Source organism: Lichenostomus cassidix, chromosome 1, assembly GCF_008360975.1.
Source record: "Lichenostomus cassidix isolate B80296 chromosome 1, HeHo_3.0, whole genome shotgun sequence".
NCBI lineage: Eukaryota > Metazoa > Chordata > Aves > Passeriformes > Meliphagidae > Lichenostomus > Lichenostomus cassidix.
The window spans coordinates 77937775-78068610 of NC_139479.1; the positions used below are offsets into that span (position 1 = coordinate 77937775).

General features: G+C 40.4%; 5 protein-coding genes, 1 long non-coding RNA gene and 9 other non-coding genes across 20 annotated transcripts; 10 read left to right on the top strand and 5 right to left on the bottom strand.

The window, feature by feature from the left end:
* Positions 1 to 5320: 5320 nt before the first annotated feature.
* On the top strand, positions 5321 to 14953 carry VSTM5 (V-set and transmembrane domain containing 5). Of its 2 annotated transcripts, XR_014853184.1 has the most exons (5): positions 5321 to 5545; positions 8526 to 8855; positions 8957 to 9097; positions 10623 to 10752; positions 11915 to 14953. XR_014853184.1 is itself a non-coding variant. In XM_085065012.1 (4 exons), the coding sequence occupies exons 1-4, from the start codon at positions 5461 to 5463 to the stop codon at positions 10664 to 10666; spliced, it is 600 nt and encodes a 199-aa protein (XP_084921138.1). In that variant the 5' UTR covers positions 5321 to 5460; the 3' UTR covers positions 10667 to 11807. The 2 variants fall into 2 exon arrangements, 1 of the variants encoding a protein (XP_084921138.1); XM_085065012.1 differs by lacking the exon at positions 11915 to 14953 and having other exon boundaries at positions 10623 to 11807.
* MED17 (mediator complex subunit 17) lies at positions 14442 to 26594 on the bottom strand. The gene is made up of 12 exons (XM_085064999.1): positions 26325 to 26594; positions 25852 to 26018; positions 25243 to 25462; positions 23991 to 24127; positions 23807 to 23891; positions 22533 to 22685; positions 21612 to 21742; positions 20379 to 20563; positions 19729 to 19866; positions 18673 to 18790; positions 17302 to 17461; positions 14442 to 15347 (listed from the first exon to the last, which is right to left on the bottom strand). The coding sequence occupies exons 1-12, from the start codon at positions 26554 to 26556 to the stop codon at positions 15142 to 15144; spliced, it is 1932 nt and encodes a 643-aa protein (XP_084921125.1). The 5' UTR covers positions 26557 to 26594; the 3' UTR covers positions 14442 to 15141.
* On the bottom strand, positions 15497 to 17295 carry LOC146444978 (uncharacterized). The gene is made up of 2 exons (XR_014853185.1): positions 15988 to 17295; positions 15497 to 15952 (listed from the first exon to the last, which is right to left on the bottom strand). It is a non-coding gene; the product is annotated as an uncharacterized LOC146444978 (long non-coding RNA).
* A 472-nt stretch (positions 26595 to 27066) lies between the features above and the next one.
* On the bottom strand, positions 27067 to 38583 carry BKGD (beta-keto-L-gulonate decarboxylase). 3 transcript variants are annotated; one of them, XM_085065103.1, is made up of 11 exons: positions 38463 to 38583; positions 37641 to 37727; positions 36992 to 37141; positions 35865 to 35986; positions 33710 to 33808; positions 32698 to 32771; positions 32052 to 32153; positions 30941 to 31117; positions 30074 to 30223; positions 29358 to 29474; positions 27067 to 27343 (listed from the first exon to the last, which is right to left on the bottom strand). In XM_085065103.1, the coding sequence occupies exons 4-11, from the start codon at positions 35920 to 35922 to the stop codon at positions 27170 to 27172; spliced, it is 951 nt and encodes a 316-aa protein (XP_084921229.1). In that variant the 5' UTR covers positions 35923 to 35986; positions 36992 to 37141; positions 37641 to 37727; positions 38463 to 38583; the 3' UTR covers positions 27067 to 27169. The 3 variants fall into 3 exon arrangements, with proteins under 3 accessions (XP_084921229.1, XP_084921210.1, XP_084921219.1); XM_085065084.1 differs by lacking the exon at positions 36992 to 37141; XM_085065093.1 differs by lacking the exon at positions 36992 to 37141 and having other exon boundaries at positions 38373 to 38503.
* Positions 38584 to 38735: 152 nt separating this feature from the next.
* Positions 38736 to 50725, top strand: TAF1D (TATA-box binding protein associated factor, RNA polymerase I subunit D). 2 transcript variants are annotated; one of them, XM_085065071.1, is made up of 15 exons: positions 38736 to 39112; positions 40758 to 41012; positions 41114 to 41564; positions 41845 to 42020; positions 42588 to 42645; positions 42963 to 43251; positions 44315 to 44366; positions 45575 to 45691; positions 46041 to 46095; positions 46915 to 46951; positions 47264 to 47337; positions 49012 to 49076; positions 49416 to 49529; positions 49888 to 49945; positions 50604 to 50725. In XM_085065071.1, the coding sequence occupies exons 2-6, from the start codon at positions 40771 to 40773 to the stop codon at positions 43116 to 43118; spliced, it is 1083 nt and encodes a 360-aa protein (XP_084921197.1). In that variant the 5' UTR covers positions 38736 to 39112; positions 40758 to 40770; the 3' UTR covers positions 43119 to 43251; positions 44315 to 44366; positions 45575 to 45691; positions 46041 to 46095; positions 46915 to 46951; positions 47264 to 47337; positions 49012 to 49076; positions 49416 to 49529; positions 49888 to 49945; positions 50604 to 50725. The 2 variants fall into 2 exon arrangements, with proteins under 2 accessions (XP_084921197.1, XP_084921188.1); XM_085065062.1 differs by lacking the exon at positions 49416 to 49529.
* On the top strand, positions 44100 to 44171 carry LOC146444981 (small nucleolar RNA SNORD5). Its single transcript, XR_014855850.1, has one exon. It is a non-coding gene; the product is annotated as a small nucleolar RNA SNORD5 (small nucleolar RNA).
* On the top strand, positions 45337 to 45463 carry LOC146444982 (small nucleolar RNA SNORA40). Its single transcript, XR_014855861.1, has one exon. It is a non-coding gene; the product is annotated as a small nucleolar RNA SNORA40 (small nucleolar RNA).
* On the top strand, positions 45782 to 45920 carry LOC146444983 (small nucleolar RNA SNORA8). The gene has a single exon (XR_014855840.1). It is a non-coding gene; the product is annotated as a small nucleolar RNA SNORA8 (small nucleolar RNA).
* On the top strand, positions 46308 to 46439 carry LOC146444984 (small nucleolar RNA SNORA1). Its single transcript, XR_014855838.1, has one exon. It is a non-coding gene; the product is annotated as a small nucleolar RNA SNORA1 (small nucleolar RNA).
* Positions 47116 to 47188, top strand: LOC146444985 (small nucleolar RNA Z40). Its single transcript, XR_014855829.1, has one exon. It is a non-coding gene; the product is annotated as a small nucleolar RNA Z40 (small nucleolar RNA).
* LOC146444986 (small nucleolar RNA SNORA18) lies at positions 47852 to 47983 on the top strand. The gene has a single exon (XR_014855839.1). It is a non-coding gene; the product is annotated as a small nucleolar RNA SNORA18 (small nucleolar RNA).
* LOC146444987 (small nucleolar RNA SNORA8) lies at positions 48729 to 48857 on the top strand. The gene has a single exon (XR_014855841.1). It is a non-coding gene; the product is annotated as a small nucleolar RNA SNORA8 (small nucleolar RNA).
* Positions 49990 to 50119, top strand: LOC146444988 (small nucleolar RNA SNORA25). Its single transcript, XR_014855842.1, has one exon. It is a non-coding gene; the product is annotated as a small nucleolar RNA SNORA25 (small nucleolar RNA).
* A 1044-nt stretch (positions 50726 to 51769) lies between the features above and the next one.
* Positions 51770 to 92499, bottom strand: CEP295 (centrosomal protein 295). 2 transcript variants are annotated; one of them, XM_085065048.1, is made up of 29 exons: positions 92395 to 92499; positions 90692 to 90825; positions 90201 to 90401; positions 88293 to 88417; positions 87428 to 87521; positions 83681 to 83794; positions 82636 to 82776; positions 81338 to 81521; positions 79415 to 79606; positions 78305 to 78523; positions 76821 to 76951; positions 75109 to 75321; positions 73940 to 74037; positions 72707 to 73823; positions 71574 to 71739; positions 71263 to 71415; positions 69678 to 69899; positions 64956 to 65062; positions 63717 to 63831; positions 61932 to 62165; positions 60236 to 60387; positions 59833 to 59995; positions 57065 to 57699; positions 56246 to 56419; positions 54989 to 55106; positions 54023 to 54229; positions 53343 to 53451; positions 52715 to 52814; positions 51770 to 52128 (listed from the first exon to the last, which is right to left on the bottom strand). In XM_085065048.1, exons 1-29 carry the CDS (start codon positions 92486 to 92488, stop codon positions 52081 to 52083), a joined length of 5760 nt encoding a protein of 1919 aa, XP_084921174.1. In that variant the 5' UTR covers positions 92489 to 92499; the 3' UTR covers positions 51770 to 52080. The 2 variants fall into 2 exon arrangements, with proteins under 2 accessions (XP_084921174.1, XP_084921167.1); XM_085065041.1 differs by having other exon boundaries at positions 75085 to 75321.
* On the bottom strand, positions 64086 to 64169 carry LOC146444990 (small nucleolar RNA U2-19). Its single transcript, XR_014855846.1, has one exon. It is a non-coding gene; the product is annotated as a small nucleolar RNA U2-19 (small nucleolar RNA).
* Positions 92500 to 130836: the final 38337 nt, after the last annotated feature.

The following is a 130836-nucleotide window of genomic DNA, read 5'->3' on the forward strand; positions in this document are numbered from 1 at the left end:
CAAGACTGAAGGCAGGCTGGGCTGCAGTGACAATGCACTGGTGGAGTTCACAGTCCTGAGGGATAAGGTCAGGCAAAGAATAAAATCAGGACTCTGAATTTTAGGAAAGAAAACTTCCAATCCTTCAAAGAGTTAGTCAATAGGACCCCCATGGAAAACTGCCCTCAGGGACAAGGGAGCAGAAAAGAGCTGGGAAATCTTAAAGGACATTTTTCATAGAGCATAAGAGCATATCCCAATCCCCAGATACAAGAAATCAGGGAAGGAAGGTAAGAGACCTGCATGGCTAAGTCGAGACCTGCTAGAGAAACTAAAGGGCAAGAAGGAAATGCACAGGCAGTGCAGCAGGAACAGGTATCCTGGGACACTGCTCAGGTGTATAAGGATGGGGTGAGGAAGGCCAAAGAGTGGCTGGAACTGCAGTGAAAGGAAAAAGGGTAATGGTTTTAAACTGAAGGAGAGTTGATTTGGATTAGGTATAAGGAAGAAAATTTTTACCGCAAGGGTGCTGAAATACTAGAACAGGTTGCTCAGAAAGGCAGGATAAAGACAACCTCAGAGACCCAAGACAGTGAGAAATTATTTTCTTTCTTTTGACATAAACTTCCTATAAAAAAGCAACTTTGTGCTTTGGTTTCCCATTGAAAGAACATGGCAATATTCCACACTCTGTGAATACAGACGGAGGATGTATTGTCTTGGAAGGTATTTAATGCCACAACAGCACCCCATGGGTGAATGCCAGCCATTCCTGCTCAAAGGTGTGCTTTTGATAAAAGCTTTTTCCAGATGTCTCCCTTCTACCAAACATCTGTGTATCCTCAGATACACATTTCTGCATCATCATTTGATCCCCCCCCACCCGCCATTTTCCGAACCTGCAAACTCACAGACCAAACCCACAAGGAGACCCAGGCAGCCTAGATAGCTTAAAAAGTGGAGGAATGCTGACAGACTAGAACTGCCATGGTCTTTCCTCTTACAGCTATTGATTGATTTGTGGTGAGGAAAGGGCTTTTCGTACTGCGCTTCTGCTGAAAAAAATAAAAGACAAAAAGAAACCACTGACATGCAAAGTGCAGATTTAGCCAGGTTCTACTTCAAATGCTGAAAAATCCTTTTTTTCATATTATACAAATGGAAGGAATGTTTTTACACAGCAAGACCTCACAGCAAATGTTCTTCTCACTTCCAGAAGACCAGAATAAGCTAAGCCTGAGCAACCAACCTCATGTGAAAGAGGAGGTATCAGCAGGATGCTATTTTTCAACTACTCCTGTGCCAGGTGCACATTTCTATTGCTGGTTTGGAAGCCTGCAGCTCTCTCCTGCTCTCTGCCAGCTGTTTGCCAGCTCACTGCATCATCAACCAAAAGCATCTCAAGGCAATGGTGAGCAGCCTCTGCAGCCCTCTGACCAAGCAGATGCAACGCCCTGCAGTCCCTGTTAACATTACTTTGCTGAGTTTTCTCCTGTGGTTTCTTGCAGGATGAAATTACCTCTAAAGGGTTATCTCATGTCTGTAATATTTTTGAATATTTAACTCTGGTGGTTTTTATCTTTTCTTCAGCAAAAGACAAGGTCAAGCATTTTATCAAATCCAAAAAATACATCAATGCAAAAGGGTGAGAAAAAAAAGAAAACCCTGCGTATAAAGCACTTCTGTGTACTCATGCAGCATATTAGAGAGCAAAAGGAGCTTTCTGGCTCCTATCTGGCTGTTGTTGCAATTGTTAATGTGGTTTTGTTCCATTATTAATGGCACCAGAAAGAGAAATCAGGCCCTCCAGACAAACTTGAGAGACTGTCATCTCACATATGGCAATGAGAGGAAAGGAAAAACACATTTAAAATAATGGAAATAAGCAAAGGGAAGGAAAACTTAAAATACTGAGCTTGCAGCAATAAAATCTGCAGATGCCTACAGAAGGGCAGGGATGGCAAACCAAATCTTTTACAGATCTTTTAAGTCATTCCCAAAGCCTGGTTTTAAGGCCACTTTGTAATTAAACAAAGAAAACCTAATTTTTTTACAGTGTGTATTATATTTCTTGATACATTTATGCTTCCTAGTACAGCTGTTTGACAAGCAGAGAAAAATGAAACCAGAAGAGCAACATTAATGATGAAAAGCCTACAACCTGGAGTGGCATATCATTAGCCTCATCTGAATGTGGTTGAACAGGATTTTAATAAAAAACTTAATTAGGAAAATACATCATGAATATGCCAAGGTAAGTAAAATTAGGAATAACACTCTGATCTGGCTTTTCTGTAGAGTCACCCTGAGTTAGCTACCAAATCCTGCAGAAGAGCCAGGCAGGGTGCATCCCTTCACTCACACCTGACAAAAACAGCTCCCCTGCTGAAGCCTTGCACTGATGCCCAAGCACCAAAGCCCAGGATCCACACATCAGCTTGTCCACGGCATCCTCGTCAAATTCCAGCCCAACAGCAAGATATCTGCTGAAGCTTATCTCCCATTGCCTTTGGGGTGCTGAGAGGCAGGCAGGTGCTAGGGGGACTCAAGAGGGGTCAAGCATCAAGGTTAAATTCCGTTAGATTGATTGCTAATCAATAATACAGCTATCATCGGTACAAAAGGAAATTATCTCAGGTTATCCCAGAGCATTTTACTAGAAATTGCTTCCCTGAAAGGGCTGTCAAGCACTTGAACAGGCTGCCCAGGGAAATTGTGGAGTCACCATCCTGGAGACATTCAAAAGACATGTAGATGTGGTGCTTATGGACATGGTTTAGTGCTGGACTTGTTAGTGCTGCGTTAATGCGTGGCTTGACGATCTCTACCAACCAAAACAATTCTAAGATTCCTTGAAGCCAAGTGATTCTGCTGTCACTTGTGGATAGGGCTGTACCCCATGGCCCCCAGCACCTGCCCCTACAGTGCAGCTGCCTATGGCCACACTCCTCCACAGGCTGCAGGCAAGAAGCCTGCCCTGCAAATTGCCCCAGCCCTCTGCTGCTCCCCTGCCTTGCCAAAGGGCCCCTACCCTGCCCCAGCGCTCACTCATCGCTGCTGTTTCACACCTTCTGCTTAAGAGAAACCTCCTTCCTTGCAGAGGGGATGTTTGCAGCACAGAGGGAGAAAGCATTTCTTCCAACGGGCTCTCAGGGAGAGAGGAACCAGCCAGCTTTCAAATAAAAATGGTTTATAAAAACTCAATTAAATGCTTTCTTAATGCTCAGCATTTTGTGACATGTATTTCTTGAGGCGCAGTTTATACTTAAAAAACCCAACCACTAGATATTTTATAATCTTCCTTTTAAAAAGAAGGAATTCAGAAGTTCTATACTGTTAATTATTGATGCTGAACACAGACACAGGACTCCTTTTTATCACAGGACTCAACGTTTGACCTGTGGCAGCCAAAACTGCCAAAATTTGAGAGGAGCTCCAAGCCTGGATTTCAATTTCATTACTAACATCTGTCTTCTCAACAGAATGCATTTACTCAATGCAACCAGAATGATACATTTAAAATATGCAAGGTTCAATTCACTTTATATGAGCATGTAGTTCATATGTTATGCTGCCAAAATAGGTCATTGGGCCAAGAGCTCAAAAATAATTTAAATAAAGGCTGAAAGAAATAAAAAAGGAAAATGACATAAAGTCACATCATCGTGAGACCTTCTTTAATACTTTGAGGAATAAAACTGCCACGAAATGATGGGATCAGGAAGAAACTTTGTCAGTGGGAATCTCCCAGGGGAAGGACTGCACGCTTTCTCTTGTAATTACATTTTCAGCAGAACACTCAGGCACTATTCTGGCCTGACACAGCAGAGGGGATTTGGCAAAGCACAGGAGCAGCTCAGGCAGACAAGGTGGAAAGGAAGCACTTCATGGCCTGCCTCTGCAGATCCAGTGCAAACATACTTCCAGGCAACCCCAGTGCCATGGCAGGCTGCAAAACCCACATGGGATCAAACATTTGGGCAGTACATCCTCACTTTCTTTCCCTCTCTTTCCCTGCCCCTCCATCTGAGTATCATGCTGAGCTTCAAGACATGCACCAGAAATTGGGGAAGTTGGGGATTTTTTTGCACCTGAACAAAATCTTGGCCCTGGAGCCAGACAGATTGCACTGTCTCTTGTCAAGACCTGACTTAAGTCCTAGAAGTCCCCTGTAAGCAACATGAAAGAAGCTGTCATGCCACACAGAGGCTTTCACCTGGCAGCACATGACAGCATCACACTGGGTTGGAAAGCCCCAGCAGGAGCAGGTCCCCTGCAGCTGAGCCCTGCACAAGCCCCACTCCTGCTCAGCCCCCTGCCCAGAGCTGTGCTTCAGCCACCCCGACCCCCGTGGGACTCACCTGTCCTCCTCACAGCCAGCCAGTCCATAAGGAAACCTGCACTATTCCATAGAGTGCCATGTGAGAGTGGCTGCTCAGCGCAGGTGGCTCTAGCAGATCCCAGCTGTCCCTGTCATCTGGGCGATTGCCTTTTCCTCCCACCCACCCTGAGGAGCTTGTGCTGAGCAGCACGCTAAAGCGTCTCTCTTTGATCCACACTATAATAAAGAAAATTGCGAGGGAAATGCAAGAAAGAGAATGGAAAATCTGCAAAAAGGTTGATCTGGTGTGTAACTCTTTCCCTGGTCAGAGGGGCAGCTCTGCTGGGTGTGGATATGGCTTCTGGTAGCCATATACAACGACGTCTCTGAGCAAGAAAGGGTTTTCAGGATTGGGACACTCTCATGTTCTCTAATCATGTTTCCCACTGTACTCACTTTGTCCCGTGCTTTCTGAAATTTCGAAGGACAAGCACTTCTGGGAACCTCCTCTGGATGACGATAGAAGGGAGAGTGGAGCACCTAGTGCATGTGTTCGCTACAGTGGGATGGGAACCCTGTTCATTTTTCAGCGTGGTCATCTGAGATGATCCCTGGGGACACAGATGTGATGCTGTCCAGTCCCCTCCCGCACACACCCACACCCCCGTCTCACCTGCAGCATCACCAGACTTCTCGGAGCAAAAAAGTCAGTTTTAACAATCCGAAGGGAAATTTCCCTTGCGGATACCAAATCACACCTAAAACCAGCCTCCTCGGCCGGGTGCCCCGACCCCGGGCTCGGCTCCGGGCACCAGGTTCCGGCCGGGCACTGGCAGGGCCGGGCAGGGCTGCGCGGCCCCGCGGCCGCCCATCGCGCTCATTGCCCGCCTGGGCGATGGCCGGCGGCCGGGCAGCGCCTTCCCTTCCTCAGCCAATTGCATCTCCAGCCGGGATCGGAGGATCGCGGGGTGTGAGGCGGGGGAGCGCCCGGGGGCCGGTGCGGGGGGAGCCGGGAGCAGCCCCGGCGCGGCGGGAGCGGGAGGAGGAGGAGGGAGACAGGCGAGGGAGAGAGAGGCCTGGGGCAGGCAGCCCCCGGGGTCGGGCCGCGCCGGCCGGCCCTGCCCCTTCAATGCGAGCCCTGGGGCATCGGCTTCCCGCTGATGAGAGCGCTGCAGGGCTGCCGAGGCCGGGGAGTCGTCGTGGGGACCGTCACCCTCTGCCTGGCCGCCGGCTGGGCTCTGCAGAGTAAGTGTCCGACTCCGTGCGTCTCCCCCGCTCCCTGCCCGGCCCTTTCCTCCCGCTCCTCGCCGCGATGCCCCGGCTCAGCCCCAGCGCTCGGCACCGGCGGGGCGGTGCGGAGAGCCCGCCGACCCCCGCCCGCGGCCAGCGCTCTGCCCGCAGCCGGGACGCCCGGCAGCGGCTGGGGAGGGGAGCGGGACGGGACGTACCGAGACTCGGGCAGGCATCGCTGCTCTCTGAGGGCTGGACATGGTCGGGGGAGGCTCGTCCCCGCTCCTGCTCCGCGGGACCAGCGCGGCCGCGGGGGGAGCGCCGCACGCCCCGGCCGAGGGCGGCCCCAGCAGCCGCCGCTGCCCCGCTGCTCTTCAGCGACCGAGGGGACGAGGCGTGGAGGGGAAACAATCCCGGTTAATCACTCCGAGGGGCGTCGGGTCACGCTGGAAGCGCGGCGGTGAAGAGGGAAGGTGGGTCCCAAGCCAGCGCCCCACGGGGTGAGTGGGGACGGGGCGACACGCAGAGAGCGCCCGGTGCTCTCCCTGAGGGGGCTGAGGGAGGCTGCTGCCGGCCCCACCCTCACCTGGGGACTGGGGTGCCACCAGGGAGTTCGGTTTGGTCACTGCACTCCACCGACCAAAGTGATGCACAAGCAGGACACAAAGGACGCAGAAACAGTCCCCAGGGTTCCAGAGGCCCGTTCTGGAGCTGTCCCCCCAGTGCAGAGCTCCCGTGTGGAGGCCTCTCGCTGCCAGCCTGTTTCCCCACTCACTGCCCAGCGCACTGCAGGCCCAGCTGCGTTGCCACAGCCAGGTCTGGTACACAGAGCCACGCTTCCCACTTTGACTCTTGGCCAGGAGTAGAGCAGCGTACCAGGGCAGCAACCTCAGTGTGCTGTGAGCAGCCCCGGTACCCTCTTCTCTTGGGTGCGTGTTGTACTGGGTGTGAAGGGGCTGGTTGTGCAAGCAGCAGAGCGCAGTGGCTGTGCTCAGGACGCTGAAGGTGGGTGTGATGTTTGCTCTCCAGCCTGGTGCAGCTCTGTTGGGTTAGACCGGTTCAGGTGATCTAGGCACACTGCCTACTAAAAATATTTTTGAATGGTTAGATATTGCACTGCCCTTTGTGGCTTTGAATGCCAGATAGCGGCAGAACATGTTTGCAAATCATTTAATGGAAATATTTGAATTTTTTTTCTCACTTTACCTTGTAATCACATATTCAAAACAAAGCTTCTATAGAAACATAAAAGGGTCACTGAGGAGAGACACTCAGCTCCTGTCTGGTCAGAAACAGTGGGAAAGGCCTTTAAATAAACACATGGAGCAGAAAACAATTGGAACAATTTGCAGCGATTACCAGAGGTTCCCGGCTGTTCTGTTTCTGTAGCTGGCACAAACCCCATTTTCACAGCTCTGGTTAGTCTCTCCTGCACACAGGCTGAACAGCAGACTACAGCTCAGCTGAGGATGCACTGAGCTGCCTGGAAAGCATGATGTTCCTGCAGGGGGACTGGCAGCATGAGAATGACAATGCTCATGAAGAGGGACGCCCAAGAGTGTTATCCTGGAAAAAGCCTAGATCCCATTTGGTCCCATAGGTGGGGGCCTGGGAACTGAGCTGGCTTCTTGAGCTTTCCTACCTTACCCTGACCAGTGGAGTTAATGAATTCTGCTACAGATCCCAAATACAATGAAGTCAGGTTGAAATTCACCCATCTCTTCCATTTGTGGTGGCTATGAAGTTTTGGCCATGGAAGGTTCTTATTTTAAGATTTTTAAAAAATAATTTCTTTGCCTTGGAGATTTTTTTCTTTGCCTTTCTTAATCATTCTTATCCCTGAAGACTTTGCAGAATCTTCAGGATCATCCCCAGGTGTCCTGCTTTGCACTCATGCAGTGTAGCTGAGGGTCTCATGCTCACTCCCCCACTGGATTGCAGACATTTGCAGGTCTGCATTATTTTTTAGTTCTGCTCTTGCAGTCATGCTGTTCCCATAGTAAGGGAGTAGAGCAGTTGAGCTGCTGCAAGTCAAACCAGGAAAAGGCATCAGTCTTGCTCTGTGCTTTATCTGCCTTTCGTCTGCTTTGATTTTTGTGGGTAGATAGCAGGATTTCAGTCTTTAGCCAAGGGTCTCAAACAAGCCACTAATAAAAAGAAAAAAGTCTGCCAGTTAAAACTCCAATGTTGGTGTTCATCCAAATTTTCATGCAGAAACACCCACATGCAAGCAGAAATTATTGCAGTTACACATTAAACTAAGTTGTCGGTTCAGTTTCACAGTGTTATGAACAGCTCTGTAATCACATCAAGAGGAAGTTGGTGAGAATTACATATTCTTTTGTATGCATTTTTGCCCAGATATCATCAGGAACATGAAGTCCCTGGCTTCTCATGAAACTGTGACCCTTTGGTTACGTGTGATTTATCTGCGCTGGCTTATAACTGGCTGCCTTTAAGAAGCTGATTTCTCAAATGTTGATTACACATCCTGAAAACACGACAAAGTCCTTGCCAAGACTTCAGATACTTATGCCTACTACAGTTCTTGCTTTGGGGGGATGGTAGTTAGTTAGCATGATAGGTTACTTTGGACATGGCAATTAAAGTTTCTGTTTAAATGCAGTATTTTTAAAGAAAGCCAGTTGCTGATGAACACAAGAACCTCTCAGTTTTCAGAAAATGTTATGCTTGCCCAAAAAGACCCTTCCAAAGTCCCTTTCTGTTTGGGTATTAAAACTTTGAAACACATGCAACTATGTGGTGGAAGCATTTTTGCTATCACCTATTACAAATGTGTATTTAGTCTTCAAGTATGTACTTTACTTTTACGGAGAGCAGAAAGAAAAAAGATATTGTGAAGCTTAATCTAGCCTCTCTTAAAACAGACCACTGAGGTAAGTAGGATGAATCTCCAGGACCCAGAGGTCCCAACCTGCCCTGGATGGTTGGTGCAGCATCACCTCCAGATTCATCACCCTCCTTTGTCTTTCAGCTCCCGGAGGAGTATCCTTAGTTGTCCCACAGCCCAACATCAATGCGACAGTGGCACAAAACATCCTCCTCTCAGTGGAATACTCTTGCCGAGGCGTGGCCACCATTGAGTGGAAGCATGTGTCCAGCTGGGGCACCACCAGCATTGTTGAGTGGAGAAGTGGGAATTCTGGCAACATATCCACACTCTACAAGGACAGAGTGACTACGTTTGAAAATGGCTCTATACAGCTTCGGAACGTGGGCATGAGAGATGCTGGCTACTATTTTGTCACTGTCACAGAGGAGCATGGAACCAATGCCTACGGCACCATCATAGTCAATGTTTACGGTACAGACTAGATGGGACTTGCTTGGCTTTACCTTGTGTTTAAACCTCAATCTGATTGTAATCAATTTTATAATATTAATTTTTTTCCATGTTCCCTACAGAGATTATCTATGAAGATTTGCATTTTGTAGCAGTTCTCTTTGCATTTCTTGCTGCGGTATCTGCCGTTCTAATCTGCTTCATGTGGCTGTGTAATAAGTCTCTGCATCTATTTCAGAAGAAGACAACTCAAAAACTATCAGGTACCTCTCTAAAAATGCAGCCAAGGTATAGGGTTTTCAAGCCTGAAATTTGATCCTAGAATTTGTATCATAAAGGTGTTAAACAGGGCCACTGAGAAACAAGACTGAAGGGCTCAGATTAGTTATCCTGTTCTCTTTACCAGCTGAGGCAACTGAATAACAGGTGTTTAGTTGCAGAACAACCCACAGGACATCTACTTTATATGTTTCATATCAGAAATAATAAAACACCTTCCAACACTGCTGATTGGAAAACTTGGGATAAAAAGTCCGGAGCTGCAATAACACCCCCATCAGAGGGCAGGAGACAAAGTCAAGAGCATCAGCAACTCACTCAGAGTTCACATCAGCAATGTGTATCCTAGGGGAAAATACTCAAATGACCCTTTGGAGTGACCCTCACCTCAATTCATGGAGGATTGCATCTCCTTCTCCTCTTAAACCCCCTCTTAATCTGTCCTCACTTTTGATCCAGTTGCAGACTCCAGCAAACACTGGGTAATATCAAAACCATGCACTGAAGACAGCAGTGATGAAAAGCCACTCAAGGGAACATAAGGGCTGCACAGAAGGGACATATCAGAGAAGAATTTTCAAGCCACAGCCAGGGATATTTGGGCTAGGCAGGAAAACAAGGTGCATGCTACAGGCCTGGGATCAAGCTCTGAGGCACATCTTTGAAATGGGAGGTTTCTTCTACCACTTCAAAATATTTCAGGTGTTTACCTCCCTTCTTTTAAGTGCAGATCCACTAATAATTTCTTGCCCAGTAGATAAAAGTTTTGTATTTCTTCTCTAAGTGTTACATTACAATAAGCAGACTAGCTATCAGTATTTTACTACACCAATATAGACATTCAAGCATCCTAAACCTCATGGCCTTTGTGTCAACTCTGCAAAACCTTATACAAGAAGAAATTAATTTGGCTTGAGCTGCCTCTTCCTTTCTGTCGCTCACCTATAGCTCCTAAGTGCTGCTGCTGTCTTCATGGTGCACACACCACTCACAAGCTTCTGTAGCTACTGAAAACTTTCTTATCATGCCAGAATATACAGGATTTTTTTAAGATAAAGCCTCTTCCTCTAGTTAAAGCAAATCTTCCCATAGAGGTGAGTTGAATACAGTTCTATGGCAGAGTACAGGAAAACCATGGTTTTAGAAACTGGCCATGTCTCCCAGAACAAGGTCCAAAGCAGAAACCTAAATTCTTCCCCAGTTCTCTCAGAAGAGCACTCCTTTCAGAAGTCATGAAGAGAGGCATAAGAATGGGCCCTATGGACTTAGTTTTCATAGTGCCTTTAGCCTTGTACTGGAAGAAACTCTTGTCACTTTAAAGATTGTGAGGACTTTTTATGCAGTTAAATATTTTGAAAAGATGTATTTAAAACCTAATTGCAGATGACCAAGCCTGAGATAATATTAAAAAGTTAAAAATGTCTCAGCTATTAACACAGCACAGTTAATTTTGGAATGTTTGCCTTCCAACTAATTTGCCAATCAATAACAATATCCTTTTATTTACAGCAAGTACAACGGAAGAGATTGAACTGGAAACCATTGAATGTTAGCCAAGGACTGTATCATAACAAAAATAACAATTCTACCTCAGGAGGAAGTGTTGGCCAGGCCAAGAAAGCAAGGATAAACCTAGAAGGTAAAATGTTTGTGACTACTGCAGAAACATCCTGACTGGCAAAGTAATTAAATCAGCAGTGTCTGATGGCGCTGTTTTGACCTGGTAAGTTTTTGGTTGTGCCAGTCAAGGTCAGAGTAAAAAGGAGTATGCTTTCGTGCTGAGCATGAACACATTTTTGTGGCTAGCTAATAAAATCTACAGCCTCTACCACTCTTAAAAACAACCAACCAAGCCTCTAAGATCAACGCATAAAGGAAATTATCATGGTCTTGAAGGACACCTGTATTTTGGATATGGCAAGTCTCCTATTACAGACAGAGTGGTCATTAGCATCCATCAACATAAGAAATTAAATATCTAATTACAGTATTACATTAAAAAATTAATTGAAAGCATTGAACCCTGCTTATTGCATCTATGCTGCTACTTTTGGGTGTAAGGGAATTCCTGAAGCTCTGAAGACAAACTGCAATTTTTCATGAGACAAAACTGACTTTGAAAGAACGCTGAGCTGGTCAAAGTTCTCCCGCTTGTGTTTCCAATTGTTTACACTGCCCCAGCATGGATGTTAACACACGTTTATGATATTACTAGAGCAGGTGGTTATACAAGGAACAGTGCAGGCACTAAAGAGGACACTGTAAAGATTAGAGGGGTCAGATAAAATACTGACACAGAACACCAGTGGACTGGCAAAGTATTAAATGTTTTGTTGTGAAAGATGTAAAGTCCTTTGCAAACTTAGCCCAGTGAGGAACAACCTATCTGAGAAGAAAAGTTAAAACAGCATTACTTTGAAATACAGTATTTACAAATACAGTTCTAAAATTGCTCTTGTTGAGAAGCCACCTTTGCTCTCCCTATTTTGTAAGAAAACATGAAGTGATCCAACTAATATTTTCTTGAGTCTGCGTATTGCATGCATTGCAATTCTTCACTGCAGGTCTGTTGGGTGGAATAACATTTGTGTTTGTCAATGAGAAAGCAGCAAACTGACCGAGTTCCAAATTATTCTGTTTTGCTTTTGTAATGAGAATTTTGAAGTGTGAAATAAACTTTGAACCTGGAAGACACCATGGACTAGTCTGTGCCTGTAGATTGCTACATGGCTGTTTGAGTCAAACTGCTGCTACTGCCTTTCTCACACTTTGTCTCACTTGTTTGCAAAAACCTTTTACAGGACAGCCTGACAGAGCTTTCCTTTTGGTCAGGGACTGGGATGCTTAAGTGCAGAGGTACTGTGGGCTCCATTTGGAAAACCACTCAGAGAATTTCTCACCAAGTGCATAACAATGCAGGTAGGTGCCAAACAAGCTTTTTTCCAAAGCACCCTGTGCACAACACCTTTAAGCCATCCCATATTGAGCTGGCCATTTTTAAAGAAAGGGCCTCTCTCCCACTCATAAGTTGAGGTACCAGATTCAGCTGTTTGCTCCTTCCTGCATCTAGAATAGGTAAAAAAAGGTGAGAAATTAAATAAAAGAAGTCTCAGATACAGCGTAGACAACTGAGAGTTTATTCCAATTCTCTGCTTTAAATGTATATTACCAATCTTATGTATCTTTGTGTGAACTAAGCTTTGACAATAGGGAAACTGTAAGTGCATCTATTTCAATGACCAAGCTTGAATTACTTGGTAAAGTACACTTATAGCATATGGACAACATTCTAAGGGGTTTTTTTGAGCCCTAAGTCTTAGACTTTGAATGCAAAGCTAGTTATTAGGCTGAGCTGAATGTGTAGCAGGTGCTGTGCCAGACTTACTTAGGAAGTACAAAAAGTGCAGCTCACACACACATAAAACCACTATTATCTGCGAACACTGACTCAAACACTGCAATTGCCAGAGGAAGTCAGGAAACTTATCCAGTCATGTATGACCATTCAAGTGCATTGCTATGATTGCAGAGGTCGCACACACATTTAAACTACAATATTTGAAGGCTGGGATAAAAGTAGGAAATGAACACTTGAAATTCATCAGTTTAAAATGTACTACAACAAAAGAAGTTTACAATGAGCAGAGTTGTTCTACCTCTTTCAGCTTGGCTGAAGTCACTGCAACTTCAAGCACTCATCCTTGGCTACTGAACCTGGTGCCAACCTCACTTTTAGGCAATAATATCCCATATGAACCACAGGGACTCAAGTGAGAACATCCAGGACAGTGAGCCTGCATAAAGCTTTCCTTATACACAATTCCTCACCCAAAAATTTTACCCACAATTTAACATGCTTACTCTACACAGGTAATGTTACTTTAAAAATACTCACAATTTCCTGAAAATTATGTTTGTCAATATGCATTATTAAAGTCAATAGTATTTGAGGTGCAGAACATGAGGCTAAACTGGCTGTAACAGTTTCTTGCTACCCTGGAGGATTTAAAGTCTTATGGAAGGTTGTTACAGTTGAAATTCAGAATATAATATCTATTCTTACTATACTTGTAAACTCTGTGCAGAAGAGCAGCAAATTTAATATTTAGAGCATTCTAGATGATCAAAGGGATTAAGGCATTTTACTTTTAAACTTCATTTAAAAAGATGTCCAAGTTCACCAGATTGCTTTGGCAATCAATTGTAAGGGTCTTAATCATTCACTAATGTCATAATTTCATATTTGAAGATGCACTACCAAGTTTCAAGACTGTACCTCTGTTAGAAGCCTAATTAGTCTGTTTTCCACTAAAGTTAAGAATTCCTATGTATTCAACACTAAAATACAGACTCTTCCAGGTCTCTAATAGTTCTGGGGTTTTTGTATTTATTATTCTTTTTTCAGCTAGACCTAGAAGTTTTATCAAGTGTTTTCATGCTAACATGAGTCCTTGCCCTTCTACAACACAGGAGGTGTCCTTCTTTTCAGGAGAAGTCCTGCAATCACGAGATTCTAACAGCTCCACAGTGATCTGATTACTAGGTAACAAAAGAACTTGATGGAAAGGGTATTGCTACATGCAGACGTGTCAATTTAGGTTGAGCAGTGAAGTGTAAAGACACGTTCAAGTTTCATAGACTCATTTTCTAATTATCAATAAGAGATTTGTTGTGTTGGCAGGAGTCAACAGCCTCATGTAGTCAGATGCATGAACGGATGCATGAACAGATTCATCAGGCTGTTGGCTGAACTTTCACCAAAAAAACAAACCCCTCCCCCCTTCGCCTGTAGTCACACAGTGTCTGCTGGCACAGCAATACATGGCACCATGGGAGGTACATTAGGCTCACCCCTTTTTCAAGATCAGAGAGACTATTTTCAACTAGGACTTTTCACCAGTTGTTTTGGGTAACACATGAGAACCTGAAAGGAAAACCCTTTCTCTCTCATGGTTCAGTTACACAGAAGCAAGTACCTCCAGGAACTGAAACAAGATGCTCCACGCTGGCAAACAGCAATGTAAGTGCAAGGATTGTGTTGGATACACTGAGCAGCAGCTTGCTGCTGGTTTTCCTACAATTATTCTTTCTCCTTGAGAATAACAATTGTCACAATGCAAGTGTGATCAATTCAAACATGTTTATGTGCAAGAAGTTCATATATATATACATATATACAGACACCTCATAACAGAATATTGACATGAACCTGAACCAGTTCACAGACAGGTTTCAAAAAGACTGTTGACATTTAAGTACCAAACAAATTAAAAGCTTTGTTAAACACCGTATTTGAAGTTTCAAGAAGGCTACAATTACAACCAAAACTATCAAAACCATGATTTTTTTATTTTGAAAGAAACAGAAGAGCTGATATTCAGGAGGTTATTATTATTTCTCTGGATGATAATCACTGAAAGTGCAGAAGAAAGACCCAGCAGTGTGGAGGTTTACTGCATGAGAGTTACTTCCTTCTATCCAATCACTAAGTCACCCACAAACTTGAATTACCAGAATTTTGCAAGCAGATTAAGACCTTTTCCTATATTCTTGCACAAAACAAGGTCAGAAAACACAAGCCAAGTAGCCAACATCATACAGGCCCATCAGAGAGGAAAGACTTTTGCCACAGGCAGTGACTTCATAACAGTCTCAAGTTAAACTGCCAAGTAAACATATTTCTCAAAAATAAAGGGGTCACCCAGAATCCCCATCAACGTACAAACAAGTTGCAACTCAAGAATGCTCTAACTCAAAGACTAAACAAAAAATGCATTAAATACACATCTGTGGTATTCTGGACAGAGCAATCTGCAAAGATGCAGATGAAAGAAACTTTTTACAAAAGAATTTTATATGCAATTGAAAAAGGTTTTATTACAAATACCAAAATGGGTATTTCTGTACAGGAATTAAATTTGGTTTTGCTTTCTTGTACTGCCCCACAGCTCCCATTTCCCTTTGCTGCATGGGCAGTTGTCATTGCACAGAGACAATTCAAAGCCCTCACAGAGAGACTGATGCTTCACTAGCAAGGAGTTAGGGCAGCCATGAGGAGTTCCATTTTATACACGAAGTTACGCCCTTCCATTTTATTCCACTGCACTTCTTTGAATGGCCCTCGGAGATGATTCCACTTGCTGTCTTGCAGGACATCACTTTTGGGGAGATCCTTGCAGTGACTCCGTGGAAACTGCACCATGACTTTGCTGCCGCTTTCCGGACCGTTACGAACTGCGGTGAACAGAGATTTTAATGAGCATTTTCACACTGTACAAATTCCTCATACTAAATATTCTTCCTCGTGTATACTATACTTTACTCCTAAACAATTCCAAACATGCTGAAAGCAAAAAAGGGAAATTGCCTTCCTTTCTTACAAGTTTTTCTTTGGATTTTCTCCCTCTTGTCTCCCACTTCTCTATGATTTTGTTCCTTCAGTACTGTACATTCTTGGTTAGATCAAGACAGAGAAACTTTTAATAAGCCCCAAAATGTACACCTTACAAAGGCATTTCTTTTTCCCCAGGGATGCCTGGAAGGGCAGAGGCTTTATTGCTCTTTCTTTCACTTGGATGTATTCCCCACTATTTTGTTGAAAAATGGGATAAAAAATGCATTGTTTCTAGTGGATTTATCTCAAATAGACAAGATCTAAGTCACTAAGTGGAGTTGTTACTTTTAATCACAAAACTCTGCAAGACTGGTGGAGGGGTGGTGGTGCTTTGTTGGCTTGGATGGGTTTCTGTGTTCTCATGTTGGTGAGTGGTGTGTGTTGGCATTTTAAATAAGCAGTTCGGGAGGTGCCACTTAGCTTTCCCCTCATCTACCACGCTAGCCTTCTATAAAGAGATGAGTATCAAGCTGATTGAACATAATTTCTCCCTCAAAAATTGATGCCAACTACTCCCCATCACCACCTGCTCCGTAGTATGTTTGGAAACTACTTCTGAGACTACTGTTTTTCCCCTCATCTTCCCAGTAATTGCAATGAGGCTGATCAGACTGTAGTTCTCCACATTTTCATTCCCGAATATAGGATGTGACACTTGCCTTCTTCCAGTCCTCAGGAATCTTTCCTGAGCCTGCCCTTTTAAAGATCATCAAGAGTGGCCTTACAGTGACAACAATCAGCTCCTTTAGCAGTCATGGATATATCTCACCTGGTCCCATGAACTTGTGTATGTCTGAGTCTCTTCAAAGGTTCTCTAACTTGGTCCTTTGCTACTGAGTCTAAATCTTTGCTCCAAAATTTCCCATGAGTCTCACAGACCCATTCCTAAAGACCAGTCTTTAAGACCAAAGTAAAGGTACCTGGCCTCCTCCATGTCCTGTACTACCATGTCCTCTCTCTATTAAACAGCAGTCCCACATTTTCCCTAATCTTTCCTTTGCTGCTGACATAACTGTTGAAGCTCTTCTTGTTGCCCTGTACATCCCTCATCAGATTCAGGAGCTTAGCTTTCCTATCCTTACCAGTGCTTGCTTGGATAGTCTTTCTATCTCCCTCCCAGGTCAACTGGTCCTGCTTATAATCTCTTGGAGGCTCTCTCCTATGTCATGAGTTCAGTCATGAGCTCTCTGTTCATACATACACAGATATTCTGTCACCTTTGCACAACTTCCTGAATATAGGAATGAATATTCTTGCGTTTGAAAGAGGTGACCCTTGAAAAAAATAATCAAGGACCCCTCTTCTTTCCATCCCATACGATCATATCCCATAAGATTCTTTCAAAAAGATCCCTAAAGAGACCAAACTCTGTTTTCCTTGAAGTTCAGAGTTATGATCCTGTTGTTTATCTCGTTCTCTTCTCTCAGGATATTGATGGTTTCTGTAATCTCCCTCTCCTATGCAAGTAATAATATATGTAATTATTATATATAGTTATATATTACATGAACATATGTTTCTAAAATATTAATATTCAAATAATGTATTTATATGATACAGATTATAGAATATATATATATAATTTTCCATGCTAATAATTTTCAAGCATGTGTAAATTAAATCAGGTTTATATTAAGTGGCTTCCTGGACAAAGTGTTGATTCTATTTAGATACCAGTTCCATAAACAAAAGAGATAGTCTGCAGATTTTTAGAGCATAATATCCATTTATAGCAAAATACTCTACAAACAATCTCAGAAAGATTTTACTTCTATTTACAAGAGGAAACACTACCTGAAATGGCATAGTCTCCATTTGGTGATGCTACAGTTATTGCTGATGCATTGCCAATGCTCTCCACTGGCCCCAGACCAACGTGATTACTGAAACTCAGCACATGCCATCCCATAACTTTTGCAAGCTGCTGAACTGCATGTACTTGGTGCTGTGACATCTGAAAGAGAACAAGAGGTTCATTTTCTTTTCAGTATTTGCAGACCCAGAAAAATTTGCTTATGGGGGTTACCAAGCCTATTTTCTTCTGCTGTACAATAGTTATTTATTAAAGTGACTTTGTCTTCTAAGTTCTCTACTTTCAGAGGAACTATTTTTTATATGATGGTAGAGCTTTGTGTTATTTGAATTTACACAGGTTCCTCTGCAGACAGAGAAGACCACTGCATTATACAGTTAAATGAATTTTTCATAGGTACATGAGCTTATGCATTTTATTTAAGCATTGCTTTCAATTAACAAATATCTTTATTTAGGTCTCAAAAAATTAATTTTTAAACAATCCTGTCTTTCAGTACAAACAAGACTTCTGCTGTAAAATATATAAAAATCTGAGAAAGTATTAACAGAGAAACTTTAGGAAAAAATAGTTGAGGTTCTCACACACATGATTATCTCCATTAATGTTCAGGTGTAGGCACTGACCTTTAACAGCTTAGCAGCTTAAATGCTACTGTTTTCCTGTATCATGACTTAACCCTTGTAACAAGGAAGTATCCAGCACTGTTCAGCAGTTCTCTGTGAACAAGTCTGACAACACTTAACCAAAAAGACATGACCTCAGCAGAATCTGTTTCAACTTGTTTTCTGTGTCGTGGAGTTTTACATAACTGCAACAGTCTAACCACTGTTATTAAAGACCTTTATTTTGACTATTTATAATGCATAGTGGGGAGATTGTTACTTCTGAATAAAACCAGCAGCTTGTTCTAAGCAATTAAGAAAATAAAGTTCATTCAAGTATCAGCTGATTTCGTAATGACTGATGCAAAGTGAGCATTAACAGACAATGCTGAAATGACAGTAACTGAGGGCTCATTAAAAACTTGGTTACAGTAAGTTTCATATAGAGAATACCTTATTGTCTGCTATGATTCCCATTGACTTGTTTCTTCCATAATGAGCAGCATTAAGAAATATTTTAAATGGGAGGGAAAAATTATTACTACTACTGACCTGAGTAAAAACTGGCAATATATTTTAGTAACAGTTGCTAAAGACACTATACAAACAGTGAAAATTCAGTCATCCACCTTTCCATCTTCATTATCTCAGTTTGAAATTTTTTAATATTTTCTACATAGATAAAGGTGAGATTCTAACTTGTTTCCCAAACACTAGGAGAAAGGGAAGAATAACATATGAGTCTACCTGAGATAAAAGGAAATCCTGCAGTTCTTGCTCTTGATGGGACAATGTAATAACTCTTCCATCTCTATGCACAACTCTGATTTGTTCAACTCCAATGTTCAGCTGTAGTTGAATGGATCTTTGAAGACAAGATCAATATTTATTCAAAATGCATTAAAACACTTAAGAAAACAGGAAACTAAGAACACAGAATCCCACCCAGTCATTGACAAGAATTCTTAAGACAGATGGTGCAAAGCCTATGGAATGTGACAGCAACTCCAAACATTTCAGTTTCATCAGTCACCACAACAGCTCCCTCTACATGGCAGGTGACACATTCCATGGCATGTTCCCAGACCTGGCCTACCACTTGTTCAGGTCAAGGAAGCCTCGCAGCTCCCTGCCTGCCCCTGTGCCCAGGTTTCCTTCCAGATGTGCAGGGGAAAATGGTGTGTTCAAGACTAGGGCATCATATGTACTCTGGAGCCAAGACAAGAAATGCACCAATGACTGCAGGTTGCCCCCCACTGTGGTCACAGCTAGAGGGCTCCAAATGGAAAAATAACACTGTTGATACTTTAGTGAATTCACTGCTGGTCAGTCTGCAGGCATTTGCTTCTGGGACATGAAATCTCTTATTTCAGTAACAACATACATAATTATTGCATGAATTAGACGAGTTCCACATTTCAGTACCTATGCAACCAAGCTAAGATGCAGCACTGATCAGCTTTCCACGGCCAGACTAGAAGTTTAGAATCAAACACAGCAAATGATACTTTGTATTCAGTCATCTTTACACAAAGTAAATCCCCCCCTTAAATGTCCACTGTCATCTTCAATTTCTTCTTTGAAAGGAAACTGTGCTGATAAAAAGGTACAAAATTTCTTCATGAAAGTGTAAAGTGGGGGAAGTTTTCTTAAGGTGACTGTTCACCCCACAAGTCAGAAAAACAAACACAGACAAATAAAGGACTGTCTGAAGAGAATCTAAACCTTTAAAGCACAACTTGAATACACGCTGCCTTTGCTGAATGCTTCCACAACTAAAAATACATGTATTCTCGTACTTACTTGCATATCTGCTCATATCCTTGGGAAGTAATTAGAACCTTAACACTGGATTCATAAACATCATTTATATTGGACCAGTGAGCCTGAATCTGAGGATCCTCAATACGACTCGCCAGACTGTCAATGGTTCGAGCAGTTCTAGAAGATAAAGCCATATTCCACACACAATAATCCAGACAGTTTGTGCTGTTATCTTGCTTAAAGGAAGTGAGGAGGTTGTTAGACTCAACAGAACCACGTGGAACAAAGTTCTGTTTTAGCTAATGAAGTCCACTTGTTTATTCTGTACATTTCTCATACATTCTGCACCAGTATTAAAGTGATATTACTAAGTATCACCTATGCAAAGAATACTTAAAAAGGATTTATGCAATTTAAAGTAAATAGGGACAATTAGCAGCAGCTTATATTGCAACTGTCACAGATGTCAGAGAAATCCGGTAATTTTTCTTTTTTTTTTTCGTTTTACTAGCTGAGTGTTGTTTGCTCATATTTTTTCATTTTGCTCATAATTATTGGGTTTTAGTACATCCAAATAAAGACTGTATTAACCGTTAATGAAGTTTTAAGAACACTTAAAAAAGATCAATTGTATTCTACATAATGGTACACATTACTGTAACTTTTAACAAGAGTATCTTGTGACCCACCTTCTTCTTAAGAAAATATGCTTTGCCTGTTTTACGATCTTTTCCAAAAGTCCTTCATTTGACTGTAAAGAACTGATTTCATTTTTATCAAAAGCCTGGGGTCCTGCAAGTCTCATTCTCTTATGGCCAAAAGGTGCACTAGCTGGATGTGGCATCACTGTCGAGCTCAGGGTTTGCTTATGACACTGCAACAAACAACAGATGTTATAAAAGGAACTGACCAAATAACAAATCTGCAAGAAATACTATGTATACTACAATATGTTGCTTCACTACCTATTTTCAAAAAGTGCAACTTCTTAACTTTATCAACTTGACAGCACTTTAAAGGCAGTTTTTCATACTTTGCTTCCCCCATTTATATGTCTTTCAAAACTTAAAGAAAATTATTTAAAACAAAAAAAATGTGCTAGCTAGCAAAAATTCAGTAGCATAGCAGCAGCTCCTACTAATAAGTCTTCTTTGTATACATCTATGGAAACAGAAAGATTGGTCACTTAAAAATAAAGGAAGCATTTTAAACAAAAAATAATTGAAGTACAAAATGTTTTAGCAACCTGTCCAAAGTAAAGAAAGGAAATTCACAGCAGAACTGGGCACTGAGCCAAAGCTTCACAAAAACTAAATTAGTGTTTAAAATACTGTACTATTCCACATGACTGCATGAGTTGTAGAGCCATGCTCTAAGGAGATGAACATCCTCTGGAACACAGTTTTAACTCTTCTTAGACATGCAAAATTGTGCTTCTTTCCTAAAGTGACACAACCTCAACTTTGTAACCCAGGTTATTCTGCTAGATTATACAAGAATCTAAAATGCTGAAGCAGAGAAGTGGACCTTAAAACAAACAAAGCTATTATGGCAATTGATTGTTCTTCTTTCATGAGGGTACCAGATGCTCACTGGCAGTGCTTGATAAACAGTATTAGATACATATTAGATACAACAAAAAAAGGCAGAACTAGTGAACTCTACTGGAAAAGCTTTGCACGGCTTTTCTGAAGTGAGCAGCCAGGCCTGAGGTCAAGTAAAGAACTAGCATTCCATGAAAGCATTAACTGGAACTCCCAAACCACCCACACCCACGGAAACCAAGCAGCAGGCTGCCTTGCACAAATGGATGGAGAAGGACTGGCCTCTAGTGGCACTCGGCTGTTACACCAGTGCCACACACGGGATAAGACTGAACCAAAGCCCAAAAACTCTTCAGTACTTGGCCATAGATTCACTACCTCTCTGATAAGTTGATGCAAGTTATGTTCCAGAACATAGAGATGATCCTCTGGATTCTGTTTTTCAGAAGCAGCCTTTTGTGTCTTTTTGTCATTGGAAGAGTGACAGAGGGAAATAGACAACTGCAAACCTGTACAAAGCAGATGGAAAAAAAATAAGTGAGCACTGACGATTTTCAAGGCTGCTACTGAGAACTGCTTTTCTTCATGTTTTCTACTCAGTAGCTTAATAACACTTATTCACTGTATCGGAGAAAAATCAAAGAATGATGGCAGAGAGTACAGCACCAAAGGCAAGTAAGACATGCTATTCACTGAAGTGTTGACAGGCCAACTGTGAACTCACCAGGTGCACTTCACATCAATTTCCATTACTCTATCCCACACAAAAAGAAAAGTCCCCAGGACCCCATTCCTTTCTCAAAGAAGGAATGATTAACCATCATACATATTTTAAGCAATCCAGAAATATATTCTTTGCATGATGCAATCAGTTGTGTACCCCTTGTAGGAACAGAGGATTCATCACTGACTCTGAGCCACCTTCATGCTGTTTAATTATGCTCACTGAAGAGCACTTGCTTTTGTTCTTCTGAAGACGCATTAACTCAAGTCTTAAATTTCTTCTGCATGCAATCCAGGAGCAATGACTTATGCACAGCTCCAAACTGCCACATGCACATGGCATTACAGTTGGCAGTTTTAAGTGCTGCTGACAAAAAACACAACCACAAAGGCAAACAGAGTAAATTAGAAACTACTGTGCATTCATTGAAATTCTGTTTTTCAAAAGCTTTGAAAATCAAGGAGTTTGTTTTTTCTTTTGTAAGGACAGAGCATTAAAAAGGTGACATCAATCAGTAATTTCAGTTGGTATTTAAGCAAATAATTGTAGGTTAAGAGTCTTAAAAAGTTTCCTACCTGGGAAAGGCTGGGAGATTATCTGATTTTTCACTACAATGTGAGGAATCTGTGATTTGATTTGAACTGCTTCTCGTGACAGCTGGGCAAAAATTTCTTTACATAAAAGAACATTCTGTGCAGTCTCCAACTTTGTCTGCCAGTGTGGAGAACCTGAAAAGTACAAATCAATGTTTGAAGAAGGAAAGAGCAAAGAGAAACCACTTTTTTGTTCAAATACCAGATATTATGCAGTAGCTAGGCACGATCACTAATAAAGTAGTCAGCACCTTATACCCAAACTGAGTATTAACAGAATTCTATCTCAGTTAAGCAAGCAATTAAAGGTAAAAATAAAATAACTTTGATTCAATTTTACATATATGTGTATTGTGAAGTGCAAGGGAACTTCTGGAACAGTGTATTACACTCCCAGGCCTTTTGTGAATCTCCTTATGAACCTCTGCTTCTTAGGTTGCAATTTACTTTCAATGATACTTCAGGCTTTATTAAATTCACCCTATCATGAACTACCCAATAATGTTCAGCGCATGTGTGTGCCTTCACAGAGTTTAAAAGCCCAAAATTCTTGGGAGATTCTGGGGAGAGTAAGCACACAGGCTCTGTAATGCACCCTCAATACCGTATGAAACACCTCATAGTACAGCACGCTCTGTTTAGGACAGCATCAGCATCTATATCACAGATGACTGAAATTAAATCCTGCCAGTTTATTTCCAACCCTAAAGAGCAAAGGATAGATTTTTAATCCAAAAGCTCACAAATTCACATACTGGCACATATTAAATTAATCAATGTACTATCTGCCAGCTGAGCTGTTGGTAACTAACACACAGACCACCAGCACAGTTTCAGATTGAGATGAAACATATAAGGAACAGACACAAATGATGCATTTTGGGCAGAGTTAGAAGTGAATAGTCATTAGTTCAGCTGAACTAATGGAATGTAACTGACTGAAACACAACACATTGGTTTGATTTCAGTTATGCGCTCAAACTTTTAACGTCTAACAAAAGGGGCTTTAGGATACTCAAAATACAACCCTATTAATTTTGTTTCAGAATTGAATAAACACATACAAAAAACTGAAGGAGCATGCTTTGAAAGCACCATGTTTCCAAAGCCCAAGAAGCACCTAAACAGAAAACTTCAGTTTAAATACGGTAAGTCTTGTTCATTCTTCTTAAGCTGTACGCTAAAATTTTCAAACAAGCATCATATGCAAACTCATTTCTTGAGAATATGTTCATAAAACAACACATAAGCTGTACCTGGTTTTGATTTTGGCAAAGGTCTTTTAAAGAGATTGACTGTGCCGAGGTCACCAATGTCTGGAGCTTGTTTCTGTATAGAAACCTAGGCAAGAGAGAACAGTATTCAATGTTTGTTCTCTGTTGTAAGCATACAAATACCGAAACAAAACTCCGCTAGGTTATTCAGATTTCTCTAACAAACCTTGATATATGCTGATCCCTCTAAATCACTTGGAATTTGAACATCCAAAGGACAGTAATCCTCAGGTATCTTTTTATCCAGGTCAATGTCAGTGTTCTTTATCACCTCAAATGTGCCATGATGAAGAAAAAGGGAGCCTGAGAAAAGAAGGACAAAGGCATACCCATTAAATATAAAGCATCTTCTGCAAATATAAAAAGCTCATACCTGTGTTTTGGAAGAGTATGTATTTCCAAGTCTCCAAACTAGGTTGGACTTGATTCAAGTTCTTAGTGACTTCTTAAAAAAAACTAGGTAAACCAGAAAGCTCATGTCACTGCATCAGCATCTCAGTCCTCCAGTGTGCTATGTGTAATATTTTACAGTAAATTAACACAGAGTATTTAATAATTATGTGGGAAAACCAACAGTGTTTCAAAGTGGTACAAGATACATTTCTCCTTCCTTGTATCTACAAAAAGAAAGTACAAGGAAGAAGAAAAAAAAAAAAGGTATTTTGTTAAAACAAGACAAACAGTAACTGTCTGAAGTTTTGCAAGCAAGTGGTTTAAGGTAAACCCTTCCTGATTTAACCTAATTCTGGTGACGTTTGGCTAAAAATCTAAAAACTATGACCATGTTCTGACTGCAAAAGATAACTGTATAGCTAGTCATTCAAGGACTGAAAAAAGCAGATACCCACATCTGTACTAGCTGTACACCTTTTTCATCCAGGGCATGGTTCACCTAGTTCAGGGTAAATCAACTAAAAATGACACACAGCCTGGAGTACAGCTTTTTCATAAACAAGTCTAAATTTGTCCTAATGTTAGCCATGACAATTCTTTATGGGTCCCTTCTAATTTGAGATATTCTACGATTTTCTGATCTTTGACCAAAAAAATAAAAAAAGTAACACATTCTTCACTTTTTTTTTTAAACTTTACACATCAAACACAGATAAAACTCAAGGATTTAAGAAGTCTACCTGTCAACTAATCAACTATACTGTGAATGCAGAATTGTTTTTGTGTACAAATCCTTAGTAAAATTTAGCCTACACAGTTAGCCTTTAAAATCACTTTCTGGACTGAGGATGGCAAGATATTTTCCATGATATTAAAACAAAAGTTTTCCCTTTATAATCCTGTCTCATAAATATAATAAACTCATATTGAAATTCTTTATGATGAGATATTCAATTTCTTTCACCAGTTACAAAAAGAAAATTTTGTAAAATACCCTCTCTTGTGAAAAAGACCCTACTGTTTACCTGCACTTCTGTAGCTCAGATCACCAAGAATTTTATCTCCCACTTTTCTCAGCTTCCAGTGTTGTCTCAGTCTTAGCAGCTCAGAGTTGAAGTCTCTTTGTCGCTTATTTTCCTGGTTTTCAGCAACTGATTTGGATAATCTTTCTGCACCTTTCAACAGGATCTGAGCTGCTCCAGCTAACGACTTCTTTTTTGAAATCAGCTGTAGAAACTGAGGATTCTAGTACCAACAACAACAACAACAAAAAAAAAAAATAAAGACATACTTGCACCTTAATTCATAGAAGATTATTATTATTATTGGAAACTAATTGACAGTGACTGATAGGTTATTTTTGCTGGATGTCCAGCAACTTACTCACAATAACTTTCATACCAGCATTATACAGTTAGATGTAACATTTTGACTTAGAGCTTCAGCAAAGAGGCTTCTGAAATTGGCCTCAACTCCCATTCCCAGCCCTACCCTGACCCTCAAAGCACTGCACTAGCACATCAAAAGGAACATTTTGATAAATCTTGTACTTATCACACGGGGAAATAAAATTTCCACTGAAATAAAATCTTTAGCATGAAGCCACACAAAGTGCACAACTAGGTACAACATACTTGTTTTGGAGGAAGGGGATCCTGCACGACTGGATCTAGAGTCATGAACTTTTTATCCTTCACGATGCTAAGAACATCATACAACACACACATCTCAGTCAAGGCACTTCTTAAGTTGTTCCTCACTGAATCCCAAGGCCAGAGGGATGGCTGAAACTTTACCAACCCTAAAAATAAAGCAAAGGAAGGGTAAACAAAGGACTTACAAAAGGTATGGTTTAAGGCTCATTTTTAACCACTGAGAGATAATAACGGCACGAAATACAACAGGATATCATATCTACAGTTGTCCTTTCCCACTACAATTTACTGGACCTCGGTCACGAATATTCTGACCTGCCAACCACGGGGACGCCTGGGGGAAAGCAGGCCAGGCCCAAGCACCCGCGGAGCTGCAGGCCGGCAGCGCCACAGTCGGCGGGCCTGCAGCAGCTGCATCCCGGCGGGAGAGCTCGGGCTGCGCGCCTTCTCACCTTCCTCATCCTCCGCCTCGCCCGGCTCGGCCCACGCGCGGCCCGCCGAGCCCGGCTCGTCCTCCTCGGAGCCGGAGCCCTGGCTGAAGTCGATGCGCTGCGCCAGGCGCGCCAGGTTCTGGGACATGGAGAGCGGCTGGAGGTAGGTCTCGCTGCCATCCAGCCCCACCTCCTGCACCTGCTTCTCGCACGCCGACTCGATGCTGATGCGCACCGCCGGCACGCCCGCCATCTTGGCGCGACCCCCGCTGGCTCCGCAGGGGGCGGGGCCAGCGCCGGCGGGGGCGGAGTGGGCGGGGCCAGCGCCGGGCAGGCTCGGCCGTTTCCGGAGGCGGGAAGGAGACCCGAGCCGGGCGGGCTCGGCTGTTTCCGGAGGCGGGAGGGGGACCCGAGCCGGGCGGGCTCGGCTGTTTCCGGAGGGCCCTCGGGATGGGGCGGGGCCGGGCCGAGTGGGCTCGGCTACCTCCGGAGGCGCTCGTGAAGGGGCGGGGCCAGCGGCGTGAGGGGACGGCTTGGAGTTGTACAGCGTTATTTTTGACCAGAAGTTGATTTTATCTCCCGTTTTAAGCATAACTTGATCTCTGGTTTCCCATTTTCAGCTGTAGCCACGCGGAAAGTTCAACCAAACAAAAGGAAAATGTACAATAACATTGCCATTAAATTAGCGTTTGGATTCGGTCATGAGTCCAATAACACGTACGATCAGAGTTCACCCCTTTGACACAATTAAGGAGGCGGAAGCTTACTGCTCTCATATTTATTCTTAAATCTGGTAAGTGTGCATAATTCAAAGCGTTACAAGAATCAGCATTTGCACTCGAGGAAGGTTAAACGACCCGCGGGGCTCAGTCTCTCCCGATGAGGTGTGTCTCCAGCGGCTTGTCGATGCGGAAGAGCAGCTCGGCGGGCTGGAAGTAGCCCAGGTACTGCACGCTGTCCGGGCTGGTGTCCTGGTGGTAGTGCCCTCCTTCCCCGTGGTGGCTGAAACAGTGCGTGTGCTCCAGACGCAGATCGAAGCCCTGGCACCAGACACAGGCCCGTCAACATTGTGTTCAGGGGAACAGCATTTGAAAGTTATGGTCTTTTTTTAAAAGTCTATCCTAGATGCGTATTCCGCACATCTCCAAACAGTTAAGCAGTGAAAACTTGCAAGACACTTGTGAAACCAGTAAGATAAAAGAATTTAGAAACCCTGACAGCCCCAAACTCTTGGGGTTAATCTCACTGAGTTTTCCTTTTTAACCTTTTTTCCCCCCATCTTTCTTTCCATCAGGACTAAATAATGCAGTTACACCAAGGAACCCCTACCGGAAATCAAACCCCTTTGCACTCAATTGCCACAGGCACATGTGGAAAGGGACTGTCTCTACTCCAATTCTGAGAGCCAGCTTAGATGAATACAGGAAGAACAGTGAATAAAATAGCAACTAACATAACTAAACAGTGAGATCAACACTACCAGTTTTACGTAGCATAGAATGGGTTGAAAGGAACCTTCACAGATTATCTATTCTAACCACCCTGTCATGGGCAGGGACATCTTTCACTCAATCAGCTTGCTCAGAGTCCCATCCAACCTGGCCTTGAACACTACCAGGGATGGGGCATCCACATCTCTGGGCAACCTGTTCCACTGTCTCTCCACTCAGCCTAAAAAATTTCTTCCTTTTGTCCCATCTAAATCAGTTATCTTTCAGTTTAAAATCCTTGCCTTTTCTTTTGTCACTACATGTCCTGGGAAAAGGTTTCTCTCCATCTTTTCTAAAAGCCTCCTTTAATTACTGGAAGGCTGCAATAAGGTCTTCCTGGAGCCTGTTCTTCCCCAGGCTGAGCGACTTCAGCTTCCAGTCTGTCTTCATAGGAAGACATACTCTAGCCCTGTGCTCATTTTCTGGGCCCTCTTTGGGTCCTGCTCTAACAGGTCCACATCTTTCTTGGGATCCCAAAGCTACATGCAGCACTCCAGGTGGGGTGTCATGAGGGAAAGAAACACCCCGCTTGACATGGCCACACCTAGTCTGACATATCCCAGGACAGGGTTAGTTTTCTGGGCTGCAAGGGGCTACTGGTGAATAGTCTATTTCCAACGGCATTGGAAAGCTGTTGTCTACTGCTCTCTTTGTAGCGATACTAAATATTTCCAAAACCACAGGCCTAGCCAAGTGCTGTTGAGCTTGCAGTGGATACAGATGGGAGAAACCCAGCTGCGTGCACCACACAAGTTGCATCGGTTCTGAACAGAGCAGCTGTTGATGGCTGCTTTCAAAGTATGCATCAGTTGTTTATGGGAAGATGCACCCAATTTAGCCTTAGGCTAAAGGCTGCCACATAATGATACAATAACATCACACCCTTCAACACATCTAAGCCGACTTAACTCTGGAAAATATGTTTTTATATTACTTTTGGCTACATTGTTATTTATAATACAATGATTTTCATCTATGGTTTTCTAGTTACTTTTAAACAAATAGTTTGCCTAATTATGAACACCTTAATGGTTTTTGAAACCAGATTGGTTTTTATTCTGAATTATTTGCTGTTGAACTTGGTGCTTGTGAAAGATGCTAGATAAGTTTCCAGCATGAGGCTTGGCAGACTTGAATTCACGTCAGCAATAAGACACATGCTTCACGTCTTTCGACACAGCATTAGCAGAGGGAGTTCTTATGAAAGTGAACTACATAAACACACGGCTGAACCAGCTTCTAAGCTCTTGACTTTTCTCCCAGTGTGGCCAGCAGTGAATGTAAACTGTTCTGTTGGGTTTGGGACACAAACACTTGCATACATGCAACTTGAACTGAACAATTAAGTTAATCCACTATGAAAAACCAGTAGGTTTCAGAAGAGATTGACATGTCCTCAATTCAAACAATTCACAGAAATCAGAAGCTTCTAAATCATTGCACCACCTCTGGAAAAGTATAACATAATATAGACACACTGCCATTCTTAAAGGGAAAATCACATCCAGGACAAAATTCATTACAGGTCTCAGTCTATACTTAGAAATGAGAAAAAGAGACTCACTGGATCTCTGGAAACTATTACTGGCTGACAAATCAGTGGAGCCTTCATTTCAAAGAACTTGAGCCAGTTATTCACATCCTCATCAGTATTCAGGGGACACGCAGAAAATTCTGGAGGCTACGGCAAAAAAAAAAGCTTTATAAGTAAAAGGAAGACATTTGCATCAGGTTCCTTTTCCCTAGCAACTTTGCTTTTCTTCTCCCCACTATTCTGTTCATTTTCCTTCTCAACTAAAAGAAGCTCACCAGTGCCCATCACTTATGCCAGAAACAGAAGTGACCAGAATATTGCTTCTTTCATTGCACAGGTAGTGGGAGAACTACTGCAGTGAGGATTCTCCTCCTCCTGGTACATTTTAGAAGCTCAGTTATTTTTAAAAGAGTTTAATGCTTCTTATAAGTATCATGTGAGTTCATGTATTTAATTTCAATTCATTTTACAATAGTACTTCAGTTCCTTAGCTGCACACAGATTTCAAAAGATGATGGTATTAAGGCCAAGTAAACTAGCATCACTAGTTTTGTAACACTGATTTTGTAATGTCAACTCCTTACCTTAATACAGTACTCATCCTAATAGTTTATGTATTTAAATAAATATAAAATAGTCTATACATTTAAAAATACAAAACAAAGTGAAGGCACTAAGATATTACACCCTGATTTATATTTCTGTTTTCAGGAGGACAAAGAAAGCTACATGAATTGATAACATACCATAATGTGAATCTTTGCCTTCCCCTTCTGAATGACAAATGTGCCACCCATCCCAACTGGCTTTTCTCCATAGTGTTTCTCTAAAGTTTGTCTCAAACAGGACACAAAGTTAAGCTCCCCAGTTCTTCCATTGGCTTTCACTTCAATGACCTGAAAGATAAAGTCAGTTGTCACTGCTGTCTCCTGCTGCAATAGTCTGAAAAAGTTTGTGAAAGCCGTTCTGAAATTCTCCCAAGTTGATAACCCAAGATCACTTTTTGAAAAGACAAGCTTCCATGCAAGTACTGCTGCACCTGCATCTTTCCAGTATGTGACCAACTCTTTTTTCCTTAGTTCTGTTCAATGCTAGCTTTGCCTGTGAAGGGGGCTGGGCAGCAAGAGATTTACCCATGCATTAGACAGCACTTCTGTGCACCAGCTGGCTTCCACTTTGACAGAAAGAAACACTGGGCAGCAGAGAAAACTGTTCAGTTTCCATGCAGCAACAGTCAGGTTTTCGACTGTTCTGCCAGCACCTCTGCCTCCTCCTCTATGTCAGGAGAAGTACTTGTACAAAAAACTACATAGGTGCCCACATCTGGTTTACAAAAGTACATTGCACAACCTTAAGTCACTGCTAGATTGGACTGGATTTGGATAAATGATTTATGATGGAAAAGTTTTAGTAAACTAATATATAGCCTCAAAAATTCAAGTGCCTCTGTCTCCACTAATTCTTCCCCTTGTTCACTAGCATCACCTCCTTATTTTTGCATGTTTCTCTTGTGAAATTACTACTTTACTATTATCATAAAACATTGATAGGAGAACCATGAGTTTCCCTCATGGTCACAAAGCACTGCAGTCACCTTTGATCGAAGTACTTACCTTACCAGGCTTGCCTTCACTGGCATAAAGGTTGGCCAACAGTCCAAACTCACAGTCAGTGTATTTACTGCTGTACTTCTCAAGCATGCACCCTTTATCTGCAGGATTTATGTGAGCAATGTAGCTCCCATTTACAGCAGGCTTTTTTTCACTCTTAGTTTGAACAATAGGGATAAACTGGGAAAAAAACATGTAAGAGTAAGTCAATAAGAACATGTAAGAATTAGACAAATGAACTGAATTCACATAAATGTGATTTAAGCTTTGGATCATGATCCCAAGAAAAAATCCACTTCATCACACAGCTCTGTCTATCAGGATGAAAATGCATTAATACTGTAATGTAATTGAAAGGTCCAGAAAACAGGTTTACTTTTTCTGGACAATTAAACTTAATGTTATATAAAGACAAATACTAGTGCTAAAAAAAAAAATCTTTAGTCTGCATGCTAGTATTGGAATTCTATGTAATACTTTCTCAGTGCACAGTAACAACCACTATTATAGTGGCCCAAATTTAATGCTGATGTGGACTATCTCATCTGCCAATAAATGCATCAAAAGGAGGCAGCAAGACCAAAGGTTTATGCCTGAAAAAAACCTGTGATTAACCAAAGTCTCCATAGGAAGTAATTTTTGTCTCCTACCCCTCCTGCAGTTTCTCATTTTGTATGTGGCATCTTAAAAATTTACAATGGTAAAACAAAGTTATACAAAAGGGCAAAACACAGAGAGTATTTCAAAGGCATTTACCAATAAGTTTGAGAAGCATTTCTACATCTTGGAATTAAAACCTCTGGTCAGGTCTTTGTCAATCAGTTTCAAAAACCGTGTTTCTTGCATGCTTCAAGGCAATCACATGATTCTGAAGAATTATAAGTTAAAAATTAATCTTTAGTATCTCAGGAATACGCACCTCAGTGGATGCCCCTCATCTCAATTGCTTCTAATGTGTTTTATGTGTTTGTGGTGTGAAAGTGTTTATTAAATACATGTAAATGGGAAATACCCAGCATGATACTGTTCCACTGTTACGAAACTTACATGAATTCATTGAGAACCACTTACATACTCACATACTGAGCTTACATACTCACACTTACATACTGACCTCAGCATTTGTTCCAATAATCTTGGATGAAGCAGCTCCAGCTCCAAGAATGAAAGCCCCAGGCAGCTCTATGTCTTTTGCAACTGTATTTAGATCATAAACCTGCAAAAGAAAAACAATCCTTCCATCCCTGGCAGTGTCCAAGACCAGGCTAGGTGGGGCCCTGAGCAACCTGACCTTGTGTGTGGCATCCCTGCTTACTGCAGGGGTTAAAACTAGATTATCTCTAGGGCCTTTTCCAACCCAAACCATTCCATGATTTTGGTGTCGTGCTCTGATCTGCAATTGTCATTCTGTTCACTGTAGTCCTGGAGGCATTTAATTCACAACGCCCACCCTCATTAATATTTTTGATAATTAGCTTCTGAACACAACGTAACATTTAGTAATAACAGATTTCATAGATATCCTTTTGTTTTCTAAAAGGTAGATTCTGTCTGTATGTTCCCTGCTCATTGTACTCAAAGACTGAATTATTGTTCTTACTACATTTTGCAACATACAACACACATCAGAATCAGTCTCATTAAGCACTGAAAAGCGTCTTTCACAAGTAGAATTCTATAGTATTTCTTAGTCCCTAGTTTTATTTATTGATTTTCTTTTGACACATGTATTAAACCCCACAGCTACAGGAAAAACTCACTTTTTCTGTCTTTGCAACAGGTATGAGGTAAGGAACACCTCCCACATCCGCTATCCTAGGCTTTCCGCAGAGTCCTGGAAAAATACAGCCAGTTAGCTTGGTAAAATATTTTTTCCCAATTATCTTCAATCAGCACACAGTCTAACCCACCAAAGAACTGGTTCCTGAAACTTCTCAAACCAGTGAGAACACTATTTCCCTAGCATGCTTAGATAAAGTGTTGCACTGTTAAGAAGTCCAAGCCCTAAAATTATTCACTCTAGTATTTAATGCTACACAACCTGTTGTAAACTAACATTCTCTAAGCACAAAAAAAATTGCCAGAGTGGGCAACACATTCCATTTGCCAGTTCTCCAGTAATGCTCTCACCACACAGTGGAGACCTCTGCTGGGACTCCACTTGCAAAATTTTAGCGAAGCTGAAAGTTGTCTCAGGACAATTCATCCCACTTATTTGGATACGTATTTTAAGAAGGAATGAATAACCTCCTGGAAGTGTTTCTTTCACATTGATGCCAGATGGAACTCAGATGAGCAGCACAGGTGACATGTCTGTCTTCCAGACAGCTAATGTCAGAGAAGATTAATTCCATTCAGAATAAGAGAGTTTAACTTCATTGACATACATGAATGCCAGGAATTAAAAAATTATGGAAGCACAGTTCCTTAGGTTCAGATAGTGATTGGCATGGTTCTAAAAAATTTCTCCATCCGAAAGACAACAGTTTAATTTCGAAACCTTTTCTGTACACTAAATAAAGCTTATTAAATAAGTGGGTATGCAATGATAGGTTAAGACAAAACAGTGACAAGTACTTAGTAATGACTTGTCCTTGTTCATACATCAACCAGGAAGCAAATCCAGAAATAAAATGTAGCTCTCCTCTCATGTATATTCTTTACCTGAAAAACAATTTAAGCACTCTCAACATCTTTAGAGGATCAAAACTAAGCAGGATCAGCTAGAAAGAACTGGAAAAGTCTTAGTGGAAGACAGGAATGCTAGGTTACCTTTAGCAGGAAAGTTGAAGGGTTCCTGAGTCAGATCAGGACAGTCTACAACAGACACTTGAGCATCAGCAAAGTTCTCTTTAAGCCCTTTCTGCAAAACTATAATAAAGAATAATGGCAAAATTATTGACAATGAAAAATTACCAAGAGTTTGACAACTCTCTAACAACATAAATATATCTTTTTAGGCTTTATTTCAGCAAGATACATTACTTTTTCTTACCCTACGTAACTCCATTGATTTAAATGTCTACAGGCATTTGTTTCATGACTCAGAGCTTCAGAGACAAGCAAAAGTTTGTTCAGATAATTGATGGCTGTCACATTCATTAATATTAAGAATTTTAAAAACATTTTCATTGAAATACATTAACTGGCTGCTCCTCGTAGCCCTATGAGCAGCACAGTGTGAAGTAACATGGGTAAACTTCAATCACATTCAGCAGTGGGTTTGCTGCAACAAGCAGACAATTACAATCAAGGTCAAATATGATGCAAGAACAAAGGAGGAAGCAAGATTTAGCTGAAGCACCAATCAGTTCTTTAAATGCATTAACCAGACGGTTTGCAATAGCTTGATTATAATCTCAAACTGTCTCTGCTGTCTGGAAATTTCTACTGCCATGGGATACTGCCTATTATGTTTATGTTCTTGTCAAGGTTTTCTGGCAAATGCCACTGTCAGAGCAAGACAGTGATAATGATGATAATGATAATGATAATGATAATGATAATGATAATGAATGGTGTTGGTGATAATGAACTAAATATAAACTTTTTGTTTTGCTTCATATCAATGTTTTTTACGTTCAGAACCTGCAAAGTCACTCAAACAACAGGGAAGATTAGATGAGTGGAAACAACTTCCAAACCTAGAGTGTGGGACTGTCTTCAAATTGACTGCTTCAAATACTATGTTGAAAGGTCCAGGTTCTTTCATGCCTGGGGGTCTGCTTTGACAGATACCTCAAACTAAAGAACAGAACATCCAGTCTGTGATCTCAAATCAGGTGGTTCCTTATTTGCGCAGAAGACTTTCCTGTGCCTTTGTTTTCTCTAGTTAGGGTTTCAGCCACACCTTACTCCTCGAGATATATTTACCAAGCTGTTGACCAAAAGGGTCAGTAAATGGTACTTGGTACATTTCTAAATACATCTCAGTATGTTCTGGTAAGTGGACAAGGAAAAGTAAAGGGGCACTGCTCAAATTATACCCAAAATCTGAACAGCAACAGCTTACAGGAGATCTTCAGGACAAAAAGGAAAATTCTCCTTTATGATAAAATTTTTCTGATACTCTTTCAAGCTATTCTACTGCAAGTATGTAGTGTTCTCTGCAGAGCTCACAGGTTTACAGCAGCCCTGGCCTACTGCCCCAGTCTGACTGGATAAAAGCACTGAGAACCACCCAGGGCACTGCTGGGACCACACATTCTCAATACATGGAAATGCCGAACTGACACAGATTCGGGAAAGTGGCAAACTGAACTTGAGGATCAATCCAAAAGAAAAAAACCTTTAGTATATCTGCTGCAGAGGAGAGACTGTCAGAAGGAATAATGTCTTCCTACTAGGGCAAGAAATGAAGCTCCTGAGCAACTGGGCTGAACCCAGAAGTTCCTTCCAACCTCAACCATCCTGTTATTCCGACCACATCTAGGGAAGGCTTTAGAAAGAAGTAAACCAAAGATATTTCCTGCAGCCCTGTTCTAAGGCAATCACAAAAGGAGAAGCCAACTAGGTTCAAGCAAGAGGATCTGCCATTCTACACTGCATCTTGTCTGCTGTGTTTTGAGTAGTCCTGAAAGAGATACTAGAGGGCAGAAGAGGACAGATGATTCTGTATGTGTAAAGAAGTTTGGTGTGTAGTTGTTAAACTTTCACAACCTGTGCACAAACCTGCAAATGCAGCAGACAGTTTTAAACGGATTGAGAGCCTGTCTGTGTGTTTAAATATCATGGGGGCTTGCGGGAGGAGTCATTGTTTGCTCTAAGGAAATCACAGCATATAGAGAAATAGTGCTGTTCTTTATCTCTCAGTGTGCTAAGAGGCATTCTGCAAGTACTACTTGTAGAAAGACTTTGGTATGAGCTTTAAGATAAGCTGGAAGAGTACATTAGAAGTTTGTATAAAGTTACACGTTGCGTGACTTACCCCCAGCAAGCTCCTCCAGACTTGGGACGTGAAAAGCAAACTTTTCGACTTTGGCCATTTCCTAATCAGTGCTGATTTCTTCAGGTAAGAAATTACAGCACAGCACACTGCTGTTGACTGGTCTGCCAAAGATAATAGTTTAACAATTTAAACATGATCCTTTCAATATGTTAATTATTTTTCAATTTCACTCAAGAATACATAGACAACAATAGAACTGTAATTCTGCCATCACAAGAGATACTGACAGCTTCAATAGTAATGTCAAATTTCTTATGCACTTTGGAAGAAGATGTGTCTGTCAGCCCTGTAGCTGGCTCAGAGCATTACACATGCCAGTTTTCAAGCTTACAATTGGGTGTAGGCAAAAAACATCCTTATGCTGCATACAGTTCAAAAGATCAGGAGATTTGCGTGTCTTTTGTAAGCCTGGAGTCGCAAGAAAGTTTTGAAAGAAAACTGGGCTTTTCTGAGCACATTAGCTGCCTTTTAAGGTCTTCCCAGCTTTAATGTTTACTTTGCCAGCATTGGCTATGGTGGACTTTCAACCCCAGGTCTCCAACTGATTCTGGGCATGTGCTTCCCCTTTCAGAGAAGAATGGGCTACGAGCAAAATAGAAATTAACAGCAGAAAGTTCTGCAGTATCAGGCTCTCTATGGGTACAGAGCCTGTAACAAAAAGCTTTGAGCATAAGTTTAAGAGCCCCTTCACAAATGAACTGTACTTCAGTCAGCCTTGCAACAGCAAAGTCAGTTAGAAGGGCAAGCCACTGGCTCAGGGCAGAAACAGCTAAATGTAGTACCTAAAAATCAGCAATCATTAACTCCTTAGGCACATACTTGCTGCACACAGCAATAAAAAATAAAATGGGTCCCACTTATCCAGATCTCAGGTGTCGAAGGAAAAAGCCAAAATCTTCACTACATTCCCAGACCTGAGTGAGTCTTTGTTAGGGAGGACTACAGTGTGAGACAGCTGCTTATGTATAGTTCTAGCTTCTATTTTTAAAAATTCCTAACTTTTATGACTATTGAAAATTGTAACTGGCCTTATACCATAAGTCTCTTGAGTCTGCATAAAGGGGGAAAAAAATAAGAAGAGTAGGGAGATCATAGCAGTCACCTACCTGAAGTCTTTGAGGTCAATGCTCAGCCACCCCAAATTACTGCTGAAGCAAACAGTAGAGAAAGGAAGAAAGACTGCAACCTGTGTATAGTAATTCTTATCTTAGTCGGTGTTATCTATTTCCACAGTTGACTTTGCCCCACCTCTGGCTCTCCAGGAGAAAGTAACAGGCTGGATTTGGTGCCTCTGGTAGAAGCCTAATATCAGTGAATGGAAAATTCCTAAAGGATACCTCCATCAGGAAAGCCTAATGGAGCTTATCATATCCCAAGACTTTCAGTGTGCACCAAGAGAGGGAGTAATTAGCTAGAAAGTGAGAACATGGCTTTGGCAGCATTGTTGTAGATGATCCTCACCCCTCAAGAGCCTTTTGCCAAATCCAGAAGGAGGCTGTGCCAGAACTCAACACATTGGTTGTTGAGTTGGCTGCCCTGAAACACTCTGAGAAGACAAGCTAGAACTGCTGTTGTGCAAAAGGCAGAGGCATGACTTGGGCACTGTTCAAATAAGTAGGCTCAGGTATAACACCTGGACATTCACCTGCCATGTAATGGACAGTAGTTAGCTCTCCACAATCAAGAAAGGAGAGAAGTGGAAAAACTTGGTGTACCATAGTAAACACGATCTGATTGCTAGACAGTAGTTCTCACCAGGAAAAACACAAAAGAGTAGATCTGTGGCCCACGACTGCAAGTATTCTCAGGAGAGAGAATTGTGTGGTGTGGGACAGGGAGAACCTGAAAGAAGACAACAGCACACAATTAAGATCCATCACGGAGGGGCGAGTGGCAACAAAAAGAGAGTAGCTAGGTGCCACGAGAATGCAGATGAAATGTGAACCATTAATTGTGTGTGTGGTGTCTGTTATCAAAACCTGAATTGAAACTAGCTTGGAGGGTTAAAGCCAAAAAGGAGAAGTCATAGGCAGGCTAGACATAAGTCGGGGGGTGGTGGTGGAAGAAATATGAGTTTAAAAAATTGAAGGTGGCAGTTACGAGAGAGGAATTTAGCGATGATATCGAGAAGAGAGAGACATTCGCAGATGCAGAGCCCGTATTCCCCGGCTGGGGCGGAGCGAGGAGATAGGGGGCAGAGGAAGGCTGCGGGACAGCAGAAGGAGCTGGTCGTGCGGCTGGGATTTGGGGAAGGCGCGGACCATGGCAGGGTATAAACAGGCGTGCTACGTGAGGCTGGGGTCCGTAGGGACAGAGAGGATCCCCCAGGCAAAGGCAGCGAAGAGTGCTGGAGCGAGGGAGCGCTAAAGCCAGCAGCGCACTTGGCATGGCTGCGAGAGGAAGGGCTGTTCAGGCTGGAGCAGCCAGCTCGGAGGAGTCCGGGCAGCGCGGGGAAGAAGCAGGACAGCAGTAACGGGAGCCTCTCACCGGGCGGGAAGCCGAGGAAAGCCAAGGAAAGTCGGGACCTCCCCGATCCCTGTCCCGCACCGACCGCCGCTATCGCCAGACCGCACGTACCTGCCCTGCCGTCCGGGACTGGCACAGCAAGGCAAGACACGGCTCGGCTCGGCTCGGCTCGGCTCGGCTCGGCTCGGCTCGGCTCGGCTCGGCTCGGCTCGGCTCGGCACTGCCCGCCCCCGGGCGCGACCGCCCCCCTGCCACTCCCAGCATGGCGCCATCCCACTTCCCCTCCTTCCCGTCGGCCCGCGCGGCTCTCGCGAGCGCCCGGGGCTATTTAAGCTGCGGAGCGGCCATTTCTCACCCTCTGCGGCGGAATCGGGAGCGGTGAGGGGGTAGGTTCGGGTGGGTGAATCCGCCGCCATCCGCGCTGCCGGGACCCCGGACAGAGGGACGCGGGGGTGAGGGGACAGTCCCGGCGGTGTTGAGTCGTGCCCTGAGGGCCGCGGCGTGTGGCGGCGGTTGCTGAGGGTCCCGCGGGAGCGGTGCCGGTGAGGTGTCCCCAGCCCGCGTCCCAAAGGCCTCCCCGTGGCGCCGGTGCCAGCGCGCTGCTGGCTGGCGAGGGGGCGAGCGGTGTGCCCGGCGCCTTTCGGCCAGGTTCTTCAGCAAGTTTAGATGGTTGGTTTTCTTCTCTAAGGGTTCTGTGTGCTGTGCCAGAGCTCCAGGACGGAGCTGCGGTAAAGGCCGCGAAGGATGCTGAGCTGCGAGCTGTGAGTACCAGTCAGGGTTTGTGTGGTCAAAGTGATATTGCTTCCTCTTTCCTGGCTCAGGTGTTGCCCGGTTTTGCTTCTGGGCTTTGTGTATGTGAGGCCGTGGATGTATCAATGTTTTCGGTGTGTCTTAAAGAATAGCGTCGCTGGCGCATAAGTGGCCTTCTTGTCGTGAGGGGCCCAAAACTCGACCCAGGATTCCAGGTGTGGCCTCACCGATGCCAAGTGCAGGGGGACAGTCACTTGCCTGGTCCTGCTGGCCACACGATTGCTAGGCCAATATCTAGGCCAGGATGCCTCAGACCTTCTTGGCCACCTGGGCACACCCTGGCTCATGTTCAGCCACTATTGACCAGCACCCCCAGGGCCTTTTCCACCAGGCAGCTTCCCAGTCTCCCCCCACCCTGTGGCGCTGCCTGGGGTTTGACCCAAGGGCAGGACCCAGCAGTTGGCCTCGTTGAACCTCATAAAATTGACTTCAGTCCATCAATCCAGCCTGTCCAGATCTCTCTGCAGGCCCTTCCTACCCTCCAGCAGATAGTACTCCCATCCAGCAGCAAAATGAATGAGGGTGCTCTTAACCCCTTTGTTCAGGTCGTTAGTGAAGATACTAAGGAGGTCTAACCTCAGCACTGATCCCCTGGGGAGCACTGCTTGTGAGCAGTTGCCAGCTGGATAGTAGCTCATTCAGCACCACTTTTAGTGCCCAGCCATTCAGCCAGCTTTTCACCCAGTGAACCCATCCAAGCTGTGAGCAGCCAGTTTCTCCAAGAGAAAGCTGTGGTAAATGATGTCCAAAGCTTTACTAAAGCCCGGAGACAATATGCACAGCCTTTGCCTAATCTACTAAGTGGGTCAGCTGGTCATAGATCAAGTTCAGATTGGTCAGTCAGGATCTGCCTTTCCTAAATTCATGCTGGCTGGGCCTGATCCGTTTGGTTGACCTGCATGTGCCATGTGATGGCCCTCAGGGTGATCTTAGGCCACGGAAAGGCTGGATGGGGTTGTCTTGCAGATTCAAGTGAAAGTTAACGTTTGGTTAGGGCTGGTCTCCATGACGACTGATAACCAGTGAACAAATGAGTGATAGAATGTTAATAGCAGGAGATTTTAGGTATCTTGAAGCTCACATAAAACCGGGGACGATGGCACTGCTTCTCATAGTGACTCTGTCTTGGATTAATTTAAAGGTTTTAAACCACAGTGAAGTGAGTATTTGTGTATGACATAAAACTTAAATATCCTTACAAGTATAAGAAACCATTGGCTGCTTGTATGAATGCTTATTGGAAGGAAATTTTATCCCTAGTAGGGAGAGGGTTAAAAGATTCAGAGCTCATCTTAAGTCTCTGAACAATCTGTTGCAGTTCTGACGTTTGCCTTGCTTTGGGCAGGAGTTGAACCAAAAGAGCTCTAAAAAACAGTATCTGACCTAAATTGTGCTGTGAATATCTCTGGATAAGTGGCTGTGACTTAACTGCTAGTGTGAGAAACATATTTGGTCGTGGTTCATAGGAAAATCTCTGCTCAAGTTTGCTCAAGATTGTTCTTGTAAGTTTCTCTTGCCACTATGTGTGGAGTAAAGATTGTTACCTGATCAGCTCGAAATTTTTTTTAAATTTCTTGAATTCTTATTGCTTTTTAGGGCAAACTGAAACATGACAGATACAGATGAACCCCAGGCTTGTGGTTCTGATTACTGTGATGCCCAAGAGCTGATCAGCCATCAGCAGAAGGAGCCATCTGAGGAGTATTCATGGCAAATGAATACAGGAACAGGGTCTTCACGGTCAAGGCAGAAGAAGGCTGCTCCTGCCGAGTCTTCAGATCATCATAACAATATGTGTAAATCATCAACAGCTTCAGCTGAGGTCTTACTGATCAGCAGTGATTCAGAAACGTGAGTTTTTATCTCTAGTTTAGAATTTTTCCTGTGGAGAACCTGTCATGTGTCATAAAAGTGAACCTTGTTTTGAAAGTAAAAACTTTTTTCTTCTTCAGTGATGTCTTTGCTGGTCGTCCTGAGTGCTCCATTGCACCTTCAAAGCAAAAAAGGAGATCTCAGTCTTCGAGGCAACAAGCTGAATCTCTTACAGGAGTACCTGACAATGAAAGCTCCTCAGATTCTTCTCTGTCCCCACAAAGTCCAGGGAAATCGTTGCGAGTCTCCAAGCAGCAGAAGTCAAAACTCAATTTGAAGGCCATTTTTGACTATCACTTCAGGGGAAAGAAGTTGAAAAAAGCCGCACCCCGAAAATACCAAGTTTGCACAGGGAAGAAGAAGAAGAAGAAAAAGTATGAGAGCACACAGATGCCCACGGGGAGGCCACCGCTGACAGCCTCAGCTCAGGAGCAAAAGAGGAGGCTGCTAGACAGAGGTTTTCAATTCCCTTTTGTTGAAAAACATTATGGGGAGAAACACATTCCCTTGAAGATGGTTCTTGGCTATGAGGTAAGTCCTCTGTTTTGTGGGATAAATACATTATTTCCTTAGTCTAAAAATAGGGAATTGTAATGGGCTATGTTGTGCTTCTACCTGATGTTAGAATAAAGCAATGAAACAGGTTTTATTTCTGTTCAGCAGGACACTTGATGTTGTCTGTTTAATATCTTTTAAGACAAGCATAGCAGGAATATGTATGGATGTTGATACAATGTTACAATTCAGTTCATAATACAGATGCTTTATAGTGGTGTTTTTAAGATCTTACCTGAGGTATTTTTTTCTACAGCAAGCAGCTGCAAAGGGATATTTCAAATATATTGAAGTGCTTAAATATGAAGAACATCTTAAAAAAGCTCTGAAAGCTCTTCAGGCCAGTGAAGATATAGAAAAAGAGTGTTTGGTGTTACGGAAACACAAATATTTAGATGATGAAGGCCCCATTTCCCCTATTGAGGAGACAGAGTAAGTTCATCTTTACTTGCTCTTTTGTCAGTATCTGTATCAAGTTCAGTTATTCTGTCCTTTTAACCTATGAAAGCATGGTTTATTTTGGGAACAAAGCACTCTATCACTTGGGCTTCTGTCTTTGTATATGTGACTTGGAAGTTTCTCACACAAGAAAATATTTTTAATCTGTAGACTGATCATTGTTCTGGTGATTTGTTCTGTCTGGTTAAAATTACATGGCAGAATTAAAAAAAAAATCCTGAAATTAATTCTTCTATACTTATCCGAAATAAAGTAGAATGGTTCATAGCAGAGATAAAAGAATATTTTTTAATTCCTTTTTCATTTTTAAGTACTGAAATATCTTTAGTCTTTATAGTTAAGCAATTAGTGCAGTAAAAGGATCAGTATATCACAAAGAACACTTGATCTTGTAAATATACTCAGAACCTTAAAACTAGAAAGCCTAAAAGATAGTGTAAAGGTACAATGCTGTGTTTTAAGCTGCCGTTCACTTAATGGTTTGTGGTTTAGGCATTTTAAGATGCTATAAAAAAGCTTGATTTGAGTTTTTTATTTCAGTGATGATGAGGACAGCTTGAATTCTGATAATCAAGAACAACTTGATGCCAGAGTCGTGGTAAGTAAACACTCATTAACTTCAGAAAGTCTCTAGCCTTTCTGTTCTGAAGTTAAAGAATTGGTAGATAATGTTTTCAGTACATAGCTCCTGAGCTTAGATCAATCCAGAGTTAACTGTGTGATCTCTGTTAATCCTGATCTGTTAATGCAGGAGGAGGTTGAGAGTTCACATTCTCCTCATTACAGTGCTGAAATGTATAGCAATTCTGGAGTTCTCTGTAGAGTTCTTTAAGCTGCAAGTTTACTACTAAAATCTTAACATTTCAAGTATCTCTAAACTAGACTTGAAAATAATTCTGCCTTCCATTTTCTTAGGAGAACAGCTCTTTCATTCTAAGCAGCACAATTCCCAGTAAGAAAAAATCCAAGCCAGGAACAAAACATGCAAAACCAGCTGAAGTGATTGAAATAGTGGATGATGAAGACAGTGCTGGGGAGAACTCTGTGCCTCTGCAAGGCTCACCTCGGTGAACTACAGATGGACAAATGATGTGGCAGCAGTTGTTCTTCACATACCTCCTTCATGGACCTGCTTGGTTTAAAACATTCGTCTGGAGTCAGTGTTGAGCTCTCCACCGTGCTGCCTAGGCACATTGGGCTTACTGTGAGTATACTGGGCTTGTGTCTGAGACAGTTAAAGGAAAAGTATAATCTTTCCCTTTGCTACAATTTTAAGTGTCTTCTGTGCTATTCTCTATCAAGAGTATAATATCCCTGGTTCAGTTTCTGATAATTTTGCTGAAATTCTGGCTTCTGCAACTTGACTACTGTTAATGAATGGATCATAGAATTTATGTAATTAAAAATAGGAAGACAGGTTCCAAATATTGTAAGAGAGCAGCAGCACAGTACAGAAAAGTATGTGTTGGCGTGCATACATCTGTATGCTCAACTTAAAAAGTGAGCTTAAATGCTTTTCTTTCATAGCTGACTTCTTTGTGGGTAGTCCACCTTGTGAATCAAGATTTAAAAACGAGTCACCTAACAGCCTCACTCAGGTACTCTTAACCAAAATGCTGTCAGCAGCTAACTGACAGCTGTTCAGCAGGTAGAAGTTATTTGTGCTGAAAGAGCATGATGTCAGAAAATAGCTTTTATCTACTGGTTTAATTTCCTTCAAATGCAGCTGACAGTGAGGAGGTTTGCAGTAGGTGCTCAGTATTGAGAGCAAGTCAAGCTGTTATTTACATGCTTGAGTTAAGGTCCCAAACCTTTGTAAAGGAATTTTCTCAAATGCAACTTGGTAGCTCTAGGACTGCAAAAATTACTCTCCAGAATTTAAAGATCACAACTAAAATTGTTGAATTCATAGAATTCATAGCTAAATGTAAGTCATTTAGGCATCCACATGAGAAATACTCAATGGCTTGAAAGAGTCATCCTGGATCTAGGAGTGGAGTTCTTGCATGGTAAGGCATAGTGAGGGGTCTGTGGAGCCCTTGTCATTCTGCAGTTCATGTGATGAATTCTGCTGTTCTACTGCTGAGTGACTCAGAAATGAACTAAATTTCAATTCTGATTAGAACTGGATAAATACACATGAAAATCAAGCTTATTACAGCTGTTAAATTCCTTCTTAAAACCTAGCTTTGACTTCCGGAATCTGCAGTTATTTGACCATATATGACAGTTCTTACCATTTTGCTATTTTTCTTTTTTCCTTCTAGTTTATGTTGCTTTTGGAAGATCAAATACCTCTTGGTTTTCTTGCTGTATAAGGTAAGCTGTTACTTGGGTTTCAGTTTTGTTTCCTACAGGGAGCCTTTTTTGCATTACTTCATAAAAGGTTTGGAAAAACAGTGCTCTGTAGTTAAAATGTTACAGTGCTTTACAGCTGAGCAGATCATGTGTGTGAGGCTTCCAAGGTGTTCAGTGCCACATACATTTCATCAGTGAGCAAAATTAGAACCTGTAACGTCTCTTTGAAGAAAAACTTGAGTTCTTAAATACCTCTAAGTGCAGTATTTGTTAAAGTTATTTATAGAAATACATCGGTTTAACCTGATAATGAATGCTGCAGGGCAACTTTATCTGATTTGGTTTGGACAACATTGCCTGGAGTTTTCTCTGCTGAAGATGTTGAGGAACTACTGTCCCCTTACTGTCTTCATGGTGTCTTGCCTGGTACTTTCTGTACCAGGGTGGACCATACAGCTGAAGCTTCTGGTAAAATTCCATCTTAATTCGTATCCCCTGCCAGAAGGGACAGCCAAGAGCAGCAGGTAGTTTTGCTTGTACATGGCTATGAAAACTTATTGTATGATGTTTCCAAGTTTGCATGGCTTGGGACAGTGTAGGAAATAGCATGGAAGAAAGCACCTTGTAGAGATACTGCATAGGAAAACACCCTCAATATGGGAAACAGCTGAGGGTGGGCAAGTAGTGAAACCTTAACCAGAACATTCTTGAGTAAGAGTATAGGAGCAGACATCTTAGTTGGCCATTGCTGTAGGTAGAGTACTGCACTAGGGAGCACATCAGGTCTAAACAGTGTAAGTTCTGAAGAACATAACTGATTCTGAGCTCCTCACCACACTTACCTTGGTTCAAACTGCCTGTCCCTAAAACTGGAAAGCATGGTAACTGTCAGCTTCCACTACTACTAACAGTAAGTATATAGTCAATTGGGAAGTAGCTTCAAAAGCTCTTTCAAAAATAGTAAAAAAAAGGAATGCATTCAGTCTGTTCCAGCACTTGATCAGGTTTTGTCTTTCACTGTAGACAAATTCCTGGAACCTAGTGCTTAGAGAAAACCCTTCTTTTGCAACCCACAGCTGATATACATATTGGTTGTGTTACTTATATGAAGGGACAATATTTGTATGGCCTCAAATGGCATTCATTCATTCAAGTACTGATCAATCTGGGGCATGTGTTTAGCATTCCAGATGTGCAGCAGTGTAGTTCAGTTGTATCTTTCTCTGCAGATGAGTACATCAGCACTACAGCAATGAGCAGCTGTAACTTCTTGGGGATCTCTTGAATTCTTAAGGGTGTTGGCTGGATTTCTGATTCACAAATCCATTACTTCAGTGGTGAAAGAGGTAAGCTTTATGTTTTTTCTGAGCTTCAGCATGAGTACTGGATTTCTTCAGCCTAGTGCTGTTCCCACAGCATGTAATCAGACCAGTTGGTGCACTGTATGGTATCTGCACCCAGCAGTGTCTCTCTGATGAGGTGTTCAAAAAGCAGTGCTACAGTATTTCAACAGCTGGCATCGTTGGTTTTCATGCACATGTGCTGGTTAAACTTGGTATTTCTGTTGAAACAAGTAGATTTAGTATTTCTAACCAGGAACATTGTCAGATACAACATTTAAAAACTGTTCAACTGTTATGGCATAAAAGTACAATTAAATTAGTGACACTGTTCCAAAATACTTTTTTCTTAAAGGGGCATTCTTGTGATGTCTGGAACATGGAACACCGTGGAAAGCCTCTACTTAAGTGTAAGTAGTGAGGAAATAGTTGGGTTTTTTCCTAGGTGGATGTAGTTGGATGAGAATCATAAAACCTCTAGTCTTGATTTTTTTGGCTGCCTTTTGACCAAAAGAAAAGTATTTTATTCTGAAGTATGAGATGACCGCTAGAGACAGCTTTCTTTCCAAGTTACCTGGCTAGGCTTAGAAACAGCTATTCTACAGACATGGTCGAGTTTTCATGCCTCGTTCTTCAGCAAATAGACACAACCTGCTGTGTGTCTGAATTGGAAAACGTGGCTAGAACAGTAACAGGTTCTGCTTTCCTCACTGCAAAGTTAATTGCAGTGCTGACAATGAGACCTGTAACAAATTTACTTACTGGGACAATTCTGCAAACAAAATAACAAAGCTACTATGAAATCTAAGGATTCACGTGAGTTGATGTGCCTCAATTCTGCATCCTAAGAACTGAAAGGAGAATTGGAAGGTAGGAAAAACAGTTGCAGTGCTGAATTCTTGTAGATGGTTTATTAACAGCACATTTTCAAGCTGTCTTAAAATGGTGTCCTCTATGTTTTGTGAGGTAGCTCCCTTAGTTGTACCTTCTGTCCCACAGTGCTGCAATTTCTTAAATTGCAGATAGACTTTGTTGGTAGTGGTGTGATAAACCAGGCTGTGGCTCTGATTACAAATTAAATGCTTTGTTGTCAGTAGCATTCAGGCAGTGTAACTGAACTGCCTGCCTGGCTTCATACGGAGATAAAAGTACATATGTCTTAATGTACTACTAAAATACTGAAGAAACTTGAAAGCATTTCTTACATACAATGATTTATTTTATTTTAGGAAGTCCACCTGAAGTCCAGTCTGAGCTAGCATCTTGGTAAGTTTGACTGGTTTTTTTTACCCTTGCCTGTTGCAAGTCAGCTGCCTGCTTTTAACTTGGTAAACTGGTTATACTGCTGCTCTTTTCTTGCTGATAAAATGCAGTGTTGTTTCAGAGAACATGGGAGCTTATCTTCCCCAAACTTAAGAATGCTGTGCGAAAATTGTTGTGATGATTGGCAAAATGTTCAACTGCTCTGAAGAGAGTGAATGAGAAGAGCCTTTCTGAACAAATCTACTCAGTACTGTTGTAGGTTCTGCTGATTTGTTTGCACACGGTGGTGGTTGTAACACTACTTGTTTTTTTCAGGTGGCACGTACTTGGAGAATGTGAAGGAAGAAATGCTGGATGCCATTTCACCAAAGTCTGAAGCCCCTTTGAGGGTTAGTATGACATCTGAAGTTCTGCCTGTACCTTAATGACTGAAGGGCCCTAGTTTTCACTGGCCAGAAGTCTCTCAGACCAAGCTTATTAATTTGTGAAGGTTTCAGGGACTTGTTTTCAACATTGTTACTGTAGCTTAATGTATCATATATTCAGTTAAGGGAAGAATTTTTTGTAACTTCAATTTGCCCAAAGAATGTTCATATAGATTCCTCAGTCAAAAATGAGGTGATCAGATTAACTGCTTTAAACTGATAGTTTTGCTTTTACCAGTAGGTAAAAGGAGGAGGATTCTGCACAGTTTTGTGGTTAATTCCCTTTGATGTTTGCTTCTCAGGTAACTTGTAATTTAAAAGTTCGCTAGTATGAAGGAGGTGCTGGTATATGATTTACTCTCCTCCCTCCCCAAAATGTCTTGAATCAACTTAAAAAGACACTTAGTGGGATCTGTACCAGATACCTTTCCAGTCTGCTTGATTTTTATGTCTTGTGTTAATTTGTAGTACCACAAGTGTTGAGGTCTATCCCGATGGGATCTTTTCTGTAGGTTCGTGTCGTTGGAAACGCCTCACAGAATAAACTTGTGGTTTGGCTTTACCCACTGAGCTACCTGTTGGCTCTGTGGGATAAAACTGCAAGACAAATCTTAGTGTAGCATCATAGGAATTGCAGTGATGATGCCCAGTGTTCTCCTTTAGGTGTACTGTTAACATGCTTGGATACAAAACAAAGAAAATTATTCAAATGGGAAAGCTTAGTAAGAGTAAAAAGTCACTGTGTTCTGGGACTAAAGGTGCAACTGACATTCTGAATTACATGGGCTGAACTTAGACTTTTGCCCAGGTTTTTGTATAGGTACCTGACTTGTAGCACAGGCTTTTTTTGCTGCTTGTTTTCTGGATGGCTTGAAACAGTCTATTCCCCCTTTAATCAAGGGGTGATTATTATTTCTTGTTTCAGTGGCTATAGTAAGAAGAGACAGCATTGTGATGTCTGTCTTGAAGTAACTTCATAAAGGTGCTGCATTTTTGTTCTGTATAGAGATGCTCCACAGTTTCATACTAAGCAGCAGTATTCGGGTTGTATCTTCAAGTATGGGGTTTAAAGAGGTAATTTCTGAGCACCTCAGCCAGTTTCCTACTACACTGTTTAAATTTCTGGATTCTGTTTTGTCTACAAAACAGAAAAGTTTAAAATAAGCAAAATAGTCTAGAAGTATAAATTTTTCACATAGGAGAATTCTGAAGCTGCTGTTCATGTTAGTCTGTTCTTGCTTTCAGCTGCACAGCAGTTTTGTGGCGAGTACCTTTTACTCCCTGACACTCACTGATGCATGCAAGAAGCTCAGATGGATAATGAGCAGTTTCGGTTGAAGGTCTGTAGCTGTTAAAGTGTTACAGTACCTGCACCCAGCAGCATTCTCCTGGTGGGATGTTCAAAAAGCAGTGCTACAGCAGTATTTGGCATCCTTGGTTTTCATTATGCTGTGTCTGCATGAGGTATTGTTGCTGAAACAATCAACCTCTTCAGGGGTTTAAGTGTATGTGCTTTCTCTTTTCATGTGACAAAGAAAAACAGACGTTTTCATTTATTTACATTGTGATTATCCATGTGAAAACTGGATACTGGCTTCTTAAACTCAGCAAGTGCATTCAGTTTCTTCTTTCCAACAGGTGCTCGAGGATACAGAACAAAGTGAACTGCCCTGAGGTAAAAAAGGAAGCAACCTGTTTCACAGGTAAGCACTAAGTTGCTAGTTGCATACTACTTCACAGTGTTAGCTTTGTAATACTAAACATCAAAAGTTCGCAAAACTGTTGTGAACAAAGTGTAGAAATAGTTACATAGTAGTGGAGATTACTGTGTAGTGATCCCTGCAGATTTTGGCAGTATCTGAGCAGATCACTCATCTGTGAGATTCGTGTGTGTATGTGTACTTTAAAAAGCTCTCACAGTTGTGCAGCCATTTGTAGTACTGGTGTCTAATTTAGACTGCTGTTGGTTGTGAGGGTTCCTCTGTACTTGGAGCTTTTACCAGATTTTTGGCTTGTTCACAACTTGGCTTACGTATTGGCAGGATTGGTTGATCCTTCTCTCAAAAGGATGGGCAGCTGGATGCAGTGGAGTCCCATAAGAGCAGGGAGGGGAGTATCTGGTCATTACCAAGGCTGCTGGGATGTCACTGTTTCTGGTGAGCTGTGGACATGACCATAAAGCAAATCCATCAGTCTCCTGTGTTGCCACACAATGTGGCACTGAGTCTGCTGGGAATAAAGCTTTAACAGGTCAAGAACACAACATTGCCTTCTGCTGTTAGGAGCAAGTGTGCTGAGGGGTAGGGATGTGGCTGTAGCGTTGGGCACCTTCAACACTAACTACAGAGGAACAAAAGTTATAGTTGGAACACCTGTAGGTTGGATTCCAGAGTTCTCAGAGGGTGTTTTTTTTGAACAGAAGCAAAAAAGGGAGACAGAGGCTGCTCCATGCAGTTTGCACCCAATATTCACTTTCCCATTGTACTAACCAACTGTGACCCTTTTAACTTCTAGTGTCTGCTACCAAGTTGCTGTATGAGAAACATTACCTGGGAGCTACCTAAGTGTGAGGGTAAGGACATTTACCAAAATGGCTTGTTACTGTAAAGAAACTAAAGGTCACTTCAAAGAGGGTTTGCGTGGCTGAAAAACCAGCAGCTCTTAACGCGGTGACCGTAAATTGAAATCCTCTGCAGGATGCCGTGGACACTCCATGTGTGCTATGGTCTATTTATGAGGAGATAACACCTCATGCAGTTAGTCCTCCTGGGCTGAAAAAGGTCCTTATTCTGCTGCCTTTGGGGTTTGTGATGCTGATGTAGAGGAGAGGCTGCTCAGTTCCATTCTGAAGTGAGGATTTGCAGCATGGGACACTGGAGAACAGCGTTGCTGCAGTTGTGGTTTGCAGAGTCTTGAAGCCCAGTTGCTGCTTGTGTGTCCAGAGAAGGGCAATGGAGCTGGGGAAGTGTCTGGAGCACCAGTTTGATAAGGAGCAGCTGAGGGAGCTGGGGGTGTTTAGCCTGGAGAAAATGAGGCTCAGAGGGGAGCTTTTTCATTTGTACAACCATCTGAAAGGAGGCTGTAGCCAGGTGGGGGTTGGTCTGCCAATTAACAAGCAGTAGGATGCAAAGAGATGACCTCAGGTTGTGCCAGGAGAGGTTTAGACTGGGTATTAGGAAAATAGGTTTTATTTGGATTCAAAATGTTAATAGGTATTTTTTTTCTCTCAGATGGTGGTGATGTTGCTGCAAGCCTGTTGCAAAGAACTTCACAGCTGTTCCAAATGAAGAAAAAAACTTCTCAAGAGTGTTTATTGCAGTTTTTGGAATTAAACATTCATTTTCATTTGTTACTGTTTTGCACAGTAGCGCATGTTGTGTCTTGCCTTCCTGGGGGCTGTGGTGAAGGTGCCTATTTGGTGTTAGAGAAGACCCAGCTAAGCTGAGTGTATGGAGGCGACTGGAAGTGGCTTTACCAGGTCTTTTCCCTCACGTCTGTCACTGATAGCCCCCAGGTATCTTATTCTGTACAGAATGCCACAGCATTAAAAGAAAACCTGCATCTGTGGGCTGCAGTCTTGAGGTTATTTCCTGTTGCTGCGCTGAAAAGCCAGCAGAGGGTTGGGAAAATTACAGCAGCTGATAAACCTGTGACTTGCTGGTAGCAGAATGCAAGCTTGGTCTCTTCCCTTTAATGTTCTGAGGGAGGAACAAGAATATTGATGTGTATGAGCCTGAGCAGCCCTTTTAGAATTGCTGTGGTGAAGTTGAGACTCTCCATGCTCTAGTGATAATCTCAGCATTGTAAGTAGCCTCCACTTAACTCCATGGAGTGTAACAAACCCGTTCTGGCTTTGCTGCTGCAGTGTAAAGTATAGTTTATTCATCAAAAATCAGCTTTCTAACACTTCCCCTTTGAGCAGATTCTGAGGAGGCTGCACAAATGATCACAGGGGTAGAGCATCTTCTGTAGAGGCTGAGAGCTGGGGTTCAGCCTGGAGCAGAGAAGGCTCTAGGGAGACCCTTATAGAGCCTTAAGCATTGCAGGGGGATTGGACCAGAGGACCTTTAAAGGTCTCTTCCAACCCCAACTATTTCATGATTTACTTGTGCATTTTAACCTAGACCAGCTTCAGTGAAATGCCCCTAGGAGTGCACCTGTTGATAACTAGGCTTACAGCAAAAGTTGAGGTTTGAATTTGTCCTGATAATGTGCTTAGCTCAGAAAACATTAATAGAAAACCTCTCTGGAAGAAGTACCTGTAAGATTTTTATTCTCCCATTCAAGTGCTTTAAGATGTACCTTGTGACTGCAGGAACTCACACTTCTTATCTTACATAGTGCAAAGAACAGAGAACAACTCCAGCTTTACTGAAGAAATGTCTGTCACCCAAAGTTTCAAATAATCTTAAAACTTTATTTGAAAATATTTTATACATGCACATTAAAAAATTTAGTATCTCTTTAAAATATTAACATATAAGAAAGGCCTTATAGGCCATTCAACAAGCAATGTTGAAAGCAGCACAGTCCATCTGCAGCTGTAGTGATCTCTGAACCAGGGAGTACAGGCACTGGGGGTGTTTCGCGCTGGTTTTCTGCAGCTTAAAGCTGAGGATTCCTAATGGCTTTGCAATTTACCAGTGAGGCTACATCATCCATGGCCTGGATTGTACCAATGCCCCAGTCTGTCCTTGTCTTTGCCTGTCATGGTGCTTTCCACATCTTCTTGGCTCGCAGTTTTTCCAGCATTTTCTGCAAATAAACCACGAGACTTCAGTTGGAAGCTGAAGTGACTGCTGTAAAGCCAGCAGGGCTGGGTGCTGTGCCTGTACCCTGAACATCAGGAATGGACAGTGCTGGTCTGGACAGCAAAGAGCCCCTGCTCCACAGGCCACAGGGTAGGGGGGAAGGTGTGCCTCTTATTTTCCATTAATTACAGAAACTGAAGCAATGTACCAAGAGCAGCAATTCATTTCACCACTCAGTGGTTGAGGTGGTCAGGGTTGATGTCTGGAATTGGACCTGGACCCCTCATACTAGTCAGAGCCTGTCAGGATTATCAAGAACTTCCTTTCAAGTTGTCTGAGGCCCAGAAGGAGAACAGGGGAATTAACAAGGCCAGGCCTCTTGTTCAACCCTGTTCCACAGCAACTGCATCAAAACCCAGACAAGGTAATTAGGAAATTTGTGCATGGGATGTTACCAATGGCATCACTTAACATCCAGACGAGTTTGAAGGTCTCCATTTCAGCTCCATTCACACCACATCTCCATTACTCTGATTGGAAACTCAGTGAAATCGAGACCAATGGGCAAGAGGAAACTGTAGCAAACTTACCTTTTGAAACTCCTTAGCCTTTTCTCTGTTTTTAGCATAAGTTTCTTGCCTTGCTTTTTCTTCTTTTCTCATCTTTACTTCTGCAAGTTGATTATAAAGTCTGTGAAAACAAACAAAACAAAAAAAATCAAGTGTCTGAGCAGGAAGTGGCAAAGCTGGGGTAAGTTAACAAGTTTAGGGTTTGCCCTGGCTCAAGTGCCAGCAAGTAGGAAAATTTGACTGCCCTCCAGTAATCTGGAATCACTTCGAATTCTTTTTCAAATGCATCAACCAAACCCCCTCCCTGTTAAGAGCTGCACTTGCTGCATGTTGCTGCTCCAAAGTGCCCAAATGCAACTGTGAACTCTGCATCAAATTTCATCTCATGTCAGGCATTAAGTGGCACAACTGCCTGAGCCCGGTGACACCAGCAGGGTGATGTTCCTCAGTGCCACCTCTTGCAAGGGCATTTCCCTGCAGGACCTGCATCAAACACACCTGGCTCCTCTGCCAGCTGTCCAGTGTCAAGCAGCACTGGGTCCAACTGGAAGAGCAGAGACTGAGCAGCAGCTTTCACAAGACACACATCAACTACTTGTTTTTGGTTTTTTTTTTAATTAAACTTCCCCTACATGCGTTCATGGAATACCTGGATGTACGCTGGTGCATTTCAATTTCTCCAGACTTCCTGTCCTCTGGAGAAGATACTTTCACTTCTCCTACTTTCTTCAGCTGATTGGCAAGGGCACCATTTTTTCCTAGAGAAAAAAAAGAAAAAGACAAACATAATTTTAAATTTAAATCTCTACTTCAGCTGAGAGATTTTCAAAGATTTTTAAATGACATGACAAAAAAGAAAAAGCCAAGCTAGCAGACTAGACACAATGGAGGTGTCATCCTGTGTTAAAATATATCCTTGCACTCTCACTCATGAGGCTGCTGCTTGTGCTTTAGGCCATCCATGGCTCCACAGCCAACCTCCAAGTCCTCACTAAGAGGCACTAGAGATGCACCAGTTTGCCTAATGTGGCTGTTCTGTGACAAGTAGCTGCTGTTTGCAGAGGCATTTTGTGATGACAAAGGTGGGCTGATGGTGAAATAGGAACAGCCCCCGTAAAATTATGAAGAGCCCCAATAAGGGCCTTTACAACACTGAAGAGGCAGCTGGACAGCAGGGGAACCAAAGCTCCCTGAATCCCTGAGGAAAGAAATCAAAGAATATCCCAGTCTGCAACAGCAAATGTGTAGCAAATACAACATCTATTCTTTGATATAAAACAGCAATTGAAAGGATACCTAACGCCATGTCTTGTCCCCAGATAAACCTACCAGAGAGAAGATGAGACTGCTTTTGTCTGCTTCTTAGCTTCTCAGACTTTCCTCTTTGAAGCTTTCTTGCTTCCAGCTTTTCATTTTCTCTCTCCTTATTTTTTATTGCTTCTACTCTTTTCAGAGATTCCTGGATGAAATTCTGCTTTCTTTTTAAAAAACACTTTTGCAAACTTCCTGGGCTCGCTGTAAATTCAAGCAGCATCACTGTGAAAGAAAAGGAAAGGTCTCCACATTTCTCACAGTTAACAATGAGCAGTAAGTCATACATTTCAAGGTACTTCTCCTAAAAAGGTGAGTTTGAGCACTTTTTGAATAGCATGAGGAGAATGGCTTTGAATGATGAGACATCTTGCAGAACAGGCAGCAGTTCAGACCTATGGAATGCTGGTCAGCAGGTCTGCCCAGACAAAAGCTGTGACAAATACTGCACCAAAAGCATCTTGATGCCTCAAAACATACTGAAGACCTGCCAAGTCCCTTACACAGTTAACTTCTGTGAATTCCTGTCTTCCATGTTACTGCAGTTCATCTTGGACCAAAAGAAGTCAATATTTTACTAGTGTTCCACACAATCATCAGAATGGGGGTGGGGGAAAGGTAATTCTTTGGCTATAGGACTTGGGGACAAACAGGAAATGAGAAATAAGTGAAGGTGCATAAACTATGACAACAAATCAGAAAACAATGAAGAATTTTCCAAAATTAAGTCATTACAACACAGCACAAGTGTAATGCAGAGTTTCTGAACTTTCATGAGAGGGAACCCGGCACAGGAAGAGGCAAGTCAACAGGAGACACACTGAACCTGGGCCAAATGTACTACAGACCAAGCCTGAACAGCAGGATGCACCTGTCCAAGTAAAAGCAGCTCTATGTTTTCCAAATGAGAGATGTATTTTATTTATTATTTAAATACTAAAAAAATACTTTCAACTTCAGTGTACTGAAGTACCCCATAATTACCTGCAGTCTGATGTGATGGAGAGTGACTCTCATTGGGACTCTGGGCTTTGGGACAACTGTCAGACCTTATGAGTGCTGAATAATCTGCAGCTGGAGCCAGTGGTAAAAATTCTCTCTCCTGTTTCAAAAGGATCAGTGATTGGAAATGCTTAAAATATACCACAGATTTGAGTGAAGCAGTACTACTACCAGAAGCTTAGACCCAATGCAAATAAAAGACATTCTTTTGCCTTTATGGCAAATGCAAATTAAAAACAGAAATTAGTCTTGGTAGTAAGTATGAAAAAGCTGGTTTCTAAAAACATTTTAAAGCTAAAATATATATATATATATATAAAACCACATCCATTAAAAACTTTTTGCCCACCAGATTTCAATTGCTTGTTCTTAACACAGGACTGCAAATTTAATCTCTCTTCCTTTCCTCCTGCTCTCTCTAGTTCTCCCCATTGCTCTCTTCCTCCTCTTTTACCCCCTTTTCCTGAGCAGGTGACACCCACTGCACCACTACAGCCTCCAGCTGCCAACCTCCACCTCACCCACTTTTCAACTACTCGATAAAGACCATCCTTAGACACTTGTAGGATTTCCCTAGATGCCTCTTGCAGTTAGTGTGTGATTTAATCTAATCTGTTCCTCTAAAAGACACAGATTACTTGGTTCTACATTACTGCTTCAGTACACAAACTATTGTCTCATTTCAGCCCAGCCCCTCTGCAATTTACAGCCTCTGCTTTATATGAGCAAGCAGCAAAAAGAACACCACAGCCTAATTAAGTGTGGCAGCATGAAGAGTTGATTCATCTTCCCCATAAACCTCAAACTGCTGTGTCAGCCTGCTATGGCTCCATCCTCACTAGGTGATGGATTTTTCCTTTTTTTCCCTGTTTAGTTTGTAGTTTTCATTTTATCCCCCACTCTCCTTTCATTGTTTTCAACTAATAAGATACAATTCAGTCCTGCAAACACCAGCAAGATGTTTTGGGTTTTTTTTTTTGCAGCAAGTCTTCGCAAACTGTATCTACATCAATCATGACAAGGTAGTGATTCTAAGGAATAGCCCAAATTTAAGATCTATTCAATCTGTCTGGAAAACGTAACATCAAACCAAGATGATCCAAAGCAGTTACAAAGCTTGGAGAACCCAACATCCTCTTGTTTTGCAACAGTGGATGAACTGCTAATAGTGGGGCCTCTCCTTCTCCTTATTGTGATTAATACTAATTCCAAAACAGAATCACCTTAGATAATGCTCACCTCAGTGAAAACATTACATCCAGACTGATCCACACACGCTGGGTTATCCATTGCATCCTCCTTCATTTTCTCTTGGTTAGGATGTTCAATGTCTGATTCTACAATACTGATGTCATTGGAGCTTACCAGAGTGAGCTCAGGTTCTTCCATAATACCACACCCTGACTCAGTCTCCTAGAAAATAAATGATACAAAATTTTGGTAAAGAAAAAAAGTAAAAACCCCAATATTTTCAGCAATAGCAACACTTGTCAGAAAAAGGAAGCTCATTTAACATACAGAAGAAAGAAAACCTGCCCCAAACAGTAAATGAAATACAGAAAAACCACATATTCAAAATTCTGAAATAACTGAAATAACCCAAAGCAACCAACCAACCACAAAAACTCCACCTCTCCTCAAGTCTGAATTCCTTAGCTCTAGGGCAAACTTTTGTTTTAAAGCTACATCAACACTATTTCTTAAAGTTTGCTTATGCTTTGGTTACTTTGTTTACCTCCTTCAGGGTTCTAAATGGGGCCAGGGGCTGTTCAGTGAGGCACCCAGGCCATGTAACCCAGCTGCATGTGCTTTACCACCTGGTGCTGAGAGGAGATGCAATAGAGATGCTCCAGCTCCTCCAAGCATCGTGTGAACTCAGCTCATTTAAGCTACTGCTAATTATCTCAGTGCTATGATCTGAAAAGAGGCGTATGGCAACACTCCAGGAAACAGGAACTAGAATTGTAAAATCAACATCTGCCTGGTTTTCAGATATTAAAGGTCTAAAATAACTGTGCAACAACAAAATTTCTGCTTTTGGAAATCTGTTTTACTCACCCAGACTGGGATCCGACATGAGCTTCTGGGCACAGGATGAGAATGTTTTTCATGTCTTTTGAGTAAAGAACTGTTCTGTTGTACAACAGAGTGCAAATGGACGTCTGAGTCTTCCAAGCTGGTTTCTCTGAGAATCCTCAGAGATTCTTGTCCTTCTGGAAAGCTTTGATCTGGCTTCTTCATATTGCACTGAGGATGCAACTCCACAGCTTTATTTACTTCATCTACATGAACTGATTTTTCAGGAAGTTTCACATACTTCTTACTAAACGCCTCCAAAGGTAATTCTTCAGAAGACATAGTCTCTTTTAATAACTGTTGAGGGAAAGTTTCATCCATTGTAACTGGTGTGGTATCCAGTTGATAAAATGATTTTTCCTCTTCCAGTTGAATCAGACTTTCATTTCGCAGATCTTCCATTGAAGACTGGAGATTAATACATCCCATACTTCTTGACAGCTCTTCATATTCTCTTGCAGGTGAAATACTGTTCTCACTGTCTCGGTTTCTAATTCCATGTGTATCTTCAAAAAGTCTTTGTGACACAGTGTTAAGGTCCCCTGGCTGATCAGCATTCTGACAGTCATCACTCAGAGTAGATTCTAATTGCAGTGGGTGAAAAGATTCTTCAGATCCTGTTTTGAAAATTGTCGTAAGTCAAACTTTTTGCCAACTAAACAGAATTTCCAATATCAGTCTCTCCATAGTAAGACTTTTCAGTAATGTATAACAAAGAGTCTAGTAAATAGGAAGAAACTTAAGCAGAGTTTTTTAAACAAAATGTTTCCTCAAACATAATACCATTAACATTACAGAAAGTGATTCCATTACTGTACACAGAACTCCAAGAAACAACACTTTTTGCTGCTTCTTAGAGTATGTTTATGGATTGACTTTGTGATGGTGCTGACATAACTACACTGGATGTCACCAGATTTTACAGCAGACTCTGTACAGGAAAGTGCTTTGATTATCTCTTGGGCCTGCAACAAAGTCTCTAAACCAGAAAAAAAAAAAAATTATCCACAACACCATTACTTGGGCAGAAAATTTTCAAAGTAGAAAGCAACATTCAAATTGGAACAAAGACAACTGTTCCTACAAGTATTGCACCCTAAATTATCTTTCCTTCTCTAAGCATGTAAGTCAAGACACCATTTTTCCCCAGAAGAGGCTAGGCAAAGTGAAAGATTGGGTATCAACATTAATTACCATGGAGGCATTTCAGCAGAACATCTCCCAAACAAACAACAGTGTTGGTTAAAGTATCTTTTTTTTTTTTGTCCTAAGTTTGATCAAATCAGTTACACAGACTCCAGCATTGTGCTATCACTAGGCTTTTTATACACACCAGAATGTACCACAGAAACCTTTAATGGTTTCTTTTTGACATTTTTTTGCATTCTTTGATACGTAAAAAATAACTAGTTTTACATGTATAAAGAATATTGTCTACTGATAAATAGCTGTTAATGCAGAGGCAAGAATTACACTACAACATCAGCCATCAACAGAAAATTCTCCAGATGATGCACTGGCATTTCAGCCTTCCTTGAACTGACAATCTAAAATAGTTTTTACTTGCTTAGCCCATTATTTATGGGTTCTTTTTCCTTCCTTTTAAAGGACAAGAGTAATTGGTTTGAGATTACAAAAACACTTGAAAGATGGGAAGATATTGGAGTTATATGCAAAACACAAAGATTGTTTCTATAAGCAATTTAGAAAAAGGCTGTTTTGAAGTAAGAATGAAGCTTCCTAAATCCTATTTGCTGTGACCACAGTCACGAAGTCTTGAAGTGCAAACCTCTTTGAGCCTTTTTTATTACTTTGTAGGTATGCACATGCAAATCACAAATGTAACTGACAATAACATTTACATTTTAACTACATCTATTACTTAAATTATTGTGCCACATTTCCTGTTCAGCTATTTGTTGGAGAATCTTGAAACACTGAAACACCTGATTCTTGCTCTATAAATATTTCGATTGCTACTAGCTGAATTTGGAAATTTTTAGAATTTGCAATTACATGAAATAACAAGTTAATTTAAATTTAACTGCAAAACATTAAAAATATTTTTCCTGCTATATGATCCAGTTAACTTACTCATAAACTTCTGATCAATTCAATTAATTACAACATTATAGTTCAAAAGTTCCTGTCTTATCCTCCACTGTATTTTGTGGAGATATAAAGCAAGTCTATAATCAGACCAAGTTTCGCAGTGTGCAGAACATTGCTGTGACTGAACCGTGGAAAAGGAAAACTGAATTGTTTCCTGAAGAACACAATCTGTGTAAAAGATAAATGAGTTCAGAGAGACTCTAACTCACACAAAATTTTCATCTGTTTTTGGAACTTGCTTAAGTTTTTCAAACTTACCAAGTAAGAGATATACATGAACAAATGTCTGAAAAAGGACAGTTTCAGCCAGAGCTAATACTTCTTCACTAACAAAACTATGGCAGAAGGAATAAGTAACATAATATCCATTCCAGTGACTCCAATAAGCTGGTATGCTTTTATATCACAGTTGTAACAGATGAAGAAATGAACTTAAAAAAATTTAGGAGTTCTGCCATTAAAGGTGGTGGAGGAGACAATGTGTGACAGTGCAGCAGAGTTAAGACAATTTCAAAGCAGAACTGAGGGAAGCGAGAGCTGTCCCCATTTCAGCCCTGCAAACCCACCCTAAGGGCTGGTATTTATACACTGGCACAAAGCTGATTTTGAAAGCACCAATCTGAATACACTGAACATACCTGGAGTAACATTTTCTCTAACAGACCCCTCTCTAGGTATAATGTGGTTTTGCCCATTTGTTTCAAGATTAGAAAGCAGAGTGCTTCTTTGTCCATTCAGACCAGAGTCTTCCACTTCTAGAAATGCAGACATGTCTGGTCTTTCTGTTGAAAATTCTGAAGTCTAGTGACATTAAAAAAAAAAAAAATTTAAGATTAATTTTCTCAGAAATATGAAGGATGAAAAGATAAAGCTAGTATTTGATTTCTGGGTCAAATTTCTGCTACAATCAGTAATCTATGTCTACAAAAAATACTGTTGTGTTTCTTCTAAAAAGAACACAGTATAGGGATTATCCATTTAAATCTTAATAAATCTTAAGCCAAAGTATTTCCTCCACCAAAGTTTTTTTTCCTGCAGTACCTTGCTAAATTCTCTGTGTTGGGAAATTCCATACTGAGAACAGGATAGTGATGTATCAAAGTCAACACTTGGTTCCAAAGGCTGGAAGAGCTGGTTATGGAAGTTTGGAAAAGGTCTCTCCATTTCAGGAAAACAGAGTTCAGCTGTTAGAGCTGTAAGAAAAGAGGTTATTTTAAAAACAAACAAACATCACCCACACCCCCCAAAACACCCCCCCCAATAAAAAATAAAAACAAAAAAATCCACCCCAAATCCCCCAGACAATGGACATATCACAAACTGCTTCTATATGCAGAAAATAAAACATGGAGAATTCTGCAGGTATACAAATAAATAATTACAATAAGCTTGTCAAAACAAAATCTTTACAGCATCCAATTCTCTGATACAACACAGGTATAAAAAGCAGTAAGCAAGTGCTACATTGATTCCATTTTATTTTTCTTTAAATGAAAAGGTGAAGTTCTCTGTTCAGCACTTGTGAGACAATCAGTGTGGGCTTCTCAGTACCAAACCTACAGCAGAACAAGACCCATGAAGAGCCACAAGGACGATTAGAGGATGGATGGATGGATGGATGGGTGTTTGTAGCACATGATGTTCTAAGAGAAGCTAAATAACTGACTTTGTCCAATCTTAAAAGAAGATCTGGAGATGTGAGGAAGTGGTACAAAAATGTCTGCTGTCCACCACCTCCGAAAAGACAGGACAGAGAATCCTAGAATGGTCTTGGCTGAAAGGGACCTTAAAGATCATCCAGGTCCATGCAATGGGACACCTTCCACTTGACTAGTAACACAAAGCCCTATCCAACCTGGCTTTGAACACTTCCAGGGAGGAGCATTCACAACTTCTCTGGGCAATCTGCACCAGAGCCTCAACACACTCGCTACGATTAATTTCTTCCTAGTATTTAATCTAAATCTGTCCTCTGTCAGTTTCTAGAAAATACAGTCTCCTTGAACAAGCAAGGAAAAAAAAAAGAAAAGAAGAAAGTTATAAAAATGTTGCTTGGGGGTGTAGAGTCTTCGTCCTTGGAGATATCCAGAACTTGCCTGGACAAGGCCTTAAGCAACCTGGTCTAAGTTAGCTCTTATGTGAGCAGGAAGAAGAATCTGGGCCAATGACCTGAAGTACTTCCTGGTCTAGATTAATCTGTAATTGCCTGATTTGAGGTCTTCAAACATCTCAGGAGGAAATTATTTGAATTAAAACATTAGCATTATCTTCATGACAACTAATAATGATGCTCTTAATTTTCAAGAATTGTTACATTTTTCTAGAGAGCACAGAACTCCCACCAACCTGTTAATCAAGTATTTCATCAGCTATGAGACCCTCTGTGAACAAGAAAGTATTGTAATTCTCTACCTTCCTGAAGTGAAAGCTGTGCATAAACAAGTGACAAAAATGGCACAGGTAGCAAACAGCCCAGCCACGGTGGCAGGAAGCTGCACAGAACTGACACACCTGGTCAGTTTTTGGGGTTTTTTCTGCACTAGATAATGCTTTGTGAACGTGTACCTAACACAAAGCAGGAAGAGCATCAAAGTACTGAATTCTTGCATGTGGAATCCTTATTGACTTTAATCTGTAAGCTGAATATAAATAATACAGACCAACGCCTAACACTGAGTCAGCTCCTTATTCTGTATGATCAGAGAGCAGCACAAAAATGCTATAAATGAATGAATACCTTGGAAATGTGTACTATCCTCTGAGTATGAGTTCAAGTTCCCAGCAGCCTTCCTCGAGATCTGCTGTATCTGGTTTTCTTTATAAAGGTACATCTCTCCTTCAGACAACTGACTCTCAGATGCTACAGACAAATTCTCTTGCCTCTGCTGCAAGGTAAAAGGAAGCAAGGAGTCCCAAGGGTGGCTTGCTGTTTCTCTCAGAACTCCATCTTCTCTACTGTCAGAAGACAATCCTGAAATAATAAGTTAGGTGTTCACAGTTTTGCATACAAATCACTTGCACTACACCATTTGAAAAGACAGTGCTTAATATCCTGAAATATTCACGAAGAGTTCTGGGGTTTTGTTTCTTTAATTGTCTCCTGTCAACGCTCCTACAAACCTTACAACACATTTTCACAAATGCAAGTTGCTAATATCTAATTAGGGAGCAGGCAGTACTTAGCACTTTCACAGCTTAGCATTTTTACAGTATGTGGACTTACAAAATACTAAAATTATAAAATCAGAGACAAATTAATACTGCTATTTTATGCTAGCTAACACATCTGTACCTCCTACTGCATATAAATGTCAATCCTTTCGTGTAATCTTGAGCATCTTTATGACACCATGCAGTGGTTTTATTCATGCTCAAACAGAAATTGCTTAATACCAACACTAGAAATCTGAGGGATCAAGACAACCAAAATGATGTTCCTAGACAGGACACCAACCCTTCTTTATCTATGGGCTTACAAAAGAATTGCACAAAGCTACCAGAAAAGGCCATTACTAAGCACTGAGTGTATGGTGAAGACACAGCTAGACTTAAAAAATTTAATTTAGCCAAATAACAAAACTTCTGGTATTTTTCTTTCAAGAAAAGAGAGAAGAAAAACTACAAGCAAATGATCTTAGAATTTGCTTTAGTCTTCTTACATCAATAAAACACATATTGGTCACATGAGTTATGAAGTTCACTACTCAAAATAACATCAGTTTGAAACATTAGGGTTAAAATGAGCCACTGAAATCTCAGGCTGCAAAAACTGTAATCTTCAAAATTCGATTTATAAACATATACACATGTTGCTTAAGAAATCAGATGTGTGTCAGAATAACACAATATTAAGCCTCAAAGTCAGTAAATCCAAGGGTCACTATCCAATAAATTTCAAACTCACTTCCATCTTCACAAGTAATAATGTCAGGAGCGCTTATGTATTTATTACAAAGGAATTATTCTTGATTTTATGAAAAACTAACAACATCAAGAGGCAGAAAACAAACAAAAAATAGTAAGAACACATATTTCCCAGAAAACTATTAAAAGTTAATATGGCATTCAAGTGACATTTTCACAAATCAGTCATTAAGAATTACTGTGGTGACAAGCAGATACTGGAACAAGTCTCTAAAAAGCAAGACAATCATAGCTCTGTGACAACCCATGATATACATTGATTAGGAAACTTTTATCAGTATATTATTTGAAGATAACTTTAAAAATAAAAATTGCTACTTGAAAACAGCTAGTGTTACAGTTGCTCAATAAAATTCAAAATATGCTTTGCCAAAGCAGATGTATTATAATGTTAAATTATTGAAAAAGTAAAAAATCATAAGCACCTAAGAAAACATTCTGGCTATGCTCAACTCTGTAAGATGTATTAGTCAATCTTCAGTGAAGTTTGACACAAGCCTATTTCAGAAGAAGTCACATTCAGTGAGTTAGACCCATTCTGCCATAAAATTAAAGCACAATTCTTCTTTTACAGGAACAACAAAACCTGAATGCTCACCAGTGTCCACAGGGCTTGCATTCAACTTTTCACTGGTTGAAAAGCTCCCAGTGGAAATCGTTGAATTTACATCAGAGGGTATTCCTTGCATGAAAGCCTCTGAACCCAGTACTTCCTAGGATGAAATAATACACCTATTACCATGTATTCAGATGTTCAGAAGTAAAGCTTTAAACCCACACACTCTATTCTGAGCTCAGTTCAAGTGTAGGAGCCTTCACGTTTTGCACAGTCAGGCAAATACAGAATCATCCTTGCTCAGTCCAACACATTCACACCCCATGTCCCAGGCACACCACTCCCCAACAGCCCCCTCCCCTCCCCTTTCCACACAAACACACATACAGTCACACACACTCTCATAAAGCCTCTCAGAACTGCATACAAATCATGACACCTGGAAGATTGTTTTATCTTCCGGTGGTCAGATTTGGCTATTTCTCATCACAGACCCACTTCAGTAGAACTGTGGATCTCAGAGGGACATATGCAAAACATTAAAAACTCATAAATTTTACAAGTACTTGTAATATTGAGCTTTTTGTATACAGGAGACTTAAAATATAATTCTATGAAATTAAAATAAAATATACAAAATCCTCTAAAGCAGTATCTTCTTTAATTTTAAAGTAAGCTCTACAAAGTCATGAAGCAGATAGTGAGGGTCTTTGTACTTCAAAATTTTGAAGCATTAGGTATGAACAGTTCTTCTCAAACTCTGATTGAAAATGTGCCCTAAGAAAATAAAAAATCTAGCAAACCCTTCTGCTACGTTTTTCATTATGTACTACTTTATACAAATATATTTAACATACACATATAAAACTTTTACATCCTAAGGTACTTTTATATATACATGTAATACACAGCGTGTTTTAAATACTGATTTTATCTCCTAACAAAACAATAGGATCTTTGGGTGAGAAAACAGAGGGAGATTGATGCTGATTTTAGCAAGGCTTTTAACACTCTCACACTATTCTACGATCCCAGTTTGGATGTTGTGGGATGGATGGATGGATGGATGGATGGATGAAGAGTGAGATGGGTAAAGAAACTGGCAGGAAAATCAGGCTCAGAGGTCAGTGACTCGAGGGTTACACACTCTGTGGAGGTGTGTAACACGTGGAGTACACAGGGCTCTGTGCTTGGCAATGACCCAGAGGATTATATTACATATAATATATAATACGTATAATATTAGATATGATTATATATGATTAATTTGATATGACCAACCGTATTATGAAGCCTGAATGATGGTCCAGAACGTGTTTTAAGCCCCTCTCCACCTTCAGCAACAAGACCTGATGAATCTTGAGACACTTGAGAATCCTGGGACAGGACTGAACACAAAAGTAACAGAAGCAGTAAGGAACAAAAAGCAATTTTTGAGTTCATAGTGAGCAATGCACAGCAGAGGGCAGTAATACTCCACTGTTGCTGGCCTCACTCTCTGGGCACTGATTTTGCCCATCCTTAACCATTTTCCTCTCACCTACACAAAACTTTCTGCTCCACCATACCACCAATTTCATCAGCAACCTGTGGTTCTCCTTGACCAGCCTTGCTAAAATTTCTAACTACCCTGACTGGTCTCCACCAAGCGGGCAGGAAGAGCTCCAAATTCATGCTTTGGCTTTGCAGAAAGAAACATGACTTTGCCAGTGTTATTGCAATAATTTCACTGGAGTGGGGGGAATCTTTTACAATCTACCATTACAGTGATTACAAAGAAAAGCAGATACTTCAAGTAAATCAGAGAAATCATTGAATTGTTTAACTATAGCATGACTACTACCATGGAACTGAATCACCTTTACCATAAGGCTCTTCCACATAAAAATATGCAAGATCTGTATCCATGCAAATAAAGCACCACAGCAAGCACCCAAAAAATGCCATTTCTGCATTCAGTGGTGATAAGCACCTTCAAAGTCTGACAATTTTATGATTGTAAATTAACTGTCACAAACAAATACAGATTCTTATTTCCAGTAATAGTTTTCAAGAAATGCTAAGTATGAAACTGAAATGAAGTCCAAGGTATGTTTTCTCCCGGTTCTAAAAGGGCTGCTACTGACAGAGATATTTCAAATCCCCAGCATTTTTAAGACTCTATACTCAGGCAAATCTAACTTCTTGTGAATCCTTACACTAGTTTGTACCTTGTAGATGCTGAAACTCAATTTCTTACCAGATGGCAAACTCTGGTTGTTCCACTTTTCCTACTATTAAAAAAGGGGGATGTTTCCTCTCAGAAGCAGCACCGGTGATGTATTGATATGATGTGACAATAATAAAGATTGTGTTCTCAATAAATATGAAACATTGTGAAACTCATTTCAGAGAGGGAAAAAAATCCCAGATTTTTTATAGCCAATATTACCCAGTAGTCTTCTACTAGGAGAAAGTAAAAAACATGAAAGGAAATACATCTATGATACATTTCTTTAGAGACCAAGTACTCTGCTCAAGTCTGCTCCTCTTCCTGGGAGCAGGATTCAGGAGACAGAGGATCCTGAAAATAAGCAAGGCCTTCAAGAATATTCCTTGAAGCAGCATGAAAACTGCAATTATCTAATCAATTGCTATTTAAATATCTCCACAGGAGAAAAAAATGCACAGTATAAAAGACTGCTAAACCTAAAGTAATAACAAGAAGCAGTGTCTAAAAATGGCTGTCAGACATTCAGAAACTAGAAACAGATTATTTATAATTTGATAAAAAAGTAAACGCTGGAACAAGCTACCAAATAATTCTCCATTTCCTGATATCTTTACATCAACATTAGATACTTTTCTGACAGAAACTTTTTATTTTCTGTAGAATATCACCATGACAGGCAGTAATTCAGGACACACAAGAGATGAGATCCAAGCATTTAATAATCCCTTGTATACAAATTCTAGAGCTATGTTACAAATGTTTCATCACTGTACTGTAATAACCTCCACTGTTCTTGTGATATTAATACCAGCAATGAACAGTATCAATTTCATGCTATAAACAAAAATATTTAATTTAAAATACATGCTCATATCCCATGACTTTATTACATTAATATCCTTAAAAATCCTGTATTTGGTGACTCAGGAAGGAAGGTTTTTCAGTCTTTTCTCCTTCCTCTAAAATATTAGTGCAAGGCTCTTATTCGTCACAGCATTCTGACACTGACATAGGATTTTCATGTTTTAACTTCCTGTCCACCACAATGTCACAAAGAATTTACATTCAAAAACTGAATCTGTAATATCCCAAATGCCACCTTTTTTCCCCCCAGCAGAAATGGCAGTAAAATAGCAAGAACTATCCTAATGTGCAATTTGAAAGACAAATGACTGAAAATTCAACCACTCAATGAAAACAATATTAAAACAGGGATTAGTCCAAATCCAACCATGTAGGCAAACAAACAAACAAATGCCAAACTGGTAATGGAAAAGACAGTCTGTTGAAATGCTGAATTATGGACAGTTATTTGGGATTACTAAAAATAAAATGAAATCTTAGGTTAGCTTGGATCACAAAAAAAAAGTCATGCTTGGAATAGCATCTCTGTACAGAGTAGCAACACATGAAGATAATCACATCTGGAACACTGCTGTAGGGAACCAATGCATATGATTTAAAAGAAACAAGATTGCTGATATGTACTGAAGGAGAGCTCTAAAAAAGGTGTAAGAATCAAATCTAGCCACTAGTTCCAGGCTGACTTCCTAAGGAAATTAGGCTTATGCCATCAAATTGCCTGTCTCATCTGCAGGGCTACCCTGTAATTCCCTATTAACAGCTTGAATTCTATTAGCCCATTCAAACTGAATTGGATTGGAAAGAACATCAAGTGTCCAAAGTTCCCAACTCATCCTGTCATGCATCAGTGTCCTGTAAAAGAGCAATTCAGGTTTTAGACTCACTGGAGGCACTTAATGCAACACCACTTCAGCAGCTGCCTGTCCTCTGGTGTAACCAGCTGATCAGTTTGTGCAGCACTTGGAACCACTCAATACTGAGCACAGGGATTCATCCTCCCCTAACCACAAGCAGTCCTCAAGACCCATTTTACATTCAGACATGCCTGCCTCTAAATTTGAGAGGCTTAAAGTCATCTTTCTTCCTGTAATAATTGGAAGAAAGAAATATAGCTAATTATAGACTTTGAAAAAAATTGCCTATTTCCCAAGGCAACTCTCCTATCAAAGGAAACTCACCTTTGTTGATAAAGTATCTGCATGTAAAATGCAGATTTACCAACTTTTTATCCTTTATGTCTGATTTGAAAAAGCATGTGAGCAGTGACTATGGATTTGTGCACATCTAGTGGTTCTGTAAACATGAAAGCAGTACAACTTGTAAGTTGTAAAGCCTTACATTATTTGGTCAAAAGCTGACACCACCAAGAACCTAACTTCAAAGAACAAGGTCAGAGATCACACAAAGCACTCATTTGCTCTTACCTTTAGAGATACAATTACATCTTGAAAACAATGGGAAAAATGCAAACACGTTTTGGTTAGAATCAAGTAGAAAAAAAAAAAAAAAAAACCAAATTAAATAAAAAAATACTCAAATTTTTTTTTACTACTCTCATAAGCAACAACCTTAAATGAACCTTAAATTTTCCCTTCAGAAAGTTTATATTTAAAGTGCAAGGGACTGTAGATTTTCTTGCTAAAATACCACACTAGTTACTGAAAGTACCAGAGAGAGCCTAACAGCCTCACATTATCAAGATTATTGCTGGCACTTTTGGTTGTTGATCTGCTCAAGAGGGCAATCCTCTTAAATACATAATCACAGAAAGCTTTGGGGTTCTCTTCTTTTAATATAGATGTTCACATAAAGTTTCCTAATCCTCTTACATAAAGTATTGCATTGTTCACATACAGTAATCTATAATGTAAAAAGACACTACACCAAGATATTTCATATATTAATTTGGTAACAGCTGCTCTAGCAATGCTTCTATAACTTACTCACAAAAATACAAGTCTTTTCTTCAAATATTATTAAAAGACAAATTATTTTAACGATAATTTAGGTTTAAATATAGATATACTTCAAAAGGAGCATTCCGAGAAATAAAGAAACAGCTGAAGGAAAATGAGCTTATATGTACTTATTCAAAACAACTCCAAGTAAATCCGATTGAATTGGAAATGATGTCTCAATCCAAACTAAATGAAAAATTCAAGATTAGAGGCAGTGGTGAAATTTCTAGCAAAACCAGGAGATGTGAACTACACAGTTGTACTGCCTGTAACAATGGGCATATGAAGGCTGCCAAGTTTCTGAGAACTCCTCGGCAGCTCCAATAATATTTTAGATGGATACTGAAACCTGTACTGGACCATGCAACCCTGTCATCTTGTAATAGGCTGTCACACCTAAGACATGATTCTTTCAAAGTTTTTTTGAGCTGATGATGATCTCAGCCTTCTATTTTTTTGTCTTAACCATATTTTAAAGTAATTTCTTATATACACTGATCTTTCAGTGGACATCTACATCAACACATTAACACTCCAGAGTTCTTTTTAAGCCTTGATTTCCTTTTTATCAATACAAGAATCACTGGGTACTAAATCAAGAATGCCACTGGTCTGCCCAAAACAGGTTCCCACCTGGAAGACCTGCAAACCTTTACAATTCTACAGGTTACAGGTGAAAAGCATATGCCTTGGACAAGAAACTGCTGACTAGCAATGAAGTGTACTGCAATGTGGACTTGTAATGGACTAGAATGATAATGGATCACAACAAAACCCAAAGATAAAAACTCATTCATTCTGAAATAAGTGTTTATTTAAACACCCTTTTTTACACTTAAAACTCAATAGAATTAAATAGCATTGCATGTTCTTTATCAAGTCAGGCAATATTCTACAAATAAGTATCAGTAAAATCAGCAATGCTGAGTGTTATTCACACAACTCTGTGAAGGAAGAGAATTTTCTCACCTGAATCATATGAAGATTCAGCAGCCAATGTCAACAATTCTTGTAATAATCTCCCTGATGGATTAGTTTGCCCTGGACTTCCATTGGAGGTTTTCCCTTCATAGTTTGTTATGCCCAAGGATAAGGTGCCTCCATGAAGACCACGACTGTGATGTTTCATACATGCAGACTCCCCAGAGGTTGAAATCAGAGAAGCTTCTCCAGTACCATCACCTGTTTTATCTAAATTTAAAAAATTCATAATCAGTTCAGGTATAGAAAGGAAGTGTTTTGCACTTCATGAGGAACACTGAGATGCACATTCTATTCTACAGAAGTAACCTGCTGAATCTGTATGGTCTCCACTTTAATGAATTTAGCCATATCACATCAGTGAACACCTTTGCATCACAGTCTATGGATTATACAGGCTGAAAGATTATACAGATCATAGACTTCCACATAGCAAATCCACCAAAACTTTCAGTAACTTCTCCAGATTCAGAGGCAATATTACTTCTCTGCTCTGGTTTAAAGATGTCTTTACAACCTGGCACACAGAACAGCCCTTTTTGGCCACACAATCCAATAAAAATCTCAAGTTTTTACTACCTACCATTACCAATGGTTTGACAATACAGGAATAAATCACCTGTGGATCATAACAGTATTACACAGCTAAGTGTATGTTACTAAGCCAAGTGCTTTTGAGAACATAAATATATTCTTCAGTCAAAACCTTCACCAACAGAATTTGTTATTTATTCAAGATACCAGATTGGTCCAACAAGAACTATTCTGCATAAACTGATGTTGACTAGCATTACTTACTTTTCTTTAATTGAAGGATCAGTAGTTTCATTATTTCACTTGCAATAAATGCCAGCCTGACAGGCCTACAATTACTCAGATTGTTCTGCAGAGCCCTTTTAAGAACACTGGCACAACATAAAACACTTTCTAATGTATTACATTTTAGATGTGAAGAGACATTGAAAAAATTAAATGTTTACCTTTAGAAAATATGAGTTTGTTGTATCTGTTAATTAATGTTTCCCATAGAGAACTGCAAAGCATTGCCTGCAGACTGTAACAAATATATTTATAAAATTGTAATTGCTCTCCAAATTTATTTTTGCAGAGAGTGTTCTGCAACTAGAAAAAACAACCTAAAAAGATAGTCTAAAAGTTTCTCTAGAAGCTTGATACTAACGCCTTACTTGAAAGATTTCAGTCACTTTCTTTGTATGCATGAAAGATAAACCTTTAAATAAAATCTACCAACTTCTCTCTAGAATTACTGTACAACTGCCTATTAACACAAACACTGCTCAAAAGAAAAATCAACAGGGAACTTATGTCACGGAATAACCATGAATTCTGTTTTCCTGGTGAAATTTTGTTTAAATTATGGTTTTCTAGACAGACACTGACAGGATCAACTTTTCTCAACTACAATTTGCTTTCCTAATATATAAGTCATACCTTCTGGAAGGCAACAATATCAGCTGTTACTTCCCAATCAGCTCAAAAGATTCTTCAGAAAAGATGATATTCCTCCAATCTACTTCTCATAACAGCACTCATTAGGTATTTTATGTATTACCTGCAAAAGAGAGGCTGCAACTCTTCGGTGTGTCTACTTCTGGAATAACACTAAGTTCATGTTGTTCCAAACCAAGCCCTAACTTGACTTTTGTCACAGGTGGTTTGGAAGATCTCAATTTTGGTTCTCTGCAGAGAACTTTCTCAGATTGTTCTGTAAAACAAAGTTGAGTATGTTACAATGAGTACACACACACACATATACATATATATACACACATATATCTCAAATGAACTTGGAGAGATGGAAGAGAACTCCATCTCAGCTGTAAAGCAATAAAAATTACAATGAAAAATAACATTCAGCCTTACCAGTTTGCTCAACTGGACCAATGCACTGTGAAATCATTCTGTGAAATTTACTCTTGCCACAATTCTCTTGCTGGTAGTTTTCTGAGACTTGGAAAAAGTCAGTTCTATCAATCCAGTTGGGCTTTTGTGCCTCTGTCATTTCTTCATTTGGGTGCAAATGTCTCACCTTAGAAGAAGGGGAAGCAGCTTTATATAAGATTATATTTATACTCATTTAATAAACAAGCATTTTCTCAGTGTGTACTCCATGCAGGACAGTATCAAGTATGTCGAGAAAGTAGTTCAAGTATGCAAGACATCTGCTTAGCTCACAAAAACATTTGGACATAGAGGTATTTTACTTAGTTCTACAAACCTAACATGCTAAAACACAGTTAGTTACATGTTCTAGGCCTTTATGCAGTTAGATCAGAATACTCATCATTTTTAACAGGAAAAATTTTTGAAAAGGCTTCTTTTAGTTTTTCAGCTCCCAAATTCAATTTTAGCTGCTAGGAGACTGCAAAATCAAAAGACAGCAACTATAGAGAACAGTTATTCTTCTAAGATGGCTTCTGTTAAAAAAAAAAAAAAACAACCAAAAAACACCACAAAGGGAGGCAAAAGGATGCTCTTTAAAAGCTCAAAAAAAACCCTTAAATTTTTCTTCTGTTACTGAAAAACAAGCAGATTACAAGTCAAGACTGCAGCTGCCAAACCAATTTCCTAGTAGATACACACAAAAAGGCTAGCTTTAAAAACAATCTATTCAAGATGCTTATGGTATCTTTTCAGGTATTGCTTAAGCATTTTTAATACAAGGGCTATTTTACACACAGAGGTGCATTTATAGATATGAAGACAACTCTACCTACAGGTATTTCAGACAACATAACAATTGCAAAAGGCATCATGTTCAGAGACCAAGCACGTACATTCACACTATTTCTGTTAGACTGAACAGAACTGTGCTCTTGGGGCTTACAGAGGAAAAGTACTGATTACAAATCACAAGTCCTAATTAAAATTTTCATTATGGTAAATCACCTAAAACCATCAACACTCCATGGGGTACTCTGCTAATTGGTAGCACTGACTCATAGGTTTGATCACCTATTAGATGATTCCTCATGCAAAGTGTTTATAAAGCTTACCTGCTTGCTTAGAAATTCTTTCAAAGCCTCTTGCTGTCTCTGCATGTGTTCCTTCAATTTTTCTTGCCTCTGTAAAAGTAGTTGTTCCTGTATTCTCTGTTTAGAAATAAGAGCTTCTCTTTGTGCATCTAGCTGCTCTTGCAATTCTTTCAAATACTTTTGCTGAGCTTGGATGCTTTCTGATGAGGCCAACACTCTGTCCCTTAAATTCAGTATACCAGAATAATTTAACAAAGATGCATCTCCTGGTTTTGATGTCAACAGTTCCTCAACACGCTGGGCTTTAGATTCTTCATGCGCTAGAGCCATGGGTTCAGAAACATTGAGGAGTTGATCAGGGATTGTTTTGCTGGTGGTCTCTACAGATCCCTCCTGATAAGCTAAGGGACCAGCTGAGGCTATACAAGATGTTTTTGCTGCTGGCATGAGGAATGTCTTAAAAGGATGCTCTTTTCCAGCTTGTGTCTCTGTTTGACAGTTAGGTATCTTCTGAGATAACTCAATAGAGTGTACTGTTTCTGAAGACTCAGAGGAACTTTCTGCAGGCAACACAAACTTCATGTGTTGTTGGTGTGCTTCTGGTTGTGTTCTTACTGCTTCTGGTTGTGTTCTTCTTGCTTCTGGTTGTGTTCTTACTGCAGTGACATCTTTCCTGACTAACCCTGATGGTAACTGGGCCTGGGATGGTTCTCTGATGTGACTATTGGCAGCTTCAAACACTCCCACTTGTTCCTGTGAAGGACTGACACAAGGCAAGTGAAACTCTCCATGCTTCAATTTTGATGCTTCTGAAAACTGCACTGATCTGCCATGACAAGCATTATACATTTGCTCTTCCTGCTTCCATGAAGATGGTTTTTCCAACACAGGCAGCGTTGCTGAAAATGCAGGTAATGACCACGCATGTTCTTGGGCGTGAACTTGTTCTGATGCCTGGTACTGTGCTGGCTGTGCTCCTTGCCTCTGCAGGAGTGGTTCTGAGCCAGGCTCTACAATAATGGATTTTGTTTCCATTGAGCTCAGAGGTGGTGCAGAAGTAGATGAGTACCTTTGCTTCAGTGTATTCTGATACTCCTGTAAATGCTTTTTAGCTTCTTCAATAGTCTGTTTGTGCAACCTGAACAGAATGAAAACATGAATCTTTTCACAGCAGTGCAAAAATAAACCTCAATTTCAATAATGAAGGCAATTCAAATTATTTTGAACAGGCTTGCATTCCACCAAGGCAATTACCTATTTTGCTGTAGAAGGCGTTGTTGAAAATTACGGATGGTCTGTATATGACTCTCTTCTCCTGGACTCCTGGTTTCTGATACAGTAGCATTTCCAGTCTAATCAAAATAAAATAATTTTAATTACACATATACTACTAACTCACAGAAAACTATTATGGCAACAACCTCAAGCTGTATGTTCTTCCTCCTAAGTTAACAGAAGCCACTGGGTAGCACCATGTTTGAAGTCTGTGAGATTTCAGCCTGAGGCAATGATGCTAAAGAAGTTTCTACAACAGATGGCCCACAGCTACAGTCTCTCTGCACACACCATCAAAGTCAATGGTGCTTACAGCAGCTCAGCCTAAAGAGGTAAATATATCCTGCAAACTCAGGGAGTAATGAACCAATATAGCTGCACCTCACCAGAAATCAGGCTCTCGAAAGAGTATAGGTTGTGCAAATCAACCAAGATTTTATACAAAAAAAGATTACTTTCCTTCAACATCCTCCATAAATTCTTCTTAAGTGGCTGTTTTGAGATTTACAAACAAAAAATAGAGGCAGATTTTTGTGTCTTTTTTCCCCACTATGATTTCTTTTTTCTCCTCCTGAAAAAGGTTATTTCTAAATGCACAATCATTATGTGACTGTAATCAGATTTTACTACCAGGTATTATAAACAGACATGCTGTCCCTGGGACTATAGAGAGACAATACAACACTCAAAGTCACAGAATCATAAAATCACAGAATATCTTGAGCTAAAAGGGACCCACAAGGCATCAAAGTCCAGTTCCTGGCCCTGCACAGGACCATCCCAAAGAGTTATACCATGTGCCGTAGTGCACTGTCAAAATACTTCTTGAATTCAGACAGACTTGGTGCTATTACCACTGCTCTGGGAGCTGTTCCAGTGCCCAATCACCCTCCTGGTTAAAAACATTTTTTCATAATATCTAACCTATATCTCTCCTGACACAGATTCATGCCACTACTTTGGGTCCAGTGATACCACATGAAATAGAAGCCTCTACATTAGAAAAAAAGCTTTTGTATGCACAAATTTCTAGTTCACAGCCTAAGAAATCAAAATTTTCTAGACTGATATAGTTTAAAATTGGTAAATGGTGTTCTTTATTATAATAGTAATTAAAAACCTACACCAAATTTTCCATAATTCTTCACCTCATGTTCTGTTTGGTTCTTCTGATCTGTAGAAGGGAGACTGTGGCTTTCTACCAGCTGATGCTGCTCTTCCTCTTCTTTTTTTTTCTTAGCCTCCTCCAAACAGGTTTGCATTTGGATCTTCAGATAATCAGCTTCCAAAAGTGCTTTCTCTTCCTCAATTTTTTTAATCAAGGCCAACTGCTCCTGCTTCTGTTGCTCTATTTCCCCATTCTACCGAAAAGAAAAATGAGGGGGAATCTCTAGAACTGAATGACAAAGAAACCAAACTGCTCACACACACCACCACACACAGAACTTTGTTCCAAATTACAGAAGAAATTCTATTGTTTGTGATAGGTTTCCAAACTGCAACAGACCTTTAAAGGTAGTTCCAAAGTCTATAGGAATAATTTTGTTTTACTGGTCTGGTATTTCCAACAGTCCCTGAATTAATTTACTATTGCCTTATTATCTCTTCTCAAATTAATAAACTGGTTAAAATCAGAATCCATTCGCGATACATTATTATTTTCTGAAGACTGCAAAAGAAGTCCTTTTCTTAAACTTACCTCAGAAATCCATTTTGTGTTTTATTGAGTTTTTCATCAGAGTTCAACACATTTAAATGTTAATTCAAGCCTTACAAAACTTCTGATATAGCTAATGTATAACCACTTTGAGAGCACTCCAAAAACCTCTGAAGTAGTACAACCACTTTGACAGCACTCCATAAACCTCTGTTTTATTCTCTTTCCATGTACCTATCAGCTACAATTCACTTAGATCCACACTCAGCAACAGCATATGTGCTTTTAGAATGGAAGCAAAGAAAAATTTCAAAGTACTGGCAAAGATGACGTGGACAACAGCCTTTAATGACAATCTGAATGGGAATGTCAGGAAAAGCAACCCGAGAAAAAGCTGAACCTGAGAACAGTTAATGTGGACACCTGGCCAGGCGCAAAGTGGGAGAAAGTGAAGGTTAAAGAAAGTAGCCACACTTTCATAAAGGATCTGTTGCTTTTTTTTTTCCCCCCTAAAATGTTTGTTAATATTTTGTCAAATTTTTGTTTTCTTTATTTCTGAACCTAAACTCTAAAATTTAAAGCTGCAATGAGACCCAAATTTCAACTTTTTTTTTAAAAAGTAAACCACCATGTAGTAGCTGGTCGGTCTCTAGCAATACAACAAAAATTAAAATACAATGAAACACATATGCAATACACAAATAATAACACAAAGTTATTATTTTCTAAGTATAATAAATACAGCATTTCCAGAGACACAAAAACCTCTTTTCATCTGCTTCCTGGTTAACCAGAAAAAAAATTACTCAAGTTTTGCATGCTTTTCCTGTCACTCTAAACACAGTCCCATAGACCTTCCTACATTATTACACAAGGTTAATTAAGTTTTCAGAATTGTGTATTGCTCTCTGTATCCTCCCTTTATAAAGCAAAGGTAGTAACGTACAGTTGGAATTTTCCTTTAACCATGGTTACATTCCTTCCCTACAGGACTTGCTAGATTTTAAGAAACTTGGGTTTTCCACTCTATTCTAAATTCCAGGTAGAGTTTCGTCATTTTTAAAAAGTATAGAAAATGTCACAGTAAAAGTTTGTATGTCAAGAGCACCTATAGCTCCTGTATAACCTGAAACATTTTGAAGTCTTCTGTAAATAATTTTTTTACACCCTAACTGAGATAGGAATAAATACAAACACACTTACCCACTTCTGTCTCTCCTCTTCTATTCTAATTTTAGCTGCCTCTTCCATTCTGATTTTAGCTGCTTGTTCTTGAGGATGGATTAGAACTGACTGTTCATCTGCAACTGTATTTTCCAATGTTTTCATAGGGCCTAAAATATACATGTTGTTTAGCTGTAATTGCAGTCAGAGTGAGCCTTGGATCTTCTTTACATCTTGCTTTACCGTTTCCCAATATCTTTAAGCAAAATGGATAAGCTGCTCTTGAAAAGATCTCTATCCTACTTCTCTGCCTTTCTCCATAAGCTGGAAAATCAGGTTTTTATACTATTTAAGTCTTTAATTGCCCTTTATTGTGTGTCTTTCTTGAATACACAGTAATGTCCCTGCTTCAATAGGACTGAAAATTACTTATAAAAGATTACCTGGGAGCTCAAAAGCAAGATCATCCTGAAGAATCAAAACCCACACATTAACCTCTTGGAAGAAAGAGGGTCTAAAACTGGCAGTCACTGGGTAAATGATCTAACACTTGACTATTGCACAAAAAGCAAGTCTCAATCCTGTACTCTTAGCTTCAAATAGCAGCTCACACTGCACTCTCCAATCCCCAGGCATTAGGCAGGCATATCCATGTACATGCTTGAACTAAATCACTTTATTTTGTTTAAAAACCAAGTACTCTATGAAAGAAAAAAAAAAAACAACAAAAAACCAAACAAAAAAACCCCCACAAAAACCCTAAAAACAGCAACAAAAAAAAATCCCAACCAAAAAAACCCTAAAAAAACCCCAAAACCAACCCAAAAAACCCCAACAACCCCAAACAAAAAACACACAACCAAAAAACATGCCACAACTTGATCACTTGAAAACTTCAGAAATCCCACTCAGCATACAAGACTACCAGCTTCAGCACTACCCTAACCAGAAGGGCACCAAGGATAAACACAGGAAGTAACCCCAAGATGATTTGGCTACCAAACATTAGACATTGCTATAAATTTCAGTTTTACAAAAAGGCTTTTTGGAACGGTGCGTAAAAGCAGAAAAAAAATCCACTGATCAGCTTATGCTTGTCTTGGGCATCTATAGCCGTGAATATCCAAAGACAGTGGCTTTTCCAGTTCAGCAGGTACAGAACTTCAGGGCCAACTCCTGCACTGAGATTTCTATCCCCAGAAGCAAATACCTGTTAAAGCATGGCAATATCAAGTGTGAAGCGTGACAACATTTTGGGTGAGATTTGAAAGACAGGTATTCTGGACATCTGTTCTCTTCAAGATCTTAATGGATAGGCTGGACATTAGAGCAAAAACCTCTCCTATTTGTGGTTTCAACAAATCCACAATGCCTTGTGAGCACAGATAGGAAACTGTACTTTCATTCAACATGACAAAACATTTAACACTGAAGGCTCATTATAGAGTTTTGTCACAGCTTCCCTCCCCACAAGTATTTTTGCTCCTACACAACAAACTTTGATGCAAGTATGTACTACATACCTTTGGCTTCAGATACTGTATTTTTCTGCTGCTCATTGTTAAGTTCTAAATCACATAATGGTCTCTCTTCACTAGCAATTGTGCCTGATACAATAGTCTCAAATTCACTCTGACTCTCACTTTTTGATGTCCACTCCTCTTTTTGGTTTCTAATCTTCTTCAACAATTTCTTTAATGCAAGTTTTGATCGAGGTTGGCAAGTTTGTCCTTCTTCATGTCCTATAAAGAATATATACTGTTAAGTTTTGGGTAATGAATATCTTCACATCATTAAAAAAAAACAACTATATTTTAAAAATTGTCTACAGAGTTGGACAAATAGCTTTTAAAATCTTAGCAATATTTTCCGTTACCTGCAAGAGAGAAGCAGTAATTTGTCTCTTCAAGCTATAAAGAAGGGCTAAGCTGAATGTAGGGTTTCACAAACTGCTGCAGAAATAAGCAGTACTATCCCCACACCTGCCTGCATTTCCTGCCCTCTGCTTTTTATCAACACTGGCAGCACAATGCACCACAGACCAAACACCAGACTGTACCACGCCAAGGATGCAGAAGATGCAAGCAGCAAAGTTCACTGAGACACTTGTGACTCACATCACATGACCCTGGACATGCCACAAGCAAACATGACACTCATGCATCTCTTCCAGCCTACTCACAATATGCAGCAACTCAACCTCAAACCTGAACATAAAGGACACACAATGAGCAGACTTGCATACAAAGGAAACCTTTAACTTTGAAATACTTCAAACCAGAAAATTATTGTTTAAGTTCACACACCAGCATCAGTCCACAATTCATATTAATTATATAGGAATAATTATGGCTACTAACAACGTAGTTCTTACTACTGAAAATTGTTCTCAGTATACTAATGAACTACCAGAAAAAGAAATCATACTTTCATTTTTAAATTCGTAATCATTAGGGTATCATCATCTGTGCTAAACAGCATAAACCACATGATGCGGAAATATTTTACACACATTAAGAAGCTTTACTATTGAAGGCATTTTAGTTATTACTAAAATTAATTTATTTTATATATAGACTAATATTTCCTAATAAAAAATTAAAAAGTTTAAGTATGAAATTTAGAAGTTTTACTTTCTGGTTTATTAGGGACCTCTTCTTCTATCACAGATTCTGATTCTTTTTGAGTATCACAAGGAAGCTCTGGCTGAGTGTCACAAGCAGATTCTTGCTCCAAAGAGATATCAAGATCATTATCTTGAGCTCTGTCAGAAGGGGCTGGCAAAGGTTGTGGTTCAAACTGCAAAATCAGGTCTCCTTTCATGTCTAATTAAAGAACACAATGAAATAAAATGACCATTTGGAATACAAACAACACTGCAAGACTACATTCACATACAAATCCCCAGGAAATTCAAGTATCAACAGATTGTTTCACAATAGATTTAATCCAACTTTTTTTCCTGCCAAAACAGAAGACTCAAAACTGTTTAGATCAATAGCCATCTATTCATTCAGAACCTCCACAGCAGTTTCCACTAGAATATGCTATGTTTTTCAAAATAAAAGTTGATGTTATGAAAGGCTCATCTTTACACAAAAAGCAGCTCACAGAACTTCATCTGGGAAAAGACACACCCTGACCTGGCTGCTCAGGAGGCTGCCACAGGAGGGTGATCACATGGTCCTGGTGTGAAATCCCAGAAGACTGCAAAACAGGAATTTTGCGGGATACTGCCTACAAGGAATGTTGGACACAGGGGAAGGTCACCTTGGAATTGTATCCTTGTTATATATAATTAGGGGAGGAACCCAAGGCAGGGAAAGGGAAGGATCAACTTAGTCAGGGGGCAGAACAAGTATGAGACAAAAATATAAAAACAGTGAGATAAAATGAGACTGTCAATACCTTTGTCTGTGCCTGATAGTCTGCTCTGTCTTCTCACCAAATTCCACTGGTAGCTGTCTTCCAGTGTGTAGACATGTGTGTGTATAGATAAATAAGGGCCAGCAACTCAAATAGGGACCAGAAGTGACAAGTGCACCTGTGTCTAGAGCACTGACAACTGCAGATGCCATAATGAGTGGATTTAGCTGGGGATGAGTATCAGCATGCAGTGGCTAGTAAATTGCAAGCCAGACTACACAGCAAGAATGGTGAGAGGCTTAGGAGCTACACATCAGGCAGCTCTAAGACTGTGCTGGGTATTGCAGAGGCCAGAGGATTTACTAGCTGTCTAGTGGAGGGATCAGGAGACCCAAGCATTCAAGCCAGCCACAGAAGAGATGAAGGGATCCTAAGAAACCTGCCAGCACCTGTGTGTGCATCTCCAAGACAACAGCATCCAGGGTCAGCTCCTGGGTAGACTGAGTATGTAAGATCAGTTCCTACAGGGATCCACAGCATGTGAATGTCTGTGCACATGCTCACATGCGCAGCAGGCTCCATGCAGCAGCACCTGGAATGGACCAGCAGATCTTGGGTGTTCACATGTCCAGGAGCCAGCAACTGGGAAGACTAAGGATCAAGGGCCAGCTGCCAGACACAGTGAGTGTCTAAAGCTATTCACCAAGTGATCCACAGCACATATTTCAGCACATGTGCATTTGAGTGCATGTGAATATGACAGGTAAGTGTAAGGCTCCAGGATGAAGCTGGGTAGACTGGGTGTTTAAGACCTAAGAAGGATCTGTAGAGTAGCAGATAGAGACCTGGGATACAGGGGACAACTACTGAATAGAGAGTCTAAGACCACCTGCTGGAGTGACCCATATTATATGCACAGACATATATCCCACTAACAGGCCTTCATCTTGATCAGCCAGAGCAATAAACAGAAGGGGGCCATTTGTGCTGTTTGTACTTTATGTGAGTGCTGTGTTTTCTGTGTTGGCCTGCTTGGCCAGCTTTGTGCAGGTGCCCTGAAAGCCTGGTTTGTGTGTGTGCCTACTGTGAATACACACAGGGCCTTGCTACCAGCTGGACCTGGAAGAGGGAGCTGCAGCAGCCCCTCCTCCATTGGGTACCAGATTCAGCAACTCCAACAAAGAACTTACTCCTGTCTTCACTGTACATTTCTTCAAATGCAGACTCCAATTCTCTCTGCCATTCTTCTTTTATTTCCCTGCGTTTGCATGGTGGCACTGAAAGCTGACGTGGCATCTGTGCGACAACCTGCATCCTGCGCATCCGATCCTGAGTCTGCATTTGTTCCAGTTCCTCCAGGAGCCTTTCCCTGCCCTTCAAGTACAAAGAAGGGATAACATAAACTTTTAGTGTTCACATTCAGACAGCCACACACCAGGACTGATACAAAATGCTTCCATTTGGTCATTATGATGTTTGTTTAATCCTTAATGTTCCAAGAACTTCCTCAGGAGAAGGCTGTATCAGACCTTTAGACACAGGAGTCATCAACACTACCTAGAAGATCTAATGTTAAATAAAGGATCACACTCTACACCAGAGTGTAGGCCAACTTTCCTCAAGAAAATTAAATCTTCTGTTTTTATAAGGTAAACGAGTACTTCTTTTGGCAAGTATCTTTTGTTACTATGTAATTCAGCAACTGCCACTTTTTAAGACATAAACTAAATGCTCTTTGGCACACTGAATATAAGTGAGAGCTATTTTTAAAAAAAAACGTTTGCTGGGAGGTTTTTTTTTTTCTGTTAATTTCAGGAGCACTGGTAACATTTCCAGAAATCCCTGTTTTAATTTGGTTACTCATTCAGGGCCAATCATATCTCAGCTGGTAAAAAGGAAGCTTTTGCTATTTCTAGCCACCAAAAATACTTGTGAAGGTAAAAGACAATGAAATTTATTTGAATGTAGCTCTCAGTACAAAGACTTTTCTGAGTAGTTCAGTTTCTATTTCTTAAAGGAAACAATTTCAACATTTCCAGACTTGCACGCTAACAGAATGTCAGTCTTTAAGTAAAAGCTTTGAAAAGTTTTCAAAATACAAAAAACCCCGTTACCTTCTTAGCAGTAATTTTTTCCCCTTAAGTACAAAATAACCAACTCCAACTAAAGCTAATGTGGAAAAGTAGAACTCATCACCTATTAAAACAGTTTTGCTTGACTATTACTACTAGTTAATAGCTGGTCAAACATTCAGATAACAAAAATTAGAGAATATTTTTTCATTCTCACTCCTTCTAGATGCAAAAATAAAAGCCAACAGATTTTGACTTTTTAAAGATGTTCTGCTAACTTTATTTAGGCCATCAATTTCCCTCCTATAAATACAATTTCTTTATTAAGCACCTACCTACAACTTACTTAACTTACTTAAGTACAACTTACTTAGTGTCATTCTGACATTAAAAACAGGCATTACTACTTTGCCTACCTTGGCCAACTGGATCTTCTTCAAGGCATGACTTCCTCTAACGTGCGCCTTTTCAAGCTGCTTTCTTCTTTCCCTCTCTGCCTCCCTTTCTAGTTCCTCCAAACGTCTCTCTTCTTCTTCAGCAGCTAAATGAACATCTGGCTGGCAGTCAACCAATAGTTTCATTCTCAAAGTTCTTTAACAGTTTAAAGCGTATGTGACAATAAATAATATTAATATATTTATTAATAATTCTGCAGCAAGAGCACTCTAAAAAAAGACATACAATGCCATATGAATATCCTTGGATGTTTATGCTGGAAGCAGGACCAAACTCATTTTTTCACCCTTGGAAAAAAATGTGTATTTACCTATTTTGTAACTTTAGGTGTCAAAGTGTTTCAGTTTCAAGCTGTACCAGGGACAATCATTTATATGATTTATTTATTATAGCAAAGTCGTTATTTTTCCTGCAATACAATGGTAAAACGAATAATATGGTCAACACTATGGATTGAGTAGTTCTAGCCTCATGGTTTTGTTTTAAACAAGGGGGGAAAAACCCCTGAAATATTTTCAATCTCAGTTGGGAAATCAGAAACAATCTGCAATTTTCAAAGAATAAAAATCTTACTAACATGAAAAAAAAATATCACTCCAAATAAGCAAAGGAAATGCAAGGCAAGTCTGGGAGTACATTGCTAAAAAAAATAAGGGAAGAGAGAAAAGCAGGGCAACCACAACTGTCAACTCAGCATAAGCCACAAATCTTCCAATTTGGGTGTTTGAACGTTATGCCAGTCTTGAGGTCTCACCTTCTTACAGAGGTCTGTTCACAAGGGACTACCAGGTGTGATTTCCCCAAGTGACAGATCACATGACAGGCTTTACAAGTTTGCCCATCTAAGATTCTCTTTAGTAAGTTGTGTAACAGCTGCTTTATACAAGTCCATATCTTTAAACATAAACATATCTTCTAGAAAACCTAACAGCTGATATCCAGACCCTATGCAATGTAAAGAAATACATAAGCAAGCCTGTAGCACAAACACTTGGAGTTAATCACCTGCTCTCCATCCACTTCTCTGTCCACCAAAGCTTCAGAAATATGGTACCGTGTAAGAGAAAACTTGCCAGCACCAGAGGGCTTCATTGCGACAATCTTTCTCACTTCAAAACTCTAGGAAGAAAAGTACAACTAGAGCTGTAGAACAGAACAGTAACTCCAGCAAAGCAACTAAATAGAAGTGATCAGTAAAGCTAAATTATTATTATTATTATTATTATTATTATTATTATTATTACTATTATTACTATTACTATTGTAAGAAACCCACCGCACCAAATTCTGTCCTGAAAATTTTAAGACCTTATATACATGTAATAATTAATAAACCACATCAGCACAAGGCAAAGCAAGAGGGCTTTAATAATTGAGAGCATCTAACAGTCTTAGTTAGGCAAACCCCTCCACACAAATTGATGCTCCTCAGTGCCATGTTTCAAAAGCACTAATTTAAAAGCACTTGAGTTTAATGCACTAATACAAATCCCACTTACAACAGCTGTCACACTCACTGCAGAGCAGGGCAACAACAGACCCACAATATAATTATACCTAACAGCAAAGTAACTCTACTTTTCAGAAGCAAAGTAGAGACTTGCTTCAGGAAACTAAGAGCCATTATGTCCAATTTATTAGCTGACCAGAGAAAAGAGCATTTTCTGTAACTTCAATTAAAAGTTTCTATTAATAGAATGCTAAATTGCTGGTTGTTTTTTTTTTTTCAACCTTTGGGTACGTTAATGCATTTCAACACATTTCTTTTGTAAAAGTCTGAACAATGAGTGATCAGACCCTCCCTTTTCTTTGGCTTAGCCTCACGTTCTCAGTGAAGCAGTCGTGTTAGCTAACTCAATATCCTGTAGGAGCTGCCTTTGTACTTCTTAACATCTCCTCCATTAATTTACTCTCAGCTTCCTCTTCCCTCGACTTTCTCATGAAAAGGGTTTCTTTTCCACATTAGCTAAATCAGCAAGATGTGTAGCTTGAGTGTTCTAAAACTAACATGACCATAAAGAAATGCACACAAACAAAGAGCAGCATTAAGCCTCAGGAGTATCTTATCTCTGCTTAAGAAGAGGCATACAAAATTTCTGTATTGGCTATCACTATTTTAGGATGACTGTAGAAAGTAAAGTTTTTTACATGAAAATCAGAGAATCATTGAATCATTTACACTGGAAAAAATTTTAAAGTCCAACCATTAACTCAGCACTGCCAAGTCCACCACTAAACCATGCTCCTGGAGTGCCACATCTCACATCTCTTAGATACCTCCAGGAATGGTAACCCTACAACTTCTCCAGGCAGCCTGTTCCAGTCCTTGACAAGCCTCTCGGTGAAGAATTTTTACCTAATATCTAGTCTAAACCTCCCCGGGGACAACTTGAGACTATGTCCTCTAGTCCTATTACCTTTTACCTGGGAGAAGAAACCACCTCCCACCTGGCTACAACCTCCTTTCAGGCAGTTGTAGAGAGTAACAAGGTCCCCCTGAGCTCCCTTTTCTCCAGACTAAACATCCCCAGCTCCCTCAGCTACTCCTCATTGGACTTGTGCTCCAGATCCTTCCCAGCTCCCTTTCCCTTCTCTGGACACACTCCAGCGCTTCAGTGTCTCTTGTTGTAAGGCACTGAAAACTGGTAAAACTACTTTTAGCCTTACCAACAGGACTTCAGTAACTTATCTGATGGTCCTTAAACAAATGCATGTTATTCTAGTAGGCAAAAAAATAAACTGCTAAATTTCTTAGTCAATTAAAATCATAGTAATTGTAACAGATCAATATTAACCAAAACACTTGCAGATACTGATTATAGCTCTGAGGACAAGCCCCATGCCTAAACCTCATTAGCCAAATTACCACTGCTTGCTCTGCACTGCGTTACTTTTAGAATGTACAATTAAAGTTCTCTTCCAAATTATTTTTTAAAATATAAAATTAGCAAATCAGTAATTAATTAATACATGCAATTAATCAAATCTCCAGAATTTTACTCAAAAGCTGTGAAGATGTGAGAATTATGGTAAAGGCTGCAATTTTTCAATTAATGTCAAAAGCAATTTAGGCTGGAAAAAAATACCACACTTCCATCAAGGTTTTGTAACTCCTCCCTCTTTTTTTTTTTTTCCCTCCAAAAAGCAAATAGTTCTATACTAAAATCTCGCAAAACTGGAGCAGCAATGTATCATTAAATGGTACAAAAAACCCAAGAAAAAACCCACCACCTTAACACTACAAATGCTATGAATACTCAAGCAGAGTACAGTTAACACTTTTTAGGTTTTATTTTCATTACATGAAAATCTAATAGGTCATATAAGAAAAAGTAAGTTTACTCTGTGACACTTGAAATAAAATGGTCTTTACAGTTTAACTTCAATTACATAACTTTTCATTTGGTCTAACTAAGTATGATCTCAACTCCTAAAAATCCATCCTTCTGAGAACCAAAATGGGTTATGAAAATAGAGTAAAAATATTTTTTTCTAACTGGGTAAAGTAACAATATTAGGAGTATCTTCAAAAAATATTTCTTGTATTCTATTAATAGTGCAATGAACAACACTGCCCTAGCTCCATTTTATGAAATTTTAGTCAATTGTTATTGCAACAGAACATCATATTATGATTATAGTTGTATTTAATAAGCTCCTTATGCAAACTGATTCAAAAAAACAAGGAAGCTTATTCAGATGACCCTGTAATTTGCTGTAATTTGCTGTAATTCACAGGATTTAGAGTAAACAATTCCAATTCAGTGCCTTTTGAGTAATACACTTGCAAGATAATGCTCTAGATTTACCTTCCCCCAAACTGATAGTCAGTATCTTTTGTTTTCTCTCTCTTGAAGCAGAAACAGGAATAAAATCTCTCAATCTTTCAATTACTTAGCATTTTCCCTCATTAGGTACATGGCACCCAATAACTCTTTGAAGAAAATAACTTTATTCTTTACCCTGTGCCCTCCCAGCAACGTAAGTCTACAACAAAAGGATTATAATCTATCCAGATATGAAAACTAGGAAAAAGGCTTAAAATCAGCTAGTCTTTAAATGGCACAAATTGACACGCTGTGCTATACTGAAAAAGAGCAATCTATTTCCTCAACAAAAACTCAAAGTCTGCAGTATTACTGATTCAATTTGCCATTATCACATGAACTTCATAACTGTAGAAAACCCAGACGTTTGCAAACTCTGCTAAAACCAGTCACAAATCACATTTGTTGAAGAGGTGAGTAAAGCACATGTGCTCATGGGTGGAAATGCATTAATTTTTGGAAAGGAACAATACTTAAATAGAGCACATGTCATCCAACACAACTGTATATGCAATTCTGGTTTCACCAGAACCTAGAGAAACTTGGAAACAAAGCAGAAGTATGACAGAAAGCTGAGGAGGCATGTAATGTACATTCTGAGAGAAATCATTGTATAGTTTCATACCACTGGGGCTGTTAAATGAAAATCAGACATGATAAAAGTTTAAAAAGGCACATTAACTACAAAAATAAGAGTCCGATGACAAGAAATAAAATCCACATATAACAAGAGATCAATAAAGTACCAAAGCCTAGTAGCAAGAAATCTGCTAATACATAATTAATTAGTTCTCTTCATTTTTGTTGAACCACTCTCCCTATAGTATGCAAATACCAACTCTGGTTATTCTGTTGTGAGGAGTCAGACCAATAAATATATATGGTACCCTGAAATGGTGATCACCCTTGCATCAGGGGTACATACCTCAAAAGGACGTGGTGGAGGAGGTGGCAGGCTTGCAACTTTGGCTGCTCTTTGTCTTTCCACTTCCAGAGCACGTTTACGTGCATCTGCTCGTCTTGGGGGACAAAACCAAAACAAACCACAAAAGAGAAGAGAGAAGGAAAATCATTCAAGCAATAGTGACAGAACAGTGCAAAATAAAAGGTACACCTAAAATCAGATTCCCAACTACCTGCATTGAATGCTTGGGCCATAGGGATGGGGAAGCATATTGAAAAGTCAACAGAACTTAAGAGTGGAAGGCAGCATTAGAAATTAATTTATTCCAGTTATGAAAAATGTTAATACACACAAGCATCCCAAAAGCAATAGAAAATACGTGGTTTCGAGTTAAGTTTGCAGAAAGCATTCTACACTTCAACATTAATTGCTTGAATGTAGACATACATAACTATTAATTAACAGGTCTCAGCTCTACTCAAGCACAATTATTCCTAAGAGGAAACAGACCATTTGTCATGTCAGCTCAAGTTTGGTCCAATCTGCTTTATTAAAAAAACCCTAAGAAGAAAGACCATGACAAACGCACTAAGTCCTTTTCTCAAGTGAGTAACTCTCCATCAGGAGCTGGCCTGACAACATTTCATTTCATGTCACTGAACTCCTGGAGAGTCTTTAAGGCCAGCTTGAATATTTGACATTTTTGTCCTGGTTTCAAAGCAACAGATTTTATCAAAAGCCACAGGCTTGTCTACGAGCATTAATTCTCTAACCCATAAAATTTCAAGACTGCAAAAGCTCCAAGCAAGAAGCATAAAAATTTTTGCCTTTCACCTTATAACACTGTAAAATGCATTCTTAATAAAATTAAATAATTATTGCATACCTGGCTTGCTCACGAAGTAAATTTTCTTTTTGTTGCTTCTGCTCTATCAGAGCTTTTCTATGTCTTGTCTCTGCTCTTTGTTTCCTTTCCTCTGCTTGCTTTGCCAGAGCTTCTAAGTCGGGTTCCTTAACATTCAAATTTTGCAATCACTTAATACAGAATTTTCCTCACATCTCATACTATCAGTATGATATTTCAAATTACATACTGCTGGTAAGAAGCACGAGCTCAAAACTACCTTCTACCGTATTAGGGTAAAAATACTCTAGTAACTTTTCCTTCTCTGCTATCTTTATTTTCTTCCTCTCCACCACCACCAGCAGCGAACCTGCCACATTCCTCACACAATTTAACAAATGTTGATGTAGAAATCTTAGCTTCTTCTGCCTCAGTTTGATGAATAGGATAATTTACACCTATAAACACCCCATAGCAAATGCAGACTAAACTATGTAGATGAAACATGTTACTACTGTTCAGTGATTAACTGCAAGAATTGCACAGCAACAGAACCATTTATTAGTTCTCTGTTCCTATGATGGTGGTTCCACAGTTTTTTGCAAACTCACCCATCCCCGAATTGAAAAGGACTTTATAAAGAAGTTGATTTAAAAACACTGATATATGGAAGAGCATAATCCTATTTTACTTGGTTTAAAGATCCTGAATAATTCAGGAAGTAAGCTATTCTGCAAAAATCATGTAAGAAATCTATGGCACCACTGGTTGACTCCTATAAAGCTGGTCCAGAGTCAAACCTATAGAAAAATTCCATCCAACAATCTCAATAATCTCTAAAACAGAGTCCACACAAGTTCCATGATTTTAAAAAGAGTGAAACCAGTTTATAGGTGCAGAATTAAAAAGTGACATCCATTTGCAGTCCATGCAAAGGCCTCTGAAGCCTTTACCTAGGCTTTCCATGTTACTTGAGCACTGAAGGTAAAAAAAAAATTAAATGTACTTTCTTAACATGGTAGAGAAAAAATTACTGTATTACTGGCATAATTGAGATAATGAGTCACTATGTACAATTTAGTCAAGTACAAACACACGATTGTACATTTATACAACCTAACACAAACAAAGTAACTTTTAAAGTCTGCCCAGCAAAAGCCTTAGCAGATAGGCCCATAGACTATCCTGTGGGAAGATTTCTGCAAAAATAGTACATTATTACTTCTAAAAAGTTTTCATTGTTAAAAAGTTATCTGTTTAGGTATCAGACTCCAAAACTAGGTGCATCAAAGGAAAAACAAAGAGTAATTTTGGTATTTGTAAAACATCAGAAATTTCTCTGACAATATATGCTGGTTTTGGCTGGGCCAATTTTCTTCACAGTGGCTGGTATGAGGCTGTGCTTTGGATTTGTGCTGAACACAGGTTAATAACACAGAGACGTTTTTGGTATTGCTGAGCAGAGCTTACACAGAGCCAAGGCCTTTCCTGCTTTTAATGCTGGTGAGGGAGCTGGGGGTGCTTGGGAGGCTGGGAGGAGACACAGCTGGGACAGGTGACCCCAACTGACCAAAGGGACATTCCAGACCATATGGCATCACATTCAGTACATAAAGGGGGGAAAGAAGGAGGAAGGTGAGACTTCTGGAGTAATGGCATTTGTCCTCCCAAGTAACTGTTACACATGATGGGTCCCTGCTCTCCTGGGGATGGCCGAGCACCTGCCTGCCCATGGGAAGCTGTGATTAAATTCCCTGTTTTGCTTAGCTTTATGTGCATGGCTTTTGCTTTCCCTATTAAACAGTCTTTATCTCAACCCATGAGTTTTCTGGCTTTTACCCTTCTGATTCTCTCCCCAGCCCCACTGGTGAGGGAGTGAGCAAGCAGCTGCCTGGTGCTTGGCTGCTGGCTGGGAGGAAACCATGGCACAATCATATTCAGCTCACTTACGTTCTCCTTGGCCTGTCGGTGACCCTCCCCAATTGCTCTTAAGCTTGATAAATACAGCTCTTCCAGGGCTTTCATCTTCTCATCCTGTGCCTTCTGCCATTCAGCTCTCAATGCCTCCTCTAACTGATGCAGTTGTTCTTCTCTCCTCTGCTTTACCTTCTGCCTTATCTGGAAGGAGATATGCTTCTGCTGCTCTCTGACCTGTAGAAATAGCATTTATGTTTTGTCAGAAATTCAAAAAAGCACAATACTTTTTGCAGCAATATTTTCCAAACATAGTCGACCTTCCTTCCATAGTCCTTCCTCCTTTCCATCTCATCTACTATTCCATTCACTTGCTGATCTCAGGCGTCTTTTCCAACCTAAAAAATTCCACCATTCTGCAATACTATTACCTTGAAATTTAGCTTACAGCAAATAGTCTTTCCAGGTAATTACATTCGTTGTTACATCATCAAATGAAATGCAACACATGGAAAAGTACTGGTTACCTGTTGTAACCTTAGTTTCCTTCTTCTTTCATATTCTTCTTTCAGAAACATGGCTTCTTCATTAGGACTAAGCCTTAATTTCCCAGCTGTTGCAAGTTTCCTCTTCATCTTTGGGTATGTTGAATAATCAACTTCTATGAGAGCAATGCAAAGAAAAAGAGAAATTGTGCATAAGTGACACTGACAAACCAGCTACAAAAACAGAATACTCCCATAACATTGTCAAGTCCATCATGGTATCTGCCTGTGAGAGCTACAAGTGGTCATATCTGTCCCAGCTGGAGGCTCGACTTGATCTCAGAAGTCTTTTCTAACCCTAATGATTCTAACTGTAATCAAGAACATTGGCTCTGTCTTTGCCACAGTCACAGAAAGAAATGCTTTTGAACTACTTTGAGTTATGTACCAAACTGCAGTAGTATCACATTCACATTCCACTCTGGACCAGCCATGAAGAGTGAACACCATTCCACTCCCGGGAAGATTAAAAAAAAAAACAAACTACACAAGCTACTGAAAAGCACACCCCACAGTAAAGCAGGCTGGTCACTCAGGTGATTTGTATTGAAATACTCTCATAACTGTTGTCTGCAAGATGTAAGATAAGATATAATCATAAATTTGTTAACGTTTTTGGCTGCAGTCCAAAGTTTTCTGCCTTAGCGACTGTGAAACTCTAGCAACAGTCTGCATGCCAAGCATTTCACTGGAAAACTGAAACTGCTCACCAACGATTTTTTATTCAAGCATTTTTAAGCAAACGAATTTCAAATTATGTTTCCCTCGAGATTTTACTGTGAAACCAGAATCTTCTCGTTCTACAGATTGCTTCCCATTTTCCTTGTAATTACAATTGTCATCTACACCAAAAAAACCCCAAAACAACAAACCAAACTTCTTCTATCTGATATGTAGCCTAGTCTATAATTCCCCTCCCCCCATATTTTTACTGGATCTTTCAATATTTATAATACTGGAAGGATTCGTGCAAAACAAGCAAAGACCTTCAAAGCCACTGTTTAATTCTAAAACAACTTGTGAGCAATTCACGTAGCACTAATAGTTTAACCAACATGCCACACCCGGAAAAATTTCAGCATCATATATACTGATCTTAGTATATTTAGAGATAGATACAATATCATAGATAAAACAGCAAAACTCTAAAGAAATCAGGAGAGATGTAAAACCGAAGATCCGTAAAATACTTGTGGTACAGGGTTATTAAATAAATAAACCCCAAGCTCTTTACAGCATAGAGAGGGACAGTAGCACCCTGGTTCCTGCCTGCCTTCCCTTAGCCACCCCATGAGGTACAGAAGTTCATCACTGCACAACATTAAGTAGCAAATCACCACACTCTCTCTCACACACTCCTCAAGAGAGGAAAAACGTGGAGGATGACCAAGGCAGAGCCTAGATCTACCGGATGAGGCGAGGCAGAGATTCGGCCCCGGCTGGGCCGCAGCACAAGGCAGGCGGTGCGGGGCGCCGAGGGCCCCTGAGGGACACTGCCGCCAGGCACCGGGACCTGCCCGAGCTGAGGAGGGACAGCGCGGGGAGAAGAGAAAGTAAAGCAGCCGGGGGAAGAGACAGGGGGAGAGGGAAGAAAGGGAGGGAAATGAAGAAAGGGGGAAAAGGGGGAAGGAAAGGGGAGAAGGAGGAAAGGGAAGGGAGCAGAGAGCAGAGCTGCCCACACGAACCCTCCGCCGCCGCCTGCGCTGTCCCGCTCGCCCTAGCGCCAACGGCCGCCCCCGGCACGTGACCCCGCGGCCACCACGGGACGCCATTGCGCATGCGCCCCCGCCCGCCCCGGGCTGCCCGGGCCCCGCCCCCTCCTCGCGCTGGCCAATGGGGACTCGGGACGGCGGCGGAGGCGCGCGCGCCCGATATAAACCGGGCGCTGTGGGCGAAGAGGGCGCTTGCCTCCCATGGCGGCCGTGTCCGTACCTTCGTGCCCAGTCAGCCTTCCCGGTGACCGACCGAATGCGGACCATGCCTCGCTCGCCCTAACGCGGCATTCTCTGCGCACGCGAAGGGGTTTGTCACCACGGCTCCCTCACAACACCGCACCAGTAGCCCCTGGTCGGAGTTTCCAAGTGCTCGCGTGGGAAGGGCGTGGCCACGCTTGCAGTGCTGAGGGAGCGGAATAAAGCTGAATCCTGCCTGTTCTGCCTCACTGGTGTTACCTCTATGCAGTTTCCCTCTTCAGCACTCTTTTTGATTGCACTGTGTCAGCAGGAATATCATAAAATCATAGAATGGTTTGGCTTGGAGTGGTCCCTTGATGATGATTGAGCTCCAACCCCATTCAGGCTGTGGCAGTGCCCCTGTGCTGCAGTGCTGCTCTGCCCATCTTCTGGGCTCGCGTATGGCTTCTGCAATGGGCACGTCTGTGCTGCTGCCTCAGTCTAAGCTAAATCTTTCCGTTATAAAACTCATTTCTAATAAACACCTGCTCCTTTAAAATCTGATGCCATGCTTGCTTCTTTGCTGGTAGCAGGTGACAGGACAAGGCAGGGAATGGGTTTAAACTAAAAGAGAGTAGGTTTCTATCAGATATTAGGAGGAAGTGCTTTACTGTGAGGGTGGTGAGGCACTGGCCCAGGTTGCCCAGAGAAGCTGCTCATCCCTGGAAGCTGGATCCCCCAAGACCTGGTTGGGTGGGGTTTGGAGGAACCTGGTCTAGTGGAAGGTGTCCCTGCCCATTGCAGGGTGGTTCGAACCAGATGATCTTTAAGGTCCCATCCAGTCCAAACCATCATGTAATCCTATGATTCTTCCTCATGCTTTACTTTTCTTTCTAAAAGGGATCATTTATCATATATGTAAGATTTGCAGCAGTTGGGATTTGAAAGTGAAGTCATCAGATATCCTTGATTTATGAGAAATGTAAATGTTATTTCTGTTGAGGGAAACATTTCTGCCACATACAGATAAGGCAAGAGAGGCTGTGTTAGACTGTTTCTTTGCATGGAGCATATCCCAAGGGTCTGAGCTGCTGCTGCAAAAGTTTGTGACTTAAAACAGACCAGCACAAAGGAGATAATCGGTTGTCTTGTGCTGAAACTTGAGTGCAAAATACAGCTACTTTTTTGGCAGTTTCTTACATAAAAAGGAAAAAAAAGTTTTAAACTAGGACCTAACTGTCTCAGTAAGCCACCATACTGTGCTTTACAGGACTGAAATCAGGAGGGCTGAGATTATTTGGTGAAATTTAGTGGACTGGTGCATGCGGATGCATGGCTGCAAAGGAAATAGAAAAAAAAACCAGAATTGCAAAAGAAAATACATGAGCATAAGGAGAAGAGGTAACGTAGCAGTTTTCTGTGCTTTCTTCCGTGCATTTCGCTGCTAAACTGCCTTCTTGTTCACAGACTTTTGCTTTCTGACAAGTGCCTGCAACTTTCTGCAAACTGCTGACTGTGATAACTGATACAGAGTTAGTACCTGATTGTACATTAGACACAGAGGTGTTTCACAGCATGCATATTGAATAAATTAGACTTGAGAAGTGCACTTTCAAATGTGTTTTCCAGTCTCCTTATTGGATTTTTTGTCCTTCAGAATTTTCATTATGGCAGTGTTCTCCTCAATAACATCACTTGTAAATAGCTTTATCCTGCAGGTCAACAGGCAAAAAAAAAATCCAAGTCAGTCTATTAAGAGAGTAATTGAGATTATGGATTTTAGAATGGTCTACTTATAAAATGTGAAAGAGGTCAAATATATGCTCTTCAATTACACTGTTGGATAAAAGGTATATTATGAAATGTACATGTGCTGGGTAAGAATTTTGTTTCAAGGGTGTCTTCTGTCATTGTCTTGCAGAATTATTTCTGCTACCACTTAATTTACATACATATACTGAAAAACAGGGATTTTCATACTATAATGTTTTCTACTTTTGAGTACACACATTTGTATTACAGTATTACAGGCCTGCATTAATTCCTTCCCCTTGTGATGTAGATGGTGTTCCTTTTATGAAAGGTGAATAGTGATGTAGCAGTACTGGTGCATTTAGTCAGGGATATATAAAACTGGAAGTGCTGGCTCCCCTGAGCTTCAATTACTGGTCACATTTCTCCTGGGGGAAAAGAATTATACTTGCAGGAGTTATCTAGAAAGTCCCAAGATAGGCAGTGGAAAATTTTAATTTCATTTCAGGAGCAGAATGCTTTTCATATATAAAAAAAGTTTCACAGGCTGAATCTACATGAAAACAGAGATTTGAAAGAAATTATTTTAGTTTCATGCATTTGAAGAGGGGTTGTATAATTGTGAAGGCCGCTGATGAGTTGGCCTGCAGTGCATGGTCAGGAGCTCAAATCACAGTACAGGCCTTGTGCTGTTCCAGAAAATGGCTTTTGGGAGTGGGACTGTTTGTACTTCCCTATCACAGAGGATGTTTATTCCATCAGCAGATGAACCATTGCAAGAGATTTTGGAGCAGGTATGTTACCTTGGTGTGCTCTGTTTGGTCTGAATGTGAGATTTGTAAGGCTGGAGTTGACTTTGTGTGGCCTGAGAGAAAATATTCCCAGTCTCATGGGTGGGTCAAGCAGTCCAGCATATGCAAACTCTACCTTTTACTGCCACACAGGGACACTTGCTTCTTTCTTCATTAGAAATTCTTCACTGGCCACTCATGTCTCTCAGTCACACTAGGGAAGGATGACCTTGCAGGCTTTTCTGCATCTTTAGCAGGGAAGCCCTGGTTTTATAGGTTTTCTGAGATCTAGAAATGGAACAGTACAAACACCTGACAGCTCACCCTTGCACAGGACTTGGCACCCTGCATGAATTAAGTATTCTCCTTGAAAAACCCTGAAGGAAGAGCTTTAAGTAAGTGTCATATTCAGACACTAAATCCCCCTGCCTGGAGTCCTCTAACACATCATTATACATTACTGCAGTTTTCTGCCTCTAGTCTCCTTCTTGCTGATAACTGAAGTATCAGAATGAAATGAGAAATTATCTCGGTCTGAACTGGCCTTTCTCTGCCTTCAGTATTCCTCAATGTCACATCCCACACTGTCATATAGTCTTAAATGTTCCCCTATGGTTCATTTTGGTGGGACGTGTGATTACTTCTCCCATGCTGTTCTCTTTTAGCACCTGGCACCTGGTGTCTAATTATTGTTATCACCAGGAACTGACAGGATGTGGTTTTACAAATGTTTGTAATCCTCCAGTTAATACACTTTCAAAACTGCAAAGTGCTTTTGTTAAATAGTTTGCATTAAGTGTGTTCATGCGTAAGCTTTGCAAAAAGATGTGGAGTGTCCTAAGAAGGAAAAAGGGCTAATCTTTATTCCTGAGACTGACTAATCTACTATGGTCAGCCTGTGCAAGCACAGCCTATAATAGTTTCTGCCTGAGAGTGATTTGAAGATAAATTTTCTTGACAGATGTGGAAGAGTAGCTTTTGTTATTGTACTCTGTGTCATGTAATAGAAATCTGCAAAGCTACGCTTTACAGTACCAAAGCAACTGTATCCAGAGCTGTGCCTGTATAAATCTTCAAGGTGCAGATTCTGACAAAAAAAAAAAAAAAAAAAAAGATGCCACAGTTTAAAAGAGAAAAGAAAAAAGAAGTAAAATATGAGGTATAAAAGGCTCTGTATCTGGCAAAAGGATAATTCTGTGTAATTAAATTAAATACAATGTGCATCCTAAAGTTATTGTTCTGGAAAGAAACGTCTGTAAATTCAGATGTGGTTTTAGATATATATGATGTTGTCTTACAGAAAAAGAAACCCATGCTGTCCTATGACATTGATCCAGAAGCTCTTATTAGGGAACCATACTCATTCTCTGTCACGAATGCTCCTGGGATTTCATCCAGCATCCTTAGCCCAGCTTAATGATTTGGATCTCTGGAAAACAACTGGCCTTGGGGTGGTAAGAGCAGCAACAAGTGACTAAGAACTTATTATTCATGCATGAACCACAGTGCTGCCTAAGGTCATTTTAAAATGGGCTCTCAAACTCTCATACAAATGAACTCTCCCAAAGCTTGAAGCCAGCAGCACTGAGGTGGATTCAGGTTTTTACAGACAGAAAGGAGCCTTGTGTACCTACTGTAAATACTCAGAACCAGTCTGCCTAATTACTCAGTGATGCCAGCATGTGTAGAATGCTACAATGCAAACTTGGTGTGTGCACATTAATTCGCTAAAATTCTTGTAACCTGCATTCAGCCTTCTAAAATATATGGGAACCATATATAGAATTTTCTCCAATTGTTAAAATATGTGTAATAACTATGTGCACTAATTGGCCAATTATGCTCATTCCAGTGAGTTTACAGCTGGTCTTTGCCAGCTTTTCTCAAGTACTGTGCCATATCTTGTTTGGCTAACCTTCCTGTGTTTCTTCTTCTAATATCTACTTTCATTCTATTTCAGAAGCTATACAGAACATTCTTTATTGCAGGTAGTTTCAAGCAGAAAGCTGGATTTTCTGACATTTTCTTGAAATAATAGATTCTACTACAGCAAGATCTCTTAAATGGCTTAAAATTTTGCCTTGTATGAAAAGCCCTTCTTATGTGATGAAAAATGCTTTTTTAATTTAGTCCTATATTAGTAGTAAGCATTGTACTTTCAGCATGTAATACAGATGAAAAGAGAAAACTAGCTTTTTTTTCTAATTTTAAAATTATTACTTTTTCTCCAACCTAATTTCACTTGTTTTGTATTGTTTGCCTCCTCCATTTGATGGCTTATGCTTATTACATTTTATAGAGGAGGCATGGGAGTTTTCACAAGCTTCAGTTTCTCTCAGATGGGCATCCAAATGCCGTGCAATAAACAAAAAAAATTAATGCAAAGACATCCTGAAGAATAGCTTAGGGCTTTAAGTGTATAAGTCTCCGAAGAAGAAGTTTAATTAAGGTTCTGGATAAAATCATAAAGAAGTACATGGTCAGGACCTGCCAATATATTGACCAATTCGAGCACAGAATCTTGGAATCGTTTTTGGTGTCTGAGTGGTCATTTATACATAAAGCAACTAAAAATGTGTCTTAGATGCTCCTTTTCCTTAATGCTGGCTTCTTCAATCTCTTTGACAGCTTACCTCTACAGAGGGTGACATACAGGATACGATACAGGATGCAGGTCTTCTCTTGGGAAAGTACATGTCATTATTCTGGGATATCTGTTATAACATCTTAATATTATTTATGAAATACCAGCAAAAGTGCTCACAGAGTAAAAGAGTGGATCCTGGTTTGATCAAGACCTTCATGCTGTAAATCAAAGAGACTATATGATCAGACAGACTTGTGATATAGCAGATTACACTTCTACTGCAAATTAACTTTGATGTTTTCTTTAGTAGAAAGAAACTGATTATATAGATGGAGTCATTAAAAGACTTTATGGATGAAATACGTTTCAAAGAGAACCTTACAAAAGGAATGGGTGGTGAAGAAAAATCTACAAGAAGTGAGAATGAATTTGCACCAAGAGAAGAAATTTGGGAAAGCTGCAGAATGAACAAATGAGTTCAAAAGAAAGCAGTGAACATGGAGTAGTGATATACTGGTTCTTACTGCTCCCATTTTACTCTAACAGAAACCAATCTCTCTAAAGACATGGAGACATTTTCTATCATAATTTTGCTACATATTGTAGAAACCAAGGAAGGGTGAAAGAACAAAGGGTCTTTAGTGATTGCAGAGAGGTAAACTTAGGGTCAAGTCTGAGAAAAGTAAATGTGTAAGGAAGCTACTGACGATTTAGATGCTAGTTTGGTGAACTGGAGTCTTGGCATCTGTTTTCTACAAGATGAGACATTTTTGTGCCTGTGATGCTGGCTTAGTCTTTTTGGGATAGATCTGATAAATAGAAGTAAGTCCTAGAATCCTGATACTGAAAACCCTTGCTAAGCAACTAAAGTCTATAAGCTGTTAACATTTTTTAATCCTAAAGATCCATGAGCTTCTAGATTTGCTGAACTTTCTATGCTCAGGCTCTTCTGATGTTGACAGGACTGAAAGTCTCAGAATCTAAACTTGAACAAGATTCAGGAATTATGTCTTTTTTATATAGAGGTATATATATACATCAACATGTAGTGTACTCAAAGGAGTTTTGTAGGTGTTTTTATGTGGATTCAGATATTTAGTAGATGTCTGAGGTTAAAGATATATTTTCTGAAAATAATTTTCCTACAGATCTGGGAGCTGGAATTCAAGATATGTTCCTTTTCTCAGTATTTCCTATAAGGCAGATGAACAGCTTCACCTTTGACTTTATATGGCTCCCTAAAGGTGTGCTCACATCTTCAGATCGTACCTTGAGGTTCCAGCAAAGCCCAGGTGATGTACCTGCCAGTGTGAGGCTACATCAGCCCTAAAATTGGAGGCATCCATTGAATTGAGCCCTTTGTTTCAGATCTTAAGGTAATACTGAAGTCAGTAAAGGAGACAGCAGCGTAGTGGAGACACACATAGGCATAAATATCATTTGCCCCAGTAATGTCCTTGGTAGAGCAAAACCACTTTTTTCCCACTGGTCCAGTAAAATCACCTCAATCTGCTTCTTTGAGTGATCAGTGCTCATCTGGAATTTTATCACTGTCCTTTTTAGAGGATAATTTAATTATTTTACATTTATAGAGGCAAGGTAATAACCTCAGATTTACATAGAGCTAATTTCTTTCTTTGTGAGTGGGTTCTGCAGGATATGAGCAATTAAGTTTCTGTGGGAGGATACAGGAAACATGATTAATGGATCAAAGAGACACCATCTAAGGGAAATGGGTATAATACCAAGGGAGATAATACTCTGTTTCATAATAGTTATGCAAATATGCCAAATGTTGGAGAATTCAATTAATATTTGACAAATGGATTCTCTGTGATGCAGAGTAAACATACTGGGGAAACAATAAAGCTCTATTGCACATTATCTGTTAACTTCCTCTCAAACAGGCTGGGTTGGCTGGTCAGGCATCTCATTCCAGTGCAGGTGGCAGGGAACAGCCAGGCACGAATCAGTGAAAGACACTGAGATTGTTTGGATGAAAAAGACTGACCAAGGTTGAATTCTATGCATGCAAGGCCAATCAGTGCTTGTCAATGTGCTTAGGTCTACTGCTCAGTCCTCTGCCAAAAGTGAAATTTTATTCCATGGAAATGAACACTGGTTTAAGAATGAAGGAGACAGGCAAAGATTGGATTCTCTGCTGTGCTCTGAATGATTATTGCATTTTACATTAGGCAATCATGAGATTAACTTTCAAAGCTAATGAAGGAGTTGGGACTCCAGGTTAGGTTTGTCCTTCAGCCATTACATTCACCTGGAAAGAATGAGCCATGCTCAGTTGGGCCACTGCAGTGGGGGGAAGGCTCTGTGCTGTGTGTCCTGAGCAGGCAGAAGCTCCAAGGTTCTGGAACAGAGGACTGCTCAGACACCTGTTATACTGAGGAATTCATACTGGCCAGCCACTAAGCCCTTGTGTGGCATTCTGGGCTACCCTCAAAAGTGTCTGATTATTTTCTTTGAGAATATGGAGCTGTCATGTGTAATTTAGTTATTTGAGTTACCCTGCTGAGCCCAGACTTTGTGATGCATAAATAGGCACTCTGGATCTCATCCTCACATCATTTAAGTGTGCGTTTTCCCTTTGCTTTTGACTGTAGGGGAGGATATGAGCCCTGTTTTCTACTTGCAAGGCATGTGTTCATTCATTTTGATTCACTATGGTCAAGTTACAAGATCTTAAGAATATCCTAATCTCTTCTACTAAGGCATCTCCTTAAATCAGAGATAATGAATTTTAATAAACATCGATATTTCCCCAAGTAGATGATTTCTTTTAACATGCAATTTTGCTGTGATCTTTGAGTTATTGCCTCTAATAGATGGCTTCCCTGTTGTCAGGGCTGATTCTATCTTGAAGTGTATTAATTTTAGTTAAATGTATCTTGGCAGATGTCCACCACTGGAATCAGCTGAACACCATGGAGTATTTTTCTAATTTGACATAAAACTCAGAGATTTTTTTTTCATATGATTCTTTGCTATACAGTAAGTGCAATTAGATTTAATGACCTCATTTTCAGGACAGGTTGGCCAAACCACTGCTATTGCTAATTTACAGAGACTACAGAAAAAGTTACTTGATTATTTCCTTTTCGAAATTAAAACTTTACAGGAAATATTGTTGCTGCTTTTCCTTTTAGCATGTAAATATACAAAAGCCTAATTTTGGAAATAAAATGTTTTCTCAGTGTGTGATTTCCAATGATGTAGTATTTTTGGTTTTTCCTTGAAAATGTTTTGGCAACAAAGGTAGGTGTAGCATATTCTTATGTTAATAAACTCCAGCTATGTATCATGATGACTGAGGAACGAGTAGCAGTGTACTTAGCATGAACTGAACAAGACAGCTTGAAATCCTGTGTAAACATTTGGCAATTGGTGCCCAAGCCACTCTAGCTACACTGCCAGCTCAAGAGTTCCATGTAAAAACATTCTTGCTTAATATAGGACTGGTTTAAGAATGTTTTTCTCTGGAAAAATTATCTCACTGGACACAGTCATGTGGCTAAGACAGAAGGAAACTTTAACCATTACTGTCTGTTTTCACCAGTCCTTGCAGACTGAACAGAAGCCTGAGCTGGTCCATGCTGGAAAGCTGTGTCCTACAGACCTGATTCAAAAGACCACAGCTGAACCCCTGGAAAGATGAGAACATGAAAGCACTTCAATCAGCCTTCTCCTCATTGCAGCACTAGTAGAGGGGATAACAAAGGAGACTGGTAAGTTGTTAGTTGAAGATGCAATGCAAAATGTCAGTGTTAACACACTGTTGAGAAGAGTGGCACCTGAAAAAAATCCAGGAGATCCCAACACTTGGTCTTTCACAAGGAAGAGCTCTCTGATGCTATTTTATGTGGCATCCTTCTGTCCTCTACCTTTAATCTAATGTCAGTGGATAGATGATGGGAGCTGGTAGGCCAAGTTTCTCTTTTCATATGTGAAAGTGGGTATGGGAGCTGCTCTGTGGTATGCCTGCTGCTGCAAATGCAACCCCCACTCCTGCCCTTTTCTTCTCTGCACTCAGCTGCATGGCTTCCTCCCACCTCCTTCACCGGCTGTTTTGGTTAGGCAAGGTACTTGCCCCAGGGCCATCACTCTCCACATCTGCAAAATGGGAATAATGCACCTATTTTTGAAGAACGCATTGAGAATTACCAGCATGAACCTCAGAACAGGAGTGGAAATTACTGTTATTACAGTTTTACATGCTTCTACTTGCTTTGTGACAGTGTCCCATGATCTCTTCATAAATTGCTAATTCTGAGTTATGAAGAATTACAGTTATGTTTCTGTTTGCATTGGATAGACATACACCAAGGCTTTCATGCCTGGTATCCTTGCTGCTTCTTACAAAGATACTTCTCATTTACATACAGAAATAATGAGACAGAAAACTGTTAAGAGGATTGCCTGAAAGTGGTAGATAACTTCTGGCAATAATTGTTTATCTGTCCACTATTTTGTCTGTGTATATTTTATTCTCTCTCAGTCAATATATAACAACAAATTACTTAGCAGAGTCAAAGCTGCTTATTTTAAACTTGTAATGCTCTCTTTTGACCTGTGCACAAGCAAGCTGCATAGTGTAGGACATATGAACATGCTATGCTTGGTAATCTTTTGTTGTTAATTTATTTACATGCATCTGGTTGCTTTCCTAATAGAATAGATCAGTCTTCCCTCCCTAATGAAAGAGATAATGGGAAAATTGTTTGAGATGTTGTAATGAAAGCCAATATAGCATGATGTGTCTTTAGCAGAGTGGGTTAAGCATGAGTACCTTGTGTGCTGTTTCTTTCACCTGTACAATACAAATTTTGCACTAACAATTAATTAGCATTTTACAGAGTCAACATTAACTAAATATCCTTGACATATTCCCCAAGAGAGGATAATGTCATTAACCTCTTTTACAGATGAGGAAACAATATTGGATTAGCATTGTAACTCCATTGACTTCTGTGGAGTTATTCCAGATTTACATCAGTAGAAATAACACTGACTTTGTTCTGCAAAAGAATAAGTCATTAGCTCATGGTTATCTGGTCACAAAGCTGCACACTCACAATGAGAAACTGAAGGCATTCATGTCTCCTGTGCTGTTATAGTAAGATTTTCTACTCATATAACATCTATAAACCTTTATCTAGGATATTTAAACAAAACAACACACCACCACAGAATCTTACATTTTTCTCCTATTTGTGTCTAGAAATAGTTGTTGTGTCTAGAAAGGTCTGCATCCTATGAAAATAAATGAAGGACGATAAAATTTTTTTATAAACTTCTACTTGCCCAGCAATGTGAATATTTTTTCTGAGTAAATTTAACAACAGAAATGAATAATGGGCTTCGAAAGACTGGCAACGAGCAGAAAATGTAAGTTAAAGGTCTTTTTATATGCAAATACTTCATTATATTTTGGGGGATTTCTTATTTTCTCTCTCTCTCTCTCTTTTAAATTGAAAGCAAAAGAACAATGGGACATCAGTTACTTCAATTTTCTTATGAATATCCAGAATTCACTTTCAACTTCCAGAGTGCCAGTGGTACCTGTCAGCACTTGAAATCTGGAGTAATGTGGGAGTCTGCTGACTTCTCTTGGCAGAATGCTCTGCAGAAATTAGGGGTCTACACTATTTCTGTCAAAATAGACATTTTTTTTGCAGCACATGCGCTCACTCCCAAATAACTGGTGGCAACAGCATTATTTCTAAAGCTGTATAACTTGAAAATGCTTAGAAATACAACTTTCATGTCTTCAGTTAAATTAGTTCTAATGTTTTAATTATAAAAATGCTTAGGTCTCATTTATAATGGACTCACGGCAAGTGTGGGAGCTAGAGCTGAAATTCAGCCTTGCATGGATGATCACTACCAAGCTTTTCCCTAAGCCCCATTCAGAACAAGTTTAAAGTCCCACTCATTAATCTCCTTTCCTGCATTGGCCCTTATGCACTGGCCAGTGCCCCCTTACCCTGTCTGAGCAGTACCCTAAGAATTCAAACTCCTCTTGAAACGAGATTAGGAGGTAACTGTACCTAAATCTTGAGTATTCCACATGAAATGGTATCACAGCAAACATTGTCCCAATCTCCTACACTTCGCCATTTATGCAAAATTTATTTGACAACAAAAGACTGCTGCGAGCTTGAAATAGCCCTAGGATCAAGTAGTTCTCCCAGCTCAGACACAAGAATTTTCCTGTCCCCTCTCTTCAGAAAGTCTCATTGCTGCCATGCCCTTTCACAGACTTTGATTTCGGACATGGACAGACCAAACAAGGACTTCTCCAACTCCTTCTGTAGTCAGTGGGAACAATTCAGGGTGACTTCAGCTTGGTTCAGACCCTTAATCTCCCTGAATGTACTTGCATTTGAACAAGCAGCAAACACTGATACTACCAGAGAAAAGCAGTGTGACATGAATATATTTTCAAACAAGAGAGATTTACAGGACAGTTGGAATTACAGCACATTTATTTTCTTTAAACTTAATGAGCGGTATGATCCAATAATAATTGTATCTTATGCTTTTCATAAAGATCTCAAGGCATTTCATAATCAATTAACAGCTCAAGCACGTCATCATTACAGAACATTTTGCAATAAACCATTAGGAATTAATGTAGAGTGAGCTTTCCATCATCACTAAACAAACCGCTACACAGCTAGGATCCATGCCAAGCAGGCTTTGGATTTTTTAATGAAGATTATACATTCCTTGCAAGCATAGGATAAGTCCCCCTGCCAGGACTTTCTATTTGTCTCCTCCCCACCACTTGCAATTTTTTTTATGTTTAACCATTTCTCTGTACTTTGGTGAGATTAATAAAATTCAGTGCTTCTATGCTGCATTACCCTCAGTTCAGATATGTTGGACAAGATGGATCACTGTGAATGCAATATGGAGTAGTTATACTCCTGGATTGAAAAAAAGTCCCTAGAGTAACTTCATGTATTTCTGAAATATTCCTTAACAGAACAGTGGGTAAGACTTCCAAATAAACTTTTGTTGTCTCCTTGTAAATCTTGCTACTCCTATTTTTTCTGTTTAATAATTCTGGACATATCCCTACCTCCTCAGATTAAACACAGTTAAGAGGGAGACAGCACTTATGTAGGTTTTTCCAAGCTGTTATTAGACCTAGAAATTAAGTGCCTGGCCCTCACAGGTATTTTAGGGCAGCAGTAATGCAATTAGGCTCCTTATATTCCAGAGATGCTGTCTGGATCTAAATTCAGGCTTGCACCTAAGCAGCTCCCTCCCCTGGCAATAGCAGGCTATTCCTTCTCCACCTGAAGTACTCCTGGCTTCCCTCTCTAATCTGCCCAGCAACAGTTTGTCCCTTCCCCTCTGCAGCAGGAGTCTCGTGTAAGCATCAAGCTCTGAGATCAGCTGCAGGAATTTACAGTATGATTTACAAGGAGAGGAAAAAAAAAGGCTGCTTCTTCAAAGATTCGACTCTTTAGACGTCTGACTTTTGGCCCCCACCCTGACAGCATCACAGAGGATGTAACTTTTAAGCTGTTTAAGCAAGACATGTTTTTGTTTCACAAAGACAGCACACAGTCTATGATTAATCTTTTGCATGAGAGACATGGCAGTTTCCCCACTGTTATGCAAGACAATATGGTTTGATTGCTTCTGCCTCCTGTCAAGTCTCCAACTGGAAATGTGTAATATGAAATGAAGTGCAGTAAAACAGATAAGAATGTGTTGAGGTAGTTAAAATAATACTGGAGTAATTAAGGATCTGTATCTGTACTAGAAACAAAATAAGCCCACTGTTTGGTTTGATTAACACTGCAGGAGTGTAAGGCTAACAATGACACATACTCCATACAGAGCAGAAGATGTGAGAATCCAAGAGTTGTCCCAATGGGAAGATGTGAAAGTCAAAAAGCTGTACCAATTGGTAAATGAGAGATACCAAGAGCTGTGCCAGTGTGTAGATAAGAGATACCAAGAGCTGCCCTAATGGGGAGATATGAGAGTCCAAGAGCTGTCCCAAAGGGAAGTCAACAGACCAGAGGCTACAAGTCTGGAAGCATAGGGGCTGCACCCTGCAGATTCTAGCCAGTTCCAGTTGATTCCAGCTGATTCCAGCTTGTTTTGCTCTTGTAGAGCATGGCCCTTTGTGACAGAGCAGTGGCCCAGCCCCTCCATCACATCCAGTGTTCACAACAGTGCCCTGCACACTCACAGGCTGTAACAGTGCCCTGCACACTTGCACACTGCCCTAAAAGCAGGAAAGTTTGACAGTAAAGGTGCACACTGGGAATATTTGATTTATGTAAGGGTTTTTAGGAAAATTTCTCCCCTGAGCGGAAACAGGAAGAGAAAACTGTTCTTGCAGCAGCTATAGCAGCAAGTTATATAGTGACAGGTCACTATATTTTTCCTAATATGTATTATATTGTTATTATGTGCTTAGAGCTGTGGCAAACGCAGCAACAACAAAGACTGAATACCAGTGGCAGAAAAAACTAGCAGCAACTGACTACATAAAACATGAGGAATTCCTCCTGTGCATGTCACATTAAAAAGGAAGCCAAGAGCTCATTGTTTCCCTGCACCAAAAAACATTAGGTACTGCCTAGAAAAGCAGTACTGAACTGTGAATTGTTCTTATTTGAGCTATATCATGCAACCTGAAAAAAACAAACCCAAACCGAACAACCTGCTCTGCTCCAGATGGCTCACAATCCAAGCAATGGAGGAGTGAAGCTTGCTGCTAGACATGTGATCCATCAGTCCTGTTCTTTTGTCCTCAGTACTCTGTAACCACATAGGGATTGGTCCCCTCCCGTGTCCAGATACACTTTTTACTCTCGAAAAGTGTAATTATTTCCTGAGTCTTTAATTCCCTATTTGAGAAGTAATGGTCCCTCTTCTTTGGAGAAGAAACACAGTCTGTGCATCAGTGTTAAGTTACACCCATAGCTGTGCAGTCTATGCAGTGTATGTGAAAAATGGGGAAAGCATGGAAGCACAGAGTCCCATTGGCTTCAAATGGGATACATGGCAATAAAAGAAAAAAAACCCTTCAAAAAGATAAAGGAAAAATGAATGTAACTACTCTCTCCAAAAGATATACTGCTTCTCTTTTCCTTTGTGCTAATCATGCCTTGTCCTGTATGCAGCCACCCTCTCTCTTTCCAATGGGGGAGATCCTCATGCAGTGTAGCCTTGCTCAAACTGAGCGTATTCTTACTGTGTCTCCCAAAGTGAATGTATCAAGTGATCCAACTCATCATCTGGAAATGGCTGGTCATGAGCCAACCCCGGCTCTCTGAGCTGTCAGCTGAGTGATGCTCTTTCCTGTCAAGCTCAGCAAAGCTGGCCCTTTCCACAGTGGTGAGCTCCAGAGTGATCAAGCCAATGCAGACTTCCAGCAGTAGCTTTCCCAAAGAGCCACTGCTTCACACTCACATTTGTCACACAGCAAATGTGAGGGCTCCTCTACTCTCATTCCTTCTGCTTGATTAAAATCCAAACCACTGCAGCCATTATTTCTAAATAATTATTAACTCCAGAGGAAGGCATACTAATACCAGCTATTGTCTTGTGACCAGTATATTGCTACCAAACTGCTTTGGATTGTGTTCAAGGCTGAGCTCTTCTGGGCCTGCTGGATGCTCCCAATAAGTGTTTTTACCTAACAACTCACTGATAAGGACTTGAGTTTGAAGGCAGCCCAGGATAAAAGCCCAGGACCTCTTTACTTACCTTTAAGGCAAAAGTTACTTTGTTTGCCTTAAAGGTTAGAGCTTGTTTTCCCGTGGAAGTGCCATAATGTCAAAGTTGTAGAGCACTCTGAATGTCTGCCTCACCACTTTTCCTGGAGCTGTTCCACTCTGTATGGAATAACTGATATTCACAGGAACCTGAGAGAGTATGACTTGTAACTTAGTGATTAAGGTGGGACTAGAAAGGGAATGGGGTTTCTTTTCTGTTCTCCAGGGAGTACATGAGCTTTAATCTACTAAGTATGTTATTGAAAACTTAAGATGAATGCTAAGCACACAATGTACAATGACACACACTTAAATTTGCTCATAACACTACTTGGAGATGAACAGCTGTGGTAGAGCAGCATCTTTATCACTCACTTCTCCAGTGTGGATCACAACTGGATTCTGGTGCCTTATGAAGTGTGATCAAGCCTTATCAAACTGTGATCACTCTGGGGTAATCCACAGTTTTGGATGATCAAGTGCAACCCTACAGGTGTAGTAGAGTTGAGCAACTTCCTCTAACTACAAGTAAAGGGGAAGAGCAAACATCTCCACACTCCTTGGATGCAGAGTTTAAATCAGCTCCTGTTCCATTGCTGCTGGGCAACAATGTCATGATATGGCAAGCTTCAGCAGGTTCCTAAGATGAAGTGAAAACTATTTACCGCTGTTGGGGTGTTTTTTTAATGAGCTTGACACATAACACTTAGCAAAAATAATTGATACAGTCTCCAGAAACTAGAAGAGTTCCATTGATTTCAGGGAGTCACAGAAATTACTCCCAACAATCTTAATGTTTAAGAACTGTTGATAAACTAGAATAGTCACACTTTTTAACAGAAACATTCTGTTTAGAAAGCACCATTTCTACAGAAGTGGGGGGAGGGGTTATGTGAAGTTATCAATTTCAAAAAAAATTCGATTGGGAAATAGTAAAAACCTTTCTCTTTCCATATTCTCCAATTTAGAAATGTTTAACCTCATTATGGTTTGCCATTTAGTGATGAAACTCATATAAAAAATTAAACAGAAACAAAACATTTGGAATAGAGTAAGGTAAAACATGAGAAGTCATCTAGAATTTTTTTAATTTAAAAATTCAACAGAGACAATTTTCATCCCACTCATCTACCTGCCCCTCAAAAAACAGAGAAGAAACCTTTGTCCCACTTGGAATAAGGAAAACTTCTGTCCCATTGGGAATAAGAAAAGGTTGTTTCAGGATTTTCACAGACTGAAAAAAATATTTCCCAGCTCTACCAAGTAGCCTACTGTGTCTCAGAGCTGTAAATATAGTTAGTAAATCTTGCATCTGTTTTTTGTTTACAGTGATGGTAAGATATCTGTGTAGGTAAGTCAGGTTTTCCATGACAACAGTGTGTACTTCTACATTTCTAGCTACTGGTGGTTCTTGAAAACCCAAGAATAAAAGCATACAGAAAGAGAACATAAAGAAAAAAAGAACCTCAAAAGATGGAATTAGGTAATGCATTGAGTAACTGAGCTTGTTCAAGTAAGTAATTGTATTAGTATTGACTCAGTGTAACCATCTCTCTTTCATAAATGAAAGGTTTGCATGACTGGTTTTTTGTGAGTATAAATGCATTGGATTTTTTCTTGTTATTGAATTTTATAGGAAGAAAACCCCAGCTACATAGATGGATGTGAAGAGAACTAATCTCTAATATTTTGTGTGAGAGGAAGTCTCAAACATACATAGCAGTGAAGAGAACTAATCTCTAATATTTTGTGTGAGAGGAAGTATTAAACATACATAGCAGTGAATCCAAATGTGACTAGAGATTATATAACACCTGCTAGGGTGCATAATCATGTTTGTCTCCACTGGGAAAAGATCCAAAGCCAGAATTCCAAATCTGAAGCCATTAGGAATGTACTATTTAAAATACTCCCACCTCTGACTGTGGGCTTCAGTGTGGGTCCAGTTTCAAAATCGAATTTCATGCCCACCCAAGCTTGGTGAGATTGCTCCTGTAATCCCTCATACTGAGTAGCACCTACTCATGGAAGTTACTGGACTGAAGGAGAAGGGGCAAGAGTATTTCCCCCCTTCACTTCTCACAACACTGCAAAAAAAAAAAAAAAGAAAAAGAAAAAAAAAAAGAAAAAGAAAAAAAAAAGAAGTGCAATATATGTCTTTCCATTACAAGTACAGAACCTTGAGGGAAAAAAAAAGTTATGAATTTGGCCTCTGGGATCCATGGAACTGAATTATTAAGAATGTCCACAGATATAATATTAGATATTATATTCAGGGATACAATGTGGAGAAAGACTTTGGAATTGAGCCCAGAAAGAACTGCTGATACAAGACAGTTCCTTATGCTTCTCCTAAAATCTCAAGTCTGATATTAATAAATAAAAGGGGTTTGGGGCTGGAATTAAACTTGCTTAGTTTTATGAGGGACAGGTCTTTACTGCCTAGTTCAATTTGCAAGGCAATATAAGCCTCAGACTTTGCACAAGTTTTCAAGAAATGTGGTAGCTGGGAAAGTCTTTACATCAAGTTACAAACTTCTTTACAGTGGCAGGTCAACAGGAACCAAACATTCTCTTTTTATCATGTTATGTATAAAAATGTTTTATAATGACATCATTAGTGATATTACTGGAACCAGCCCATCTGCAGCCAGAATCTACTCTACTCCTCCACCCAAGTGTAAGGATTAACCCCCAACATTTCCTTTCTGACAGAAATAGATACATTCACCTTATGACTTATCTCTCTTTCTAGGCCCAAAGCTGGGTCAGGAACAAGACATTCCAGCCAGCCACTGTGAAATCTTCACCCTTTCTAGCCACCAGTCCATGCTATGGAGCATCTCACTTGTGATGGGTTTGGTGGAAGAAAACATAAATAAAAGTACATCTGACCATTTTTTCCCAGGCAAATGAGGGGGCAAGGAAGAGAAAACTTCCTGACCATTTCAGGAAATCATCTGAAGTCCTGAGAGATGACATTTAATTCAGATATTAGTCTAACACAGAACTGCAAGTCCTGTGAGCAAAGCAAGGACTATGGACACAATTTCTCTCACTATGCCATGATCCACAAAGAAGAAAATGCTCCACAGATTCATGGTCCCTGAAACAAAAAGGAACTGTGATGTCTCCAGCCCACAATCTCAGTACAGGGGTTGTAAATTTCTTCCAGATGATCTAAGCATATTTTGTAAGAAAGATATCAACTCTTACTTTGAGGAAAGTGAAGTTACAGTGATCCATCACTGCCTTGTTAAAGCACACTACTGTTTAATTATTCCCACAGATTGCACTTTATTTCAAGGTGGAATCAATCCCACTCTGCTTTTGCAATGTCATCAAATGTGAAGGCCCATCACAAAGAATTATACTGACATCTATGTCAAAAAAGCACAGGACCCATTTTCTGCTAAACCTGCTAAGCACAAAGCTGGATAATCCTGCTATGTGATTTTCTAATATTATCTGGAGATACCCACACTCCCTTTAATTATATTGTTTTACTTCCAGAGTCACTGTAAGGTGATCATCAGGGAAGAGGAGGAAGAAGAAGACTCTGTTTTGTGCCAGAGAGAATGAAGGGCATGCTGTAAACAATGTCTATGTGCCAAATGCTACTGAATCTTTCAACAGATCATTGAGCAGTCAACAGCTCTGGTCTGGAAATAGGTTGATTGTTTAGAGAAAAGTCCACAACCAAATTGGTCCTTTGGATATCTGGCTGCTATGATTTTGGAAAAATATAAAATAGCTCATGGCGTTAGTACATTTATACACAGAAGGGAAGCAAATTATCTGCTGAAATTCATGGACCTGCACATTAACTTTAAACTAAATTTTTTTACACATAAACTCCTCCAAAACATTTTGTCCTCTAATATCAACAGCAACAGAAGAAGCTGATGGCTGGTGTGAGAATCTTAACTGAAGTGACAACAAGACGTTGCCAGTTAAGTATATTTTTATGTCAAGAAGAAAAAATAGAAAATGTCAAACTATACCTAAAAGTAACTACAAGCATGTAGGCTAATAAAATTAGTTTGCACTCTATTCTTTAAAAGTCTCAGCTCTTCCTGTAAATAGTGAACTTCCTTCGATTCCTAAAAGATCAATAAGAGTTGAAAGCATTTAGTAACTCACAGGAAGTTGCTTAGCACTGTACCATGGTGTTTATAGTGTAGAGTTTGAAAATCTGGTTGGTATGACAGGTTCTTCAGAGAGAAAGACATCTTCAAACAAAGAAGGTCCTTTCTCAAGTGTAAGTCTTCAGGGATTTACTGTAAGTCACAGAACTGTTAACACATTTAGGTTGATTGAATGTAAGAATTTTATATGTAGACATCAACTCTCAAAACGGTTGTGATTTAGAGAGCTGCAGGTGTTGCTTTTGTAAATTTCATAGAGTTCAGTGCCAAAAGAGGACACAGTGTGAAAAATTATAAGCAGATCAACTAAAGCCTTTTTTTCAATAAAATGTACTGAAGAAAGCTTTGTCAACGTCTGTGACTTATCTTTCCACTTCTGTAAAACATGCTACAGATGTAACTGTCTAATCTGACTTTTAGTCACAATATTTAGCTACCTGAAAGATAAAGTACAATGAGACACTATACATTTCTCCTTGTTCAGTATTTCCCAGTTTTGGAACTGTGAGCCCTTGAAAGCAGATGACATACTCAATTATTATCAAGTAAATTTTTTATCTGTCATTTGATCATTTGTGACAGCGTATGAAATGTAAAAAGACTAAACCTGCAATACTGAATTAGCCTGCAAAATATACTGTAGTGTATCCAAAATACAAAATATAAATTATCTGTCAGAAGTTTCTGAATAATATTTTTATGGTTTTCAGGTAAGACCAGCCAAAGTTCTGGTGATGTCACATTTCTATAATATCTTTCACAATGTTACATATCATGTTCTGCTGAAAAAGGAATTTTGAAGTCCAACAGTTCTGCTGTGACCTGGATTACTAGGGAAAAAGGATAGTGTCTTAGTGTGTGTTAGTCTTAGCTTCAATGTTTATAGATCAGATTTTCTCCTTTTGTAAATCAATATAATTCCACTGACTTCAGTGGAGCTATGCCAAGTTAACACCAGCAGATGAATCCAGTCTTTTGTTTTCTATCAAAACTCACATCTTCTTCTAAAGATTATTTCAGGCTCTTCACTGAGCAAACTGTTGTGATTGTGAAAGTGTTATTCAGAGTTCAGAAAAAGGTTTTCAGGATGGTGACAGTATAAACCAGGTTATTTTACCTTGTCAATATGGCCCAGCTTTCTTTTTGAAGATCTTTTTCCATAATTTGTAAAATTAGAAGAAAGCATTGTGATAATTTACTTTGGCTTTCTGTGTATATAGAGGTCATCATAATTTCTGGGCCCAAATCAAGAAAGCATCCTGACTCAATTTAGCCATTATTAATATTGACAATTTTTAAGTCATACCAGATGTATATTACTTTCCCTTCTTATTTGCTTTCATGTTTTTAATCTCATTCTTAATGTGAAAATGTTGAGCTTTAACTTTAGTTAAATAGTCTATTCCTAAGCTCTTGTTCCATACATAGTTATTTCAGTTCACAGCTGTTGTGCTTCTTAAAGCATCTCTTTGATATACTTTTTCTAACACAGACTGAGCTCCAAAGATCTCCTCTCCAGAGAAGAAGCAGCATTATAGTCTCCAAGACAGTTCAGTGAGTGACATCTATCATGAAGCAACCACTTAAAACACAGACTAAAAGCCATGTGGATTTCTTTTTTTTTCCAAGAGTACCAATCTACTTTCTATTAATAACTAATGGTCACTTGTGTACTGAGGTAGCTGCTGAGCTAGAAAAGAAGGCATTCATTATCCATCACCTCAGGTACCACTGTTACCAGGACATAAAAATTTCTATCTTTCAGGACTGAAGTTACTCAGTTTGTCTTTGACTTCACTGGCAACAGAGAAGTATCATAAAATGGAATTAATCTCACCCCACTTTAAATGTCTAAATCCGATCTACTTCTTATGTACTTTTTATAGTCAGAAAAAGATAAATAGGCAATTCCACAGCACCTCTGTCCCATACAAAGCTTGACAGATCATCTAGTCTGAATGTTTGAGATAACTGTGAGATTTCCATGTTGAATCTCATGAGAGAAAGAAGATTCTGATGATGAGATTTAGAGGAAATCTCACAGGAGAATTATATGAACAGAAAATAAGGAAAACAAGAATCCAGAATAAATCTGAAGAAAATGTGGAACCAAAAAGAAATCAAAGAAAGGCAAAGGAGTTCTTGGAAGACAAAGAGACCAGAAAAACCTAGCAACTGCACAGAGGTAGAAAGTATCTGCTGTACGCGTGCCATGGCTCCGGCACTCATTGGGGAAAAGAAGTCTAAAACTGACAGAGACTTTGAAAATCACAAATCCAAATCCAAATAGTCTTGGCAAGCAACATTTGTTTCTTATTGTCTTATTGTCACAAAATATTTTGCCAGTTGGGAAGGACATAATCTGGAAGGTTTTGCCACTGTAAATTCTCAGAGAAGGAAACAATACTCAAGGGAAAGAGCTTTGGAGTGTATATGCACATAAACCCATTCAGTTATATTTTGTGTTTGAACTTGTAATGAACACCACAGTTACTGCACTTCAGTGATTTTTTTTCTTGTTCTCCCCATACATGCACATATGTAAAACCATATGTGTTTATTAAAAGACTAAGCTGCTACTGTCACAGAAGTAGGATACAACAAAAGGACAAAATACTGAATTTGGAAATACCATTTTCCATGCTTTTACTGTACTGCATAAAACAAATTTATAAATTCTGAGCAGGTTTAGGGGGAGATTACTGCACACTGATAGCTCAACCTGAAAATATTTTTTTCTAGATTAAGAATAAGTAATAAAGATTATAATATAATCCTGGCAGCAGATTTTTACAGCTACATCCAAACGATGTGTAGGTTTATTAAAGAACAGTGCAATGTCTTAAAATGTGAACCAAACCTTTTACTGAGCTGTACTGCAGAGTCCACTGCTGTAATCAATACTCCGAAGAGCCCTATTTTTCTTGGACAAGAGACATACGTATATCCGACATTTGAGGAAGCCAGGTGAATAAATCAATAGCTAAACAAAAATCCACTTAATCATTTCTGCTCTGGACAGTTGCAGGTTGGAAAACCTATATGGCCCATGTATTGTCTTCTGCTTAAAGCTTAGAAAGGAATCTGTGTTTCCTAAATGGCAACATCCTGTTGCTGGGCATTGCTGAAGCTGGAGTGATCACAAGTAGTAAGTAACTCTGTGCCAGCCATTAGACAGATGTATTGCTCAAACTTAAGTTCAGGTATAGTTTGTTGTTGGAGTACTTTAGCATAAATACGTTATTTAATAACCGACAAATTATGTACTTTGTAAGTTTAACAGCTTTCCTGGAATATGCAGCAAAGATTCACACATTCAGTTTGACCTTAAATTGATTTGGCTACATTTTCTTACTTAGAGTCAGCCCAAGGAGGAATTTAATATACACACATAATTTATCTTTCCTTAATGGTTTTAAGTGGTGACCATTACTGGACATTTCTCATGGCACTGCAAGTGATCATTAAACATCCATAATAGCCCTACTAAATGAGTAGATAGCTCTAATGCCAAAATTTTCCATGTTCAAAGGTACATTTGTCTGTAGAATGGCTGCTATGCTTAAAGGTGCCCCTTTACTTGACATTACTTAATAAAGCCCTTTGAGATAACCACAGTGCGAGAGATGTTTTAGAAAAACAGTTTTATTTTCTTCTCTGCTTTAGCCCTAAGCGGTTCAGCATTATTTGAACATCAGCAACAGCACTTCTTTGCGACTTCAAAGTCAGATCCTAACCTTAAATTGGCAGTGCACCTTGAGATTAAAACTCTGCCCGGCACTCTTGAGAAATGGATGTTTTCAGCAGAAAGAAGAGCAACAGGAGGTAACAACATGACAGTCTAAGACCACTCAATTAGAAAGTATATTAAGGTTACACTGAGGTGCCTGTCATGAACACTCTCACAGGAAACACTTAAAGAAAGTCATGAGGAAAAGGATTAAACCACCGTGCTTGGAAAGAGTTTTGTAGCTGTTATTAACCTGGAAGAAGGGCAAGATTCCTCCCAACCAACCTTTCCAGCAGAAAGCTCTGTCAGGTGCACTGCAACTACTGCAATCTCAAGTAATGTCTTTTATTTTCAAAATGTGTAATCGTGACACGAAGAAAACACAAATAGATGTCTGAAGTCGTCTATTTTCGACCAGTTACAGCTACTGCATGTTTAGCAACACGGTGAGAGTCTCTTCTCGGCAGTAAGCAAGCAGTGTCTCTGTGGCAGTCAGCCCAAGCCATGGGAGCTGGGCAGCAGCTGCAGGTGCTCTGGGGTCTCGCTGGTGCAGAGAACAGCAGCTCAGGCTGAGACAGGACTCCTCAGCAAACCCAGTGCTCCCGCTCTGCCCAGCCTGCCCTCCATTTTCACTGTCGGTCCATTATCGCAGACTTTGATCAACTCAACAGGCGCTTCCGTCCCGGCGGTACGCAAAAAAAAAGGAACTGCTGTGCTGATCCCACCTATTTTGGCGTTCTCCTTTCCACCCTGTCTCCCCCGTCCTGCGCGCCCGCCCCACACGGCCAGCGGGCGACACCTGCGGGGGCCGGGCGTGCCTCGCACAGCTCCCCGGCCGGCGGGCTCCCTGCGGGCGGCACCGGGAGCGGGGCCAGGCCCGGGGCTGGGCCGGGGCTGGGCCGGGCTGGGCTGTGCTCCCGGGGCGGCGGGGCCGGGCGCGGCTCGGCCGGCGGTCCCCGGGCGGGCGGCAGAGGGCGCCCCGCGTTCCGCAGAGCGGGGCCGGGAGGAGCCTCCGGCGCGGCCGGGGAGGGCCGGAGGGAGGGCCGGAGCTGCCACGTCCTCGGCGGCGAGCGGCGGGCGGGGAGCGCAGCCCCCGCCTCAGCCCCACGTGTGGCTGCCGAGCGGGGAAGTTGCCGGCGGCCGGCGCTGCGGACCTTGCCCGTTTCCCGCCGCTGCCCGGCCCTTGCCGTCCCTCGGGAGAACGCAGCTCCAAGTAAGGGCGCGCGGCGGCCCCGCTCCGCAGCTGTCCCGGGGGAGGCCGGCGGTGCGGGAGGCGCCGGGAAGGGGCGGCGGGAGCGCCGTGCCGGGGCGCGGGGAGAGCCCGCGGTGTCCCGGGGGAGCAGCGGGATGGGCTCCCGGGCGGGACAACTTCCTGCCGACTCGGGCTCCGAGCGCTCCGTCCCGCGGCCGGGGCGCCGCGGCGAAGCCCGGAAAGTTTGGGCAGGCGGTGGGCGGGCGGGGAGCCGGGAGCCGGCCGGGATCGGCGCCGGCAGGGAGACAGGGAGGCAGGGAGCCGGCGGGCCACGCTGCCGGGGCTGGATAGCAGCCCCCGGGAAGCTCCGCTGGGGGATTAAACGGGGAAAATAACTGCTCCAAGACTCGCAGAAGACTTTGGGGGTTTGTGTGGTTGTGCTTTTTCTTTTTTTATCTACTTGATTTCGGTTCCGAGTCGCGTGTACAGTTGTGCGGGGAAACGACCGAGACCTGTGTTTAAGCAGCCTGTTAGGAAAAAAAAAAAGTCTCAGGAAAGCATTAAAGGTGACCCAAGTAAGAATGAAAACAATCTGTTCTGAATGTGAAAACGTGGGGCTCGTTTCTTTTTTAAAGCGCCGTGCCTTTATTTGTGCGTGTTTTGCCTGTGTGAGGAGCTGTCATGAGTTCGGTGCACAGTTTTGTGGTTCTCCTTGTTGTTGGTTACCTTAAAAAAATATTTTCTGCTGTGTTTTTAAACCGGTTGTAGTTCAAACCTTTCTCTTGTTTTCTTTGCTGATTTGAATGTTGTCTTGTCAGAGGGATTTCTGTTTCGTGGTTCCTACCCTGCCTGAAATTTGTATGATATTTTTATCGGTCTGTGGGGTGGTGCCAGCCTGGGTCGAACCTCTGGGGGCTTCTGTGTTTCTCTCAATTTTGAAAATTTGATTGTCAGTTATTTTTAGCTTCGTTGAGAATTTCCTCCTTCAAATGAACTAGAAGTCTAACAGGAATTCCCTGATGCCCGGTTAGAAAAAAGTGAAAAGTGTTTCTCGTTGGTACATTTTTAATAACTTTTTGCTCTCTTTCTCTCTCTTAATTGCCTTTTAGTGGCCTATTTATAACATACAGACCTCCTAAATTGAAGCTAAGAAGAAAACTGTTTTTACACTCTTCTCAACCGTTGTTGATTTCACTGATCTTTGTCAGATAAATGAACTGCTCCTTGCACAGCAATTTTAGCTGCTAGTTTCCCTCATGCTGTGTGGGAAACGTAGAAGGGATGTAGACCGACAGGAATTTTGGGTGCAGCTACCAAATACTGCCCAATATTTTGGGTAAACTAGGAACTACCTGTTTCTTCTGTGCATTTTCCGGCCTGGACTTGCACAGGTCTCTGGTCTGTTCCTCGAGAGGGTTTTGGCTGAGCTGTTGGCCACAAATGCAGGGTGGCACGGAAGAGCATGGACAGCACTGGCAGACTTACAGAGATAAAGAGAAGCAATTTGCAGAGCTGGGCAGCTTTGGATGCTGCCAGGGTGGACATTGGAAAGCTCTTCTAGGAAGTCCTGAGCACACATTACACCTTTCTGGGATACAACTGGTGCTCACAGTCTGATGGGACTGGTTTGTGTTGGACATCAAATGTTTAGTAGTGACTGCATGCCCACACCTCTTGTCTTTGGAACACCATCTGAGCTTTGTAGCTACCCCAGAGCATGGGTGGAAATTGGCCTGTGTGAGGTGACAACCCTCAGTCATGATCCCTAGCTGATCACTGGCTAATTGCTGCTTGTTTGGAGGAGAGTGTGTGTGCAGTAGCAGTGACAGTGGACTGTGTGCTCACTGGTTGCTGCTGTATGCTAGCAAAATAATTTCAATATTTTTAAAAACTCTAATCATGTTTTTCCATACATTAAATAAACAGTGAAATGCTTTTGCAGATAGATATACATATATATGTATGTATATAAAAGGTATGCATGCTGATTAGGTGGTATGACCTGTCCTATTGGATAGTAGAGAGACTATACACTGAATATTTGATGACGGCAATAGGTAATGTAATGCAGTTTCCTTGTTCGTGTTCACAAATTTTCCTCCTCCATCACCTTTTTCCCTTTCCTGTTACTTTGAAGACCAACAAGGTGGTTGGTGGTCCCAGTGGTGGTAGGTGTTCCACCAAGAAGCAGAGGTGAAGTGAAGCTGAAGGAATTCCTGAATAGACGGGTCCTGATTCAGCAGGCAGCACTGCTGTTGTGGGACTGTGCTCAGAGAGATACATTGATCTTTTGCAATGTATCGGGGTATGAGGAAACTGACCACTAATTCTCTATGCTGAATTGGGCTGGACTTTGCTTTTACTGCCCCAGCTGTGCTCCAGCTGCTCCCAAAGTTGGCTTCAAGGGTGGATCTGATATCTCTTACTCAGGTCCAGGTGCCTCAGAATAAAATGATCTCTGTTACCGTGCTAATTTCTCCATCGTGCACTGCAAGAAGTATCTCTGGGTGGATTGATGTCCATGACATGCAATAGCAATTTGTGTTGCACTCCAGTACAGATTTCTCTGGGTTTTGACTCATGTTGGAAATGCTGTCATGCATGGAGAAATTGTCCTGCAAAGAGATCTTGACTGTTGTCTTCTCTGGAGATGCCCAAAGCCGATGACCATACAGGGCCAGCAGAGCGATGGCAGGGCTGTAAGGCCACAAGTTCTATAACCAGGTGAGATTGTTTTTTACAGGGTGAAAGATCCTGAGGTCTCCATGATCGTGTTGTTTTGTGCTGCTCCCTTTTTTGTTTTGTTGTTTGTTGGTTGTTCTTTTTTCAATTATAGCAGTAACAGCTTCCTAGTAAGTGCTGCATAAAGCTGAGAAGTTACCTTCCTTTCTGCTCATTATGGGAAAGAGTTATGTTGGCAGATGTGGCCTGTGTGAGGATTTGCTGAGCTCTTAATCCTATTTGTGGCTGATAGGCCATGCTAATATGGAAGGGCATCTCTTTCAGTATATAAAGGTCTTAACTGCTTGCCACCTTAGGGAAATGTGCTGTTAAAATGCTGTAATTGTCTTAGCAGTAGTCACGGGCCATGAAGTTGTAGATGTAAAATCCTCCTGCAACTGCGCAGAACTCCTCCCCCAGCCATTTTTTGGTGGTTGTTTTTTCGGGTTTTTTGGGGGTTCAGTGTGTTTTTGTTTTTTGTTTTGTTTTTTGGGTTTTCTTTGGGGGGGTTTGTTTGGTGGGGTTTTTTTTTTTGTTCTTTTGGTTGTTTGTTTTGTTCTGTTTTGGGGAGTTTTTCTGGTTTTTTTGGCAGGGAGTTGGTTGTTTGATTGGTTGGGGTTTTTTTTTTAGAGATTTATGTTTGTCTTAACAAATCAAAATTTTCTGTGGGTAATAGAGGAACCAGACTTTGTATATTGAATGGGGGAAACAGCCAGAGATGAGATATTTGTGAGCCCTTTGAGCACACGTATATCTTGAGGGCATGAGAATGCATGATAGTATTCTCTCTGTTGTCTTTTGTCCTATCACTAGTAGTTTCAGGGTGGGCTGGGTTTTTTTTTTTGTGGTCTTCTTTATCCTTCTTTGTTTGTTGTATTGTACACCAGTTTCAGGTGCAAAGAAGTTAGTCACTTCCTACTGTCTTATAAGCGCGAGCTCTGTGCTTTTGGGTGTCAGTGTACGTAGAATTTTCTGGCCACTGTTGACATCAGAAATCTTGTAGAATTTCTCAAAAGGTAGGGCATGCCTCAATCAAATTACTCTGCATTAAAGTTCTGAAAGTGCAAGCATAATTTGAAGTATGTTAGCAACTTGACAGTTGCTACCTTTCTAGTCCATCAGTATGCTGCTCAAAACTTAATGTAAATGAAATAGTGTGCAGTGACAGGACTCTCCACTGCAGTTTCCGGTGAGTGCAGAAAACGCTAATTTGCACCCTTTGTAATTCACGTGTGCTATTTAAGTAGCTACTTCATTGACGGGGGCGGCATTCTTCGTTGGGGCCGGAGGAGTTACATTGTGCAGTTTTGTGGTGAGATTCTTTGGAGATAAATAGCTGCTGAGCTAGGTACCTGCCTGCCTTCCTGTTTGCTTTTATGCAGTATTGAAGGTATGTGAAAGACAGGGACCTTAGTTCCAAGTTACCCAAGCACTCAGTGGGAGGTGTTGATAAAACCAGAAACTGGAGCTGGGTTTGTAGGTGGAAGATGAAGGCTAAGTGATTTGTGACACTGACTTTTGCAGTGTGCAAGACACTTGATTGTTAGGTTTCTCTGGAGTGGAGGTTGCTAACAGTGCCACACTTCTATTTTCCCCTGTCTATAAGAGCTGCTTCTGTGACCATAATGCATTCTCTATAAAAATGAGACACAATAATATGGAACTTTAGCAAAGTGCCAGTCTTGAGGTTTTGGTTTTTCTTTTTCTTTAAATAGGTAGTAACAATAATGCTGGGCTTTTTCCAGTCCTCTGCAGGTCCCTGTGGACCTGGTTGTAAAGGGATGTAGTAGAGGAGTCTGACTGCATGCAGAGTGGGTGGGTTCTGATCTGCTCAGGTGAGTATTGACTTTCTGTGTCATGGCAGAAGGTCAGAGGAGACAGGTTTGCAAGGTTTTGTGAAATGGCCAGATGTGTGGAAGCAGGAATGCTGAAACTCATTATTGGACTTAGCAAAGCTTGTGAACCAGGCTAGAAGGTGAACTTGTGGCTGGTGCCCTAAGCCTTAATGCCAGCTAACCTCTTATCTGATCCCTTTCATGATTTTTATTTTATCTTGCTTGGATTGCACATGTTTTCCATCAGACTTTTTCTCATGATCATTTTCTTTGCACTGGTATTTTTCTTTCCTATTTACCCCCAGCTGCTCTTTGTCAGTTTGTCTGATTTTTTTTAATTGCATTGTTAAATTTTTCTCCTGTGCACCACTTACGTTGTTTACGTTTGTTCTTCCTTTATTCATCTTCTTACATTTTTCTCCTTTTAACTCCTATCCTTAGAGGAACCAGTATTACTCTTAGAGACCAGCCCTTCCTTATTGATTGCCAGCTGCTTTTATTGAAACTAATTTGCATTCTCTGCTCTTATTGTGCTAGACAGAGGACTAGTGATTTTAAGTAAAGCTCTTTCCCAAAAGGCTTTGCTCAGAAATGGTATCTGTATTTCACAAAAAGAGTGGAAAATAAAGAGCAGCATCAGTGCAAAAGCTGCTTCTGCCTAAACCAATGTGTTTCTTTGTCACATGAAGAGTAGAAATGTGGCCTGCCCTGCTGCAGGCTCAAATGACTTTTTCAGGCTGAACTGAGCTGGTGTGGTGAGGAGAGTGCAGAATGATGTGGCCTTATGTTTACTTATGTGAGCACCTCTTAGACTCTGGCAGTAAGAAACCCAATCCATTTTGATTGTGACTGTATTCTGCCTTGCTAGTGCTGTGATTTTTTTTTTCTTCCCATAGACGGTCTAAAAAAATTTATGAAGAACAAAGATGTACTACAGTTAGAGTTGAAGAGCTGTGGTTGCATGGTGGTGAACTGTGGGGAAAAAAAGAAGAGGTAGCTGGGGGACTTTAACACTCAAAGTACCACCTGCCTTCAGATAGGCTCTTTTGAGAAGGGTCTCTAGTAGGGCTTTGCAAGCCTTATTGGTTACTAAGCATAAAACCCTTGTGTTCAGCTCATGTGATTTTGGGCTTTGTATCATGCTAGATGTGTGGAAAATCATGGCTTGGATGTACAGGACCTCAGGGTGTATATCCCATCTCCTTCTCAGACTGCTTTCGGTGTGCAAGTTGGTCTCAATGCTTTTTCACCCAGTGTTGGTTTGGTTTGGCACCTTGGCTTTGCTTGTATATCTGGAAAGGAGCTCTCTGACTGTGGTACAGTGCTTAGTGCCAGGTCTGGAGGGGAGGTGTGTTATATAAATTTGTTATTAAAACTCACTGTTGGGCTTTGCCTCTCAAATGTTTATTCTTAGCATGGCTGCTTAGTGGTAATTATATGTCAATAGCATCATTGCATCATGATAGTTTTTTTACTTGACTTGGACACCCAGCTAGAAGCATAACAAAAGGAAGGAAGCTGCAGGATAGGGTTTTTAGTTACAAAAGTGCACCCTCAAACACAGATTAGGTACATGGCTGTCATGATACAGAAAAGATAGAAGAACCCAGAGCCTTCTATTAGACTTACTGGTGTCAGTATAAAATATGGCTCTGAGCCTGCAGTCATGCCACAGAAAGGCTCAGGAAATTCACCTGTGGTTTGTTGTGCTTGCAAATTTAGGTCTGCTTGGAAATCTATACACTTACTGTCCTGGGTCTGGCAATCAACTCAACCTTCACAGCCTGCTTTGAATGAAAAAACATACAGTTAAACTCTAGCATAGTTTAGGACAGAAACTGAAGGATAAATGTGTCTTAAGTGGTTTGAGAGGTTTACGTATTAATGCTGCACAGCATCAGAAAACCTCAAGTTTTCTGAATTAATAACTGTTACAGGAGAGGCTTTATTTATACTATTATCATCTGTGAAGTATGTTTGAAGGCTTGGAGTCTTTGAGTTAGTTGTGATGAATTACTTTAGCAGAGAGGAAAGGGCTGCATGTCAATTTTTTGCCTCAATGGTAGGGTTTGATACCATTACTCAGAAGTCTTGATGTTGGTTCTTGCTGCTGAATTATTATTTCAGTCTGCAGAGCAAGCAGTTTCCCTCCATTGTTTAAATGTTTCCCACAGTTGTAAGAGAAATACTTAAGAGTACAGGAAATGGTGTCTGTAAAAGTAAGATTTGATCTAAAATCTGATTGACTGAACTATTGCGGTTTCTTTTACACTTCTAAAAGTTGAAGATGACTTAGTTCTTTCTGCTGATAATTTATTTAGCATGTTAAACTCATTGTACAGTAATCTCCAACAAACAAGCTTTTGCTTTTCTTTTAAATTGCATTATAAATTGAGGAAGAGAAATAAATATTTGTATACAATCATTTTATTGGTTTTTTTTCCCATGTCTTCCAGCTATAGCACTGCCTTCCTGAGCTGGGAGAAATTGAAACCTTTGTGTTCCAGGACAAAATGCAGAAGCCAATAGGAGTAGGAGTGAGAATCCATTTGACTTTCAAAATTCTTGCCTTTGATAATAACAGGATGGGTTATTACTATTGAATGTGATGGGGGGTTTTTTAGTTTTTTTTTTTAAATAAAAGTTATTGAATTCCGTATGTACTTAAGGGAGGAGCAGGGGGAGTTTCAAACACCCCAAATGAGCTGTAGGAATAAATCTTCGGAGCAAATTCAGTAACAAGTAGAAATATTCGAGTTCGTTTGTACATTTTAATGTTATCACCTCCTGAACTAATTAGTTCAATGTACATTTTAATGTTGATCACCTCCTAACACACACAGGGTGTAGCTATCCAATGCCTTGCAGACTGACCTACCCTTCTCTTTGCACACCCTTCCAAGTAATTAGACAGGAGCAGGATCTTCTGTGTAAGCCTTTGAGCTTTGTTGTTTCTGTGCTGTGCTCAGTGTAAAACGCAGTGCTGAGAAATTGGCCTTTTTTAGCTTAGGCACAGCATCTGGAGCTGCTTTGCTTCTGATCCCCTCTGAGGACTGAGGAGGATTGGGTCTGCCTGTGGTGTAGCACCCTGTCATACCCCATGACTGGTTCTGGTAAATCAAAGCTGTTGACAGCTGGCTTAGCTGGTTTTTTATGTTCTCTTCGGAGCAAGATGAGCTTTAAGGTCCCTTCCAACCCAAACCATTTTATGATTCTCTGTGTATGTTCCTAAAATGCCCAAATGCCAGTGGGAGTCCCAGCTGTCCTTTGTGACTGAAAAACTTCTGTGTGGTTTGGGGGGGGATGTGATTTCTTTGGGGTGGGCTTTTTAAATTTTTTGTTCTGTGTTTGTTTTGTTTTGTTTTGTTTTTTCAATTGGTTACTTTGAGGTGTTTTGGTGGAGTTTTTGGAAGAAGGTACCTATGGAGTTGCTGCTAAACTTTTAACTTCTGGATGGGTTTTGGCAAAAATTGGTTTTGTTTTTTTTCTTTTCCCAGTGCCTCGCAGAACAGTGAAAAGAACCCCTCTGACCCCTAAAGTTTTTCTACTCAATGCACTTCCTTGACCTTTTCAACCACTTTGTGTTTTTGCAAGGATATAAACCTGGATATTTGACATATTCTGTGTTGCTGAACTAACTGACAAATTTGGGGGTTAGAGAGATAGGATCTTTGATGATAAATGCATTTTTCCGTTGTATAACTTTGTCTGTATTCTCTGTGCTGGGCACTCCTGAAGGAGAAATTCAGTGTGAAGAGAGGTCTTGTGACAGTTTTGCCCTTAGCAACCCTTAGAAGCACAGGAGAGGAAGAATTAAAGGAAGGAGCTGCAGTGTGCAAAGTCTGAAGAATTAACATCAGTCCCTTTTTCATGCAGTGGAAAGAAAGGGTTGACTGGAGGAAGAAATCTTTCCCGTGGTACTGGTAGAGAAGTACAGACAATATCTGAGACCAAGATAAGGCCTCACAAGCAGCAGAAGCATATCACATTGCAGAAGCTTTCTGGGCTGTGATCAATGTTCTGAATTACAATTTAAGAAACAAAATTTGTTTTCCAGGGACTGAAAAGACTTCTAGTTAGTGAAACCTGTTCATCTGCAGGTTTCAAATGTATTTTATAATCCCCATATAGTGCAATTCAAAAGCATTCTTAAGCTTAACCTTATTTTAATTAAAAAGAGGCATAATGGAAGAATATACCACATTGCATGTTTGCTGAACAGCATATACTATCTGGATAAATGACTGCAAACTTTGCCACATGGCCTTTATTTGCTGCTGTATTTTATACCAAATTTTATTTGTTGCTGGGATTTTTTTTTCTTGTGAAATGAGTGGGAGTACAAACCTTTGGCTGAATATTTCTGACCATGTTTTTATTCATTATGTGAAAACAATATGATGCTGGGTTAACCAAAACAAAAAAAAAAAATCAGGTTGTAGGCATATGTTGTAATATCATTGGCGTTTTTTCCTGTAAGAACTACAGTGGATGCCAAAGGTGTGTTAAGCTTGAGGAGGGCTAGAACTGCTTTCCAAAATAAATGCTGCTTATGAAAGTTTATTTCAAGTTGTCTGCTGGAGAGCAAACATACAAGGATCAAGGTATATAATGTTTTCTTTGGAAAACACATTTTTAAAGGTTGCTAATCTTGTTCCTGCCTAGGAAACCAAGGAAGTCAAAGAGAAAAGGAGATTATGGACATATTTGTTATTCAATGCTGTGTTGTTTCTCTGACTTCCATCTCCTACGCAGTTAGAAACTCTGCAGGAAAGGGATATGTGACTTGTGTTGAAAGCTTTCAGGTTTCCTGTTTCTCTGGGCATGTAGGTTTCTGGCTGAGCAAATTAACATTTTCTGCTGGGCCATATCTCTCCATATTTTCCCTTGCCCTGCAAGATTTTTGGTCTCCACTGTTTCTGACCCCCCTGGACTGTTGGCAATCTCTTCCTTCCAGTCTCAGAGTACCAGCAGTGTAGTGGCATCAGCTATGTGCAAGCCCCTTTGAATCCTGCTGTCAGTTGTATTTCTACTGAATAAAGTGTTTCAGAATTCCAGGGAGCCCTGAATATAAACGTATCAATTATGTGTCAACACAACAGCATCTGTAGTTGAAATTGGGTATCATTTATATGGCATCAGCATAGCTAAGATTTGGCTGACAGCCAGAGTGAAATATTCCAGCAGAAACTGCTGCAACAGGAGCTATCTCTGAAGTAATTCTCTGAAATTCTGGTGCTCTAACATCATATTTTAATAAATTCTTATGACGTGAGGGACCTTAAGCAAAAAGCCTTTCATGTTCCGCATTCTTGCCTACTGTTACTTCTTTATGTCCAATTTTTTAAAAATTATTATTATTATTCCTGCTCTTGGAAAAGGTACATACAAGGTTCTGGGATATATATATCCCATTATTTAATATCCTTTTTTGGCTTTCCACTTCTTACTTCAACATTATAGAAATTCCAAATGAATGCAATCAGTGATGCCTGATTTGGGAATACTTTGCTTAAGTATGAAAGCAGCAAGGCTTTCAAAACAGAGTAAGAAATTGTCCCTTGTAAAAAATGTGTATTTTGGGGGTTTTGTTTATTTTTTTCTTTTCTGAATAGCTTTGTCTCTTCCTTGCTTTTTCTTAGATCTTTTTTTTAGGTCTAAGTAAGTTTCACATTCCCAAGGATGTGAGTGAGTCAAAACAGTAATTTCAGAAAGTTAGGAAAACCCAAGTCAGTAACAGACTCCATTTGTCACAGACATAACTGCCATGGTTGAGTAAGTATTTTAGAGTACCTGTGGGAAATGGGGAACTCAGATCACTTTGTTTTTATGGGTGATCTTTATCATACTTGAAGGAGGTGAAGAGGTAACTCTTCGATTTAATGGCACAGCTTGTAATAATCACCTGGTTGATCCTGATACCTGGGAAAAACGAAAACAGGAAAATCAGAGTTGGAAAGGAGAAAATATAGCAGAAGGACTCAGGATCCTGTAACATTCAAATGTTTACCTTGTGCCTATTTACTGACTCTGGGATCCAAACAGTCCCCATCCCTTCATCAAATTAAAGCTTTTCACTTGTGCTAAAAACTCCTTTCTAGGAAAACATTAAGAACAATACAGGGATAAAACTAATTGGGAGAAAATACACATTGGATTTTCAGTGCTGGAGGAAAGGCTTGTAGAATAAAGATGAACTGCTTTTTTTAAAGGTTGTTAGGGTTTGGGTTTTTTGTGGGTTCCTCCCCTCCTTCCTGAGGTTTGAAGTCCTATGAAGTTCAGTTTCTCTCAGAGGGGAGAGAACAATGAAAGGGAGGGAGAGCTATCATATTGTCTGCATTTTAAATGGCTTGGTTTCTCTTTGGGTAGAAAACACATAGTAAATTTGGATTAGCTCTTAGCTTCCCACTCTCAAAAGAAATCACAAATGTAGAGTTAAGTAATGAAACCTCTTCAGGAAAATCAATGTTACCTTTATCCAAGCTCAATTTATTCAAGAGGTCAGCTTTGTTGCTGCCCTGGCATAGTTTGAATTTAATGATTAACCTCTTAATGACTGTTCATGTAACTTCCATCTGGTATTTTATCTAAGCGTAAGCCAAGATGATAACAGTGCTGTAGTAGAGCACTATGTGCTATTCAGGGAAAAATCTCGTTCCAAATCCTGTATGCAGCATGCATCAGCCCCAGTGAAACTGAGAGAAGCCCATTAAGAAATCCGATTAGCTGTCTGCTCTCTAGGTGAGTTAAAATCTCTGTCCAGTGTGGTAATCAGTGATGTCTAACTGGTGGCTTATCTGGTAATAGTGCTGTCGCCTTTTATAGAGGTGCCTCTCTTGCAGTTCCGCCCGGCTTGTGTATTCATTTCAGCCACGTAGGACACTGAGCGGCCAAGTGAGACCCTGTAATAAATTTTAAAATCCTCTTCAGAGCTGAAGCCAGCACTGTTGTGTTCTGTTTTGCTGCCCTTTGTTCCAGCAGGTTTCCTTGTGAGATCTCCAGGTGCCATGGAGCCACAAGAGGGGGGGAAGTGTGCTTTGTGTGAAAGCAGTGTGGATGGGAAAGGGCAGCATTAGGTTCAAGTTTCAAAACCAAGTAATGTCAAGTACTGGTTAGTGTGCTTGCTCCAGCAGTAGTTTTCTCCAGGTGAAAAGAAAAAGAAACATATAATTTTGGGAAGAAATAATGAAAAATATTTTAAAAGTAGCTTTAGTTAATACCCTGTAATGTCTAAATTATTTTCCTGGTAAAATGCAGAATGCAAAGAAGAGCAAATCTAATATCAGCAGTTTTTGATGTATTTATCTCCATATAATACAGATCTGGTGTCCCTTCCATATCCATAGATGTTCTTGTCCATGGAGAGACGTGGCTGAAAGCTGTGGAGCACTGCAGTAGCAATCAAGATGAGTTGCCAAATGGGAGCTGAACTTTCCATCATCTTTTGCCACATAAATATAATCCTTGGTCTTTTGAAAGTGTCATCTGTTGGTAGTTACTTCCCATCAGTGTTCATCTTCCGTCTTCTCCTTTCACTCGAAGGAGGTGAATTTAGACTGCAGCAGTCTTGATGGTTGGGGTTTTTTTAATTGTTGTATGCTCTTTGCTTGTGGGTTCCATCCAGTTACTGTGATCTCAGCCATGCTTTGTACTTTGTTTTGTACTTCATTCTAAACTTGCTGTTGTGAAATACATTAATACTGTGTCATTTCTGTCTAGAGGTTTATGAACAATTTTGAACTGTTCTTAGAGTCCCCAGCTGATTGAAACTTCAGTGTGCCCTCAAGGAAAGTGAGGTGATACATACGATACAGCACAGTAGATGAAAGATTATGCTTCTCTCTTCCCCCTCTCAAAAATCTGCTTTGTGGTTGTAGCTCTAGTCTCAAATCTTGGTTAATTTGTGAAAAGAAATCTCACTTCTCTGTGGGGAGGAGGGGTAAGCAATGGCTGATGGCCTGTATCATAGGAGGAGTAAGCAGATCTGACACCTCCAGCCCTTTGTAGAAAAAGATGGTTCTCAGAGTCCTGCTGGAGGTGATGTGTGTTGTCCTTACCTCGAAGTGCACAGACTGTGCTTGTTGATTCTCTTGGGTTTTGGAGAGCCGTGCTCAGGAGTATGGGTACATTACACTTGGCATTATTTAGAATATTCAGGTTTTCCACTGGTTAGTAAGAGGCTCTGCTAAACCACTGCCTGGTTTTCTGCTCAGATAGTTTATTTCCCCCTCTGTGTTGAACCTCCATTCCTTTTAGTCTTCTCTTTTCTTGCCAGTTCAAATTAGTGGCAGTTTTGGGGGAAATTAATATTTCCTTTTCCTTTACACTTGAACCAGAAATTAAAAGGATGAAATACCCCTTCCTTCCTCTTAGGAGTGAAGTGCTATTTTATAGTACCCTCAGATTAAATATTGGCATTGCTAATCTACTTCTGGCACCTCAGTTCATGTATTGAGAAACAGCTTGTTTGCAGCAGTGTTTGCAAAACCATTTCAATACATCACTATTTTCAAATCTGTGCTGCAACCTTATATAAGCCAGTCTCCATCCACTTAACTCCAGGACAAATGTGGTGATTAATATTTATATAAAAGCCTTCATGTTTCCACAGTGAAATTGTCTCAGTTTGAAAGAAAAGGTATCTTTTTCCCTGTTGACTTGGTGTGAAAAAGCTTGCAAAGGCTTCCAGCAGCACTGCATCTGAGACAGGCATCAGCAGAAAAACTGGGGTCATCTTTAATTTGGTATTTCATTTTGTGAAATTGCCTACTCCAAGAGAAATAAAACATTTACATGTATATTAACCAATGTTTGCCAGCTCTTGGAATAAAGCCAGTTCTCTCAGGGCCAAACAAGTGCTCTGAGTGAATGAGTAATAATCTGCTATTGTCACTCCTAATTTATGGATGGGCAGATAGAGCAATGTTTGCCATTTTAAGTTGTCCTATTCTCTTGAAAGACTAGAAATCATGATTAGCTGTTGGCTTGGAGTATCAATAGCATGTCTGTTTATAGCTGATTTACTCAGTATAGCTGTTGCAAAAGTTCAAGACCTCCCCACATGATAAGAAGTAATTGTGGAAGATGATGAGAACACATGAAGGTTACAGATGTTTTGGGACAGTAATTTGGAAGCCACAGCCAGCCAGAGGCTGAAAGATACATGGCATCTCCTCTTTCTAAATTATGTGCAAGGTCTCCCTGTGCCTCATTTATTTTATGAGAAAATCTGTATAATCATCTTCTCATGTTAATAGAAAATTTAAAAATCCATGGATTCCCAAGATAATGTCTGTATTGGCTTTTGTTGCTGATAAATAAGAGGAGAGCATACGAGTGATTATCTTACAGTGATGCTTTTCTGATGTCTCTGAGCCTTTCCATTTGCTTGATTTCCCAATAAATGCAGTTCAAAACAGTTTTGGAAACTTTGTTTTACACATTCATGAGCATGCTTTGTCATGAAGTTAACAGCAATCTTGCCATGACTGGAGTGAATAAAACCAGCAATGACACTCTCTTTTGTTGCAAAAGAGGTATTTTTAATAGGAACCCTTAAAATCCTACCCCATAAAGCCTGTATTGAATACTGCAGGGAGGCAAATAGCATAGCCCCTCTGGAGTAGGAGTTTATGGAAACGAGAATCACTTTTGAGATTAAATTGTCCACAGAGTGTCCTGTGAAGTCTTCCATGAGGTCCCCTGAGTGGCTGTGGAG

What these genes read in the sequence shown, in the direction of transcription:
- VSTM5 (XM_085065012.1), top strand. Translation starts at nt 5,461, where the DNA reads ATGAGAGCGCTGCAGGGCTGCCGAGGCCGGGGAGTCGTCGTGGGGACC. An exon ending in CATCATAGTCAATGTTTACG is followed by an intron (nt 8,856 to 8,956) that starts GTACAGACTAGA and finishes TGTTCCCTACAG; the next exon opens with AGATTATCTATGAAGATTTG. An exon ending in GACAACTCAAAAACTATCAG is followed by an intron (nt 9,098 to 10,622) that starts GTACCTCTCTAA and finishes TTTTATTTACAG; the next exon opens with CAAGTACAACGGAAGAGATT.
- MED17 (XM_085064999.1), bottom strand. Translation starts at nt 26,556, where the DNA reads ATGGCGGGCGTGCCGGCGGTGCGCATCAGCATCGAGTCGGCGTGCGAG. An exon ending in TCTGAGCTACAGAAGTGCAG is followed by an intron (nt 24,128 to 25,242) that starts GTAAACAGTAGG and finishes TTCTTTTCTCAG; the next exon opens with GCTCCCTTTTTCTTCATCAT. An exon ending in CATATTTTCTTAAGAAGAAG is followed by an intron (nt 19,867 to 20,378) that starts GTGGGTCACAAG and finishes TTTATCTTCTAG; the next exon opens with AACTGCTCGAACCATTGACA.
- BKGD (XM_085065084.1), bottom strand. Translation starts at nt 35,922, where the DNA reads ATGGCCAAAGTCGAAAAGTTTGCTTTTCACGTCCCAAGTCTGGAGGAG. An exon ending in CTGTTGCAAAGACAGAAAAA is followed by an intron (nt 32,154 to 32,697) that starts GTGAGTTTTTCC and finishes TTTCTTTTGCAG; the next exon opens with GTTTATGATCTAAATACAGT. An exon ending in TTATTGGAACAAATGCTGAG is followed by an intron (nt 31,118 to 32,051) that starts GTCAGTATGTAA and finishes TTTTTTTCCCAG; the next exon opens with TTTATCCCTATTGTTCAAAC.
- TAF1D (XM_085065071.1), top strand. Translation starts at nt 40,771, where the DNA reads ATGACAGATACAGATGAACCCCAGGCTTGTGGTTCTGATTACTGTGAT. An exon ending in TCCCCTATTGAGGAGACAGA is followed by an intron (nt 42,021 to 42,587) that starts GTAAGTTCATCT and finishes TTTTTATTTCAG; the next exon opens with TGATGATGAGGACAGCTTGA. An exon ending in AACTTGATGCCAGAGTCGTG is followed by an intron (nt 42,646 to 42,962) that starts GTAAGTAAACAC and finishes CCATTTTCTTAG; the next exon opens with GAGAACAGCTCTTTCATTCT.
- CEP295 (XM_085065041.1), bottom strand. Translation starts at nt 92,488, where the DNA reads ATGCGCAATGGCGTCCCGTGGTGGCCGCGGGGTCACGTGCCGGGGGCG. An exon ending in GGTCCCTAATAAACCAGAAA is followed by an intron (nt 78,524 to 79,414) that starts GTAAAACTTCTA and finishes TATTCTTTATAG; the next exon opens with GACATGAAGAAGGACAAACT. An exon ending in AGAATTATGGAAAATTTGGT is followed by an intron (nt 74,038 to 75,084) that starts GTAGGTTTTTAA and finishes TATTTTGATTAG; the next exon opens with ACTGGAAATGCTACTGTATC.